At 42.1% G+C, this 115,942-nt stretch overlaps 2 protein-coding genes and 2 long non-coding RNA genes across 10 annotated transcripts; 2 read left to right on the plus strand and 2 right to left on the minus strand.

The window, feature by feature from the left end:
* Positions 1-2,679: 2,679 nt before the first annotated feature.
* Positions 2,680-44,140, minus strand: OSBP (oxysterol binding protein). Of its 2 annotated transcripts, XM_031653604.1 has the most exons (14): positions 43,305-44,140; positions 38,421-38,629; positions 36,530-36,780; positions 30,134-30,332; positions 29,777-29,879; positions 29,354-29,408; positions 29,021-29,152; positions 22,271-22,516; positions 21,863-21,983; positions 10,242-10,345; positions 8,962-9,057; positions 6,718-6,899; positions 5,383-5,603; positions 2,680-5,297 (listed from the first exon to the last, which is right to left on the minus strand). In XM_031653604.1, the coding sequence occupies exons 1-14, from the start codon at positions 43,658-43,660 to the stop codon at positions 5,155-5,157; spliced, it is 2,418 nt and encodes an 805-aa protein (XP_031509464.1). In that variant the 5' UTR covers positions 43,661-44,140; the 3' UTR covers positions 2,680-5,154. The 2 variants fall into 2 exon arrangements, with proteins under 2 accessions (XP_031509464.1, XP_031509465.1); XM_031653605.1 differs by lacking the exons at positions 30,134-30,332; positions 38,421-38,629; positions 43,305-44,140 and having other exon boundaries at positions 36,530-36,636.
* On the plus strand, positions 43,979-67,521 carry LOC103877470. Its single transcript, XR_637174.4, has 4 exons — positions 43,979-44,473; positions 48,059-48,116; positions 63,085-63,209; positions 67,292-67,521. It is a non-coding gene; the product is annotated as an uncharacterized LOC103877470 (long non-coding RNA).
* PATL1 (PAT1 homolog 1, processing body mRNA decay factor) lies at positions 64,689-97,827 on the minus strand. 6 transcript variants are annotated; one of them, XM_003919677.4, is made up of 19 exons: positions 97,636-97,827; positions 95,640-95,751; positions 88,097-88,314; positions 87,707-87,787; positions 86,086-86,280; positions 85,053-85,154; positions 84,502-84,591; positions 84,074-84,291; positions 82,617-82,706; positions 81,484-81,664; positions 81,110-81,233; positions 80,204-80,301; positions 79,415-79,474; positions 77,884-78,032; positions 75,562-75,721; positions 70,832-70,987; positions 67,264-67,355; positions 67,020-67,169; positions 64,689-66,382 (listed from the first exon to the last, which is right to left on the minus strand). In XM_003919677.4, exons 1-19 carry the CDS (start codon positions 97,648-97,650, stop codon positions 66,361-66,363), a joined length of 2,313 nt encoding a protein of 770 aa, XP_003919726.2. In that variant the 5' UTR covers positions 97,651-97,827; the 3' UTR covers positions 64,689-66,360. The 6 variants fall into 6 exon arrangements, 5 of the variants coding, with proteins under 5 accessions (XP_003919726.2, XP_021781394.1, XP_021781396.1 ...); XM_021925702.2 differs by lacking the exon at positions 97,636-97,827 and adding an exon at positions 95,832-97,456; XM_021925704.2 differs by lacking the exon at positions 84,502-84,591.
* A 204-nt stretch (positions 97,828-98,031) lies between these two features.
* LOC108581901 lies at positions 98,032-103,510 on the plus strand. The gene is made up of 2 exons (XR_001894756.3): positions 98,032-99,021; positions 103,361-103,510. It is a non-coding gene; the product is annotated as an uncharacterized LOC108581901 (long non-coding RNA).
* Positions 103,511-115,942: the final 12,432 nt, after the last annotated feature.

Genomic DNA, 115,942 nt, shown 5'->3' on the forward strand with positions numbered 1-115,942 from the left:
TACACTCTTTCTTGCTATTTGTATCCCCAATGTATGTCACGTAACAGGCTGGAGTAAACATGGAATTAATAATTAATTTAAAAATCTCTAGCCATATCTCAGGAACAACTCATTCTTTAGCAATCTCTAACGTCACCTGGTCAAACTTAGATGTGACTTCTGCAATACTCTTTGTAGAAGATCCGAGACCTTCAGTTTCTTGCCTTTAAAGAAGCCTCATCTGGCTACCCTGTCTCCATCCCCTGAAGGATCAGTGAGCAGGAGAGTTTAACCAAAAATTATGGGAAGAGTTTAACCACAAATTATGAGCTTTGGAAGGGAGCGCCATGAAAGACTTGGGATGCTTCCCACTGGGTATGGTAGAGAAATTGGCAAAAGTTTTTTTTTTTTTTTTTCTTTTTTTGCACTCTGTTGCCCAGGCTGGAGTGCAATGGCATGATCTCAGCTCACTGCAACTTCCACCTCACAGGTTCAAGTGCTTCTCCCACCTCAGCCTCCCAAATAGCTGGGATTATAGGTGCCTGCCACCATGCCCAGCTAATTTTTGTGTTTTTAGTAGAGATGGGGTTTCACCATGTTGGCCAGGCTGGTCTGGAATTCCTGATCTCAAGTGATCCTCCCACCTCGGCCTCCCAAAATGCTGTGATTATGAGCCACCCTGCCTGGCCTTAAGTTTTATAAACTTTTAGAAGCAAGTTATAAATTTTGATAACAATCTTAGAGTTGCACAAAATATACAACTATAGTGAATGAATTGCAAAGATTTTCTATACCTCCTTTTAGGACAATAGGTTGGTTCTCAATTATCTTGCTGAAAGTAGAGCAAGAAATGTATAGGTTTAACATTTTTGTGCAAATGCAGAGGTCTCTGACAAATTTAATAATTTATCATTTTGCTGAGTCATAATTTTGAATAATGACTAAGCATGGTACACCCCTCAAGATCCACATCTCAGTCCATCATGTCACATTAAAGGACTCAATGAGGGGTCGGGCACGGAGGCTCACACCTGTAACCCCAGCACTTCAAGAGGCCGAGGTGGGAGGATCGCTTGAGCCCAGGAGTTCAAGACCAGCCCAGACAATATAGTGAGACCTCCATCTTAAAAAGTAAAAATAATAAAGGATTCAATGAGGGATCGTTAAATGTTTCAGCTACATTTGATTGTCCCTAATGCAGGACATTGTATGCCATGGTAGTATTCAAGATTGCAGGATGCAGCTCTCACAAATGTCAGGGGTCTACTGCAGTGGTTCCTTAGCTTGCCAGAAAAAAAACCTTTGCTGAAACTTAATATCAAATCCAGTCAATGGGAATCAGGCAAATGACTTGAACTTAGGTGGCCTTCCTAAGAACCAGGCTAGAAAATCATCTCTGACATCAGAGCCAACTTTGTAGACATGAGGGCCTCGATCAATCAAGGAGCCTGTAGGCTGAATTTCAGGGATGCGCCTTTCTTCACGTAGAGTCTTAAAAGAAATGGTGCTGCTGGGCACGGTGGCTCACGCCTGTAATCCCAGCAGTTTGGGAGGCTGAGGCGGGTGAATCACAAGGTCAGGAGTTCGAGACCAGCCTGGCCAACATGGTGAAATGCCATCTCTACTAAAAATACAAAAAATTAGCTGGGCGTGGTGGCGGGTGCCTGTGATCCCAGCTACTTGGGAGGCTGAGGCAGGAGAATCACTTGAACCCAGGAGGTGAAGGTTGCAGTGAGCTGAGATCACGCCACCGTACTCCAGCCTGGGTGACAGTGCGAGACTCCATCTCAAAAAAAAAAAAAAAGGAAAAAAGAAATGGTGCTATCAACATTAATTAGCTTCTGGAAATGGAAATGTGCATTTATGCATTATGTGATACAATCTAGGAGGAAAGTGCTTATCAGCTGCCTTCCAACCCAGAGTTTCTTCCAGAGCACAGGATTGTAGAGGTCACAAACTCAACCCAGCTTTGAATTCCAACACTGTGACTAACTGACCAGCTACATGACCATGACTGAATTTATTTAAATTAGGTTTCCTTCATCTTCAAAATGATTGCAACATTTTCCTCTTAAAATTATTTATGCGTAAGCCAGAGAATGGTCAGAGTTCCTATTTCAGCACCCTGTACATGTAGGAAGATGCTCAGCAAATGTGAGGTCCCTCCCACGGGCAGGAATTGCGCTTGCTCTGATCTGAGCCCCCGCCAGGACCATAGGTTACTTTGCCTATCCGCTCCCTGAACCTGAACTTTCCAGTGAAAACTTGTACAAACATGTTCACTATCATCAGTTTTCTCAAAGGTCTTCAAATCAAAACTCAATTGCTTGTTTCAAAAACAGAATTTGAGGCCAAGTGCAGTGGCTCACACCTGTAATCCCAGCACTTTGGGAGGCAGAGGCTGGTGCATTGCTCGAACCCAGGAACTCAAGACCAGCCCGGGCAACATGGCAAAACCCTGTCTCTACTAAAAATTCAAAAATTACCTGGTTCTGGTGGTATGCACCTGTGGTCCCAGCTACTTGGGGAGCTGAGGTGGGAAGAATCACTTGAGCACAGGAGGCAGATGTTACAGTGAGCTGTCATGACACTGCCCTCCAACCTGGGCGACAGAGTGAGACCCTGTCTCAAACAAAAAACAGAATTTGAATTCCCACATAAAACAGCCAACAATCTGAGAATCTAAATGGACAAGATAAATTCAATTTACAGGGAAAATTTTTATTTTTTTGAAGTGAAGCAGGCCCAATATCAAAGACACTAAAAACTATTCCCCTGTACCAAGGTGGGATGTTGACTGTCAGTTTAAGCAGCAGGGGCTGTTAAAACTACTCCTCTGCTCATGGCCCTCCAGAGTGGTGTGAACAGCTTTTCTTTCTCATGAAGACCAGGGCTTCTGAGCTCTCAGAGCAGAACAAATTACCATTGGACCAGTTCTCCTTCCCCTCCCCAACACCACTTCCTGCCTAGCAGCAGAAGTGAATCAGACAAACAATATGACTTTTAAAAAATTATTTAATTTAGTAGTTTTTTTTTGGAAAAAAAGCAATAAGGCAAAAAAACTGAAAATATATATAGTTGTGTTTTGTTTTCATGTGACTTTATTCCACCTGAAAGATTCTAAACTTCTTCCATTAGCGGGAATCTGATTGGGGATCAAGCCAGAAATGTAGTGCAGATGGTGAAGGAAGGAAAGGAGATAAAGCAGAGAAGTCCAATTTAGTTGGGGAATTCTCACTCTATCCAAAGCCCCAGATGAGGTCACTGCTTTTATGAGCCTCCTTGAAAGAAGCCTTGACATAACCCCTGGCTTATTTTGGGAATAAGGTTCTTAGGAGGAAATTCCCCAGCAGTCAAAGTCACTCCTCTCCCATGTTTATCACAACTAGGAAGGAAGGGATAGGGGAAGGAATAAAAGTACTAATTTACCCAGTAAAACCAATTTCCCCGTAGGGATGGCTTCCTTTGGAATGATATTTTCCCCCAGGACCCACGCTGGCTGAGGCTCAGCAGTTAAGGAACAAAACAAAAAATACTAACAAAAAGCATACAAGGAAGGCACCTCAATTTGTGATCCTCAACCAAGGGTGGGTTGCACAGGGATGGTATTTCTCAACAAGACAACGAAAACAAATACAGAACAAACAGAGAAGGAAGCCAGGGCCCCACAGGAGCAATTATCTGATCCACCCCACACGACAGTGCTTTAAGCCCCACATACTAGGAAGAAAGTTCTTTTGGGGTTTAGCCCATGTGCCGGACAGAGCAGAATTAAACTGGAAGTTGCCCTCCGGACTTTCTACCCATACTCTTCCTAAAAAGAGAAAGAAAAGAGGCAGGAAAGAGGTTAGGATTTCATTTTCAAGAGTCAGCTAATTAGGAGAGCAGAGTTTAGACAGCAGTAGGCACCCCATGATACAAACCATGGACAAAGTCCCTGTTTAGTAACTGCCAGACATGATCCTGCTCAGGTTTTGAATCTCTCTGCCCATAAAAGATGGAGAGCAGAAGAGTGCCATCCACATCAACACGTGTCCGAGAGAGAGTCTCAGGGAAACAAGGGATATCAAAAAACAAGATTCTTAATGGGAAGAAAATCAAACCAAAAAATTAGATTTTTCTCTACATATATATAATATACAGATATTTAACACATTATTCCAGAGGTGGCTCCAGTCCTTGGGGCTTGAGAGATGGTGAAAACTTTTGTTTCAGATTAACTTCTCCTCTCAAATTCTGAAGTATATCAGAATGGGACAGGCAATGTTTTGCTCCACACTGGGGCACAGACCCAAAACGGTACTGTGCCAGGAGAAAGAAGAGAAGCCAGAAAGACAATGAAGGATGGCATTGAGGGGGGCTGGGAAAGCAAAAGTGTCTTTTCCCATCCTGCTTGTGTTCTCAGAAGCTCTCCGCCAGAGAAAGTCCATAAAACCCCTTTGTGAGGAGAATGCACCCCTCTTACCAACCACCAAAGTGGTCTCCAGTTGCTATCAAAGATGATGGAGAACAACAGAGGGCTGTTCGATGCAAGTAAAAACAGAAACTTCCAAGAATGTAACTCTGAATATTCCAGCCCTATAGAACAATCTCTCTCACAGGTATTCCAATATCGCAGTTATCTCCGTGTGGACACTCCATTAAACCAACCCCACGTGTGAACACATTTGATGATGTTACACCTAAGCTCCACTGCAACCATTCACGATGCCTCCATTGGTAAGTCTTACATGTTTCTTTTTAAGGGAACTTCTAAATTCGGTTCTTGCTTTGAACAGCACCAAAATGCCCCTGAATCATAATCTTATGCAGATCTTGGCTGAGCAGGATACTACAAGGGGAGGGTAAGTGATATCATCTTAAACGGGGGCAGAGGGAGAAAGAAAAGCCCAGAATACTTGACTTTGTGGATGTGGAATACACTAACCTTCAGCCACTAAACCTCTCCCTTACAGACATAGTATCTCGTACGTCGATTTCAGTGTCAATCAGCTAAGGCAACCAGCCAATCACCACCACTGGTGTCTCCTTCTGGTGATTGATTTGGAAAAAATGATTGGTCAAGAGAGACAAACTTGAGGAAAGCACTTGGCAAGAGAGTCACAACTGCCAGCTTTCCCACACATCCTCTGTCCTCTTCTCCATTAGATGCTCCTCTTTTTTGTTACTGCCATTTCAGAAAATGTCCGGGCAAGAGCTCCAGTCCTGTTTTTCTTTACACTCCCAGTATTCTCCCCTATAAATATGGGTTAACTCCTTGGTAACAGGGTCCTTCTTCCGCTCAAACCACAGTGCCTTATAGGGATCATATGGTGTGCCTAAAAGGAAAAGAGAGGAAAGAAAAAAATTAGTGCTGGCATTCTCTATGCATTAAGAAAGAAAAGTAGAAGGGAAGTTCATTACCATCCTCTGTGGCTTTCATAGCTTCTGCTTCTCTCTTCTTTCTGGAAAGTCTTTGTTTTTCCTCCAGGCGCTGCTTCTCCGCATTTGCTTCATCCCAGCGCCCATTTTCCATCAGTCTCTGGTCAGGTCGTAACCGGCTGTCTGTGGGGGCAGTGCCACTTTCCCAAGCATTGAGAGTCAGAGCAAGCTCTGAGAAGTAATACATGTTTTCTGCATTCTTCCTAAAAGTAGAAGATAAGAAAAAGAAATGGTAATCCCAGAGCCCAGACCCTATTTAAGGAGCAACAACAACTAAGTACACTGCCAAGGCCACATCACCAAGGCTGTTCTACAAAAACAGGGTCTGTGAAAAGGATCTAGGACCATGTCACGTTGCCCTAACTAAAGGAGAGATCACTGCCCATCTCCTCCCCGGCATCACTCAGTTCCACAGTCTTCTGGTGTTGTGTGGCGCCCAGCTGAAATTATCTACATTCAATAAAGAGAAGGAAACATTCTACTGAATGAAAATTCCTCACTCCTGTTTCCTTAGTTTTCTTTTTAACCTCTCTCTGGGATAATCTTGGCTATCACTACAAACTGACTGTATTAGAAGATGACAGGAAGTAAGTGACCTCCATCTTGTTTCCAAAGTCCTGCACATTGTCTCAGGGATCGTTCTTTCTGCTAGGCTTTTTTCTCTTTTTATTATTTATTTATTTAGACAGTCTCACTCTGTCGCCTAGGCTGCAGTGCCGTGGCATGATCTCAGCTCACTGCAACCTCAAACTTCCGGGCTCAAGTCATCCTCATGCCTCAGCCTCTCAAGTAGCTGGGATTATGGGTGCGCACCATCATATGTAGCTAATTTCTGTATTTTTAGTAGAGACAGTGTTTCGCCATATTGGCCAGGCTGGTCTTGAACTCCTAATCACAAGGGATTCACTTGCCCTGGCCTCCCAAAGTGCTGGGATTACAGGTGTGAGCCACCGCATCTGGCTGCTGATGGCCCTTTAGGCTAAATTGTTAACAGGTGCTAGGCACCTTCCTCCTCTAGCCACTTTTGAACAGTTTTGCTCTAAACAGTAGAAAAATATCCTTCTGAATCACAATCCAAAGGACCAAAGCACAAAGTATTTTTTGTCAGATGTAGTTTGGTTTGAACTTCCTTGAAATAAGCATATGCTGCAAGTCAAATCACACAATGACAACCTTCTGTTAATCTCTCCAAAGGTCTCAATTTCCCTTGCTCAATTCCTCACATAATTAAGTGAGAGGGCAGGCAGAAATGCCTTCGATATTGCTCCACAGTCAAGGTCAAAGTGGTATCTGAGCAGCATGCATGCTGATACTCACGGTAAAGGATTCCTTTTCCACAGCATGACCCTGCTATCCTCTGCTTCATGGCCTCTCTGTCGCGCATCACCCCCATTTTCCCCAATGACTGGCTGTACTTTGAAACATTCCATTTTCTCATCCCATGTCCCCAGAAGGGCAAAGTGGACTTTTCCTGATGGATCTGTCACTTCCCCTGTCACCTGCAAGGGTGGAGAACAGGGCTTGGCTATATAGAATTCATTGTGAATTAGCTTACCTGACTATACTGGAAGTCCTAGGATAAATACTGGTTAGATGCTGTTATAACAAACACCAGGGAGTCATCCAAATTATTCTTATTATTAGATATGGGATCTTGCTCTGTTGCCCAGGCTGGAGTACACTGATGCAATCATAGCTCACTGTGGCCTCCAACTCTAGGACTCAAGTGATCTCTCACCTCAGCCACTCAAGTAGCTAGGACTACAGGCATATGCCACCACATCTGGCTAATTCTTTAATTTTTTTTTTTTTAGAGAAAGGGTCTTGCTATGTTGCCCAGGCAGGTCTTGAACTCCTTGGCTCAAGCAATCCTCTTATTTCTGCCTCCCAAAGTGTTAGGATTATAGGCATGAGCCACCATGCCTGGCCTCAAATTATTTTGTTGTATTTTTTTTTCTGCTACTTGAAATAACTGAGCCAGGCCGGGCACGGTGGCTCAAGCCTGTAATCCCAGCACTTTGGGAGGCCGAGACGGGCGGATCATGAGGTCAGGAGATCGAGACCATCCTGGCTAACACAGTGAAACCCCGTCTCTACTAAAAACTTCATGCTTGAGGCAGAGGTGAGCCTGTAGTCCCAACTTCTCGGGAGGCTTGAACAGAAGAATGGTGGCCCTGGGAGGCAGAGCTTTTGGTGGGAGTCCTGGCCACTGCACTCCCAGCCTAGAGTGACAGAAGTAAGACTCTGCCTCAAAAAAAAAAAATGAAATAACTGAGCCATGACTTGGGGATTTCATTAATATTTTTTGTTATATGGGGATTTTAAACTTTTTATTTTTATTTTTTATTTTTGTGAGTACATAGTAGGTGTATATAATTTGCATTTATCCTTTGTGTTGCAAACAATTCAATTATACTCTTTGTTATTTTAAAATGTACGATTAAATTATTTTTGACTGCAGTCACCCTGTTGTGCCAGCAAATACTAGACTTTATTCTATTTTTTTGTACCCATTAACTATCCCCACTTTCTCCTTGCTCTCTGTCCCCTCCCCTCACTACCCTTCCCAGGGAGTTTTGTATCAAAGATGCATGTAGAAAAAGCATCGACTGGTACTCAGAATTATATTTTCTTCTCTCCAGAAATTCATAGGGACCCATAAACAGATTGAAATCCCCAGCTATTCTTCAGTCTCCCACAGAAACTCATGACACAAATCATTGTGGTGGTATCACACAACTCCCCATCAAACTTCTCAAACTTCTCAGGGATCAAACTCCTTCTTCCTGAAATCTTTTATTAGTCCTTTCTCTGTGTTTTCCCATTTACTTTCTCTTTTTTTCTTTTCTTTTCTTTTTTTTTTTTGAGACGGCGTTTCTCTCTTTTGCCCAGGCTGGAGGGCAATGGCGTGATCTCGGCTCACCACAACCTCTGCCTCCCCGGTTCAAGCAATTCTCCTGCCTCAGCCTCCCAAGTGGCTGGGATTTCAGGCATGCGCGCCACCAAATCACTTATTGTCATTCCCAGAAAAGAGAAGGAATTGGTTTAGTAATACAATATAGTATTTCTTGCTGACTTTCTCCTACACCTCTACCTTTTTTTTCTTTTTCTTTTTCTTTTTTTTTTGAGACGGAGTCTTACTCTGTCGCCCAGGCTGGAGTGCAATGGTGCCAGACTCACTGCAGCCTCTGCCACCCAGGTTCAAGTGATACTCCTGCCTCAGCCTCCCGAGTAGCTGGGATTACAGGCACGTGCCACCACACCCAGCTAATTTTTGTATTTTTAGTAAAGACAGGGTTTCACCATGTTGGCCAGGCTGGACTTGAATTCTTGACCTCAGGCGATCTGCCTGCCTCAGCCTCCCAAAGTGCTGGGATTACAGCTGTGAGCCACCGCGCCCAGCTTTTCACCTCTACTTTTTTTGAATCACTATATGTACACATACACTATATATAATGGACACACCCCCCACACCTCCCCACATGTATATATATTCCAGTCCTAAAGGAGTATGCTTTCTAAGAGATACATGCTAAGTAAAGTAATTTAAACTTCCCTTACCTTTCTTGCTACATCCCGAGAGAAGTAGCTATAAGGAACAAATTTAAGATTACACTTGTCTCCTGTCTTGTGATTCACAATATCAATTTCACCAGACTGTAAAATGAAAAAATTCATAGTTTTATTAAGACTGGATAAATTCAATGTCTGCCAAACCCATGGTTCATAATTCTTTACTTTTCAATCTTACCTTCTAGTAATCCCTTGTTTAAGATTCCGATCTTAGCTAGCCTTGGGAATGCTATAGAATCCCTATGTAACCTTGGTTTTCCAGGTTGAGATCAAGACCAAGTGACTACTTGTTTTGAATTGTATCTCACATGTTAGATGGCATGATTTGACCTTCAGCACATATACTGAAATTCACATGATAATTTACCTTTCCAAACCAATCCCTCACTAGTACCCTTCATGAACTCTTCTGCTTAAATCAAAATACTCTACTCACAATTTCAAATTACATATGGTGGGCCTTTCTATACTTTACTCATTTCATTTTCCCTCCTTTCTTCTTCTTTTTTTAAAAAATTTTTTGTAGAGACAAGGTCTCACTATGTTGCCCAGGCTAGTCTCAGACTCCTGTGCTTAAGTGATCCTCCCAGTTTGGCCTCCCAAGATGTTGGGATTACAGGCATGAGCCAACATGCCCGGCCCATTTTCCCTTCCTTTCTATCTTCTGAATCCCAAACCACACTTTAAGATTCAGCTTAATTCCCACATCTACTGTGAGGCCTTTCCTGACTGCTCAGAAGACAGTATTCCCTCTTTTCTAAATTTACTGCAACCATTGTCTTAAGAGCAAACTGACAAACAGATACTATCGTAGGGCATCTTTTATATTAGTGTATGTTGCTGCACACTTTCCAACCTACACATTGGTCATGTATCTCCAATGATATAATAACTTCTTGAGGGACATCTCATCAGACTTTGTATCCCCAGGACCTAGCACACCGCCTGGCAATAAATATTTGATGAATAATGAAAGGATTAAGAGTTGGGGCCATGTTTGTTTTTTCTACCTGTCGTAGCACCCAACACTGTCCTAGCAGAATAGTCACTGATGAATGTTATAATTTGGTCATTTATAAACAATAATTTGTGGTACAGAAACTTGGGGAGGTAGAAGTAGGGTTACTGCCTGAGAGAAATTCCTTAGGAGAAACTGATGAATCAGTAGCAACATTCTGGGACCAGTTCACATGTCCTAAATACTGCAGAAATATATCTAAAGAGGTATTCTTTTAAACTTCACACGCACTTTAGGTACCTTTCCTCACCTGATCTATCCACAACTTGCCCACAATAATGTTGTGTACAGTTGTGGTAACTTTCTTCCAAGTGTAGTGGTGCCCAGTTGCATGGAAAATACAATGAATGGTACCTGGAAGCAGAAAGAGGTATCCAAATTAAGCCAAATGTCAGAAAAATAGCATCATGCAGCCTCAAAACAGTAAAGGATTAATTTCTTTCTACTGATGTTTATTACTTTTAGAAATAAAACAATAAAAATGACTTATATTTTCTTAAATGCTGGAAGTATTGACTGAATTTTTCTCACTTGACTTTTAACAATCTATGAATAAAACATAACCAAATGATGACAAACCCTGGCAACTGATATACCTTAGCCAGGGTGCTGTGTTCTATAACACAACTGCAAAATTCACAGAAACAAGTCAAATGTGCCCCAACATGCATCGTGGAAGTAACTGCATTATGGAAGGAGCACACATTGGTAGTCTGTACTGGGACCAGGCTCTACTGTTAGATACTAGCTATGTGACCTTAAACAAACCACTTATCTAAGGCCCCTTAATTGTAAAAACAGAATAGTGGATAGAGCTGGGGCTTTGAAATCAGACAGAACTGGATTAAATCCTGGCCCTAGTCCTCATTAGATGTATGACCCTCTGTTATATAATGAAGAATAAAACCCTTATAATTTCCCAAGTGACAGGAGTATCTCTGTTATTTATGGTGGACCTTGACAATTTATACTAATGAGGTGACTCATGGTGGGCCCCAGAGAGCTAATGCTGATAACTTAGGATGAGAACAAGCCAGGCTCTACCATGTGATTAAAGACAGGGTTTTGAGTCACCTGATACTGGGTTAACTTCCTGACCTCCGGTGATGAAAGAGGATCTGGATATTGAATTAAATCCTGCAATCAAACCTAAATAATGAAGCCCTACTAAAATCTCTGGACACCAAAGCTCAGTGGAGTTTCCTGGTTGATGAATATATCAATGTGCCAAGAGGGTGATGTGCCCTGATTCCATGGTGACAGGGCACAAAGTTCTGTGTTCAGGACCCTCCCAGACCTCACCCTATGGGTCCCTTTGTTTGGCTGGCCCTGATTTGTACCCTGAATAATAAAACGGTAATGATAACTAGAGCACTTTCCTGAGTTCTGAGTCATTCTAATGAATTATCAAACCTGAGGTAGTTGTGGGAACTCCTGAACTTACAGCCAGTTATCAGAAGTACAGGTGGCCTAGGGCCTCCAACTTGTTGCTGGTATCTGAAGCAAGGGCAATCTTGTTGGGTACTATGCCCTTAACTTAGGGAATCTGCAGGAACTCTGGTTAGTGTCAGAATTGCATTACAGTATTGCACTATGAATGTTTCAAGGGCCTTGGTTTTATCATCTGTAAACTCGGAATAACCTGTCCTACTGTGCAGTAAATGTCTGTTTATTTGCCTAATAAAATGCTTGAAACATATAGCTGACTCCTGTTCCTATGAGTCAATCTCCAATGAATACCAAAATCAGTGGTTTCACAGGAGAGATAATTGAGGATTCAAAATAATCAAAAATGTAAAAAGATAGATAGTTAATAATAGTCAATTCCAGGCCAGGTGGGATGGCTCACCTCTATAATCCCAGCACTTTGGAAGGCCAAAGTGGGCAGATCACTTGAGGTCAGGTGTTCAAGACCAGCCTGGCCAACATGGTGAAACCCCATCTCTACTAAAAATACAAAAAATTAGCTGGGTGTGGTGGTGTGTGCCTGTAATCCCAGCTACTCAGGAGGCTGAGGTGGGAGAATCACTTGAACCCAGGAGGCGGAGCTTGCAGTCAGCCGAGACCACGCCACGGCACTCCAGCCTGGGCGACAGAGTGAGACCCCATAAAATAAAATAAAATAAAAATAAAAAAGTCGATTCCAGTAAAAGTATAACCCTAAGTTCTCTCTGTAACCACTGATAAAAATAACTCACCAGTTGTGGTTTAGACATGTTTCTTACACAAAAAATTAAAGTAGCCCTAGTAGTTGGCAGATAAGGATAACAACAATGAAGGTGATGACATTAATGATAATAACAGCAACTCTGAGAACACTTGCTATGTACTAGGCACCGTGCTATTGCCTCCTCATGCATTATTTCATTTAATCTTCACAAACACCTTCGAAATATTTGCTCCACCTAAACATATTCTAAATCTCTGGGTTTCTTTTTCTTTTTTTTTTTTCCCAGATCTCGGCTCACTGCAACCTCTGACTCCCAGGTTCAAACAATCCTGCCTCAGCCTCCCGAGTGGCTGGGGCTACAGGCGCCCACCACCACGCCCAGCTAATTTTTGTATTTTTAGTAGAGACAGGGTTTCACCATATTGGCCAGACTGGTCTCAAACTACTGACCTCGTGATCCGCTCACCTCGGCCTCCCAAAGAGCTGGGATTACAGGCGTGAGCCACCACACACGATGGTTTTTTTTTTTTTTTTTGAGACAGGATCTCGCTTTGTCACCCAGACTGGAATGCAATGGTGTAATCATAGTTCACTGCAACCTTGACTTCCTGGGCTCAAGCAATCCTCCCTCCTCAGCCTCCCAAGTAGCTGGGACTAAAGGCGTATGCCACAACGCCCAGCTAAATTTTTTTATTTTTTGTAGAGACAGGGTCCCACTATGTTGCCTAAACTGGTCTTGAGCTCCTGGGCTCAGGTAACCCTCCCACCTCAGCCTCCCAAAATACTAGGATTACAGGCACGATCCACTGCACCCGGCCTAAATCTCTTAACCAATACCTCCTCCTCCACCATCTCATTCTATGAGGCCAGCATTCCCTGACACTAAAGCCAGACAAAGACACTATAAAAACCCAAAGCTACAGACTAATATCATATCCCTTATGAACAGTGATGTAAAAATCCTCAAAAAAAACCTAGGAAATTGAATTCAGCAGCATATTAAAAGGATTACACACCATGACCAGGTGGGATTTATTCCTGGAATGCAAGGATGGTTGAACACATAAAAACTGGTAAATGTAATACACCACATGAACAGAATGAAGGGTAAAAAAACACATGATCATCTCAATTGATGCAGAAAAAGCATTTGACAGAATTCAATACCCTTTCAGGATGAAAACACTCAATGAGCTAGAAATACAAGGAAAATACCTCACCATAATAAAAGCCACATATGAAAACCCCACAGCAAATATACTCAATGGTGAAACACTTAAAGATTTTCTTCTAAGATCAAGAACATGGCAAGGATGCCCACTTTCACTGCTTCTATTCAACATACTACTGGAAGTTCTAGCCAGGGCAACTAGGCAAGAAAAATAAATAAAAGGCATCCAAGATGGACAGAAAGAGATAAAGTTATCTGTGTTTGCAGATGATCTTATATATGAACATGCTAAGAATTACACCAAAAAAAGAAATCCTGATAGAATTAGTAAATGAATTCAACAAAGTAACAGGGTATAAAGTCAACACACAAAAATTAGGTGCATTTCTATTATACACCAACAATGAATAATCTGGAAAGGATATTAAGAACAATTCCACTTATAATAGTATCAAAAAGAACACTTAGGAATTAACTTAATCAAGGAGGTAAAAACTGTAAAACATTGCTGAAAGAAATTAAAGTTAAGATAAATAAATGTAAACACATCCTATATTCATAGATTGGAAGACTCAACATTGTTAAGGTTGTCAATGCCACTCAAAGCAATCTACAGATTCAATGAAATCTCTATCCAAATCCCAAGATGTTTTCTGCAGAAATAGAAAAACCTATCCTAAAATTCATACGGAATCTTAAGGGACCACAAATAGCCAAAATAATCTTGATAAAGAACAAAGCTGGAGGACTCAAACTTCCTGATTTTGATACTTAATACAAAGTTAGAGTAATCTAAAAAGTGTGGTACTAGCATAAAGACAGACATATAGGCCAGTGGAATAGAACAAAGAGCCCAGAAACCAACCCTTCATATATGGTCAAATGATTTTTGGCAAGGATGCCAAGACTACTCAATGGAGACAGGACAGTCTTTTGAACAAACGGACTCACATGCAAAATAATGAAGTTGGACCTTTATCTAATACTATGTACAAAAATTAACTCAAAATAGATGAAAGACCTAAATGTAAGACCTAAAACTATAAACCTCTTAGAAGAAAACATAGGGCAAAAGCTTCACAATATTGGGTTTGGCAATAATTTTTTGGATATGACACCAAAACCAGAGGCAACAACAACAAAAAAAAGACAAAACAGTCCTCCTGAACATTAAAAAATTTTGTGCAATAAATGACAATACAACAGAGTAAAAACGCAGCCTCTAGAATGGGAGAAAATATTTGCAGATCATATATCTGATAAGGGATTAATACCTAGAATATACAGAGAACTCCTAAAATTCAACAATAAAAAAAAACTAAAGAACTCAAGTCAACAATGGGCAAAGGAGGCTGGGTACGGCGGCTCACGCCTGTAATCCCTGCACTTTGGGAGGCTGAGGCAGGCAGGTCACTTGAGGTCAGGAGTTCAAGACCAGCCTGACCAACATGGTGAAACCACGTCTCTACTAAAAATACAAAAAAATTAGCCGGGCGTGTTGCAGGGGGCCTGTAATCCCAGCTATTCTGGAGGCTTAGGCAGGAGAATCACCTGAACCCAAGAAGTGGAGGTTGCAGTGAGCCAAGATTGCACCACTGCACTCTAGACTACATGACAGTGTGAGACTCCATGTCAAAAAAAAAAAAAAAGGCAAAGGACTTGAACAGATATTTCTCCAAAGATATACAAATGATAAATAAGTACATAAAAAGTGCTCAACAACACTAGTTATTAGAGAAATGCATGTCAAACCACAATGAGATACTACCTCATATCCATTAGGATAGCTACAATACATTTTTTAAAAGTGTTGGTAAGGATATGGAGTAACGGGAACCTTTGTGCACTGTTGGTAGGAATGTATAACCACTGTCGAAGGCAGTATGGTAGTTTGCTCAAAAAATTAAGAATGTAATTGCCATGTGATCCAGCAATTCCATTTCTGGGTATATACTACAAAGAACTGAAAGCAGAGTCTTAAAGAGATATTTGTTGTTTTTGAAACATTTTTTTTTCTTAAGACTTTAGGCAAAGAGATGAAAGGGTATTTGTATATTCACGTTCACAGCAGTGTTACTCACAATAGCTAAAACATGGAAGCAACCCAAGAGTCCATCAATACATGAATGGATAAGCAAAATGTGGTACATACATACAATGGGATAAATATTATTCAGCCTTCAAATGAAAGGAAATTCTGACATTTGCTACCACATGGATGAACCTTGATGACATTACGTTAGGTGAAACAAGCCAGTCACAAAGCGACAAAAACTATATGATTCCACTTATAGGAGGTACTTAAAGTAGTTAAAATAGAGACAGAAAGTAGAATAGTGGGTGCCAGGGTTTGGGGAGGGAGAATAGAAAATTATTTTTTGGCCGGGTGTGGTGGCTCGCGCCTGTAATCCCAGCACTTTGGGAGGTCAAGGCGGATGGATCACTTGAGGTCAGGAGTTCAAGAACAGCCAGGCCAATATGGCCTGGCCATCTCTACTAAAACAACACAAAAATTAGCCAGGTATGGTGGCGGGTACCTGTGATCCCAGCTACTCGGGAGGGTAAGGCACAAAAATTGCTTGAACCTGGGAGGTGGAGGTTGCAGAGAGCTGAGATCATGCCACTGCACTTCAGCCTGGGTGAGAGAGTGAGACTCAGTCTCAAAAAAAACAAAAAACAAACAAACAAACAAAAAAGCCCGGTGCGGTGGCTCACGCCTGTAATCCCAGTACTTTGGGAGGCGGAGGTGGGTGGATCATGAGGTCAGGAGATCAAGACCACGGTGAAACCCTGTCTCTACTAAAAATACAAAAAATTAGCTGGGCGCAGTGGCGGGTACCTGTAGTCCCAGCTACTCAGGAGGCTGAGGCAGGAGAAAGGCGTGAACCCGGGAGGTGGAGCTTGCAGTGAGCCGAGATGGCGCCACTGCACTCCAGCCTGGGTGACAGAGCGAGACTCCGTCTCGGAAAAAAAAAAAAGAAAATTATTTTTTAATGTATATAGAATTCCCATTTTATAAGATTAAGAGTTTTGGAGATGGAGGGTGGTGATGGTTGCACAACATTATGTATTCACTACTACTGACCACTACACTTAAGAATGAGTAAGGTGCTAAATTTTATGTTACATGTATTTTACAATTAAAAAATTGGAGACCGGGCACAGTGGCTCATGCCTGTAATCCAGCACTCTGGGAGGCCGAAGCAGGTGGATCACTTGAGGTGAGTAGTTCAAGACCAGCCAGACCAACATGGTGAAACCCCGTCTCTACTAAAAATACAAGTTAGCCAGTTGTAGTGGTGCACGCCTGTAGTCCCAGCTACTCAGAAGGTTGAGGCAGGAGAATCGGTTGAACCCGGGAGCGGGAGGTTGCAGTGAACTAAGATTATACTACTGTACTCCAGCCTGGGAGACAGAGTGAGACTCTGTCTGAAAAAAAATAAAATAAGTAATAAAAATAAAAAATATGAAATAAAAAAACTGGAAACAGGACAAGAAAAACAAGTCCTAGAGGTCGGAAGGCAGTGGGATATAAGCAAAATGCTGAAAGGAAAAGATTGTCAAAGCAATCATTCCTTTTTTTTTGTTTTGTAGAGATGGGGGTCTCCCTATGTTGCCCAGGTGGTATCAGACTCTTGGGCCCAAGTGATCCTCCTGCCTTGGCCTCCCAAAGTGTTGGGACTACAGGCGTGAGCTACTGCATCTGGGCCAAGAGTCTTAATTAAATCTATCTTTTTGGTCAGGCATAGTGGTGCCTCACGCCAGTAATCCCAGCATTTTGGGAGGCTAAGGCAGGTGGATCACTTGAGATCAGAAGTTCGAGACCAGCCTGGCCAACATAGTGGAACCCAGTTTCTACTGAAAATACAAAAATTAGCTGGGTGTGGTGGACAGCTGTAATCCCAGCTACTTGGGAGGCTGAGGCAGGAGAATCGCTTGAGCCTGGGAGGCGGAGGTTGCAATAAGCAGAGATTGCACCACTGCACTCCAGCCTGGGCGACACAGCAAGCCTTTGTCTCAAAAAAAAAAAAAAAAAAATCCATAAATAAAAATAAATGCACCTTTTTAAACTTCAAGCATATCAGCTAATTTCTATATCCTAGAACTTGATGAAGAAATTCTTATTTGCATTGGGCATGGTAGCTCACGCCTGTAATCCCAGCACTTTGGGAGGCCAAGGTGGGTGGATCATGAGGTCAGGAGTTTGAGACCAGCCTGGCCAACATGGTGAAACCCCGTCTCTACCAAAAATACAAAAATTAGCCGGGCACAGTGGCAGGCACCTGTAATCCCAGCTACTCAGGAGGCTGAGGCAGGAGAATCGCTTGAACCCAGGAGGTGGAGCTTGCAGTGAGCCGAGATTGCGCCACTGCACTCTAGCCTGGGTGATACAGTAAGACTCAATCTCAAAAAAAAAAAAAAAAAAGAAATTCATATTTTCCCCTTACAATAGCCTTATTTGGAAACTTCAGTTATATTTTCTAGAAGCATTCTTCTTCCCAAATGTCAAGCATTCTAATCTTTTTAGCCTATTTTATAGGGAGACTCAAACTCATTGCCACTGCCTCCAAGTATCTTTAGGTACTTTCATTGGTCTGTATTAGATTTTCTTCAGTCCTGGCTATGACTTTTTCACAGTGGAGTTAACAGAACCATAATTTTGTACAAAGTTGTCCTGCTACCAAATAACCTCAAAACTGTCTTATCTTGTCAGACCTTCGTGAGAATATTGGGCTGATGTCTTCAGTGTCCTTTTTGCATTGTAATTGTAACTGATGGCTTGCAGTCTCTCCCTTTCAGTACAGCCTAGTGATAAAGACAGTGGTCCCTGAAGCCAGATTGCCTCAACTCAGATTCCATACTAGCTGATTAAGCTGACCCTGACAACCTAACCTATCTATGCCTAGTTTTCTTTGTTTAAAAAATGGCAATAAAGGTGTCTATCTCATGGAATTATTGTTGGGCCTGAATGAGTTAATACATGAAAAGCACTAATATCAATGGCTGACCCATAACGAACATTCAACAAATGCTACTTCAATTATCAACATAAAAGTTTGGACTACTTTTCCCGAGATGCATTACTTCTTGCTGAACACACTGGAGCAGTGTATTAAACTGCCAGTCATCTATCTGTTCACTCACTCACAATCCTGTCCATAAATTTTTCTTTGGTTATATCTACTGGCTTAACAATAATTTTCTCTCTGAGAATTGAGTGCGATGGCAAATGTAAAAATTTCACTGCATGATTCGCCTTCCAAGCCACTGAGCCTAAAAGTGTTAAATACAGCCATCCCCAGGGCAGATATCTAGAAATTCCATTCTTTAGATTTCTATATTCAGCTTCCTATCACAAAGTCAATTCTTTCTTCAATCTCCCCATGAAGACCAGGATTTTTGTTTTGTTCACTTACACTTCCCAAACACTGAGAACCATGCCTGCCCCATGGCAGGTACTCAGTTAAGCAGCCGACATGTGGAGGAACTTAACAGGATCCTGGTGATCCAAATCTTAAATAACCATAGGAATGCAAATACTATCAAATTGTTTTCTTTTTAATTAATTTTGTTTTCTTATTTAATTAATTTATTTTTAAAATGAAGTTTCCCTAGGATAAGAGAAATGTTTTAACGTTAAAAAATTAGATCCTTAACAAATTACTAAAACTTAGAAAAATTAGATCCACCATCTATACCATGTTCATATATTCATTCCTCAAAGAAACCTAGATTAGTCAAGAATTATAGAAAATGTCTGCATATTTCATTTGGTGGTTGTGCAGGGCCGGTGCTATTTGTGAGGGATTGGTTATAGAACACCCTGCAGATACCACCTACAATTTGAATCAAGTCGCACTCATATAAAATCAGTTACCAGGTATCTGCATGTAACCTCTTATATATCCTCTCCCTCGTATTATACCCATTACTATAATACATAATATAATACTCATCTCTTCTGAAATAAGGTTTTGGTCTTTTGTATCATTATTTTTTATTATTTCTTTCCCACCAGTATTTTTTCTTTTCTTTTTTTTTTTTTTTTTTTGGTGCAGTCTCGGCTCTATCCTGCTTCTGGGTCTGGGGGCCAGATCTCAGCTCTTTCTGGCTCCCAGGTTCACGCCATTCTCCACTCCAGCCTTCAGTGGCTGGGACTACAGGGGCCTGCACTCCCGGCCCCTAGTTTTTGTATTTTAGTAGAGATGGGGTTTCTTTTTTGAGGCCGGAGTCTCGCTCTGTCGCCGGGCTGGAGTGCAGTGGCGGATCTCAGCTCACTGCAAGCTCGCGCCAGGGTTCTGGCCTCCCCGAGCAGCTGGATTACAGGCTCGCCATCTCCCGGCTAGTTTTTGTGGCCTGAAATAGAGAGGCGGGGGCCCCGTGTTAGCCAGGATGGTCTCGATCTCCTGACTGACCTAAGTGATCCCACCGGCCTCCCAAAGTGCTGGGATTACAGGCTTGAGCCACCGCGCCCGGCCAGAGATGGGGTTTCACCGTGTTAGCCAGGATGGTCTCGATCTCCTGACCTCGTGATCCGCCCGTCTTGGCCTCCCAAAGTGCCGGGATTACAGGCTTTTTTTTTTTCTGAGAGGGAGTTCTGCTCTTGTCACCCAGGCTAGAGTGAAATGGCGCGATCTCAGCTTACTGCAACCTCTGCCTCCTGGGTTCAAGCAATTCTCCTGCCTCAGCCTCCCGAGTACCTGGGATTATGGGCACCCAACACCACACCTGGCTAATTTTTGTATTTTTAGTAGAGACGGGGTTTCACCATGTTGGCCAGACTGGCCTTGAACTCCTAACCTCAGGTGATCCACCTGCCTCAGCCTCCCAAACTGCTGGGATTACAGGCATGAGCCACCATGCCTGGCCCTCAGTACTCTCAGTGTCCATGAATGCAGAATACCCAGGTATGGACGGCTGACTGTACCTAACCATCCATGGAATGAAATATAATTCATCCCTTTAGAGATCCTCAAGGGACCTCTGAAACTCTTCTCTATGGCAAAACATCACATTGCAATATGGCCGCTGACACCCTAATTCTGCAAATAAGATGGTAACATCCCAGTCATTTACTACTCTTAAGCTAATACTTCTGAAATTGTTAGCTGCAAAGACAATTAAGCATGTAGAAGCTTTTTAAAGCTCCTTGGTAAAGATTAAGACTGATGTATCACTTAGTCTCCTTTTCATTTAGGGACCTTCTGTATATTAACCATGAAATTAGAGGTAACACTGCAATTTCTCCCTTTACATATGTTACAAAACATTTGTGAATTTTTTTCTGGCTAATTTCTAGTTTGCACTATGTTTGCTGCATTTGTGTTTCTGAGCAAAGGTGAATTCATTAAAGAAGCAGTCTATATTGCAGTATTTAAGAACTGTAGCTATGCTTCGTGAAAGACTAGAACCTGGAAATGGAAAGCCACCAGCAGCTCAGGGAGTTATGGTCAGCTCTGTCTCTTGGGAGCTACTTGGTTTCTCTAATTGCTTTATGCTTTGATCTCTTTCTGTAGAGCAGCTTTTACTCTTCAGTACACACTTGGCCAAACATGGTTGCTCTAGTTCAAGAAAGCATTGAGAAGCTCTACTACACTTTTTGAATAATTGGACTTCTTCTAAGGTATAGGATCTCTAACATTGTATATTAGGATTCCATTCCCAGGACTGATTCTGACACAAAATTAACTTGTAATCCAATAAGAGTTTTTGTTTTTTGGGGTTTTCTTTCTTTCTTTCTTTGTTTTTGAGATAGAGTTTCACTCTGTAGCCCAGACTGGAGTGCAATAGCACAATCTCAGCTCACTGCAACCTCTGCCTCCCGGGTTTAAGCAATTCTTGTGCCTCAGCCTCCGAGTAGCTGAGACAACAGGTGTGTACCACCACAGCTAATTTTTTTGTATTCTTAGTAAAGAGGGGGTTTCACCATGTTGCCCAGGCTGGTCCAGAGCTCAGACAATCTGCCCGCCTTGGCTTCCCAAAGTGCTAGGATTACAGGTGTGAGCCACCGTGCCCAGCCCCAAGTAAGATCTTTTTAAAATAAAGTTTCACTGACCTAGAATTCAGCCATTACATAATTGATACCTAACCCATCAGGTAGAGGAAGAGAAAAGGGAGGAAGGAGAGGAGAAAGCGGAGGGATTAGCTGAGAAACCTAACCTTGCAATCATGAGTTCTGATTTACAGAGAGAACCTGATTGCTAGAGAAAGGAGAAAAACACCACCAGTTAAGAGACAGAATTTTTTTAAAACATGCATGCTAGAATTTGTGTTCTAAATAGTGCTTAGAGATGCATTAAACATAGCTAAGAGGATAAAGAATTTAGGACTAGATGGGTCCTTAAAGAGTTTCTAGCCTCCACACTCATTTGATAGCTGAAAAGTTAAAATCTGCCCAAAGCCAGTCAGTGAGGGTCAGTGCCTGAATCAGACCTCCTGTCTCCTGATTCTTGAGCCAGTGACCTCCTCCATCGTGCCAGAAAACCTTTCATTCCAGGAGCATTAATTCTGACAAAGATGGGAACCTTACCGAGGGGCATAATGGAGAGGTATTTGCCTCGAAACTTGCTGGTGATTTTGATTTCCTGACGCAATGTCCAGCCATTTTTGGACTCAGCATGGTGCGCAGCAGCAGGGGGATGATGACTCACCTTGAAGAAATCAGGTTCAAATTAAGAAGGCAGAAAGGAGAAGAAAAAGATACTGCCTATAAATTGGTGAGAAACACCCAAAATTCACACTTGATGTTTTTACACCCACAACAGTAGGTGAATCCCAGAACCTCCAGTGTCTCCAGTGCTGAAGTTCTGAAGAAAAAGAATAAAAGCTGGGATGACAGGGACTAGAATTTCTGCAAACATTAAGACCCAGGGGATTAACCAAAAAATTATCTCTTTCTTCAGAAAGGAAATGCGTTATGGTCCTGAGGCTCCTTTACCTGCTCACAGAGTGATCGGTACCCATTCTCCTCTAATCGGTCCAGCTCAAAGGTCTCTCCAAGCAGTGGGTTGAATGGCTTACTGGTGCGGAAGACAGTAGTGGAGTAGGAGGACACGGTGAAAGCTGCAACATAACAGAGCTGTTCTAGAGAATTCTCACATTTTGCAGCTCGGTCTAACAGCTCATGGTATTCCAGATCTTCAGTAAGGCGCTGAAGCATGGACAAGGGCTCATTAAAGTTTACCTGTAAGGAAAAGAACAGTTACAAAAACTCTGCCCACCCATCTATATGAGACAGTTTAATTTTTTTGCAGTTGAGGAAATAAATCACTGGGGAAAGAGGGCTTTGCTCAGTAGAGCAGCTCTAATATTTAATCCGCAAACAACCCATTCTCCTTGTCAACTGTTCGTGTCTGTGAGTGGCAGAAATCCCTGTTTTCATTTCACTAACTGTAAGCTCTTTGAGATGGGAAGCATGCCTCTTCTGGTGAGCACTACATACCCAAGATCCATCAGTGCCTGGCCCACAGAAGACCATCATCAAATAGGTGTTGGATAAGTTTTTTAAAAAAGAAATGTAATGTATTTTAGCACAAGTATACCCAGAGAGGAAGTCAGGTATTTAAAATTCTTGGAGAATGAAAGAAACAGTAGTAAATTATAAGTATAGTTGTATCCTGACTAGTTATAAAAGTTAGCTTTCACCCTGGACAAAACAATTGCTAAGTCTCAGTTCAGTTCTGCATCAGGCCAGGATTCTGACTTCTCCTCTGAGGCTGGATAATTGTGTTTCTGGGAGTGAAGTGCTTATGATGGGGGTTGAGAGGGGGCTGTGCATGCTCTTACTTTTCTAATTTTGAAGCCAGCTTAAGGTGACCAAGTACTGGATAAAGCAAGCATGTGTGTGTATATGTCTGTGAAGCAGGGGTTGGGGGCTTCTGTTGCGGGAGATGTTCATTCATTCATTTATTCACTTACTCATTCCACAAATATTTATTAAGTACCCATGTGTGCCAGACCCTATGCTACCCACTGGGTACAGAGAAGCGAACAAGAGAAGCTGACTTTTTTGGGGAGTGGAGGGGTAGGGAGTGAGAAACATTGTTAATGCTCCCCACCCATCTACTCCCCAAAAAAGTCAGCTTCTAAATTAACTCTTTGAAATTTTAAATGATTTTACTATGTAAAAATTCACTATAAAACAAGTCGGGTTCCCAAGTTAGTCCATAAAGCTTATTTAATTAACAACATAGATGAACAAGTCTAAATATTATTAGCCTGAGTTCTAAGTCTAGAGAAGAAAAGAAGAAAAAAATTCCCTTTTTAGTGAACGGTGCTGGCTTTAAGCAACACTTTAGCTAAACAAACAAAAAAAACACAACACTTTTCTTTCTGATGTTTCATCTCTTTCAGCATTTTTGTTCACCCTCCTACTCACCAACCTCTGAGCTACATATTACCCTAATACTTGCTATCCCCAATTGTGAAATTAATATCGTATGACTTTTAACTGTAAAAAACTTTGAAAACAAAGTATCAAGGAAAAAATTTTCTTGAAATGAGATCACCACTATTAACATTTTCAGTTTGTTTCTATACATTCATACATTTTTTTAAAGTAATAAACTTGGCCACGCGTGGTGGCTCATGCTTACAATCCTAGCACTTTGGGAGGCTGAGGCGAGTGGACTGCTTGAGCTCAGCAGTTTGAGATCAGCCTGGGAAACATGGCAAAACCCCATCTCTATAAAAAAATACAAAAATTGGCAGGGTGTGGTGGCGTGCACCTGTAGTCCCAGTTAATTGGGAGGCTGAGGTGGGATGATGGCTTGAGCCCAGGGGGCAGAGGTTGCAGTGAGTCAAGATCATGCCACTGCACTCTAGCCTGGGTAACAGAGTGAGACCCTGTCTCAAAAAAATAAAAATAAATAAATAAATTAAATTAAATTCATAAACTACAGCCTGCTTTTTCTCTGAGAAATATCCCAAATGTTTCTCTGTGAACATTTTCCAATGAACACAGAGCCACAGGACCAACAACACTCATCCTTTGAGAAATAGGACCTACCAAAACAGTGTGCCATACTCCAGAGCCCTCTTCCCCACATTGACAGACAAGCAGTATGAGGACACGAATGCACACTGAGGGGTGGTGGGTTGAGAAAGCCCTAATCTTCGATTCTTTTTGAAGAGGGCACTTATTAACTACACCCAACAAAATCTCTCAGTGGCAGAATTTCAGGCAACATGAAGTAACATTTCCATACATTTTGAGGAAAACTGGGGACAGGCAGTGTACTCCACTGGTGGTACTAGACATACCAGCAGTGCATGGGACTAGAATCAGCACATTTTTATCACTGCTTTTCACACACACACAGCCTTGCCCATCAACAACCAGTTTCTCCAAAAGTGCCAAGCTTCTTATAATGGTCATTTTATTACTCAAAAGCCAAGCAGGGAAACAAATGAGTCTGAGTATTTAAAGTGGAAGGAAGGAGGGAGTTACACAGCTGATGAAAAATTGGGCAGCCAAAAAAAGACAACCCAGAGATTAGCAGCAGCAGGAAGCTATAACCATTGGTAGGGTGGAGAGATGGGGAGAAGCAGCAGTATTTCTACAGCTCAGAGGTGGAGGTCCAAGAGAGGAGGATCAGGAGAATGTAAAACATCAAGGCGGGGGAGGCCTGTCCAGTGAACACTAGAGCACACTAGAGTGCTGCCAGAGCACCACTCAAGAGGGCATAGAGGAAGAGACTTCCGACAGCTATAACCTCCTACTGGTATCTTGCATTAGTGAAGCCCAGCCAGACTCCAGTAGCCACGGAAGCCTAAAAAAACACTTCCTAGAGAGATTAGTTTTCCTGTGTCACAGCCCAGAGTAGGGGAAGGGTGAAGACTTGATCTGTGGGCAAAACAGGTACAGGATTGTACATTCCTAAAGGCAGTATCAACAAGGGAACTAATGGTAAAGGAGAACAGAGAAGTCACCTAGACCCAGAAGCTATTTCTTTTTTTTCTTTTTTTTTTTTTGAGACAGAGTCTGACTCTGTTGCCCAGGCTGGAGTGCAGTGGCACGACCTCGGCTCACTGCAACCTCTGTCTCCCAGATTCAAGCAATTCTCCTGCCTCAGCCTCCCGAGTAGCTAGGATTACAGGCGTGTGCCAACATGCCTGCCTAATTTTTATATTTTTAGTAGAGATGGGTTTTCACCATGATGGTGAAGGTCTCAAACTCCTGATCTCAAGTGATCTGCTCGCCTCAGCCTCCCAAAGTGCTGGGATTACAGGTGTGGGCCACCGCGCATGGCACCAGAAGCTTTTTTTTTTCTTTTTTGAGACGGAGTCTCACTCTGTTGCCCAGGCTGGAGTGCAGCGGCTCGATCCCAGCTTACTGCAAGCTCCGCCTCCCGGATTCACACCATTCTCTTGCCTCAGCCTCCCGAATAGCTGGGACTACAGGTGCCTGCCACTACACCCGGCTAATTTTTGTATTTTTTAGTAGAGACAGGGTTTCACCGGGTTGGCCAGGATGGTCTCGATCTCCTGACCTCGTGATCCACCCGCCTCGGCCTCCCAAAGTGCTGGGATTACAGGCATGAGCCACTGTGCCCGGCCAGCACCAGAAGCTCTTTCTAAGCAGAAACTACATTTCTGAGACTGCAATGACACGCCTTTCCAGTCCACTTTCCCACTACTCCCTTCAAGGCACCTAATACTCCAGGCAAGTGGGGAATCTCTTCAAGCCCCCAATAAACTAATTATTATTTTAGGTTTATCCTAAGGTTACTCATGGCCTTTTCTTACCTGAAGGTCAACCTTTTTTTGAGACAGGGTCTCACTCTCACCCAGGCTGGAACGCAGTGGTGAGATCATGGCTCACTGTAGCCTCAACCTCCCGGGCTCAAGTGATCCTCCCGCCTCAGCCTCCCAAGTAGTTGGGACTACAGGCACACACAACCATGCCTGGCTAACTTATTATTATTATATATATATATATTTTTTTGAGACAGAGTCTCGCTTGTCATCAAGGCTGGAATGTAGTGGCACCATCTCGACTCACTGCAACCTCTACCTCCAGGGTTCAAGCCATTCTCATGCCTCAGCATCCCGAGTGGCTGGGACTACAGGCACGCGCCACCACGCCCCACTAATTTTTTGTATTTTAGTAGAGACAGGGTTTCATCATGTTGCCTAGGCTGGTCTCAAACTCCTGAGCTCAGGCAATCCACCCACCATGGCCTCCCAAAGTGCTAGGATTAGAGGCATGAGCCACTGTGCCCAGTCGAATTTTTTATTATTTGCAGAGACAGGTCTCCCCATGTTGCCCAGACTGGTCTTGAAGTCTTGGGCTCAAGCGGTCCTCCCCAGTCTCCCAAGTGTTAGGATGCACCCAGCCCAATACTTTTCTAACAAAAATTCTACATATTTATACATAAATCTATTTGTTTTCCAAGACCCAGTTAATTAATTACTTCGACATCTGCTGAATGATTTACACATGCCAGGCACAGGGCTAAGCATGGAGGATATAAAGACTATCAACATGTAGCCCCTGATCACGAGGAATGCAGTCTATGAAGAGGCAAAAACTACACATTGGTCCATAGCTTCAAGAGGGTAGGGGGAATGCTTCTGTATTTTTGTATGCTAAGTAGCTGGCTGTTGACAAAACCTGTAGCCACTTGCCCATCCCCACTATCCATTCTTCCCTTCTTCTACAACTGGTAGAACCCTTAATTTTTCACAAGGTCATGTCATCCAGAACAGAAGTCTTCATTTCTAGCCTTCTCTCCAGCTACCTGTGGCCATATAGCTAAGTTTTAGCCACAAAGCTTTAAGTGATAGTGATTTATGCAACTTCCAGGAAGCATCTTCTTGGTTTTTTGAGACAGAGTCTAGCTCTGTCATCCAGGCTGGAGTACTGTGGTGTGATCTCAGCTCACTGCAACCTCTGCCTCCTGGGTTCAAGCGATTCTCCTGCATCACCCTCCCAAGTATCTGGGACTACAGGTGTGCACCACCACGCACGTTTAATTTTTGTATTTTTAGTAGAGATAGGGTTTCACCATTTTGCCCAGGCTGGTCTTGAACTCCTGACCTCAAGTGATGCACCTGCCTCGGCCTCTCAAAGTGCTGGGATTACACGCATTAGCCACTGCATCCAGCCAGGAAGCACCTTAAAAGGTACAGCCTTTCCTCTTTTTCCGTTTTCCAGCTGGCTGGAATGAGGCTCTGATGACTCAAGCTGGAGCAGTCACTTGGGCCTGAGGACTGAGGCCAAAGGCAGCAGAACCCCAGGATAGAAAGAAGCCTGGCCCTGACACCACAGACTATGGCACTAGCCCTGGACCACCTACTTCTGGGCTTGAACACAATAATGAGTTAAGTCAACATTTGTTTAAGGCAGAGGGTTGACAGCTTTTTCTGTAAAGGACTGGATAGTAAATATTTAGGCTTTGAGGGCCATATGGTCTCTGCCACAACCACTTAACACTGCTGTTGTAGGATGAAAGCAGCTGCAGATGATACGTAAATGAAAGAGTATCACCATGCTCCTATAAAACGTCATGGATGTTAACATCTGAATTTCATCTAATTTTCACATCACAAACTATTATGCTGTTTGTTGAGCCCTGGCTTAAACTGATATATTCTGATTTTTTTGTTTTTGCATCCCCAACCCCACAGCTGGCCTCAAGAATTTGTTTCTTTAATAAATTGAATCTATATCTTCTACACCTAACTGAAAACTAGGACAACATCAGGCAAATAGTAGACACCCAGAAAATACTTGTGAAATGAGCAAGCAGTGATACACACTGTTTACACCATAAACAGTGGAACTTGTTGGAACACAAAGGAGAGACATTTCATCCTGATAGGAAGCACTGGAGGAGGTTTGCTGAAAAAGACACACTATAGCTGCATCCTAAAGAAATGGGTATTAGCCACAGCAGAAAAAAGGTGGCAAGTGTTGATAGGGAACTGACAGAAGTCCATGCAGAAAGAGCAGTATGTACAAATGCCCTGAGGGAAAGGACAGGATGCCTGAAGGTAATCCTAATGACTAGAACTCGGGACATGTGGGGTGGAGCCTTGCCCATGGGGAGGAGTTACCAAGCCCCCTAAGGTATCTGGACTATGCTGAAAGCAATGAAGATCCAGTAAAGGATTTTAAGCTGAGGACTGATATTTGCCATTTTTCAAAAATCACTCTGACAACAGTGTAGACAGATTGGAGGAAGACATGACAGGGGGCAGGGAGGTCAGCCCAAACACCATCTTTGCCATGGGGAGGGTCCTCATCTTTCTGGTTTGAATGAACGATTTTTGCTTCGGTATTCCCTAAGCCTTTGTCTGTGTTGTACTTTCCATAATACTATCACAGAAAATAATGTTTTCTACCTGTTTTCATGTCTGTCTCTTTTAAACTACATGCTTCTTGAAAACAAAAACTATGATGTATTTATCTTTGAATGCATGTCCCCAGTGCATCTAGCATAGGAATTTGCTCAAAAATAACTGTTACTGAAAATACACATCTGATTCTAGGTGATCTGGGAACATATCAGATCCAGAGCCAAAATTAAAGCAGCTAAATTTAAGGAACAGTTTATGACTGTAAAGGTAAAAGAGACCATGCCACAAACTGCCGCACAAGTGGGTGGGGCTGTCATATCAGCACTCTTTCCACTGAGGCTTGAGAGGAACTACTGGCAGCAGCTCCAGTGTACAAGAGCCTTACCGGCATGGGGATCTTAGAGAGTTCTTTTCCAATGCAGTTCTTCATGATGCTCCATAAATTGAGGCTATAGTTTGGCTTGTATGGTATTCTGGTTCTTTTTTCCTTTTTGGTCTCCTCCAGCTGATGCTTGTACTGAGAGCAAAAACAAAGCCATTCAACCACCCACAAAAAACAGAAAACCTGGTATTTATAACCTTCCCTTCCCCCGTGCTAAAAAAAGAAAAAAAAATCAGTTTCTCTTAGTACTTCACAAAAAAAAAAAAAAAAAAAAAAAAATCCTTGGGAATCACAACCCACGTCCCTCACCTCTGACAACTCCCATATAAGAGTTACCTGTTCATCAAGGCTGATGTCACTGCTGGCTCCACTGATATTGCTGCCAGTACGTCTGTACGGATGGGAAACACAGGAGAATGAGAACAAAAACCAGAGCTAGAGTTTGGTCCTGGACATTTCTTTACAAAGCAGAATGCCAAGTATACTGTATAAACTTATTGATGGGTGATCAAATGACAACATTTAGAATAGGAATGAATTTAAATATCTCTGGAGAATTTGTTTATGTAAAAAAGCTGACACTTTTTCACTTATGAAAAAGAGCCCATTCTACAAACAGATCTTGAGACAAAAAAGAAAAAAAAAAAAAGGAAAAGGGCCCAGACTGAATATTGACAATTATAATACTCTCACTGAAATGTTTTTAACCTTTTGATGGCCAAATATGTTTAGTTTCTTCAACAATCAAGGATAACTTACTTGTGGCCCAAATTTTCAGGCATGGTGATGATCTCAGGTGCATCAAAAAATTCATTCTCATCATCTTCATCACTCATGTCCCCTTTGCCAGAGCAGCACTGATCTACAAGAAGAAAAGCCCCATTTGTTGACTTTGGTTATCTTTACTAAATGTCTGATAGAGCAAGTTCTTTTAAACACTAGCCACAAACACAGCAAAAAATGGTAGAAAGCAGTGGAAAATCCAGAATAAATCAATGGGTTCCAATTCCATTTCACACGAGTCAGTGACTGTGGAGAGTTTGGAGTTCTCCTATCAACTGCAGAAAACCATCTGGCTCACCTTAGACCAGGCTACCTGAGAGCTAAGCGTCTTACCTTTACCAGAACCCACACTGCCAGGAGTGTTTGCCGGCAGCACCGTGGCTCCTCGGAAGGCCCTCTCCAGGTGATTATGCTGCTTCGCCAGCTGCTCAAGGGTCTCTTCCAGTCGGATACGCTGGTCTCTTTCGTACTGTAGTGACTTTTGCCATTTTTTACTATGGGTCTGGGCTAACATGAGGAAATCTCTGCAGGCCTGTATGGAGAAAGCGTTGACTGTGTCACCTCAACTAGTCAGTTTCCCCTCAGGCTTCTGCAAGCCCATTGAGTAACCTTATTCCGGGAACTTTTAACTGGCAAATTACAATGAAAGACTTTCCCTTTTATGCCAAGGTATCAGGGAGAGCTAGCTCCATGGTGAAATTAAGGTCAAACCCAGAAAAAAAGTAAATATGGTTATCACGGTTCTTTTATACTTTCCTGGTCATAAGAACCAAACAAACGCCAAGTGAGCAGTAAACCTAGACAAAGTATTTGTGGCAACATCAGAAAGAGCAGGTATGTGAACTGCACCAAAAGTAGAGAACTGTTGACTGAAAGAAGGATGAGAGCACACACAGGATAACTACTTTCAACAAATTCTTGACTAAACTCAAGTAACTGAAAGCTAAGGAATTCAGACACCAAGAACAGAGAATCTACACTGAGGTAGTCTAGTATGGGGAAACTCATTTTGTTTTTATTTTGGTCACTAAGAGAAACAACTGACCTTAAAAATTAGGAGCCTTCCAGTGTGCAGGAAGAAGGGTTAAAAAGAAAAATATTAGAAGCCTACTTGAAAAACCAAAGAAGGCATTTAGAGAAAAAACCCACAAACATGATTATACCAAGTCCCTCCACTGGCTCCCCACTAACATGAGGATCAAATACTAACTATTGGTTATGAACATAAAGGGACCTTCACAATACTGCCTTGTATTCTCCTCGCCAGGCAGGTGTACTTAGCACTGCACCCTACAATGCAGCCACACTGAATTGTTCACCATTTCTTGGACACAGATTTCGGGGCACAGGCTGGAGTGGAACGCAGATCACAGTTCAATGCAGCCTCAACCTCGCCAGGCTCACGTGATTCTCCTACCTCAGCCCCGCCGAGCAGCTGGGACTACAGGTATGTACTACCATGGCTGGCTAATTTTTGTATTTTGTAGAGATGGGATTTTGCCATGCTACCCAGACTGGTATCGAACCTATGGACTCAAGCGATCTAACCATCTCGGCCTCCCAAAGTGTTGGGATTACAGGCATAAGCCACCGTGCCCGGCGGTGGACACAGATTTCTTTCAGGCCTGCCTACTTCAGCATATGCTATTCACTCTACCTAGAATGCCCATCCCTATCCCGTTTCTAAGAAAGGGGAAATATTTCTTTAAGATCTATGGCAAATGTTACTTTGTGACACCTCCCCACCAGTCTCATAAGCAGCCAGTCTCTTCTCTACATTTCCATTGCATTTTGCACAAACTTCTATTTTACACATGCACGGCAGTATCGTGACTGATTTTCTATCTCTCCAGATGGATCATATGCAATTTAAAGACACATTTTTGAGCTTATTCATATATAGATCTCCAGCTCCTAATTTAGTTGCTCTGTACATAACAGGGACCTGATAAAGTTTGCTTAATAAATAAACAAAGGAAGGAGGCAAGCAACGTAAGCTTAAAAGGCTGTTCCCTGTTATATAGAGAAGCTAAAAGGTAAACAGGATATTTACTCCCATGGTTTCAACCATTGCCTATAGGTTAACGGTTACTAAATCAGTAATTCTAGCCTAGCCCTCACTGAGATTCAGAATAGAATATCCAACTCCCTATTCAACGGCTCAAAGTAACTTCAAAATTAATGCGTCCCAAAGTGAACTCATCACCTTCCGTTTTTGTTTGTTTTGTTTGTTTGTTTGTTTCTTTAAGACATGTTCTTGCTCTGTCACCCAGGCTGGAGAGTAGTGGCACAATCATGGCTCACTGCAGCCTCAACCTCCCAAGTTCAACTGATCCTCCTACCTGAGCCTCCCAAGTAGCTGGGACTACAGGCATGAGCCACAATGCCCAGCTAATTTTTGTAGTTTCTATAGAGATGGGATTCTGCCATGTTGCTCACGCTAGTCTTTCAACTCCCAGGCTCAAGGGATCCACACCTGGGACTACAGGTGTGAGGCACCACGCCCAGACTCATCAGTTTCCTATGTTATCTCTGCTTTTCCCTTTGATGTTCCCCAACCCAACTTTCAGGGCCCTCCCAGTTGTCCAAGCCAGAAAATTAAGGAGCATCCTTCTCTTACTTTTGTCTCCTTCCTCATAGCCAGTAATCAAGTCCTACTGATTCTTCTTTAACATTTAAAAAATCTGTACACGTCTTTCCATCCTCCATACTCAGAAACAGTACAGAGTGCATACTCTGGAGATGGACTGGTAGGGCTCAAATCACAGATCCTTCCCACTATCTAGCTGTACAAACATACGTAAGTTATTTTACCTCTCTGTGCCTCATCTTCCTTTTCCATAAACAAATAATAACAATAGAGTACCTCATAGAGTTGCTGTTTTACATGTAAGCACTTAGAACCATATTAGGCTCACAATAAACATTCAATAAGGTGTTATTATCATCATAAGCTGGGCATGGTGGCACACGTATATAAAACACTTTGGAAGGCCAAGACAGAGCATCAGTACCTGAGGCCAGGAGTTTGAGACCAGCCTGGACAACATACAAGACCCCATCTCTGTATAAAAATTCAAAAAAGATATAAAAATTTTAAAAAGAGGCTGGGTAGAGTGGCTCACACCTTTAATTCCAGCACTTTGGGAGGCTGAGGCAGGCAGATCACCCAAGGTTAGGTGTTTGAGACCAGCCTGACCAACACAGTGAAACCCCATCTCTACTAAAAATACAAAAATTAGCCAGGCATGGTGATGTGTGCCTGTCCCAGCTACCTGGGAGAATGAGGCAGAAGAATTGCTCGAACCCAGGAGGTGGAGGTTACAGTGAACCAAGATTGTGCACTGCACTCCAGCCTGGGTGACAAAGTGAGACTCTGTCTCAAAAAAAAAAAAAAAAAAAAAAGTTGAGTGTAGCAGCTCTGCCTATAATCCCAGCCACTCAGGAGGCTAAGGAGTGAGACTCACTTGAGCCTGGGTGCTTATGGCTGCAGTGAGCTCTGATGGTGCCACTGCACTCCAGCCTGGGTGAGAGAGCAATACTCCGTCTCTAAAAAAAAAAAAAGAAAGAAAAAGAAAAAGGCCAAGCACGGTGGCTCATGCCTGTAATCCCAGCACTTTGGGAGGCCTAGGCAGGTGGATCACGAGGTCAGGAGTTCAAGACCAGCTGGCCAAGATGGTGAAACCCCATCTCTACTAAAAACACAAAAAATTAGCTGGGCATGGTGGTGTGAGCCTGTAGTCCCAGCTAGTTGAGAGGCTGAGGCAGGAGAAATGCTTGAACTCAGGAGGTGGAGGTTACAGTGAGCTGAGATCACACCACTGCACTCCAGCCTGGGTGACAAAGCGAGACTCCATCTCAAAAAAAAGAAAAAAATTATGACTGCATCCAAATTGGTCTCATCTTCTAATCCACTACTACCAAGCTTAGTATGATCTGCACCCCTTCCTTTCCCCCACAATTAACTCCTCCCAAGCCTCATGCTAGCTACTTCCTTGCATGACTAATAGTCAATTACCAGCCGTTCCCAGACTCTGGGGAAAGGGATGGATCTGAATATCCCATACCAGTACCTGGATCAAAGCTTCTCCCTCATTCCCTTTTATCTTATTTATTTATTTATTTATTTATTTATTTATTTATTTATGAGACAGAGTCTTGCTCTGTTGCCCAGGCTATAGAGTGCAGTGGTGTGATCTCAGCTCACTGCAACCTCTGCCTCCTGGGTTCAAGTGATTCTCGTGCCTCAGTCACCATGTCTGGCTAATTTTTTTATTTCTTTTAGTAGAGATGAGGTTTCACCACATTGGCCAAGCTGGTCTTGAACTCCTGACCTCAGGTGATACACCTGACTCGGCCTCACAAAGTGCTGGGATGAGGCCACCATGCCTGGCCTCATTCCCATTTAGTAATACTGACTGCAATTAAAATTTGCCAGAGACAATCATATGTCAGGCACTTCACATCAATTATCTGACAGAAGCCTTTCAACAAGCCTTTGAAGTATCTACTAGTATCATTACCATTTACAGATAAGGAATTGATGTCACAGAGGATGCAGGTTGCCCTAAGTTATACAGCTAGGTCACAGAGGCAGTTGGACAGGATGCAAGTTGCCTCAAGTTACATAGATAGGTCATGGAGGCAGCTGGCCTCCAGGCCCCAAGCTCTAGCTTGCCTTTCTTCATAGGAAGACTCTCACTGCTCCTTCAGAATTTAGTTGAGGAAATTACAGAAATTTCCTAGTCTGAGCCAAATACTTCCGAAGTGCTATACCACAGTGGCCTGTGCTAATTTCTATCAAGTCACTTAGCATAGTCCCTAATGATCCCTTTAATTCTTCAACCCTCACTAAATAGTGATCTTCCTGAGGACACGGACCATATCTGCCCTCAGCAATATCCACTAGCACAGTTTGTGAAACACAGCTCATGCTCAATAGATGGCAGATGAATATATTAAAAGTGTCAAATTTACTTCTCTGGTTAGATTCACTTTAAGAGTTAGAAAAGTTCTATCCTAAGCAGTCAAGAAACTGAAGCAGACATAAAAAAGAACAATATTGGCCGGGCGCGGTGGCTTAAGCCTGTAATCCCAGCACTTTGGGAGGCCGAGATGGGCGGATCACTAGGTCAGGAGATCAAGACCATCCTGGCTAACATGGTGAAACCCCGCCTCTACCAAAAAAAAAAATACAAAAAAACTACCCGGGCGAGGTGGCAGGCGCCTGTAGTCCCAGCTACTCAGGAGGCTGAGACAGAAGAATGGCGTAAACCCGGGAGGCGGAGCTTGCAGTGAGCTGAGATCTGGCCACTGCACTCCAGCCTGGGCGACAGAGCAAGACTCCGTCTCAAAAAAAAAAAAAAAGTATACGTATTTACTATTTAATTGACTGTATGACTTCATGAGGTTTTCCTGATCACAAGGGGACTGGAAAACCAGACACACAGTCTCCAGGAATACACGACCAGACATCAGAAGCACAGGCACCCTGAATGGCTGACTGGTCAGTCCTAGGAGATAATCTTCCTGCAGTTCCTAAGTGGAGAATATGTCTTTTTACTTTGTGTGAATCACAGCACTGAACAAAGTGTTAAACACATCAGAAAAACGATGTTAAAATAAAGGTTATAACAACTTTCTAAGTAAGAAGGGGGTTAAATGAGAAAAATGATACTTTCCCATGGTCATGGGAAAATATCTTTGACGTTTAGGGGTGACATGAACTAAACTAGTTCAAAGCAGATGATATATCTTACTATGACATATCATAGCACCCTAAAGAAAAGAAAAGTCTGGCACTAGAGAGGTAATTTCACCCCACTTAATTAGGAAAAAAAAATCTACCCTGCATAATTTCTCACAGAGTACTCTTCTCACTTATGAAATGCCTTTGAGTGTTTTTATGTAGAAGGTAACTAAAACAACCTGCCAGGCAAGAATCAGTAGAGGAAAAGCAGCACTGTTTAAAACATGTATTCATTTCATACATATCAATACATCGGTAATGCCATTGGTGCTCTGTTTACTCAGAGTCTTGCACCCAAGTAGCTAAAATATTCTGCAAACCAACAACAGCCACCCAAGTTAGGAGTCATAAGGAGGCTGAAGTTTTACCACCCTATTTAAAGAAAGGTGCCCAAAGTTGAATATTTTGTCTTATCACCAAAATTATCCTTGAATTCAAGGACTAAAGATGGGAATAACTAGTATTATAAGGGTCTCACTAGTACCTGATCTAGCCTCACTTACCACCCTTTATGCCTGAATGCATTAGTAAAGTAAGGAGATGACTCCAACTTAAAACTCAAAGAACATGACAATGGAAGGGACTTAGGGAGATCTTTTAGTTCCAACAGATGAAGTGAGACATAAATAAATAAATAAATAAATACACACATAAAATCACAACCTAGAGAAATTAAGGGACTCAGCTAATACTGATCAGATGTCCTAGTGGTTGTAGAGCAGTCAGTGCAGGAACCCTGAACTCCTGATTCCCAGCTGAAGCAAAGACCTCCTGATCACTGGAGCAGAGCGTGAAAGTCATTCAATCTGTACAGCCTGTTCTATTTCATGCAGTAAACAATGTAACTTAAAGCCCTTGAGCAATGAAGCAGACCCTAATGTTCCGTGCTTTTATCAATTACAATTTTTAGGCATTTGGGGAGAATTATGTTTCAAAGAGGGAATGAATCAAAAAGCAACACAGACACCATCTGCACTCACGTTGATCATGGCATTGGATGTTATCCTAAAGAGTGTGGCTCGTTCGTTGACCTGTTTGATCTTTTCATTGCTCTCAGCAGGCAACTTCAGGGACTCTAGCTCACTGAGGGAACGCTGCAGAGCTGTGCCATGCTTAGCTATCAAGTCATTGCACGTGCTCAAGTCCTCCACTTTGCTGGAGAGGGTCCGAAGGGTATTCTGCAGCTCAGTCTTGTCAGTTTGTGAGACAGACTCTTCATCTCCTGATTCATCTGCAGGAATGAAAAGAAAGGTTACATGAATCCAGAACCAGGAGTAAGAGTTGGAACCCTACCTACTCTGTCCAGAAACACACCAACATTCCTCATGCTGTGCGCATTCTGACTCACTGAAAACTTGCCATTACCAGATGGTTTCTCTATAGTGTGGTCCACAGATCACCTGCACCACAAACACCCTAGGTCCTTCTCAAAGGGGCAGAGTCTCTAGGCCCACCCCTAGAGACTTTGATTTAGCTGGTGTGAGGCAAAGCCCAAGAATCTGCCTTTCTAATAAGCTGCCCAGGTAACTGATACACACTGAAATTTGAACACCACTGACCCACAAGACAGAATGGAAAAGCTGAAAGGCTCTTGGAATTGGGAATTAATTACTGAGCTCTTTAACTCTAGCTTGAGGATTCCTATCTAGTCCAAGCTAACTATTATTGCAAATCCACTAACATCTGATAGGTGACTGATGGGACCTGTATTAAATGAGTTGAGAATCACAGTCTAGCTCTTTGTAGACAAAGTCCACATCACAAAAAAGGCCATCAATTTTCTTCTGAAAGAGAGCTCAGAAACTTCATGACTAAAGCCACCATGAAAATAATGCAAAAACTCACTTTAAATAGCTCTCCAATAATAAGTCAAGTATAGAAGCTATGTTGTACCTCTCACACTCAACACTTCATAACTGCAAACTGGTTTTCTAGCAGTGTCACTTCCTTTGGAGAAGCTAACATCAACACTAAAATCAAAGCAAGAAAAAAAAAAAAAGACCTGTCCTTTATGCTAGACAGAGAGACAGGGCCAAAGTCAAAATATAACTTACTACCAAAAATTTACAAACCAATGAATTCTCCTTTCACTGATGAATGAATATACAGTATGGGAAATGACAGGGGATAAGATAACAAAGTCAGCAGGTGACCATCTTGGTCGATGCTAGGTAAACAAGCTCAGTATGATTAAACTATCAACATATCAGTGGAAAATCCTACCATTTTCCTTGAAGAATAATCAAAACATAACTTGATTGCTCCTTTTAGTTAACTAATGCAGCAAAATGAAGATTTTTCATAGAAAATATCACATATACAGTTTTTGGCAGTCTACTAAAATTGTTTCAGCTTAACTAACAAAGGGTTAGGTAAGAAGATATCAGGAGAAAAAGCATGAATAGCTCCAAATTGTGAGGTATAATACTCCCAAGACTGACCCAGCAATAAAATAATTATTTCTCAAAATTTTAAGGTAGCCAATTAAAAGGCAAAAGAACAACTGTTATGCCTCTAGGACAGAATTTTTCAACCTTGGCCAGATAATTCTTTGTTTTGGCGGCTGTTTGGCATAGTATAGGAGGTTCAGCAGCATCCCAGGCCTCTACTTGCTAGATGCCATAGCAGCTCCCTCCCTTCAGCTGTGACAACCAAAAATGTCTCCAGACATTGCCAAATGTCCCTTGGGGAGGAGAATCAACCCTGGTTGAGAACCATCACTCCAGCAGAAATACTGCATGAAGATGAGAAGCTTGAGACATCTAGGATATAGGTGATAATCAAATGATACAGCATAACGATGACAAACAAAATCTGTGCATAAAAGGGGCAAACAGAAAGTTCCCCAGGCAGGTGTTCTTTGCTCCTGACCTGACTCTGCCAGCATCTTCACAGCTTTGGCCTTGGCCAGTTCCAGGGCCGTCACCCAGCGCTGCCGCTCAACTTCTGAACTAGCTTTCAGATGGTAGGTCTGAGCGCCCCCATTGGAAATGATGAAGTTGCAGGAGTCCTCCACGGTGATGTTGGCTGTGGCGAGGTTGATGGTACCACGGCAGGTATGTCTCATTTCTGCCTTTGATCTGCAATAACAAGACAAAGACAAGTTAAACAGAAAGTTGATGGTTTATTCTTTATCACATTCCATTTCTTTTCATAACTCTGAGCTCCCTGAAAATATGCTCGTCTTAGGAATCAGCAAGTTCTGGTCCCTCAAACGGGTCCCTAAAATTCGAGAAACAATTAGTAGGCATTTCCTTTCAGAGCCTATGGTATTGTTTCTGAGTCAGATTTTCTTTTTTTTTTCTTTTTGCTTTGCTGTCCCTCTTACCATTTTCTTTTTAGAAATGGGCTTTACAGGCCGGGCGCTTGTAATCCTAGCACTTCGGGAGGCCGAGGTGGGCAGATCACCTGAGGTCAGGAGTTCCAGACCGGCCTGACTAACATGGTGAAACCCCATTTCTACTAAAAATACAAAAAATTAGCCTGGCATGGGGGTGTGCACCTGTAATTCCAGCTACACAGGAGGCTGAGGCAGAAGAATCGCTTGAACCCGGGAGGGGGAGGTTGCAGTGAGCTGAGATCGCACCATTGCACTCCAGCTTGGGCAACAAGAGCGAAACTCCGTCTCAAAAAAAGAAAGAAAGGAAGAAAGGAAGAAAGAAAGAGGCTTTACTGAGGTATAACTACATGCAATGTTAATTTAGCAATTTTAAAGGTACAACTGAATGAGTTTTGACAAATGTACACAATTGCGTAACCACCACCACAATCAAGATGTAGAACATTTCTATCGTCTCAGTAAGTTCCCTCATGCCCTTTTGCAGTCAGGAATTATCTTTCACTTAGCAAGTTATAATTATAAATTGCCCTATAACCTTATGCAACAGTCTCATTTCCTAAGAATAGCTCCATTTTATATATACCAAACCATCTCGCTCCTGACTGTAACTCAGCCCAAATGAGAACTGTTACACCATGCTTAGAATTATATTGCAGAAGTGTAAAAAAGCACACTTAAATGTTTAGAGTATGAAATATCGGCTATGGTTCAAATGATATGAAATAAGAATAACTAGCTTTCAGGGGAAGTAAAAAGGAATCACCAAGTGTTTTAATCTTTCCGGAAAATGTTCATTCCTAAGGTCCACCATACTCTACTGGTGGGAACTCCTAAGCCGTCTATTAATAGCTAGGAAAGATTCAGCAGATCTGCTCTCAGAGGCCTGGGTGTAAAAATTTTCCCGATCTCTACTGACTGACAGTTCTATTAATAGACTAACTTTTGAACTTTGCAGCATTACTTGGTGACAATAAGCTATAAGACACTTCACATAAACCACCAAGCTTCACATAAAATATCAAGCTTCTAGCGCAATCGAGTGTCTAACACAAACGGTGTCATTTCCCTACCACCCGCTGGTTATGCCCAGGAACCTGCATGTTGAGACTGCAGTTTTCCCTGTACAAATTGGAATACAGAGGTCAAAGTCCTTTGCCAACTGCCACAGTACAAAACAGAGCCATTTCCCTTTTAGTGGAGTTAAGCAGCCAAACACACCTGGCATATCCAGAATTCCTGCATGCCAGAAATGGCACGCACCCCATAAGATCTGGTATGTCTGAGAAAGTCTGGAAGACAGGTTTGTTGTTGTTCAATTTCTCACATGAACTGTTCTTCCTTCCTCAAATGCACACGAGTAGTATGGGAAGGCCAGAGGGGTCTCAATGGACTGGGCCATTTTCCATCTCCTGCACCTGCTACACTGTAACATGAATCCGTTTTTTCTATTCTTACCTCCCCACCCCCAAGCTTCAGTTACATTATGAATAATGCAGGCTGAATTACAGATGCACAGCTGACAGGCCAGCTTGCTATGTTCTCTACTCCAAGGATACTACTTGGACCTTCTTCCACATTCCTCCTTATTGAAGCTTTTCACAAACCACTTCTTAGGAATCTCTTCTGCCTGGGTCATCATTGTAAACTAAAGAAGTTTCTCAAATTACAAAAAGTCTGTAGCAGTTTAAAAAATACCAAGGAACTCTGGGAGTAAGGCAGGCTTGATCTTGGAGCTCTTGCGTTTGGGCAGATACACTTATGATTATAAATGATTAGTGCGGAAGCTGGAAAGACACGAATCTCAGGGTACAAGAGAGGTTCTTCAGGCACTACAATATTAGGTGGTATTTTCTGACCCGAAAGTTCTTTCCTGAAAAAGCTAGCTGAAATAGTAATTCAATCTCTAGAAGCCAGCCAGGAAAACTAATACTATGGCCTGTCACGATGTTTCTGGGAGAGCTGGGATTCCATATAAGGTTTTAAATAATGGGACATCTAAGTAACTGGGTACGTAAGGAAGCCCAGGATAGGTAAAAAGAAGGAAATGGTTTGCCAAGGCCTATTAGGACAGCTCATCCGAGGATGGGTCTAGGAAGTACACAATCCCACTTAAAAGGAAAACAGTATTTTGGAAACAGTATATTTAAGAAACTGCAGGTTTTGGAGGTATGAAAAGCAGGAGGAATGACACTTGTCTAGGTAATTCTTGGAGGAAGATGAGGACCAGAAGAACCCTGCAGGAAAAAATAACTGCCAGTATATTTGATAGGAAGTATTTCAGTGCAATTTTGAGGGTAGTGCACAGATTGATAACTCTGGATCCCGCTGGTTTGTTTATGGCTGGGACCGTCTAAGTTGGCTAGGGCAGGCCTATGGCATATTTCCCAATATGTGGTTTGGTGTGTTTGGGAAGGAGTTGTATCTGTACTCAGACAGGTACCACTAGCTCTAGTAAGGGAGAAAAGTGGTAACAAATACTTAAAGAGACAGCAACATATAAGTTATTAGTGTCTAAGATCACTACTGATCAACACAAGTACTGATCAAAGAATCCACTGGCCTGGAAAGTGGATCTGGTAAGAACTTGGATGAGAAATGACCACACATGAAGGCCCTGGGGTGATATACAATTTTTGAAAACGCAAAAACAGTAATATTGACTTGCTACCCAAGTCAGGATACAAAGCAATTAAACATTAAAATGATGGTCAATAATAACAGGAAAACATGAACTTGAATGAGAGAAAAATCTGGGGAAATTAAAATTTTAGATTTGTAATCTAAGTTTAAATGGATGGTCCTGGATAGTTAGAAAGGGTTATAGTTAAAATCAATTCTGAATACAGTAATGCAAATGAAATATACAATTATTCACAACTGTTGATGAAGCAGTGAGGATGAGCTATCTAACGCATTTTGCCGTGTAAGAGGACAGGTAAGAAGAATGTGTTCCTGCCAACAACCTCCAATTCCCACCTTCAATTTCTCCTCAAAATTCTCTAAGAGCCACTACAGTGGAGTTAATGGAAAAAGAGACTTGTTCAGCCTAACTCTCCGGGTGGCAGAATGATTCCTGGTGAAGGAAAAGAAATATAGAGTGAACTGCTCTTCAACATCAGTGTTTTCGGTCTCAAAGAGGATGGTCTCTGGAAAAAAATATTTCCATTGGAATGTCATTAAGCAAAATATCCCTTAAAGGAGATTTTTATACTTTTTGCATAAAATACACATAGTAAGCATGATCCATAAAATTACTCGCTATTGATAAGCAATTATCTCTGTAACTGACTGATTCATTTAACACTAACCTGAGTTTTAGGTTAGATTAGTGTGAACAGAAGTAGTTTCAAATCCCAACTCCTCCAAAACCTTGGGAAAGTTGCCCATGCTAAGTCTGTCTCCCTCATCAGTAAGATGGGAATATTTCCCAACTCCTAGGGTTGTTGCTGGGAGTCAACAAAATACTGTAATGAAATACTGTATATAAAACACCTAGACACCTTGTGCAGCCCTCAGGAAATGTCTACGCCCTGTCCCCAAATCACCTATCTTAACTCCTCTATCCTTTTTAGCCCCAAAGCATGCTATGTGATGGCGATGGCCAAGTTATAAGTCACCATAAATATATATTAAACAGTCCAAAACACCTTGTTGAACAGAAGTAATCATACCAAAGACATGGATTCTTCTTTTAATAAATGTTAATCCCAACTAACCAAAAAAATCACAGAAATACTGGGTAAAACACTTAATCATTTCCACGGGAGGAAGTGGGGCAAGCAAAAATAAAAGCAGCACTGGGGTGCACATCTCCATTCTGGGCTGTCCAGAGGCAAGAGCGTATGCAAAGTCTTGGAGAGATAAGGCAGAAAGGGGACGGAATACCAAAGTCACCCAGTGTGACTGATGCCCTTGTGTCTCAATGTGAAGGAAGCAAGGACGGGCACATCAAGAGCTACGAATAACCTTGAGTTTTGGAGACTGGGCACTGACAGCTAAAACTTGGGACTTCCAATGTAAGTTCCTTGGGAGGAGTGCCTCAGGTTTGCTCTGCTGTGTTCCCTTAGTACCCACACCAGTGCCTTGCTTGCAGAATTAATAATTGCACCCACGTGCTGGTGGAAATATAATGGAAGAACAGACGCTCTCCAAACAATTGCTGACTGGAAAGGCCGGGAGTGAAGGGAAGATAAGGCACCAAGAGTGGGTAACCCGAGGGAAGGTGAGGTGTAAGTCCAGGGGCTTTTCACTTCGTGACAGTGGGGTCTGACCCCCGGGCTGTCAATCCGCACAGATGACGAAAAGGTGCCTGGGGCAACCCTGGCTGCGGTGCCGGCTGGCGGTAATGCCGGCGCTGGGACTGTCGGCAGCGATGGGAGAGGCAAGGTGAGCGACGGCGCCCCGGAAGCAGTTACCTGTAGTAGCTCAAGAGCCCGTTGCTCAGCACGAACCACCGCCGCTGGTAGCCTTTGATATAATTGGTCCATTTGAAGAGCCAGCCCTCTCGAGCCGAGCCCGAACCCCCAGCGCCCGAGCCGCCCGAGCCCCCAGTCGGCGGCGCAGGGGCCGGGCCAGCCGCCGCCACTCCCCCGGCCCCCGGGCCTCCCGCCGCCGCCGCGACTACAGTCCCTGACGCGGCCCCGGAGCCTGGCCCCGCGTCTCCGCGGCCGCCGCCTCCTCCCACCAATGGGGGACCGGCGCCGCCGCCGCCAAGTGCTGCAATGGCTGCCGGGCCTGGCCCCACCACTCCTCTCAGCTCCGTCGCCGCCATGAGCCGCCGCCGCCTGGAGACACAGGACCGGAACCGCCTACGAGAGCCGCCGTCGCCGCCCGGAGCGCCCCACAACGCTACCGCATCAGCCACCGCCGCGCAGCGTCCCCGCCCCGCCAGGCGAGCCGCGGGGAGGAGGGCTCGATCGCCGGGAAGAAGGACGTCGATTGGTGCCGCTGAGTGTCACTTGAGGAAGACCCCGCGGACATTGGCATTTCTCTCGGGCCTGTCATTCTACAGCGCCCAGTGAGAGCTTGGGGTGGGACGCGTCCTCCTGGCCCACCGTCGATTGGTTCAGATAAAGGCCAATCAGACATATGAAGAAGTTCATTGGTGCTTTCCTGAAGTTTCCAGCGCTCAGGGAGGACGGGAGAATGCGGGGTGCCCGGCCAATCTGTTCGCCGATTGGCTGGTGTTTCCGCCACTCATTTCAGTTTATGCTCCTGTCACTGCCACGTCACCCCCTCCCATCACTCTTCTCATCATCCTTTTCCGCCCTTATGGATTGGTGGTTGGTATCAGCTGCTCCACATTTTCTACCATTTACTGAACGAGTTGAGGAAAAAGGGAAGGAGTCTTGTCTTTACATCTTCATTTTCTTTTTTTATTGGTTAGCACCTATGCCACTCACGTGGTGGAGAGGCGAGGCAATAGTTGGAGATGATTGGTTCTGAGAATTGGCTGTGAAAGCGGCATTGCTGACCAATGAGAGATACTTAATAAGAGAGGGGCAGGCCGGGGCAACCAACGAAATCCGAGAAGAGCGCTTGGGGGCGTGTCCGCCTGTTTCAGCCTTTGGGACGTTGGTGGGAGGTGAGAGTGACTCGGCCTCTTAAAAGCGTTCTTTTGACATGGGTGTGTTGTCGTGTTCACGTTTTCTGAATTAAGACCTTTGTAGCTTCTTGTTAGGAAGAACCTGGCGGACAGAGTAACTCTCGGCAGTCAGCCCCCGCCTGAGGCTCCCTTGAAGGACGCCTTTCTAACTCGAAGCTGGACACCCAGATTCCAGGGCTGCCCAGAAGTAGCTTCTCCAGCCCCTTCCTGGATCAATGGTCCCCCTAGTTCCCTTCCCTGTTTGCTCGTTATCGCTCCACACCGCTTGTGTCTTGATTCTAGACTGTCGTATGCCTATACTAATTCTGTTCCTTTCAGAAGTAGATTCGCGAGGACCTGACTTTATGTGTCTCTTCCAGACCTAAAGGCCCTTGGTCTTAGCATCATAGGTGCCATGTAATGCTTTGGACAGAAAATCATTACTTTTTTTGTATCTTTAAACTGATATATCGTAGTTGTACATATTTAACTTTGGACAGAAAATTATTTTTTGTATGTTTAAACTGATATAGTTGTACATATTTTCAGGGATACATCTGATATTTTGATACACGTATTCAATGTACAATTATCAAATCAGCGTAATTGGGATATCCATCATCTCAAACATTATCTTTGTGTTGGGAACATTTTCTGCTATACCTTCTCTTGTAGCAGGAAATTGTTATTTTTGATCAACTCACTATTCACACATTTGTGAAGATTACAAATTCAGTAACTAATGTAACATTTAGATGTAAGCTCTTGTTGCAAATGTAGCCCAAAGCGCTGTACTTTGGGGAATCTAGCATCTGTTACATTTTGCTAGTTTGAACAGGCAATAGAAATAGCTATTAGATACTGTAAAAGAAATTGACTTTCTTTGCCAATGTGCTTCCCAGTGTCAATAAATTAAAGTATCCTTTTTTAGAAAATGGTTTCAAAAGAAGAGCAGTATTTATTGAATTCTGGAGAGAGAATGCTCTTTAAAAATCTGCAATTTTTACTATCAGGGATCATTTCTATAGCTCATTACTAGTGAATTTCCCTGAATGTGTAGAGCAAAATAAAATCTGCTGTTAGATGTAGGCTATTTGGGATTTTTTTTTAAATCGAACTAGAGTTAATCTATTTAGGCTTGAGTCCTGCTTTTGCTACTTACTGGGTCTATGCCTTTGAGAAAGTTATTTAAGCACTCCAAGTCTCAGTTTTCACTTCTATTAAACAGGAATAAAACCTCACAGGGATGCTGTTGTGATTAAGTGCGTTTGAATGTGTTTGATAAACTGTAGATAGCTACAAACATGTGAGTTGTGTTGCCAAACACATCTCACAGGTTACTTGCCATCACAAAGGAGAAACATACTTTTACAACAGGGAGATCTGGCAGTCCCCACCTTAACCCAGTTATCCAATTTAGTATCAGTAACCCTTGGACAACCAACATTTTTATGAGGTTCCCAGTGTGCTGCAGCACGAAGTATACAGCATCACTTAATGGTGTTTTCTTGCCAAAAATACTGAAAGTGAATCTTATCAAGGCTTTGGATCTAAACTCCAGTTTACCGGGGCTGGAGGAACCAGTTGAACCATAACCCCAAGGAGATAATCAGATAAATCAAGAACGTGAAGCATTCTACAAACAACTATTTTATAGAAGATAAGACATGAAGATCAAGGAAAATCAATGTCATAAAAATGGTCATGGGTGATTGTTCTAAATTTGAAAAAAAAAAAGTAAAAAGATACAATCAAATACTTAATTGGATTCTGGTTCTGAAAAAGCAGCCTTTTAGACATTTTTGAGACAATTGGGGGAAATTTGAAATGGTATTAGATGTTGTTAGTTATTACATTTGTTCAATGTAATAATGGTATGCTGGATATGGGGGAAAACATCTTTACAACTTGGAGAAACGTAGGAGTGAAGAGTTATGATATCTGTAACTCTCTTTGAAATGGTTCAGCAAAAAAGAAAGATAAGAGACCAGTCTGGGCAACATAGTTAAACCTCTGTCTCTACCAAAAACAAAAGCAAAACAAAACAAAAAATTAGCTGGGCATGGTGGCCTATTCCTGTAGTTCCAGCTACTTGGGAGACCGAGGTGGGAGGATTGATTGAGCCCAGGAGGTCGAGGCTACAGTGAGCTGTGATTGTGCCAGTGCACTCCAGCCTGGGTGACAGAGTGAGGCCCTATCTCTCTCTCTCTCTCTCACACACACACACACACACACAGCCAAAGAAAGATATATACTTTGAAATGCATACACACACATCTATCTGTCTGTCTGTCTACTTCCTTTCCTACCTATCAAGCAAATATGGCAAAATGTTAATTGTTAAATCTATGTGGTAAGTATATAGGTGTTTACTATTATTTCTACTTTTATTGTATATTTGGAATAATAATTTTAAAAAAGGTTTTGAAAGGCTAGTTTGACCTACTGTTGTTACCTAACACTGCCTCCAGAATACAGACCAGAATTCTTGGCCTGGCAAATGAGACCCATGACAATCTGATGTCACCTCTCCTTTCCAGTTCTTTTTTTTTTTTAGACAGAATCTCACTCTGTCACCTAGGCTGGAATACAGTGGCACTATCTCAAGTGATTATCCTGCCTCAGCCTCCAGAGTAGCTGGGATTACAGGCATGCACCGCCATGTCCAGCTAATTTTTATATTTTTAGTAGAGACAGGGTTTCACCATGTTGGCCAGGCTGGTCTCGAACTCCTGACCTCAGGTGATCTGCCTGCCTTGGCCTTCGAAAGTGCTGGGATTACAGATGTGAGCCACCCAGTGGTGGCTTTGAAATGCATACACACACATCTATCTGTCTGTCTGTCTACCGCCCTCCCTACCTATCTATCAAGCAAATATGGCAAAATGTTAATTGTTAAATCTATGTGGTAAGTATATATGCTCACACCTGGCCTCTCTCTTTTGTACTGGTGTACTGTGCGCTCCAGTTAAATTGATCCACACATCTTTTTCCACATTCACCCTACACTTTCTCAAACTGATGCCTTTGTGTATACTTTCCCTCCATTAAATGCCCAGTGAACTCCCTCCACAGAATTTCCTCGGATTTTCCTGGCTAGAAGTAATGCCCCTTCCTCAGGAATTGCAGAGTTTCCTGTGATGTTAATTGTCTTGCCTTATAATTATCTATGTTTCAATCATATCTCCCCTACTAGAGGGTCAATTTCTCTAATGTGTAACCTGTATCTATTTCATCTTTGTTTCCCCTGTGACAGCACACAACCTAACATATTCATCTATTTAACAAATACTTATCAAGTATCTATTATATGTCTTCAGGCCTGAGCCAAGTCTTAGGGACAAAGTAGTGAATGTACAAATATGCTCTGGCTCCTCGTGAAACATAAAGGATCTTAGGGATATACACAGTATTTGTAGTGAAAAATATGTACAGTAATTATACACATATGCACAGTAATATGGAGGACAACCGGTGTAACCTGTTTCAAAAAGGGATAAACTGTTTAAGCTGCCATCTGGGGACTGGGGAGGAGTAAGCAAAGGAAATAAATCAGTCTTTCTTTTCCTTTTTTTTCCTCTGTAGCTAAAATCAGTCATTTTTCTGTGAAGGCCTGAAGAAGAAAAGAGAGGCAGTAACTGAAGTGAGTACATAAGGCATGGAGAGTGAAGACCCCAAAGGGCTGTAAGACCTCATAAGGAGTTCAAGTTTTATTCTCATTGCAACAGGAAGCAATCAAAGGGATTAGGGCAAGTGACCCCAATTCATTCATTCTTTGTGTCTTTGTTTCTTTCTCTCTCTTCTTTTCTTTTCTTTCTTTCTCTCTTTTTTCTTGACAGGGCCTTGCTCTGTCATCTAGACTAGAGTACAATGGTGTAATTATAGTTCACTGCAACCTTGAACTCCTGGGCTTAAGCAATTCTCCTGCCTCAGCTTCCCAGGTAGCTAGGGCTACAGGCATGCACCACTTTGCCTAGATAATTTTTATTTTTTGTAGAGACAGGGTCTTGCTATGTTACCCAGGCTGGTCTCAAACTCCTGGCCTCAAGTGATCCTCCCGCCTCAGCCTCGCAGTGTTGGGAGTGGAGCCACCATGCCTGGCCTCAATTCTTGTTTAAAATGATCACTGGCTGATGTGTGGAGTCACAAGAGTGGAGAGGGACAGCAATTAGGAAACTTCTACCATCTTTTTTTTTTTTGAGATGGAGTCTCGCACTATTGCCCAGGCTGGAGTGCAGTGGCGCCATCTCAGCTCACTGCAACCTCCACCTCCCAGGTTCAAGCAATTCTTCTGCCTCAGCCTTCCAAGTAACTGGGATTACCAGCACCCGCCTGCATGCCCGGCTAATTTTTTTGTATTTTTAGTAGAGAAGGGGTTTCACTATGTTGGCCAGGCTGGTCTGGAACTCCTGACCTCACGTGATCCGCCCGCCTCGGCCTCCCAAAGTGCTGGGATTATGGACCTGAGCCACCACGCCTGGCCTTCTACCATCTTTTAGAACAAAAATATTGATGACTTGGTTGAATGTGGTGGAAACAGGAATGGAGAGAAGTGGATACATTCCAGATATATTTGGAGATATAACTGATAGGACCGGGCACATGATAGTGATTCAGTTAATGCTTAATGTGTGAAATAATTACAACTTTTAAAAATTGGTGTTTTATTTTTCTCATGAAGTCATTGTTCTTATCCCTATGTCCAGTCAGTAACAAAAAACTGGATGATCTTTTATGCACCCCTTTCTTTACTGGCCTAGATTCTTGTGCATTCTTCTCACTTTTAAACTCATCTATTTGCCTTTAGTCTATCTTCCAGAATTCTCCTCACAACTGCCAAAGGGATCCTTTTTTTTTTTTTTTTTTTTTTGGTACAGGGTCTCTCTCTGTCACCCAGGCTGGAGTGCAGTGGCACAATCCTGACTCACTGCAACCTCTGCCTCCTTGGTTCAAGTGATTCTTGTGCCTCAGCCTTCCAAGTAGCCGGGACCACAAGTGCATGCCACCACGCTCTGCTAATTTTTGTATTTTTTGTAGAGACAGGTTTTTGCCATGTTGCCCAGGCTGATCTTGCATTCCTGAGCTCAAGCGATCTGCCTGCCTCAGCCTCCCAAAGTGCTGGCATTACAGGCGTGAGCCACCACGCCCAGTTGGATTTTCTTAAAATAGTCTGTTCTTAACTGAGTTTCTTGCTCCGTAATCCTCAATGACCCCTCTCTGGTCTATAGGATAAAGTCCTGATAGCTCACTCTGCCATCTAAGGCCCTTCCCTACCAGGTCCTAATCTTGCTTTCCTGTCCCACTTTTTACAACTCTTTTCAGTCCATACTGGTTTACCTGCCAGACACCAATATATTGGACATTTTTGCTTTCATGATTTTTTACATAGGACTTATGTTTTTAGAACAGCTCTTTAGATCTACAGCAAAATTGAGCTGAAATTATAAAATTCCATGCATGTTCCTACTGTCAACATCCAGAGGGCATAACTGCTAAAATTCGATAAATCTATACTGATACATCATTATCTTTTTTTTTTTTTTTGAGTCGGAGTCTCATTTCTGTCACTTCAGGCCGGAGTGCAGTGGCCAGATCTCAGCCCACTGCAAGCCTCACCCCGGTCTGGGCTGTATCTCCCGCCTCACCTCCCAAGCAGCCGGGACTACGGGCTCTCACCGGCTCGGCTAGTTTTTGCATTTTTAGTAGAGAGACGGGTTTCTACCATGTTAGCCAGGATGCAGAGTCTCATCTCCCCTGACCTCGATCCGCCTGTCTCGCCTCCCAAAGTGCAGGGATTAGCAGGCTTGAGCCACTGCGGCTCCGCCTGACACATATCATTATCTACCCTAAACTCTATAAATTTTATATTAGAGTTTATTTGGCATTGTACGTTCTATGGGTTTTGAGAAGATGATCTTTCTACTGTCTTCATAGTTATGCCTTTTCCAGAATGTCATATAGTTTGAATCACACACATACAGTTGTCTTTCAGTATCCATGGGAAATTGGTTCCAAGATTCTCTGCAAATACCCAAATCCACAGATGGTCAAGTCTGTTATACAAAATAGTATAGTATTTGCATATAACCTATACACATCTTCTCTTATACTTCAAATTATCTCTAGATTACTTCTAATACCCAATACAATATAAATGCTATGTAAATAGTTGTTATCCTGTATTGTTTAGGGAATAATGACAGGAAAAAAGTCTGTACATGTTCAGTACAGGCACAAGCATCTCTTTTTGGGAGAATATTTTTGATCCTTGGTTGAATTCATGAATGCAGAACCCACAGATATGGAGGGCTGACTGTAGTTTGAAAAGAAACCTTTTAAAAATTGGCTTCTTGCCGGGCGCAGTGGCCTCACGCCCGTAATCCCAGCACTTTGGGAGGCTGAGGCAGGCTGATCACAAGGTGAAGAGATTGAGACCATCCTGGCCAACGTGGTGAAACCCCATCTCTACTGAAAATACAAAAATTAGCTGGGCATGGTGGTGCATGCCTGTAGTCCCAGCTACTCAGGAGGCTGAGGCAGGAGAATCGCTTGAACCCGGGAAGGGGAGGTTGCAGTGAGCCGAGATCATTCCACTGCACTCCAGCCTGGGCGACAGAGCGAGACTCCATTTTTAAAAATAAATAAAATAAAATAAAATAAAATTGGCTTCTTTCACTTAGTAGTATGCATTTAAGTTTCCTCTATGTATTGCATTATATAGATGTACCACTGATCTTGACCACCTCACTTCAAATCCTGTTTTGACTAAGTGATGCAATCTTGGACTGTTTACTTAACCTCTCACCAGTTTCCTTATGACCATAATAACAGCATCTGTTTCTCAAGGTTTTGGGAAAGGATTAAATAAAAATACATGAAATGTGTCTGGCATATGGTAAATCATAAATGCTGACTGTAATTACTAATTATGCAAGACTATCTTTGTAGCACAATGTAACTAACCCTAAGGGGACCCACACGTCTTTCTTGAGGGCATTAGACGTACCATAGAAAAACCCGGAAATACTGGGACTTTATGTGAGGTTAAAATGGATTAATATAATGAAGGCATGCCAGCTTTTATTGAGTGTTAAGCACTTTCACTAATATCAATTTTTTGTCATAACCCCACTTGTTCTATCTCCCCTTTTACAGGGAGAGAAACTGAGATTCATGAATAAAGTAACTTGCAAAGGTGAAGCTAACACTCAAACACAGATATGAATAGGGCTATAGTCCCTAATATTACTTGTGCCTTGGAATCATTTTTAAAACAACAACAATTTGAGGTGCCGAGTGCAATGTCTCATGCCTGTAATCCCAGAATTTTGGGAGGCTGAGGTAGGCAGATCACTTGAGCTCTGCCTGGGCAACATGGCGAAACCCCGTCTATACCAAAGATACAAAACATTAGCCAGGTGTGGTAGCTCACGCCTGTGGTCCCAGCTACTCAGGAGGCTGGGGGAGGCTCTCTTGAGCCTGGTAGATGGAGGCAGCAGTGAGCCAAGATCATGCCACTGCACTCCAGCCTGGGCGACAGAGTGAGACCTCGTCTCAAAACAAACAAAACAATCCGAATAAGTTAGGAGTCGAGATGTATTATATTTTCTGTCATCAAAATTAAACCAAATGTCACAGAAACCCTTCTGTTTCACAACTGATAATCATGCTTTGCACTTCACAGAGAAAATGCAGGCTCCCAAAGTGCTAGGACCACAGGCCTGAGCCACCATGCCTGGCCAGACGTAGACTTCTTTCTCCTCCTTTGTATATTGTTTATTACCTTTTGCCCTAAGGTGGCTGCTAGAGCTTCTAGAATTCCCTAGAATTTGTCATAACTTAAAATTCAAGGGTGGGCACAGTGTTTCACCTTTGTAATCCCAGCACTTTGGGAGACTGAGGCAGGCGGATCACCTGAGGTCAGGAGTTCAAGACCAACCTGGCCAACATGGTGAAACCCCGTCTCTACTAAAAATAAAAAAATTAGCTGGGCACAGTGGTGGGTGCCTGTAATCCCAGCTACTCAGGAGGCTGAGGCAGGAGAATTGCTTGAACCTGGAAGGTGGAGGTTGCAGTGAGCTGAGATCGCGCCATTGCACTCCAGCCTGGTCAACAGAGCGAGACTCCATTTCAAAAAAAAAAAATTAGCCAAGCATGGTGGCACGTGCCTATGGTCTCAGATACTTGGGAGGCTGAGGTGAGAGGATGGCTTGAACCCGGGAAGTGGAGGGTGCAGTGAGCTGAGATTGCACCACTGCACTCCAGCCTGGGCGGCAAAGTGAGATCCCATCTCAAAATAAAGCAAAATAAAATAAAACTAAATTAAATTCAAAAAAAATTTGGAGGTTGGAATGGTGACTCAAATGAAGTCTTCAGAGACATAGACTCTTCTTTTTTTTTGAGCCAGGGTCACACTCTGTCACTCAGGCTGGAGTGCAGTGGTTCAATCTTGGCTCACTGCAGCCTCGACCTCCCAGTCTCAAGGGATCCTCCCACCTCAGCCTCATGGCTATTTTTTTGTTGTTGTTGTATTTTTAGTAGAGATGGGGTCTTGCTATGTTGCCCAGGCTTGTCCTGAACTCCTGGGCTCCAGTGATCCACCTGCTTTGGCCTCCCAAAGTGCTGGGACTACAGGCCTGAGCCACCTTGCCTGGCCAGACACAGACTTCTTTCTCCCCATTGTATGTTGTTTCTCTTATTACCTTTTGCCCCAGGGTGGCTGCTAGAGCTTCAGTTGTTACATCTGCATTCTAAGCAGCAAGAAGAGGGAAAGAAAGAGGACAAAAGTGTAGTGCCTTCCCCTTAGGGAGAATTGTTGGAAGTCACACACAACATGTCTACTTATTCTTTGTGGGATAGAGAAATGGTGGAAAATGATTGTAATCAGGTTTTCTTTGTCTGCCACTCACTCACTGCAATCTTGGACACATGTACATATTCTCTCTCCCTTCTTTTCTTCCTTCCTTCAAACACAAGCCTATTACATTTTAACTTAATTAACTCTTTAAAGAACCTATTTTCAAATAGAGTGACATTCTGAGGTATGGGGATTAGGACTTCAACATAAGACTTTTGGGGGTGGACACAATTTAGCCCATAACATACACAGGATACATATGATATGTGAAAGTTACAAAGCACAATAGTCAAACCAATACTGCTCAATGCACCACTCAGCATAAGAAATACAAAATGACCAGTTTTCTACATCCTATCCCAATACCACTCCCCTAAACACTTCCAAAAGTAACTGTTGTCTTAAATGTATTTTTTTCCAACTTTCATTTTGGATTCAGATGTGCAGGTTTTTTACAGGTGTATTATGTGATTTTGAGGTCTGGGGTATAGATGATCCTGTCACCCAGGTAGTGAGCATAGTATCCAATAGTTTTTCAGCCCATGTCCACCCCTCCCCCCACTTTTGGAAGTCCCCAGTGTCTAGTGTTCCAATTTTATGCCCATGTATACTCATTGTTTAGCTCCCACTTATAAGTGAGAGCATGCAGTATTTGGTTTTCTGTTTCTGCATTAACTCACTTAGGACAATGGCCTCTAGCTGCATCCACGTTCCTGCAAAGGATATCATATTGCTCTTTTTTATGGCTGTGTAGTATTCCATGGTGTATATGCACCACATTTTATTTATCCAATCCACCATTGTTGATGGGGACCTAGGTTGATTCCATGCCTTTGCTATTGTGAGTAGTGCTGAGATGAACATATGTGTGCATGTATCATTTTGGTAGAATGATTTATATTCCTTTGGGTATATACCCAGTAATGGAATTGCTGGGTCAGATGGTAATTCCATTTTAAGTTCTTTGAGAAATCTCCAAACTGCGTTCCACAGTGGCTGAACTAATTTGCATTCCCACCAGCAGGGTATAAGCATTCCACAGCCTCGCCAGCATCTGTTATTTTTTTTCACTTTTAAATAATAGTCATTTTGACTGGTTTGAGATGGTACCTCATTGTGGTTTTGATTTGCATTTCTCTGATGATTAGTGATGATGAGCATTTTTTCATGTTTTTTGGCCATTTTTCTGTCGTCTTTTGAGAAGTATCTGTTCATGTCCTTTGCCCATTTTTAAATTGGAATATTTGTTTTTTGCTTGTTGCTAAATCTGTGTTTAAAAAAATTATTCTGTCAGTCACTTTGCCTTTTAAAGGCCCAGATTCATCCTGTAGACCAGTGACAATATGAGGCTCTCTGATAAGTGCTCCCTTTTTTGTTTATTTCCATCTCCATACAGCAGAGTGATTTTTAAAAGTATAAGTTATATGACGTTTTGTGTTTTTTACTTAAAACTCTGCAAAGATTTCCCACTGCAATAACAATAAATCCCTTCAAGACCCTGCGTGGTCACTCTCTGCCCCACTCCATTCACTCTAGTGACATTGACTTTCTGTGGTTCCTTGAACTCCAACTCATTTTCATCTCAGGGGCTTGGCTACCTTCTTGATTTTGCTTGGGGTGCTCTTCCTAGACCTTTGCATATCTGTCTCTTCTCATTATTCAGATGTCTGCTTGAATGTCACCTGCTTATCGAGGCCTTCCTGGCTACTCTGTCTACAGTACAAGTACATCTCCCCCACTCGAATCACTTTGTTCTTTTCTTAGCACTTATCATTGTAAGTATCCCCCTCAGAATGCAAACTGCACCAGAATAGGGGTTTAGTTTGTCTTTGTCACCACTGTATCTGGAGTCATGTGAGACGTACAAGAGCTTAACTGACTTATGTTATCCAATTGTTCCTGATCTAGGGGTTGTTGTGATAACATGAGTGACAATGTATTTTGAAATGAGTCTTGTACACAGAGATTAATTTATTACATCGAGCTCTATTCTCTGAATAATCTCTTTAAGCTTTGTTTAAGCTTTGTTTGTTTGCTTCTTTCTTTTTCTTTTTTCTTTTTTTTTTTTTTTTTTTGAGACAGGGTCTCACTCTGTCACCCAGGCTGAAGTGCAGTGGCACGATCTCGGCTCACTGCAACCTCCACCTCCCAGGCTCAAGCGATTCTCCTGCCTCAGCCTCCCAAGTAGCTGGGATTACAGGTGCTGCCACCATGTCCAGCTAATTTTTTATCTTTTTAGTAGAGATGGGTTTTCAGCATGTTGGCGGGCTGGTCTCGAACTCCTGACCTCATATGATCCACCCACATCGGCCTCCCAAAGTGCTGGGATTACAGGTGTGAGCCACCATGCCCAGCCTTCTCCTCTCCCTTCCCTTCTCCTCCCCTCTTTTCCTCCCTTCTCCTGCCCCCTCTCCTCCCCTCCCTTTCCCTCCCCTCCCCTAGTCTCCCCTCCCCTGCATTCCTTCCTTCCTTTGTTTTTGTGAGATAGGGTCTCATTTGTCAGCTAGAGTGCAGTGGAACAATCACAGCTCACTGCAGCATCAACTTCCTGGGCTCAAGTGATCCTCCCACCTCAGCCTCCCAAGTAGCTGGGACTATAGGCATGCGCCACCATGCCTGGCTAATTTTTTAAAAAATTTTGTAGAGATGGGGGTCTCGCTATGTTTCCCAGTCTGGTCTTGAGCTCCTGGGCTCAAGTGATCCTCCTGCCTCAGCCTTCCAAAGTGCTGGGATTACAAGGGTAAGCCACTGCACCCAGCTAAGCTTTTTTTCTTTCTTTCTTTCTTTTTTTTTTTTTTTTTGAAACGGAGTCCTGCTCTGTTGCCCAGGCTGGAGTGCAGTGGCGTAATCTCAGCTTACTGCAACCTCTGCCTCCCGGGTACAAGCGATTCTCCTGTCTCAGTCTCTTAAGTAGCTGAGACTACAGGCACAAGCCACCATACCTGGCTAATTTTTGTATTTTTAGTAGAGACAGGGTTTCACTATATTGGTCAGGGTGGTCTCAAACTCCTGATCTCAAGTGATCTGCCCACCTAACTCTCCCAGAGTGCTGGGATTACAAATATGAGACACTGTGCCCAGCTTTGAATTTTAAGTTGGGATTACAGGCGATGGGATTACAGGTGTGAGCCACTGGGCCTGGCCAGCTTTGTTTCTTAATAACAAAACTATTTCATGACCAGGTATTTGTTGGATGCCTGCTAATAGCGTGTTGACTTTGTGCTGGGCTTGTGGAGCTGTGAACAAGATAGACTATTTCTGTATTTGTGAAGCTCCCATATTAATGCAGAGAATTTATGAAAAAACCAATTGCTGTGACAATATATCTAATGTAAAAAGTACATTCTAAAATACTGGGAATGAGGAAGAGTGGAAGCAAGGAGTCTTTTTTTTGCCCTCCCGAGATGATGTTTAAATAAAAAAGACCATAAAGATACCTGACAGCTGCATCGCTGTGACTCTGATCCTTATATATTGCAATTGGTTCTGATAATTACAACCTGAATTGCTCCCTTTTTGACATTACTGAGAGGCAATTGCCTAATCTGCTTACCGAAAATGAAGGCATTAAAATCCAGTCAGAAGAGTTTGCAGATGCAATGTTAAAGCCTTGCAGCTTTTCAGCTGCTCCTCCGAAGCACGGGTCCAGGAATAGGAGCCTTCTTGCAGCCAAGACACTAGAAATGGAGCTCAAAACTTAAGGTTTAAATCCCAGTTTTAGACCTTACCAGCTGGAAGGTCTTGCTGATCTAGTTTTGGTACCGTACAATTATAGTTGCCCATCCTATTTCAAAAGGTTATGGAGAAGACTGAATTGGAATACAAATATGTTCTTTGTACACTGTAAAATAACTATAGAAATGTGACATTGTGGGTTTACCTTTGTTACTGTTAGATGAACAACCGTAACTGAAAAAAAGTATTTGAAGGTTGAATCCTATTAATAGGAGAACAATCAGATAAATGATGGCATAATGGTACACAGTGGAATACTATACAACTATGAAAAAGAACAGGGGACTGGGTACAGTGGCTCACGCCTGTAATCCCAGCACTTTGGGAGGCCAAGTTGGGAGGACTGAATGAGCCCAGGAGTTTGAGACCAGCCTGGGCAACAAGCAAGACCTTGTCTCTGCAAAAAATAAAATAATTAGGCAGGCATGGTGGTGCACACCTGTTTTCCCAGCTATTCAGGAGGCTGAGGTGGAGGTTGGGGGTCTAGTGAGACATGACCTCACCACTGGACTCCAGCCTGGGCAACAGAGCAAGACCCTGTATCAAAAAGAAAAGAACAGAGTAGCTCTCTATATACCAACACAGAAGGATGCCCATGATATATTAAGAGAGAAAAAAGTAAAACTATAATTCTATGTATGTATGCATGTGCATGCAGACATCACTTGGAGAACAATACACTAAACTGTTAGCAGTGTTTTTTCTGGGCGGTCAAATTTGAGAAACCTTCCTTTTGTTAGTTATATGCAGATTTGTTTCTCATTTGTTAGAGTAGGGCAATCTAAGTAATTTAACAAATTTTATATTCACAACTGGCAAAGTACATGTGTCACTGATGACCTAGCTCCCTGCTAGGTATTTCACAGATCTCAAGTCTGATTTTGGTTAATATTGCTTTGGAGAATGAACTTGGCTGAACTGAGAGCTTGGAGAGTCATGTTGAATAACAAACGAGCTCCTCAGAACAGCCTTACGTGCAACATTTGCAAAATAAGAAGCAAAGTAGAGGCTGTCATGAGACCTGCAATCTATTCACAACTGTGTTTCTGATGCAAGAAGGAAGAAGGTCAAAATGCTATTAGGTGATTTTAAGATACTGATTTCCCAGACCCAGACTTGTTTCCTAAAAACCCACATGCTAAGTTCTCAGGGACCACAATATTAAATGTATTTAAGCATAGCTGGGAGAGGAGGAAAAATATAAGACCCCTTCAGTCTTCCCAGTTCTGCTTCTCACACCAAGAACTTCACGGCCCCCCAAAAGTAGACGGCTGTCAAATTCAGAAAGTTAGCCAGGCACACTGGCTCATGCCTGTATTCCCAGCATTTTGGGAGGCCAAGGCGGGTGGATCACTTGAGGTCAGGAATTCGAAGCCAGCCTGTCCAACATGGTGAAAGCCCATCTCTGCTAAAAATGCAAAAATTAGCTGGGCGTAATCTCAGTAGCTGTAATCCCAGCTACTCAAGAGGCTGAGGCAGGAGAATCACTTGAGCCCAGGAGGCACAGAGGTTGGAGTGAACCAAGATCGTGCCACTGCACTCCAGCTTGGGCGACAGGGTGAGATTCTGTCTCAAAAAAAAATAAAAATTTCAGAAAGTCATGTCTTGTCCTTCCTAATGTTTAGCAGGGCAATTTGGGCGATTTAACAGCCACAGTTTGGAAAAAATGCAATTTAAATATGGAAGCTATATTTTGGGATTTGTTGAAGTGGTTCTTTGATCCCACACTTGGTATATCATCTTAAATGTTTATAGTAGAGGTCAGGTGCGGAGGCTCACGCCTGTAATCCCAGCACTTTGGAAGGCTGAGGCTATCATCTTAAATGTTTATAGTAGAGGTCGGGCGTGGTGGCTCACGCCTGTAATCCCAGCACTTTGGGAGGCTGAGGCGGGCAGATCACAAGGTCAGGAAATCGAGAATATCCGGCCAACATGGCGAAACCCGTCTCTACTAAAAATACAAAATTAGCCGGGCGTGGTAGCTCATGCCTCAGAAGGCTGAAACAGGAGAATCGCTTGAACCCAGGAGGTGGAGGTTGTGGTGAGCTGAGATCGTGCATTGCACTCCAGCCTGGGCAACAAGAGGGAAACTCCGTCAAAAAAAAAAAAAGCTCATCATCACTGGTCGTTAGAGAAATGCAAATCAAAATTAAAATGAGATACCATCTCATGCCAGTCAGAATGGTGATCATTAAAAAGTTAGGACTTATTTTTTAGGCTGGGCACAGTGGCTCAAGCCTGTAATCCCAGCACTTTGGGAGGCCGAGACGGGCGGATCGCAAGGTCAGGAGATCGAGACCATCCTGGCTAACATGGTGAAACCCCGTCTCTACTAAAAAATACAAAAAAATAGCCGGGCGAGGTGGCGGGCGCCTGTACTCCCAGCTACTCGGGAGGCTGAGGCAGGAGAATGGCGTAAACCCGGGAGGCGGAGCTTGCAGTGAGCTGAGATCTGGCCACTGCACTCCAGCCTGGGCGACAGAGCGAGACTCCGTCTCAAAAAAAAAAAAAAAAAAAAGTTAGGACTTATTTTTTAACGAGAAATAGCTACTATCTTTAGCAGTGTTTTTTTGTTTGTTTGTTTTGTTTTTGTTTTTTGAGACAGAGTCTCGCTCTGTTGCCCAGGCTGGAGTGTAATGGCGCGATCTCCGCTCACCACAACCTCTGCCTCTCAGGTTCAAGCGATTATCCTGCCTCAGCTTCCCGAGTAGCTGGGATTACAGGCATGTGCCACCACGCCCGGCTAATTTTTGTATTTTTAGTAGAGACAGGGTTTCACCATGCTGGCCAAGCTGGTCTCAAACTCCCTACCTCAGGTGATCCGCCCGCCTGAGCCTCCCAAAGTGCTGGGATTACAGGCGTGAGCCACCATGCCCAGCCTATCTTTAGCAGTTTTAAGGTAATATCCCCCTTTTAAGGTTATGATACATGCTCATTGAAGACAAATTGGGAAAATATGAAAAAGCAGGAACAATCACCTACTCACAAAATTCTCCACAGCCCGTTTCCTTAAAGGCAACCACTATTTGGTCATCTTTGATTTCACTCTTCTCGCCCATATATATATGTGTATATATATGGAGATATATATACATACATATAGATATAGACATATATATGTAAAAAAATATAAAACATATATAGATAGAGAGAGAGAGAGAGAGAGAGACGGGGTATCACTCTGTTGCCCAAGCTGGAGGTCAGTGGCACAATCTTGGCTCACTGCAACCTCCACCTCCTGGGTTCAAGCGATTATCCAGCCTCAGCCTCCCGAGTAGCTGGGATTAAAGGTGCACACCACCACGCCCAGCTAATTTTTGTATTTTTAGTAGAGACGAGGTTTTGCCATATTGGCCAGGCTGGTCTCGAACTACTGATCTCAAGTGATCTGCCTGCCTTGGCTTCCCAAAGTGCTAGAATTACAGGCGTGAGTCACCACGCCCAGCCTCCCATATATTTTTTACTCCACAGAGATTGTCATGTACATATACAGAACCTATTTTTTACTTAACATTATATTCTTACATTTTCCTATGTAACTAAATTCTTCAAAAACAACTTTTTCTTTAAAACATTTTTTCTTCTAAGAACATAAGCAATACATTTTCTCTATAGGAAACTTGAAAATTATCAAGAAGCCAAAAGGAAAAGAAAGTTCTCCATAATCCCATCACCTACAGATACCAGTAATCTTTAGAAACATATCTTTCCAATATTTTCTTCATACATGCATTTTTCTTAAAAATTGGATTCAGGCCGGGCGCGGTGGCTCAAGCCTGTAATCCCAGCACTTTGGGAGGCCGAGATGGGCGGATCACGAGGTCAGGAGATCGAGACCATCCTGGCTAACACGGTGAAACCCCGTCTCTACTAAAAATACAAAAAACTAGCCGGGCGAGGTGGCAGGCGCCTGTAGTCCCAGCTACTCAGGAGGCTGAGGCAGGAGAATGGCGTGAACCCGGGAGGCGGAGCTTGCAGTGAGCTGAGATCCGGCCACTGTACTCCAGCCTGGGCGGCAGAGCAAGACTCCGTCTCAAAAAAAAAAAAAAAAAAAAAATTGGATTCAAAGCATATATATGGTTTTTCACCATACTATATCAAATATTTTCCATGATTAAATATTCTGCCTTTTTAAATTTTTCTAGACAGAGTCTTGCTCAGTCTCCCAGGCTGAATCTCATTACAGCCTCGTACTCCTGGGCTCAGGCAATCCTGCCTCAGCCTCCTGAGTTAGCTGAGAGTACAGGCACATGCCACCATGCCTGGCTGATTTTTAAATGTTTTTGCAAAGTCTTGCAAAGTCTACCCTCCCAAAGTGCTGGGATTACAAGCATGAGCCACTGCACCTAGTCCAATATTCTGCCTAATTGTCCACAACACATGGATCATTGTTTACTTAATCATTATTGTAATGTTGAACATTTAGATTATTTCTAATTTTTCTATTATAAGTAAAGCTGACTGGGTGAAATGGCTCATGCCTCTAATGAATCATTTGGGAGACCAAGGCAAGTTTGAGACCAGCCTGGGTAACAGAGTCTCTACAAAAACTAAAATAATTAGCTGGGCAAGGTGGCATGTGTCTGTAGTCCCAGCTACTCGTGAGGCTGGAGTGGGAGGATTGCTTGAGGCCAGGAGTTCAAGGCTGCAGTGAGCTACTATTGCGCCACTGCCCTAAAGCCTGGGCAACAAAGCGAGATCTTGTCTTCAAAAATAAAATAAGTAAAGCTGTGGTAAGTACTATTGCTTTGTTATATTTCCTTAGATTTATAAAGCCAAAGTCATTGTTCAAAGGCTAAGAATACTTTGAAGTGCTCCACACGGTGAAAGCACTTTCCAGAAAGGTAGACATTTACCCCCGCCAGTGAGTGGCAGCCCCAAATTCTCACTAACATTATTTTTAAAGTGTTTATTAACTCGGTAGGTTAAAAACATTTACTTTTTACTTCTCTGATTACCAGTGGGGGTGAGGTTCTTAATATTATTCACTTGTACTTTATTTTGTGAATGATTATTCACAAGGTTGTACCTATTACCCATTAGGGTTAATTACCTATGTATTTATCAGGGTCTTCTTTTTCTTACACAGGATATTACTTGCATTAGTATCAGTTTTCAACTCTGTCTTATTCTTGTAGATTATTTTAGTGCATCACTAAATTTTTTTTGAAGTTAATATTGTCCTCATTAGTTACTCTGAGGTTTACAAACAGCTTTTTAAGAAATAATAAAAAAAATTGTACATGGGATTTTACTATGTTGCCCAGAACCAGGCGTGGTGGCTCATGACTTTTAAAAGTCATTTGTGACCAGGCACGGTGGCTCATGCCTGTAATCCCAACACTTTGGGAAGCCAAGGCGGGAGAATCACTTGGACCCAGTAGTTCAAGACCAGCCTGGGCAACACAGTAAAATCCCATGTACAAATTTTTCTTTTCTTTTTTTTTGAGACTGAGATGGAGTTTCGCTCTTGTTCCCTAGGCTGGAATGTAGTGGTGCAATCTCAGCTCACTGCAACCTCTGCCTCCCGGGTTCAAGTGATTCTCCTGCCTCAGCCTCCCGGGTAGCTGGGATTATAGGCATGTGCCACTATGCCCAGCTAATTTTGTAGGAGAGACAGGGTTTTACCATGTTGGCCAGGCTGATCTCAAACTCCTGACCTCAGGTGATCTGCCTGCCTTGGCCTCCCAAAGTGCTAAGATTACAGGCATGAGCCACTGCACCTGGCCTCACATATGATTTTTTTTTTTCTTGGCTTTACTACTAGCCAGCTGTGGCACCTTGGCCAAGTCACTGCTCTCTCAGAGATCTGGCTTCCTCAAATTGTGAGGACTGAACTACATGATCTCTAGGGATTTCTTCACGTCTGACTTTTGGAATCTAGTCTACTGTGAAGGTAGGGGCATCCTTGGGCCAGTCCAGTCTAACAAAGCAGGGCTATCTATTAATACCTTGTGTTGTTTCATGTTAAAAGGTGTGAATAAATCTTTTACTGGAAGATAATTTTATTTCCTTATAGCAATAATATGCTGTATGAGTCTCCTGCTCTGCTGCCCATTACCTGTGTCACCTCCGCAAGCTACTGCTGAACCTCAAGGAACCCATCTCCTCATCAGGGAAAAAAAAAAAAAAAGCTTTATGTAGGTAGGCACCTCATAATGTTAAATGATCTCCTGTCTCTTTATCATTTAAAACTTTGGAGGCTCACTCCTGTAATCCAGCATTTTGGGAGGCCAAGGCAGGAGAATCCCTTGAGTCAGGGGTTTGAGCCCAGCCTGGGCAATGTAGCAAGACCTCATCTCTACTAAAAATCAAAAAAATTAGCTGGGCATGATGGCACCCACCTATAGTAGTCCCAGCTACTTGGGAGGCTGAGGTGGGAGAACTGCTTGAGCCTGGGAGGTAGAGGCTGCAGTGAGCCGTGATTGTGTCACTGCACTGTAACCTGGGTGACAGAGAAACTCGTCTCAAAAAAAGAAAAAACCTTCAGGCTGTGTGCAGTGATTCACACCTGTACTCCCAGCATTTTGGGGGGCCAAGGTGGGAGGATCACTTGAGCCTGGGAGTTCAAGACCAGCCTGGGCAACATAGGGAGATCTCGACTCTACAAAAAAGTATAAAAATTAGCCAGGTGTGGTGGTGCACACCTGTAGTCCCAGTTACTTGGGAGGCTGAGGCGGATCACTTGAGCCTGGGAGATTGAGGCTGCCGTGAGTGGTGATTGTGCTACTGTGCCACTGCACTCCAGCCTGAGCAACAGAGACCCTGTCTTGAAAACAAAACCCCACTTTTTTTGCCCCTATGTGTTTGCTGAATCTTTTATCTTGAGCATTTTAGAGTAAAAATGATACTCAAGTCTGAAATAATAAAAATAAATTTACTATAAAGAATGACCAACCTTTTCCCATCTTCTTTGAAGAGATGAATTTTGAAATACAATATGCTCAGAACTAAGTACATACTATCCATGAAGGCAGCTGAATGCCTCATTGGGCTACATGAGTCTCTTAAACGGGGACAGATTCCTCAGTGCCCAGAGATGGGCAGGATGGAGAAGACAAACTACAGTTTATCTACTACAATTTATAATTTTGTCGTGTAGTTAAAATGGGGGGAGGAGAAACTGAAAGCATCTTAGATTTTTTTTTTTTTTTTTTTGAGACGGAGTCTCGCGCTGTGTCACCCAGGCTGGAGTGCAGTGGTGCGTTCTCGGCTCACTGCAAGCTCCGCCTCCCAGGTTCAGGCCATTCTCCTGCCTCAGCCTCCGAGTAGCTGGGACCACAGGCGCCCGCCACCACGCCCGGCTAGTTTTTTTGTATTTTTAGTAGAGACGGGGTTTCACCATGTTAGCCAGGATGGTCTCGATCTCCTGACCTCGTGATCCGCCCGCCTCGGCCTCCCAAAGTGCTGGGATTACAGGCTTGAGCCACCGCGCCCGGCCGCATCTTAGATTTTTAAAGAAAAGTTACTATATAAAAATGTCTTCTTTGCAACAAAATTAAAAAGGTAAAAATATAGGTAATAATATCTTTAATCCCCAACATCAAGTTGCCAGTCTATCTAAATATGCTAGAAACATAAAAATCATATTCTGAGGTAACAAAGTAGAAATGCAGGCACTCATTTTTAAGTATACAATTTGTTTTTATTTACAATACCCTATAAAAATGTAAATTTAGAAACTTTTATTTTCATTAATTAGAACAAAACAAAAAAGATAAAGCACAGTAAGGAAGAGATAATAATCAAGTATTCACTTGATTGGTTGTGAAGGGAAGGTAGGAAAGGCGTGTAGTGGAAATGGTCAGTAGATAACGGTAGAGGGAAGCTAGGTAACGTCACTGGGAAACAGCTGGTGGAGCCTGGGGTTACAGCATGGGAAGAAATGGAGATGGAGAACAAGGACAGCTGGTTTTAACAGAGGATCTTACTGTTGTACAATACATGTATGTGCAAAATGTTTATTCTCTTTAAATATCATAACCTGCCCCCCCCACCCCCCAACTACATTCGAAAAGGTAAGAACAGCAGAAAGATCAGGAAGGCCATGTAAAATTAATTCAAATTTAATTTTCTTCAGGGCTGTAATCACTAGGGGTCAAAACTCCTTAGTCTGGTTGATTGCTGAATGGGAGAGGAGTAAGTGAGAAAGATCATGGCAGGCTGGCCCTGCAATTATTCAAACCCAGGCCCCTGGCTGCCTGGGAACGGGACTTGGGTGAGATGAAGTAGTAAGGACAGCAGTTCTGCCCATGGTGTGGAGACTAAAAAGTAAAGCAGGCCAAACTGAGCTTCCATGGTTACAGCTGGAAGTTTCTATTCATGACACCAAATAAAAGTGGGCAAGAAGGAAGCATGGCTTACTGAAGTAGTCTCTGGAAGACAGGGCAAGTGTGCAAAAAGCCACACTGCCAAAGCAGGCTACTAGTGAGGACCATCCTGGGTGACTTCAAATGCACTTGAGGGAAAGGCTCAAGTACACTGTAGTTGTAGCAGGAAAAAGACATAACCATGTGCTATTTCCATTAAGGTGGACAGAAACTAAGGAAATAAAGGTGGGAAGAAGAAAAAGGACTTCTCAGCCTAGATTTGGGCATAAGCCAATTAAGAGTTCTGATTTTATTAAACGTGCTGCATACTCTTTATTTATGTTAAAACAAGTAGAACCCACCAAATTAATTACAAGATAGAACAGAAACAGATTAAAATACATCAGCTGGTTTGTGTTTAGAGGAAGTAATGAGACAACTAAATATTTTTCAATCTAAAATTCATTCTTTAAGGACCCTCTGAAGACCACATAAATACATTTATGGGGTGTGTGTGTGTATCTACGTGTGTGTGTATATCTTGATTTCTACTTAATTGGCTCTTCTATAGTCATATTAATATGGGGCAATGAAAAAACAACTTCAATAGGATGAGGGAAGGAATCCTTTGGCAGGCTACAATCTACTCTGAGCTGGAGTAGTGGTGGGATAAAGGGAGAGATTACACTTTTGTCTCTAGGGCAAAGAAAATGCAAAATTGAGAACTGAGTAAAAGTAGGACATGCAGAACTGTAACATAGAAGGTAAAGAAGAAACCAGCAGAAGTATCACCCAGCCAAATTTCATAGAGCAGTGGGGAAATATCTGACATTTAGAGAGACAACCCCTGTAAACAGGAATCGATCCCACAAGACTTTGCTTTGGGGAAAAAGCTACCTTCCCTCCCTCATTAAAAACACTCCATTGGTGATGGCAGCAGTGCAGGTGACAGCCAAAAGGAGGTACAGGACACATTTGGAGATCTTTTATCGTATCCCCTGAACTAGCCTAGGGGTAAAAGGAGAGAAAGGAAAATTGTATAAATGAGTTAAAACAAAAGGCAATCTTTCATATTACAGTTACATCTTTGTAAGACTTCTCATAACAAAACACCCGAGATACTTCTCTACCCTTAGCATTTAGTCATCTTTTATGAAGGCCCTGTTGTACCCAGTTCAGTGTTTTATATCTAACAGATAGACACAAATAGTTAATAAAAAATCAATGTCTTCCACCAAATTCAGTTTTATTCCCCCCTTCACCCCAATCATACCTTCTTTTTATTTATTTATTTTTTTGAGACAGGGTCTTGCTCTGTCACCCAGGCTGTAGTGCAGTGGCGCGATCTCAGCTCACTGCAATCTCTGCCTCCTGGGTTTAAATGATTTTCATACCTCAGCCTACTGAATAGCTGGGATTACAGGCATGCACCACCACACCTGGCTAATTTTTGTATTTTTTTAGTAGACAGGGTTTCACCATTTTGGTCAGGCTGGTCTGGAACTTCTGGCCTCAAGTGATCCACCCTCCTGGGTGTCCTAAAGTGCTAGGATTACAGGTGTGAGCCACCGCTCCCAGCCTCCCCACCATAACTTCTCAAGTCCCAGCTTTAGTGAGATGTGAAACTCTCCTGTTTCAAACTTACTGCAGTTTTGTCTCCAGCAAGTTCAATTTCTGCTGGTCAACATAGCGAGAAAAGAGGGACACTAGGTTTGTAGGTATAGAGATTGGCTTGGCCAAGGCTGCTTGGGGAATTCGTAGAAGTTCTCGTGTTGCCATGAACATCACCTCCGTCCTGACAGGGAAGACCCATAATAATATTATGAGACAAAAATTTAAAAGATTACCTCAAATAACTTAAAATAAGAGAAGAAACAGTCCACACTGACCACTGATTATTTTGCGTTGATTCTGTAGCAGGGTCTGAACTCTGTAGGTCTTCACCACGGCTCAGGAGGATAAGGAGCAGTGACAGGCCAAACTACGAGAGAAGACAGAGGGAATCAAACTCAACACTGCGTCTAGACCTCCTCCACCACTGTTAAAGGGATCCTGGCATCAGATGGGGAACGGCTCTAAATCAAAATGACCTCACCACTGTGCTTTTCTGTGAAACCAGGCAAAGATCAGACAAGCATGAGTTGAAAGGCTATGTCTCTCTCCAGGTTTTTTTCTGGGATAGCAGTGGCCAGGCGCAGCCAACAGAAACGGAAAGTCATGGTGTCCAACACGCCTCTCTGTTCCCCATGCTGAGGTTAACAGATGGTTTTTCCTTGCCATGGATAATGTAGAATTTGACTTTTCTCTTATTTATGAGAACTGAAATAGGCTAAAAAGGAAAGTCAATGAAGACCAACTTTGATACAGAAATTAAAATCAGGAAAAAAAAAGAAAAACCATTAAATACAGTAAGATATTTTGAATTAAGAAACAAGGTATAAACTGTAGGAAAATATACAAATAAGGACAACTGAAATAAACATGGTATAAAGGGAAACTTTTCATCAAAAAGCACATCTCTATCTGGAAATATAAAGTCTTAGAAAGAATGTTAATAAAAATCTAAAAAATAAAGAGAAAGGGTAAACAGACGTATATACCGTATCTATAATTAAAATTCAGAAACATGCTTTAGAGTATGAAATATATAAAAATGGTCAGGTGTGGTGGCTCATGCCTGTAATCCCAGCACTTTGGGAGGCCGAGGTGGGTGGATCACCTGAGGTGAGGAGTTTGAGACCAGCCTGACCAAAATGGTGAAATCCCATCTCTACTAAAAATAGAAAATTAGACAGGCATGGTGGCACATGCCTGTAATCCCAACTACTTGGGAGGCTGAGGCAGGAGAATTGCTCAAACCCGGGAAATGGAGGTTGCAGTGAGCCAAGATCACACCATTGCACTCCAGCCTGGGCAACACGAGTGGAACTCCGTCTTAAAAAAAAAAAAAAAAGTAATATATAAAAATGTGTTTTATTTAGTAGACAGTAAAATCAGGAAATGTAGTATTTGGGGCATAGGATAAAATTATGGGCCAGGCGCAGTGGCTCACACATGTAATCCCAGCACTTTGGGAGGCCAAAGCGGGTGGAGAGCGAGATCATCCTGGCTAACACAGTGAAACCCCGTCTCTACTAAACAACACAAAAAATTAGCTGGGCGTGGTGGCGGGTGCCTGTAGTCCCAGCTACTGGGGAGGCAGGAGAATGGTGTGAACCCAGGAGGTGGGGTTTGCAGTGAGCTGAGATCATGCCACTGCACTCCAGCCTGGGCGATAGAGGGAGACTCTGTCTCAAAAGAAAAAAAAAAATGAACAGGGGACTGGGCATGGGCATGGTGGCTCATGCCTGTAGTTCCAGCACTTTGGGAGGTGAAGGCAGGACTACTTGAGTCCAGGAGTTCAAGACCAGCCAGAGCAACATAGTGAGACCCTGTTTTTGCAAAAAATATAAAAATCAATTGGAGGCTGGGTAGGGTGGCTCACACCTGTAATCCCAGCCCTTTGGGAGGTTGAGGCAGGCTCATGTGAGGTCAGGAGTTCCGGACCAGCCTGGCCAACATGGTGAAACTCCGTCTCTGCTAAAAATACAAATATTAGCCCGGTGTGGTGGTGGGCACCTGTAATCCCAGCTACTTGGGGGGCTGAGGCAGGAGAATCGCTTGAACCTGGGAGGCAGGGGTTGCAGTGAGCCAACATATTACCACTGCACTCTGGCCTGGGTGATACAGCAAGGCTCTGTCTCAAAAAAAAAAAAAGTCAATTGGGCATGGTGGCACATGCTACTTAAGAGGCTGAGGTGGGAGGATCGATCACTTTGAGTCCAGAAAGTTGAGGCTGCAATGAGCTATGACTGTGCCACTGCACTGAAGCCTGGGTGACAGAGTGAGATCCTGTCTCAAAAAAGAAAATACAAATAGGGACAAGATCTAGGTTAAATATATGACTCATAGCTATAAATGGACCATAAAAGGAAGGCTGGCAGTACTGTGGGATTCCATCCCAACTTTCTAAGCTCACTCAGAGGACAGGTAACCTCACTTTTCTACAAAATTTCCCTTCATGGCCAGTTACAGTAGCTCATGCCTATAATCCCAACACTTTGGGAGGCCGAGGACGGCAGATAGAGACCAGCCTGGGCAACATGGCGAAACCCCACCTCTACAAAAAATACACAAAATTAGTTGGGCGTGGTGGCACGTGCCTGTAGTTCCATCTACTTGGAAGGCTGAGGTGCGAAGATGGCTTGAGCCCAGAAGGCAGAGGTTGCAGTGAGTCAAGATCTTGCCACTGCACTCTGGCCTGGGTGACAGAGCAGACCCTGATTAAAAAAAAAAAAATCCCTTTTCATGTTATTCTCAGAAAAAAACTACTACTGCCTTTACTAAAATTAAAACTAAGAGACCAAATAACAGAAAGGCACATTCCTGATCACTCCAGAACCCCATCTAATGTCCCCGGAGGCACTGTCACTTCTTCTGCCTCTGATATACCACCCTTTAGTGTCATGCTTTGGCAGGTTTTCAGGTGCAAAGGAGCAAGAGGCCTTGAGACCACTTTTTCATCTCTACTATACATAGAATGGCCCTTAATGAGTAACTACTATGTACCAGGTATTATATCGAAGCACTTACAACTGTTATCTCATTTAAGTACCAGGACAACTCTATGAAGTCTAATCATCACCTCCATCTTATAGACCAGGAAACTGATTCAGCAATGTGGTATCATCTGTCCAAGGTCACAAAGCTAGACAGTAGCAGGCAAGGACTAAAAATTCATATTCTTCACTTCATATAATGCTTCTCCTAGGAATCTCTGAATCTTTAACCTGATGCAAATAAAGTATGAAATGGATGATTCTACTATGACAGAGACTGCTAAATGCCTACCTAATATGCCTTCCTACCCATTATCAGAACTCTTATGTGTCATGACAATGGCACAAACTAGAAGGTATTTTCTAGCCTTCCCTGCACTTAGGTGTGGCCATGTGACAATGTCCTGGCTATTAACAGTAAGTAGAAGTTTTTGGTTAGAACTCCTGGAAAAAGTCTCAATAAGGAAGATGGGCAGCTGGTCCACACCTTTTTGCCCTCCAAAATCCATCCATCCTTCTTGATGTAAAGCTGAATCTTGAATTCCACAGCCATCTTGGACCATGAGGAATAATGAACATGGAAGCCACTGCTAAGAATGGCAGAGGAAAAAAAGTGAAAAAGCCTGGATCCCTGATGACTGTGGAGCTACTAAATCAAATTTATTTCACACCAGACACATAAAATCCTATTTTGTTGAAACCACTGTTATTTCTAGCCTCTGTTACTAGGAGCTTAATGTAACTCTTGACTGAAAGAAGCCTTTTTCACAAGTTGCTAGAGATACAGCAGCCATTATTTTAATCTATAATGCAAATTAAGACACTTCACAAGTTCAGGGACTGAAGAGGGCAAGATCACCTTGTTCTGGAGCACAGCAGTGAGGTGAGGATTGGAGGGTGCTGGTGTAGCTGCACTTTGAGGTAGGTTCATTAGCTGTTGCAAAAGGCTGGTGATAGTCACTGATGGAAGATGATAGAGGAGGAGAGAGAAGGGACTCAGTAAGCATGGCAGCACCTACAAAAAATAAATAAAAGCATTATATCCTGGCATGTGTTACTTCAGTTACCCTCCATCAGGGGCATGGATGGAAGGATGCTCATTTGCATATTCAACCACTTAAGGCACAAGTCTGGCAGATATGACTAGAGTCTTAACAATGACTTCTAAGCTATCTACTGAGAACTTTTTCATCTCAAAACACCACGACTTGTGTGAACCAAGGGTGTAAAAAAAAATCACTCGCAAATACATACCGAGAGTTATGCTAAAACATCAATATTTTAACTCATCCCATAAATATTCTTAAATGCTTACACTCTGCCAGGCCCCATGGGCTAAAAACAAATGGCAAACAGGACACAGAACCTCAGGGATCTAAAGTACAGCGGAGGAGATATGGGTTAATTGGCAATTTCAATATACTGTGAGAAGCACTCTAAGATAGGTTAAAGGCCAAGCAGAAGAGCACTTCAGGCCAGGAGTTCAAGACTAGTCTGGACAATGTAGTGAGACTTCATCTCTACAACAAATAAAAAAATTTCACCTGTAGTCCCCAGCTACTCAGTAGGCTGAGGTGGTAGGTTTGCTTGAGTCTAGGAGTTCAAGGTTACATTGAACTATGAATGCACCACCACATTCCAGCTTGGGTGACAGGGTGAGACCCACCCTGTCTCAAAAGAAGTGTTTTCAGTGGCCGGGCACGGTGGCTCAAGCCTGTAATCCCAGCACTTTGGGAGGCCGAGACAGGAGGATCACGAAGTCAGGAGATCGAGACCATCCTGGCTAACATGGTGAAACCCCGTCTCTACTAAAAATACAAAAAAATTAGCCGGGTGCAGTGGCGGGCGCCTGTAGTCCCAGCTACACAGGAGGCTGAGGCAGGAGAATGGCGTGAACCTGGGAGGTGGAGCTTGCAGTGAGCCAAGATTGCGCCACTGCACTCCAGCCTGGGCAACAGAGCAAGACTCCGTCTCAAAAAAAAAAGAAGTGTTTTCAGATTTAATTGTATTTTCTCTTATTCTTATAAAAGCTCAATGAGGAAGAAGAGAAATAATTAGCCAATTTTTATAGATTTTTAGAGAATCTATAAAGTGATGAGAAACTCAGTGTTTGGAGTTACACAGCCAGCAGCTAGAGCCAGAACCCAAGGCTGTTGAATTCCAGTCTTCTAGTCATTTATTTCTTTTGTCATGTAGCCAACTGGAAAGTTAAAATACAGAACTATTAATATAAATAACTAGGTTATAACACAACAAAGGAAATCAAGAGTGCTTCCAGACAATCAATGCCCACGGTATAAAGTGATGGTTGGTTTTACTTTAAATGGCACCCGCAAATGGGGAGTAAAATATTTTTTGTGGTCTACTACTATAAATAAAAAAAGCTTTTATTATGGTCATTTTAAAACATACACGAAAATACAAACAGCAGCATAATGACATTGATGTACTCACCACCCAATTTCAACGTCAACCAAACAACATTTTGCCAATCTTATTAAATCCATATTCCTCCTGTATCATATCATTTCATCCCAAAATACATCAGTTTGTATTTCTAACAAAATCTCTCACAATATCATACCTAACAAAATAAATAATAATTTTTTTTCATAGAACATTTCTCAGGAAATAATTTTAAAATATCATCTAGTGTCTGTTCCAAATCCAAATTCCCCCAAATGCCTTTAAAAATGTCTTTTAGCAGCTGAACTTTGTATTAGAACCATTATTGTGCTAATTATGGTTCAAACAAGATCCACACATTGCATTTGCCTGGTAAGGTTTTTAAAATCTCTCTAACAGGTCCTCTGCCACTGGCCCTTTTCTCTTGTTATTTAACTGTTAAAGAAACTGGGTCATTTGTTCTGTAGCTTGAATTTGGCAAACTGCATGTTGGCAGTATCACTTAGCAGGTTCTGCTATCCTTTGTTTCCCTCCTAAACGGATAGTTAGAATAACAGGTTTATTTGATTCAGGTTCAGTAGGGTGTGGGAGGGACATGTGAGAAAATGTCATGGATAGAACTTGTGTGTTTTCCATTGCATTATGTCAAGAAGAGCTAGGTATGGTGGCTCATGCCCATAATCCCTGCATTTTAGGAAGCAGAGATGGGAAGATTGCTTGAGCCCAGGAGCTTGAGACAAGCCTGGAAACATAGGAAGACTCTGTTTCCTTTTTTTTTTTTTTTTTTTTTTTAAAAAAAAGGCACAGTGCTTGGTTGTCCCACTCTTAGAGGTGTTAAGAGTTCATCAGCGGGTTCACGTGTTGCCAGGCTGCTCCAACCACTGTAAAGTTCCCCATCCACTTTTTACCTAATGCTTTTAGCAGCCAGTAATGAGCACTGTCTAGATTGACTGCTTTTCCATTGAGGTTTGTGAAAACCGTTATTTTCTAATTTTATCATTTCTTTTGTATTTATTAGCGAAAATTCTTCTACAAAGAAGAACTTTGTATTATCAACTGTCTGATTACCATGACATTTGGTTTTAATGGAAAGGCAGGATAAATGCTTTTCTTTTCCTTTATTTACCAATTTTCTGAATAGTGAGTTGATGGTCTAGTAGTCTCCAAAGGAGATCAATATATGCTTAAACATTATTAACTCATTAAATATATTTGATATATTTCAATCTACTGCTGTAATTGTTCTTTCTGATGAAAATTATTCCACTTTTGGCCAATGTGAGTCCCTTGAAATTAGTTTGTGCATCCTTTAGACAGGACCCTAGTAATCTATTAACTTCTTGCTTTCTGGCACAATATATTCCAGGATATCTTGTACATTTCATGATTCAGACCTAGAACCAGCTATTACTTCAAGAAAATGGTATTTAGAGATATGGTTTATTACTCCTTAAAACATACAGGTAAAACATACAGAACTAGGTGCTGTATTTCTAGGAGGTAAAATAGTGCCTGGCACATAGAAGTATTCAGCAAATATCTCCCAAACTTGTTTCCACAGAAGAGCTCTGGTGGGATTACAAGTGCCCATTACACTGCATACAATTTACATGCTCTAAGGTAGCTGTTACTTTTTTAGTCTGGTCTTCTATTTTCTAGGATAAACCTCAAATACTGGAACTTTTCCCCAACTCATTTTTCATTTGTGGAATCTTTTTTTTTTTTTTTTTTTTTTTTTTTAGCTGGGACCATAGGCATACACTACTGTGTCCGGCTCAGTTTTTTGTTTTTTTTTTTTTCCTCTAGTTTTAGTAGAGACAGGTTTTCACCATGTTGCCCCAGGCTGGTCTTGAACTCTTGGCCTCAAGTGATCCACTTGCCTCAGCCTCCCAAAGTGTTGGGATTATAGGTGTAAGCCACTGTGCCCAGCCAAATCTTTTAAATATATACTTGTCCCAACCCACTTCACTGCTTTCAATGAGACCTAAACTTCTCTTTCATTTCTTCTGCAGATGCTAACATTTCAAGGATCTATGAAGGAATAGTTTCCCTTTTGTAGCATACCATTTAGAAGGTATTCTGGTGTTCTGTGTTTTCTGGGGACTCATTACTTAGATGGTTATTACTCAACTTGTAGTCTATAACAGGTTCACTCTCATATATTTCACTACTCTGAATCTTGCACTAATATTCATCCTTTGTCCTACTTTTATCAATTTCTTATTTTGAACTTCTTAAGACTATTCTAAATTTTGCTCATCTTTCAGGTGTGCTATGACAAGGATAAGGAGAGAAAAACTCTAACCAAGAATTAACTTGCACATGTGATAACCATGTTAAAATTCCAGCCCAGTTTAGATCATGATAAAAATTATTTAAGGGGCTGGCTCGGGTTGGACGCAGTGGCTCAAGCCTGTAATCCTAGCACTTTGGGAGGCCAAGGCAAGAGGACTGCATGAGTCCAGGAGTTTGAGACCAGTCTGGGCAACGTGGCAAAACCCCGTCTCTACAAAAGGTAAAAAAATTAGCCGAGCATGGTGGCGCATGCCTGTAGTCCCAGCTACTCAGGAGGTGGGAGAATCACCTGAGCCTGGGACACAGAGGTTGCAGTGAGCCAAGATGACACCATTGCACTCCTGCCTGTGTGACAGAGCAAAACTCTGTCTCAAAAAAAAAAAAAAAGAAACCAAAAGGGGACTAGCTCAACTGCTGTGGGATACCATTTAACTAAGTCTACAGGCTAATGTTAAGCTACTGATAACAGACCAATAATGATACTTTATATCTAGCAAAGTAACCAAGACTAAAAGTTTTCAAACTTCAGTGAACATCAGATTCAGTTGGAGACTAAGATACAAAAACCCTAATCCTTCTGTAAATTCTGATTCAGCAGTTTGGGGTGGAACTGACTTATCTACACAAGTAATTCTGATACAGACCACATCTTCACAACTATGTCAAGTAAGAGGGAATTGTTGTTTTTCTCATGTTTAGAAACGTAGTCTGTTATGGGATTAAAAATATAGGCCTGAAATACTAAAGGTTTTGTTTTAAATAATCAAATCACACGGCCAAAGATTAGACAAAAATACAAAAGGGAAGGAGAGGAAAATAAGTTTGCATTCTAGAAATCTTATCAGTTATAAAGACTCAAAGGCAAGATGTCCCATCTTGCATAGTCACCTCATCTTGTGCATCCTTCTTGATAAGGAAAGGGAGGTTCCTGGCTGTTGTCATGAGAATGTCAGCTGCTTGCTCTGTGGAGAGGAAAGGAAGAATACGGGCAACCATTCTCTTCCCTTTTCGGATACACATGATCTGTACAAAGTGGTCATCACTAGGCCTGCAACGGAAGAAAAATGCCAACTTAGGTCAGCAAGAACAATTAAGAAACCCTCATTTTTTTCCTCTTAGATGTTACTGAATGAATATACTGCATTCATTTTCATTCTACAATAAAATAAATTAGTAGGAATTACTTCTCCAAATCTCAACCAAATAAAAAGTAAATTTTCAGGTTTTACAAATGTAGAAAATCATCATTTCACAAATTATATGGTTAAAAAAAAACTTGGCCAACTGTATGCACTAATTTCCTTAACTTTTTTTCTTTTTTTTTTTCTCTCTTTTTTTTTTTTTTTTGAGACAATGTCTCACTTTGTTACCCAGGCTGGAGTGCAGTGGCGCTGTCTTGGCTCACTGCAGCCTCCACCTCTTGGATTCAAGTGATTCTCCTGCCTCAGCCTCCCAAGCAGCTGGGACAATAGATGCCTGCCACCATGACCAGCTGATTTTTGTATTTTTCTAGAGACAGGGTTTCACCATGTTGGCCAGGCTGGTCTCTGAATTCCTGACCTCAAGTGATCCACCCCCTCAGGGTCCCAAAGTGCTTGGCCTCCCTCTCTTAACTTTTAAGTAACCATACAAATAACATAGGTTAACAGAGCAATAGCTTTAAAAAAAAAAAAAAGAAAAAGAAAAACATTCATCAACTCAGAGTTAATTAGTGTTACCGCCGGGCGCGGTGGCTCAAGCCTGTAATCCCAGCACTTTGGGAGGCCGAGACGGGCGGATCACGAGGTCAGGAGATCGAGACCATCCTGGCTGACACGGTGAAACCCCGTCTCTACTAAAAAAATACAAAAAACTAGCCGGGCGAGGTGGCGGGCGCCTGTACTCCCAGCTACTCGGGAGGCTGAGGCAGGAGAATGGCGTGAACCCGGGAGGCGGAGCTTGCAGTGAGCTGAGATCCGGCCACTGCACTCCAGCCTGGGCGACAGAGCGAGACTCCCTCTCAAAAAAAAAAAAAAAAAATTAGTGTTACCATTTTAAACAACATTTTGCTTTGTATTACATATTTTTTCTTTCATAGAACAATGGGCTCATAGAATGCATATGGTTTTGTACCTTGACTTTTTTCACTCAACAACTTATTTCTATGTCAATAAATATATTTCAACCACATACATTTTAATGGCTAGATAACATTCCAATCTATGGATAAACCATTTATTCAACCAGTTCCCTGTCAGCCTAACTCCAGACAAGGTGTGTTGAAAAGGAAGTGCTTATTCTTTTTTCTTTTTTTTTGAGACAGAGTCTCACTCTGTTGCCCAGGCTGGAGTGCAGTGGCGCAATCTCAGCTCACTGCAAGCTCCGCCTCCCGGGTTCACGCCATTCTCCTGCCTCAGCCTCCCGAGTAGCTGGGACTACAGGCGCCCGCCACCGCGCCCGGCTAATTTTTTGTATTTTTAGTAGAAACGGGGTTTCACCGTGGTCTCAATCTCCTGACCTTGTGATCCGCCCGCCTCGGCCTCCCAAAGTGCTGGGATTACAGGCGTGAGCCACCGTGCCCAGCGGAAGTGCTTATTCTTATGTTTGGTTTTGTGTATGTCCTGGCTTAGAAGGATCAGCGATTCTCTTGAACGGGTAAAAGGACAGGGAGTTATTAGAAGTTGTAGTTCTCTTGAATATATCAAATAAGTATTTAGGATTTACAGAACATTTAACATGAGCAAGATTCTTTTGCAGATAATGGGGTAGGAGAGGGATTCCTCATTGGAAGACTGAATGGTTTCAACAGGATATAAATATTTTGTGGAAATCCCAGGAAGTATAAATGTTTGTATATCTGATCTTAATAATAATAAAGATTACAAGGTTAAACATGCTAGTAATCATAAATCAGGTGCAATCTGTAAGCACAAAAACAAGAACCCAATAATGTTATCCACTATATCTCTAGCCCCTAGCACTGTCCCTGGAAGATACTATGTATTTGTTGAATGATAAATTCAGGATAAAGAGGTTTTTCTTCTTTCCTCACTGGAAAAGATAATTCATATTTTAAATAAAGTGGCATTTGAGTTAGGCTAAAAGGATAGATTCTGAGCTTACAGAGATGGTAGGGAGTGTACCTAAGAAGCAGAAATGTATGAAGTCCAGTTATGACAGAGGAAGGAGTCCAGTTAGTTTAATGTTTTCCTCAAAGTGCATAATGCTTACCTCTCTTGTCCAGGCAATTTCCCCCTCAAGTTGTCATACATGCTACAAATTTTGTGCTTTCTCTCATCCATTAGGGCAGGTCGCTCTTCTTCTAGACATAGGAGATAACGTCTTTCATAGTCCTCCACATCAAGGAGTAAGCTGTAGGTCTAAGAAGGGAGACAAAAGCAGGCCACAGCATGCTGGGTCAGAACCAGAGTATTAGTTAAACAATTTCACTGTTTAGGACTGACTACTAGAAAAAGACAAAAGAATACAAACTTATTATAGAAAGACTGAGATTTTTTTTTAATGTGGAAAACCATATGAAATAACTTAAAAAGTTCCTCAAACCACCATTCTTTGTCTCTCTCTGACCTCCATTCTACCAGGCAAAGATATTAAAATAGTCCGGGCACGGTGGCTCATGCCTGTAATCCCAGCACTTTGGGAGGCCGAGATGGGCAGATCACCTGAGGTTGGGAGTTTAAGATCAGCCTGAACAACATGGAGAAACCCCGTCTCTACTAAAAATACAAAATTAGCCGGGTGTAGTGGCAAATGCCTGTAATCCCAGCTATGCGGGTGGCTGAGGCAGGACAATTACTTGAACCCCGTAGGCGGAGGTTGTGGTGAGCCAAGATCTCGCCATTGCACTTCAGCCTGGGCAACAAGAGTGAAACTCTGTCTCAAAAAAAAAAAAAAGATAGTAAAATAATTACACTTTCCTTGACCAGACTGGCCAACATGGTAAAACCCCATCTCTACTAAAAACACAAAAAATTAGTCGGGTGAGGTAGCCTGCACCTGTAATCCCAACTACTTAAGAGGCTAAGGCAGGAGAATCGCTTGAACCCAGGAGGTGGTGGTTGCAGTGAGCTGAGATCACACCACTGCACTCCAGCCTGGGCGACAGAGTGAGACTCTGTCTCAAAAAGGAAAAAAAAAAAGGCAATCCAAAGAGAAAACTACTACTATCATCTCCATTTTTACAGATAAAGAAACTGAGCGTAGAAAGGTTAAATAACGTGCCTTAAGTTACAGACTCAGAAATGGAAAAGACATGATTTGCAGCTTGGTTCTAGAGTCCATGCTTTTAACCACTATGGTGTATGGCCTTACAATGTGGTGTTTACATTTTACAAATCAACTATTAATATCCATTAGTTTCCTCAGCACCCAGAATAGTGCCAGTAAATATCTGTGAACTAAATTAATCCATAGGTAGGACAATGTAATTTTTATTCCCATTTTATCAGGCTTAGAGAGGTGACTTGCCCAAAGACACTCAGCTATTAACTGAATAAGCTTGGACAAAAACCCAGTACACTTCCAACTTTAACTGCAGTGTTCTTTCTATGATGCCAATAGGTGAAACATAACATAATCCTTTCCAGAGTTATCTGGTACACAACAGTCACTTACCAAGAATATATTCATGAATTAAAACCAAAGAACACTGATTGATTGCTCACTGTTTCAGTTCTAGTGTATACATACATGTGACCGTTCCATATTTGAAACTAACTACAGCAACAAATTCTAAACTTACTTTCTCAATTATGACAAGGGTTTTTCTCCTCTTGTCTCGAACTTGTTTTTCTTTTGTCTCCTAAAAAAGAGAAGACTATTCAATGCAAATTCTTTACCTTTGTCAAAATAATTTACCAAGTGTGCATCTGTAGGTTCATTTGTGACAGTACTTTGAGAAGATAATTGAGTCTCTGAAAGTTAATCTAAAACAACCCTAGTATGAACAAAGGTCAAAGCTGACTTAACCCACAAACTATTAAATTGCATTCATAGGTAGGCAAGGGGTAATCTTAGTAGAGGATAAGGAAATCATATGAAATATGAAAATCTTGTTTTTTATTTTTAAACTTTAATTTTATGTTCAAGGGTACACGTGCAGGTTATAGGGTACATGTGTTTGTTACACAGGTAAACTTGTGTTATGGGGGTTGTACAAATTCTTTCATCACCCAGGTACTAAGCCTCGTACCCCAAAATTATTTTTTCTGATCCTCTTTCTGAAAATCTTAAAATACATAGAAAATGATAATTTTTTAAAACATCAAACTGGAGTAAACACATGCTGTTTGCAGCCAGAGCTACCCAGTCCAAAGACTCCTGCCACCCTAGTCCCTGCCTGGCTGCCTTAGAAATGAAGGTGTTAATATTGCAGCACATCTGTGGAAAACTAGAATGCATGACAAGGTAGGAGGTCCCAGGTTAGACTATAAACAACTCTACCATGCCCGATCTCATTCCATGGTGGCCCTGCCAAAAGAAATGGTCACAAATCAGATGTTCTTAAACAGACAGTTGTGTTGACACTTACATCATCCTCACTCCGAGATGTCACAACAGCATCAATCATTTTTCGGGGATTATTCACACTAGAAACAGTAAGCTTTCCCAAAGAGCCCTCAAATTGCACTGCAAAGACAAAAAAAAAAAAAAAATCCAACAAAATAAAAAGTCAGCAATGCAGGCAGGCAGTGTTCAAATAAGATTTTTACTTTCCTCTGTACCTTACTCATAGTCTAATAACTTACTGCAAAAGTCAATGTGTTATTTAGGCCGGGTGTGGTAACTCACACCTATTATCCCAGCACTTTGGGAGGCCGAGGTGGGTGGGTCACTTGAGGCCAGGAGTCCGAGACCAGCCCGGCCAACATGGCGAAACCCCGTCTCTACTAAAAGTACAAAAATTAGCTGGATGTCGTGGTACACGCCTGTAATCCCAGCTACTCAGGAGGGTGAGACATGAGAGTCGCTTGAGCCCAGGAGGTGGAGGTTGCAGCGAGCTGAGATGGCACTAATGCACTCCAGCCTGGGCAACAGAGTAAGGCTCTTTCTCAAAAAAAAAAAAAAAAAAAAAAAGGGTCAATGTGTTATTTAAAGCAACCCCTCATCAAAATCTATCCTTTCTCTCTTTTTTTGTTACAATAATTATCACAATAAAAATCTAAAGTATTTCCCCCTTATTTTAGGGGTACTGAAAATTAGAATACATTTAAAAAATCATGAAATCTCAAGTAGAAAAGGACCTGAAAAGGCACATGTCAAAGCGTTCAGTCCAGGCTTGAATAAAGGCTGAGTTTTGCATTTATTAAGGACAATGGTACTTTAAAATCACTTTGAAATGTCTTTACATATCCTTCCACATATACACTTGTCTATATTTAATCAGCGGCTTCTCAAATTTCTTTTATTATGGGCATCTTTCTTATGAGGACCTTACCTGGCTTATAGGCGTGCTCCAGTTTGGCCACCTGAGGGGTGATAAGCTTGGTGCGCTCCTTCTTAGGGCCATCACCTTGTATTTCTTCAGCAGCTGACAGTTTCTCCAGTTTTTCAAAGTAATTCTACCATGAGAGGATGATTTCGGTTGTAACATAAGCACAGAACACGACTGTTGTTTACCATCAAATAATTTATGCCAGTGACAGTAACACAAGTTCAGTTCTAGAAATGTACTGATAGTGAGTAGTGCAAGAGGCTAAGTATCTCAAAAGAAAATTTTACAAATATTTAATTGTACCAATATTTAAATGAATACCCTTACCAGTGTAGGGGACCAAACTATTATCCTCAAAACTAGCACAGAGTATTTACCTGGTAATAAAAATCATCCAGGTAGGGATCAGTGCTTTGCAGTTGCATCATCTGGATTTTGGAGACCCAATCCTTTTCCCGCTGCAACATGAGATTGGCATATGGATCCTTTCGGAGATGATCTTGATGACTGCTCCGGTGACTTCCTCTATCTCCTGCACCATTGAGATTCCGATGCTGACTGAAAAACATACACCACATTCACTCCAAGTGGGCAAATTAATTACGCTTTTTAACACAGAGGAATAAATGAGGCCAATTTTTTTTTTTTTAAAGATTCCCCTTGCTTTTCTTAAAAGGGGAGTGAAAAAGAACTAAGTTTTAATAGAATTTAAGAGGAAAGAGCTATGTAATAAATAATCAAGAAATAAAACTAAGATCTGAGTACCTTTCCATATGCTAAGCATATTCACCTGTGGACTTTTGTATAAGCTCTAGAATAACTCTGTGAGGTAGGTAGTTTTCTCTTCCCCACTTAAGACAACAAACCGACGCCAAAGAGAGATCAAGTAACTTGTCCAAAGCCATACATCTAGTGGTGGACTAAGGGATTTTGACACAGGCGATTTAGCTCTGAAGTCTACATAAATATTTTAAACTCATTAAAAATCACGAAATATTTCAAATTCAGAGAAAAAGCCCAGCAAATACTATAATAAATATCCATTTACCCATCATCTAGAGCTAATAGAAAAAAATGTATTTGGTTGAATTTGCTTCAAATATTTTAAAGTAATATTAAATTAACACAGTGTTACACTGACAGAGGCCCTGTTGTACCCCTCTAGACCCAGTTTCCAGCTTCTCTTCCTTCATAGAGGAACCACTATCATGCCTTGGTATGTATCCTCCCTGAAATGTTTTTGTACGTTTATTACTTGTGTGTCTGTGTTTAAATATTACACAGTATTATTCTGTGTGCCTTTTAGTTTTACATAAATGGTACATGTAATTCCGTTCCTTGCTTCTTTACTCAATATTATGCTTTTCATATTTACATGTTGATAATACATTCAGGTTTACGGATACGAAGTAAACTTACAAAAAAAACAAACAACTAAATAGCATGTTGTTACACTGTCAAAATTAAAAGCTGAATTAAGAAGCCATAAAGGAGTTGGATGAGTACTTACTTTCTATTCTGTTGCTGTCTCTGATACAAGAGTCGACGGTGCTGTGGATGAAGGTGAGTTGTGTCCGGTCTAAACACTGGGGCCTGAGATCTAAGAAAAATGGAACAGAGGTTCTCAGCTTGGTCATCCTGATGATTTGAAATTTTAAAGAATGTTGTCAGTACAGGATAACTTCATACAGGTTAACTTAAGGGACTACAAAAGTCTATTCGGGCTGGGTGCAGTGTGTAATCCCAGCACTTTGGGAGGCCAAGGCGGGTGGAACACTTGAGGTCAGGAGCTCAAGACCAGCCTGGCCAACATGGTGAAACCCTGTCTTTATTAAAAATACAAAAATTAGCTGGGTGTGGTAGCAGGCGCCTGCAGTTCCAGCTACTTGGAAGGCTGAGGCAGTAGAATCGCTTGAGCCTAGGTGGCAGAGTTTGCAGTGAGCTGATATCGTGTGGGTCACTGCACTCCAGCCTGGGAGGCAGAGTGAGACTCTGTCTCAAAAAAATAAAAAAATAAAAAAGTCTATTCTAAGGAGACCTTTTAGAAGCAAAAGATAGTCATATTTTTACATATCTTCCACAAAGACCAAGTTCTAAAAGGGTGATCATGAAATCTGAGTGAATTAGGAGTAAAGCAGTATAATTCTTTTTCTCTTTGCTTTTAACTGTTTAACAGAAGTCTCTAAGTAGGTTTAACATACTCAGTTTCAACTATGTGGGAATATTATTAAAGATATATGTGTGATAGTTAATATGACTAGGCCTTAGTACCCAGTTATTTGGTCAAACACTGCTTAGATGTTGCTGTGAGGGTATTTTGTAAAGATGTGATTAACATTTATAACAAACTAAAGTTTCCCAGAAGAAGGAATTCTGCCTCAAGAGTGGAACACAAAAATCCTGCTTGAGTGCCTTGACTGCTGACCTGCTATACTTATTTCAAACTCAAGACTGCAACTTGAGCTTTTAAAAACTGTTTCTTGCCTGCTGGTCTGTCTTACGGATTTCGAACTTGTCAGTCTCTACAATCACATGAGCCGATTTCTTAAAATAAAACTTGCTCACATGAACATTCTTGCTCTCTTTCCTCTACTGGTTCTCAGGTGTCTCTTGAAAATCCTGACTGCCACAATACGATATGTAATAAAACACAACTTCACCGAAACAGGAACTTGAACCCCTTTTGTTATAAAACCAGAGGATAAAAGCAAACAACTTAGCTAGTGTGAAGATTAGCTGACTTTTCAGCATCTGTCGCTCTATTCCATACCTTCTGGTAATGTGAGAAAAATGTGATTCACAAGAAAGCCTGGAGATTGTCAAACATTTCCATGTTTGTCAACCTGAGGATCCAATAACATCTTAAAATTTATTAGTTAGCAAATATCAAGAGACTTATAAAACTACACATCCACAATCAAGAGACTTGGCTGATAATTGATAAATAGTGGCATTGATTTTGTATACCTTAGGTTTTGCAGGTGGGGTCCTGGGCCAGGAGGGTGCTGCTGTGGAGGTGGTGTAGCGGAGGGTGGAGCACTAAAGAAGGCACGGAAGCCTGGTGCTGGGGGAAGCATCTGCCCAACTCGCCCTTGTAGCAACTTGGGATTCATGGCAGCAAGTGGACTACCAACAAATCCAGGCACCCGTGCAAACTGGCTGGGAGACATCCGTCCAGGCTGTAGCTACAAAGAGGAAAATCTTAGATTTAGACAATTAGCAAGTCCCTTTGCTTTTGTCTACAGAAAGGTGAATACTGTTTCCATCAATAACTTTATTTGAAAAAGTAAAAGCAAAAATAAGAGTAGTGATTAACAGCAAAAAAGGGGCTACCATCTAATGAACTTTAGGAAAGTAGGAGAGTTCTTTATGAGTAGGGTTAATCACAGGCTTACCTGTGCTCCTCCAAGAAGCTGTGCTCTCTGGAGGGGGCTGAGAACAGGAGGAACACTAGGAGGAAAAGGGTGACCCAGGAGGGAAGAGTTCTAAGATAAAAAAAAAAAAAAAAAAAAAAAAAGAATATGCTATAAAACAGGGGGCACATCAATATAATAATAAGGAAACTCAGCAGAAATGCAGTATAAACTTGGGTATAATAACTCTCAAATTACAGAGTCAAGTTCTGGAATATAAAAAAAGAGTAACGCTAGGAATTACAAAAACACCATGACCATGTGACATGAAAAAGAAAGCAGTAGAATGTGGGACTGAAACGGTAGGAACCAGATGATCACAATCAGTTTAGATTTTTGAAGATAAGAAAAGAGTTGATGTAAGAAACAACTGTCCTCTGACCTTGGGACAATTGGATCCAGAAATTTAAGGAGATTATAAAAAATAGGTATAATTTAGGAGATGTCAGCAAATCTAAATACTGGCAGTGATCATACAAATAGCGATCAGAAAATACATACTGCACATTTTTGTGAGGCTTAAAGTGACATACCGGGACACTGCAGAGCTGGTTTGGAGACATCCTCTCACCATAGGGAGCAGGATAACGAGGTGGCATTGGGGGCCGAACATGGACAGGCTTCGGACACAGAATCTATCAGGACAAACATATATACAACTACACTCAATGAAATCAGTTTTTCTTCCACCTACACTCCCTCCCCTCAAGTACTGGTAGAGACACAGAACTCAATGCAAAGCCCTACTTCTAAGCAAATTGCTATGGCTACAGGTTCAAATACAGAACCTTGGGCCACTTTCTCTCACAAATCAAGTACAGTGTCAGCATTAACTGAGGAAGATTTAGCTAATTCTCCAGTTATCCCCACCCTTCCATGCTGTCTGAGGGAGATACCAGCAGATATTCTGACTTGCAAATTCTCTCCAAGAGGATATATTTTGGTAGCACTGAGGGAGAAGGAATGATAAGAAAGCTGGAGGATTAACTAAGTCCTATTCTGAAGCCCCTGTGATATGGCCGCCATGCTCAGCACTTTTGTGATACATTGTGACTCCACCATTTCATAGGATGTTGAGCCTAACTAGGCCATACCAACACCACCCTCCCCCCATACCTTCCAAATTGGCCTTCCTTTTCAGCTGCTGGTTTCAGGTGGAGGAAAGTCTATGGAACAGGACTGCACAGGCTCTAGGGAAAGCAGGGATATCTTAAAGGTAAAAAGGGATGTGGACAATGCTGTGTGTTCCCACTCCCCCCAGCTTTCAGTTATCTCTCTGACAATGTTTTGGGCAGCCAGCAAAACACTTTAAAAAGGATATATGTGCTAAATGTGGCTAACTACCATTTTTTCTCCCCCAATTAAAAGGCAGCAGCAATAGCAGCAGCAAAGGGTATCAGGGAATGTGTCTCTTATTTGTACTAATTTATCCTCTAACTAGCTATTTTTCTTTCTAATCTAATGCCTACCCAAAATTTCCACCCTCCACCCAACATCACCAATTTTCCAAATAATTTTGCCCAGATTCCCAATATCCTGGGCTGTGTGCTTGTTAATGAGAGGTACCTGTTGGGTGAAGCTGGGTACAGCCATCTGTTTAGGTGGGGTGCCTATGGGGACAGCTCTAACAGGAGGACTGCCAATGATAGGTGAAGTTGACCGCCTTGGTAATGCACGTTCAGAAAGGTCCCGATCATCTTCTGGACCCTGGGGGGGCCTCTGAGGCAAGGCATATTCTAATACAGACACTGTAGGCATTTCCTAATTGAGGAAGTGGTAAAATAAAATAGAAATTAACTAACTTGATATGTTTTAGTAATCTCTACAGATGCCAAAAACACCTTAAGAAATTTTTAAACTTTATTTTTAATTCACATATAGTAAAATTTACTTTTTGGTATATGGTTCTCTGAGTTTGGTAAGTAAGTGGCTCTTCATGCCTGAAATCCCAGAGCTTTGGGAGGCTGAGGTGGGAGGCTCACTTGAAGCCAGGAGTTTGAGACTAGCCTGGGTAACACAGCGAGACTTCATTTGTACAAAAATAAAAAAACTTAGCCAGGCATGGTGGCATGTGCCTGTAGTCTCAGCTGCTCAAGAGGCCGAGGTGGGAGGATCACTTGAGCCCAGGAGTTCAAGGTTACAGAGAGCTATGACTGTACCAGTGCCTAGCCTGGTTGACACAGCAAGACCTGGTCTCAAAAAAAAAAAAGAGAGCGAGCAAGAACAGCTGTATCGCTCCCCACAAATTCCACTGTATTGTTCCTTTGCAGTTAACTCCTCCTGCCATGCCCAACCACTAGTAAACACTGATGACTTCTCTGTCTATAGTTTTGCATAGAAGTGACTTTTTTTTTTTTTTTTTTTTTTTTTTGAGAGGGAGTCTGCACTGTCGCTGAGCTGGAGTCACCAGTGGCGGATCTCAGCTCACTGCAAGCTCCGCCCTCCCAGGTTTCACGCCATTCTCCTGCCTCAGCCTCCCTGCTTCTGGGACTACAAGCGCTCCCGCCACCGCCCGGCTATTTTTTGTATTTTTAGTAGAGCCAGGTTTTCACTGTGTTAGCCAGGATGGTCTCGATCTCTGACCTCGTGATCCCAGCCTGTCGGCCTCCCAAAGTGCTGGGATTACAGGCTTGAGCCGCAGCCCGGCCAGCTTTTTTTTGAGATGGAGTCTCACTCTGTTGCCCAGGCTGGAGTGCAGTGGCGCGATCTTGCTTTACTACAACTTCCACTTCCCAGGTTCAAGTGATTATCCTGCCTCAGCCTCCTGAGTAGCTGGGATTACAGGCATCCACCACCACACCAGGTTAATTTTTGTATTTTAGTAGAGATGGGGTTTCACCATGTTGGCCAGGCTGGTCTCGAACTCCTCACCTCAAGTGATCCGCCCGCATCAGCCTCTCAAAGTGATGGGATTACATGCGTGAGCCACCACGCCTGGCTCAGAAAAGACTTCTTAAGTGATTCAAATCATAATCATACACTAACAAATTTAAATTCCAATGGCTCCCTTGCAACCTTTACCCTGGAGGCTAAAGAAAGGCATAGCTAAGTGCTGGATGCAGTAGTTGACATAATTCTAGCAAATGAAAGACCTATAAATCCCTTCAGTAAGGAAAGGATGACAACAGGAACCCACTTAAAATTTTTGGATATTAGAAATTTTATATAAAGAGAAAGTATTTAATACCTGAGCAAGCAGTGGTCCTCGGATTCGCCTCAGAACTTCAGATCCATCCCAGATACTGGAATTCAGGCTTCCTGGTTGGGGCTAACAAAAAAGGAAAACATACACACAAAGTCTGAAATGTTGTATACTCTCTGGGTGACTTATCTGCTGTTGGGGAGCAAGGTTCCAAAAGAGCCTCAAGCTGCTTTAGAATAAGAAATTATGGGGCTCCAGAATATATATTATTCCCCAACTTTATCTCTAGAACTGCTATCATCAGGAAATATATTATCAATTTTCTCTGGCACATGTAAATCTCTCATTAGAATAGATAAAATAAAATGGCAAAGTTCAATACTTCACTTTAATTTTTAGTCTGCTATAGTCCTCAAATCAGAGTAACTTACTTACTTGTAAAACTGGCCTGGTCTGCACTGCCCTCATGATAGCTGGATCTTCTAGTTCATTTTCAATCACCATCTTGCTGAGCCTTTCTGCCAGATTCTCCTCATGGTCACCCAACAAGTCCATTTCATCTCTCTCTCCATTGCCTGTTTGTTCATTAACTGCCACTGGTAGCTTTTCTTCCAATTCAGCCAGGCGCTCATGTGCTTCCTGCCAATCATCATCTATAAGATGACACAGTTGATGTAAGAAATAGTTCATAGTGGTACGAAAAAGTTTTACACAATTATTCTGTTATTTATTTTTTAAGACAGAGTCTCACTCTGTCGCCCAGGCTGCAGTGCAGTGGCGTGATCTCAGCTCACTGCAACCTCCACCTCCCGGGTTCAAGCGATTCTCTGCCTCAGCCTCCCGAGTAGCTGGAGTAGCTGGGACTACAGGCACCCGCCACCACACCTGGCTAATTTCTGTATTTTTAGTAGAGTTGGGGTTTCACCATGTTGGCCAGGCTGATCTCGAACTCCTGACCTCAAATGATCCACTCACCTCACCCACCTCAGCCTCCCAAAGTGCTGGGATTACAAGCATGAGCCACCATGCCCGGCCTACACAATTCTGTTAACCAAATGAATAATTCCAGAAGATAGGCAGAAAGTTAAGTTTCCACTTAGAAACAGGATATAAGGTTTAAACTAAGGGACATAAAAGCGTGCTTTTTACTATTAAAAGCAAATAACATTATACCAGGAATAAAATTTAAAAATGTGAATTAATAGCTTAAAACATCAATAATGTCCAAACTATATTCTGAAACTGTTTCCTAAACTGGTGATAGATATGTATAGTACTACTAGTTGGTTTTGAGATTCTATGACATTTCAAGCAAAAACTTTAAAGGGAAGTTAAAACTCATAGCATTAGCACACAACTTTCTTTTAGATTATAAGTGCCACATTCTTTACATGCTTTTGAATCCATTTGTTCCATTCAATAAATATTTGGTAAGCATCTATTATGTGACAAGCCCTGTTTTAGATGCATGGGATACACTGGTGTACAAAAAGACAGAGATTCCGCCTTTGTAACACTTTCATGCAAGCAGGAAAGAGAGATAGACAATAAGCATAATAATTAGATACTATACCAGAAGATGAAACTGCTATAGGAATATAAAGGAAGAAAGGCAGATTGCAAATTTAAATAGATGGTCAGAGGTAGGCCTCATTGAGATGACATTTGAGCAAAGATTCTGAAGAGTAAGAGGGTTAGCAATTTGGGTATCTGGGAGAAGACGGTTCCAGGCAGAGGGACAGTCAGTATAAAGAAAGGCCTTAAGGTGAGAGATTGACGGTTTTGAGAAACAGCAAGGAGGACTGTGTTTGGAATGGAATGAGCACGGTGGGGAGAGTAGAAGAAAATGAGGTCAAAAAGTCATGAGGAGGGGGCTCATTCTGGGCCACTATGCCAATGAAAATTTTCATTTGGCTTAACTTTTAAAAGAATCACTCTGGTTGCTGTGCTGAAAACAGGCTGGGGAAGAGGAAGGGGCATTTCCTTTTTTATTTTAACTATGTCTGCTATTACTGCACACTACTATAAAGTCTGTAGCACTGACACTAAGGTTATTTTTGCATTTGGTATGTTGGCATCATTTTTTCTGTTTTTGAATCCCATTACAGCACAGATGACAATCTTCAGAACCCTCTATCAGCTGCTGTGGAGCTAGACCTTACTTCCATCACATTTCACTCCAGTTCTCTCCAATCTTATTCCATTCTGCTTCCATCAGGAAAGCTGTACTCACAGTTTTGCTTCTTTTAGTATTCTTTTTTATTTCTATTTTTTGAGACAGGGTCTCACTGTCGCCCAGGTTAGAGTGCAATGGCGTGATCTGGCTCACTGTGGTCTCGACCTCCTGGGCTCAGGTGATCCCCCAACCTCAGCCTCCCAAGTAACTGGAACTACAGGTTTGTACCACCACGCTAGGCTAATTTTTGTATTTTTTGTAGAGTCAGGGTTTCCCCGTGTTGCCCAGACTGGTCTTGAGCTCCTGGGCTCAAGCAATCCACCCGCAACGGCCTTCCAAAGAGCTGGGATCACAGGCGTGAGCCACCGCATCCGGCCTTTCTTTTCAGGTATTCAAATGTGAAACTTCTTCCTCCTCATTCCTACTCCTAAATAATCCTTTCATTTTATTTCTTCCTTTACCTCATCTCAATATGCACTACTTTCTAATCCACAAAAAGTATTATTTTGTACATGTTATATGGTATTCTTTTTTAGTTACATGTTTTATATAATTCAACAGACAGGGATAATAGGTCATAACACAGAAACAGGACTTTCTCTTTTCTGCTTTCAAAGAAAATACATGTTAAAAAATTCAAACACAGGTCACTTAAGTGAAAGTTCCCCATAATTCCACAGCTGTGTTAAGTTTTAAATAGTTTTAAGTTGTGTTAAGTTTATAAAGTTAACTTGTTTCTTTTTACTTAAGCAATATGTCTTGGACATCTTTTCATGCATGCACACAGGCATAACTACTGGTATTATCTCATTCTTTTTAATACCTACATAAGATTATATTTTATTGCTAAACTATAATGTAATTTATCCCCTACTGGTAAATATTTGGATTATTTACAATTTTCCAATATAATAATTAATACTGTAATGAACATCATACATATCTTAACAGTTTATGTGACTTTAAATAGACTAACTTCCTTTTAGAATCAGATTATACTAACAGTTAAAATTTGCTATATGTATTTTTTTATCATACAACAAGGTATCACATAATACTAGTGATCCGCAGAGTGTGGGAAGTGGGACTTTCAAATATATAATTCTGGTATCACAGGACCCACTGTCTAGTTTGGGGACACCGTGGTAGATTTGAGTGTATTCGTTGTGGTAAGGGATTCCTTAAGTTAAGGATCACTTTGCCATCACTAGGATAAAGGCTGCAGGCAAAAGCTATAAAAATATCCTTACCTAAGCCTCCGGGACCTGGGTCTTCTTTATAATTATGTGGTATTTTTTGCCTACCCAACAGCTTCCTCTTACCTGAGTGACTAGTCAGGTGACACTCTTCTCCTAAATTGTCATCTTACAAAAAAGAATTTAAGGTAGCTATTTTATGATGATGGTCTCTGATAAGTCTATCCTGATGTGCTCCAAAAAATGGAAAAATCCACTTTAAATGAAAATTACAATATTAATTTAAATGACTAATCATCTGAAAGAAAATATTTAAAGAAGAATGTAATTAAAAACCAAATGTGACATTCATATTTGTGTCATCCTTGGTAAGGAAGAGTAAGCTGAGACAGGATAAATTGTTTTTTGTAACTTTACTAACTTAGCAATGTCACAAGAGTGAGAATCTATCATCTTGAATTGAGGGATTTGTAAAAACATTTATTTCCCAAATTTAAGAAGTTAATTTGTTAGTGGATTTGTTCTAATGCAGTAGAGTTCTAATTTGCATGCTTCTGACACTACTTCCCATATTCATGCTTGCTAACTTTACCAAATCCTATCAAATATGGATAATCTACTTCCCCTTAATAATAATATTTTTAAAATATTGGTTAAGTTGCCATATTCTGTGAGAATAGATCGCTGGTGAATTGAATGTTACATTTTCACACACGTAAGCAAAGGAATCTATGCCATAAAATACTATCATCATCATTTTAGATTTTTCTTACTCTTGCAAAAATTATCTGAAGTAGTATTTTAGAGATCTTATGCCCTTACTGCAAAAGAATACTTCACCCTGTATCTTTTTCAAATGACCTAAAAATATAGTTACTTAGATATGCCAGGGCTTGACCTGAGTCCATTATTAGTCAAAATGATAAAAGGTAGGCAAAAGAGTAACAGAGAAATGAAGGGAAAGAGACTATCTGTAATAATGAACTAACCTATACCCTTGATGTGTGTTACTGAATTTCTGGCTGCTTCTATAAACTTATACTTGTAATAACAACCCCTGAAGCCTGTCTCAGGTATAGTTTTGAATGAAAACAAAATAAAAAAGAAGTAGAAGTGATTTAATTTCAAGGCAATCTTTATCTCTAAAGACTATAGTAGCTATCAATACAAGAGAGGTAGGAAGGAGGGTGATCTCTTCCAAGTGGAGGCAGGAGATTTCCAAAGAGTCCCCAAAAACTATTTAACATAACTAGTACTTTACAGTAATTATATTTATGGTTACTTAACCCGTCACTCTTCCTCATTTGTTAAAATGAGGATAATAACAGTACCTATCTCACAAAGTTGCTGTGAGGATTAACAATATATGTAAAACATTTAGAATGGTGCCTAGTCATAATAAGCACCATGCTAAGTGTAAGCTTTTATTTTTAGAGAAGGAGTTGGGATTACTGCAACACTATTTATTGCTCTTAGATGATGCAAACATTTTTCATGCAGAAGAGAGTGACTCGTTTCTTAAGGAAAGGTGACCATTTGTAGCCAATGACCTAAAATGTCCACTGTACTAGCAGTTATTATTCAAGATGCCCACTATATGAAGTAAAAATCATAAAATCAAAACAAATGTCAAAGTCTGACATTTCACCTCTAGATTTAAACTCTCTATACCAGCTTTGTATCAACCTGCAGACGAGTATCAAAGAAGTCACAGGTTGACTTGGAAAACAATTTTCTTTTTATAGTATTTACACCAAGCTGTTATGAAGAATTAAGAGCTTACAATTCAAGTACATTACACTCTCAAGGGAAAGGGCTCACCTTTGGAAATCTTTTCTCCATTATAAACTTTCTTGGGCAAAAAGTCCTTCTAATCACCCTTTGGCCCTAAGGTACAAAGTGGGTTAATCATACGCCATTTCATTGCCTTTACTTTGTACTACCTGTTCTTTTACTGTGTAAACCTAATGGCTTTTTCAGCACATGTGCACTTTCCTTCTTCCCCGTCATATAAAATACAGTTCTGGACACTCTAACATCCTTTGAAGGCAATATTATTCCCATCTTACGAGAAAAAATAGAAACTCAGGAAAAAAAGACTGTCCATAGCACTCTGGAAGTCAATGCTGCCTCATTTTAATGTCTATAAATCAATTCTAGCTAATTCATTTTAATACTGAGGAACTTGTTGAAAAAATGGTTAACATTCAGTACAGTATTTTAATAGAAAAAGAGTTCTATAAACAAGCACGTGTTGGTAGCTTCTATGGTATTCTATTTTTAAATTACTTGATAATTAACTTTTTAGAGACAAGGTCTCGCTCTGTTACCCAGGCTGGAATGTAGTGGCACCGCCATAGCTGATGCAGCCCTGAACTCTTGGGCTCAAGGGATCCTCAGCCTCCTAAGTGGCACATACCAGCATGCCTGGATATTTTTCAAAAAAAATTTTGTAGAGAAAGAGTCTCACTATGTTGCCCAGGATGGTCTTGAACTCCTGGCCTCAAGTGATCCTCCTGCCTTGACCTCCCAAAGTGCTGAGAGCTGTGGGCTTGAGCTACCACAAATAGCTTATTGTGTTCTACTGATCATCACTAAACTACCTTCCAAATATAATTTGCAATTCACATCAGTTTCCTGCTTTTGTAATTCCACTCTACATCTCTTTGCCTGTGATCTCCACGGAGAGAGATAATAGCATCTTGGATCAAGTTATCCTCCTGGACAATCTCATCTGCCAACCCATGCCTATAATCCAAAAGGTCTTTGATTCCCTTCCATCATGAGTCTAGCTTCCACTTTCGACACTTTTCTTGCTGCTTCTAATCATAACAAAGTTTTAGTTCTCTACTGAATTTTACAAATAACTGACAATATTAAAACACCTTCATTTTTGCCAGTTTATTCAATTCAGTCTAAGCTTTAATAAATGTATTAGGTCACTGCAAAACCAGTGACCATTATAATACTTTAAGGTCTCTTATTTGTTTTTGATATTCAACATCTTGGGATTACCAACTATTGCTAAATTTTCTCTTCTTCCTTATGACTTAACTTGGAGCATTTGTTGCAGACAGAAGTGTTGCGACTCCAAAGAATCATACATATTTATACATTTGAACATAAACACTCTTATTGCTGCTTTCCAGCACCAAGTCTAAGCAAACATACCTGCATTGACTCTTACCTATTCATTTGCTTAAAAATATATAGTTTTGGCCAGGCGCGGTGGCTCACACCTGTAATTCCAGCACTTTGGGAGGCTGAGGAGGGATCACTTGAGGTCAGGAGTTCATGACCACCCTGGCCAAAAATGGAGAAACCCTGTCTCTACTAAAAAATACAAAAATTAGCCAGGCGCCTGTATTCTCAGCTACTTGGAAGGCTGAGGCAGGAGAACTGCTTGAACTGGGGAGGCAGAGGCTGCAGCGAGCCAACATCATGCTACTGCACTTGTCTAGGTGACAGAGCAAGACTCTGTCTCAAATCAAATGTATATGTATATGCATATGTATACGTATGTGTATATAGTTTAAAAGTTTAAATTTTAACTTATTACTCCACTTGTTCTACACCTGTTCTAAGTAACATGTGTTCTTGAACGTTATAAGCTTGCTTTCTAAATTTTCCATCTCGGTATTTATAACCCTGTGGTCTGTAAGCTTAGTTTGGCTCTTTAGGTTTTAAACTTTTCCCAACTCTTAAAATATGTATCTACAGGCTGGGCGCGGTGGTCAGGCCTGTAATCCCAGCACTTTGGGAGGCCAAAGCAGGTGGATCATGAGGTCAGGGGTTCGAGACCTGCCTGGCCGACATGGTGAAACTCCGTCTCTACTAAAAATACAAAAATTAGCTGGGTGTGGTGGCAGGTGCCTATAATCCCAGGTACTCGGGAGCCTGAGGCAAGAGAATTGCTTGAACCTGGGAGGCGGAGGTTGCAGTGAGCTGAGATCATGCCACTGCACTCCAGTCTGGGTGACAGAGCAAGACTCCATCTCAAAAAAGAATAAATAAATAAATAAAAAATATGTATCTATATCCAGGGATGAACAAAATTTCATCTGTGCATACTTTTCTAACTTATGAGACCTTTCTTGACCCCCAAAATTCTTGGTATAAAAAGCTTTACGTTTTGTTGAAGATACTATAAGTTGCAAAGTTATATAATATACTAGTGATAGACTAAATTTTAAAACACATACACCCACATACTTTTCTACTAGTACACTAGTTTTCCTTAAGTTATATGTCATACAAATAAAAATTCCTCTCATTTAGGATTACTTTTAATCTCTCTTAAATGTTTACTTCTCTAAACATTTGAATCCCTCATAGGGGCAACCTGTAGCCATAGATCATATAGCTGGAAGGGGCAAGGCTTACAGAATACCTGATTTTATAGGTGAGGCAAAAAGATACTCAGAGGATCAGGATAGGTGCTGTTTCCAGTGAAGAATGAAACATTCTGACTAAGATGAGGAATAGAAGAATATCTTGCCAAGTTAGTGAATGAGGTTACCCCTAATAAGATAAAGCACTTCTAAAAGACAGCACTTGAAAAGAGCAAGAAGCCAAGATGATATTATAAGAGAAAGATGTCACTTACCAACTGCACCTGACCCAAATGTATCATCATTGAATTGATCAATCTCTTCATCTTCTTCTCCCAGTCCCTGAAATGCATCTTCATCTTCATCCAGAGGACAATCCTCCAAAGACTAAAAAAAGAGGAAAGACATCAGTTATTCATGAAATTCACACCCTCATTTTAAAAAGGTTCTAAAAATGTTCATCTTACCTTCTCAATGAACATAATTGCTTCATTATGACTTTTTGTAAAGATGGCATTTTCTACTTCCCAATTTCTGACACTGGAAGATTTCATCAACTTTCTTTCACTTTCTATTTCCTATTCCTTATTTAATTCTCGCCCCACCTCACAGCATTCCATTTCTCTATTTTATCAAGAATCCACTAACAGCAGTTCCTCATGCAACCAAGAAATTAAGTCCACAACTTCCCTTATATCACTGGTTGGAAAAGTGATGACAACTAATAATGAACCCTTTATTTTCTTGTATCTTTATGTATCTTTTCTAGCAAAATTCTCATCTTTCTCATTATATTCATGTCATGTTTTCAACTATTATTTCCTTTCAAAGCTTTGGCTTCATTTTCCATCTTTTTTATCTTCCCTATAGGCCTAAACTCTAGTGATTAAAGTTAGGTCTTCAACCACAATAAAATGAACGCTGGAAAAGCTGTGATATGACAAGTTCAAGTTCTGGCTCCACTTCTACAGTCAGTGTGAACATGGGCAACTCAGAAAATTTCTAATTAGCTCATCAAATACCTTTATACAACCTATTGTGTCTAAGGCTCTGTGCTAGGCTGTAAGGCTCAGTCTCTTATATCGTAATGCAGGGACTATACCAACTATGGCAGAGAGTTGTGATGATCAAAGCAGGCAAAGATTACAGATTATCGAACAAAGGCTAGAGGTCACCACATCCTAGGTAGGTTAACTTCACTTCAATTTTACTCAACTGATTTATTCTCCAAGTTTTCCTTTCGGTTTGGTCTTGGATCATTCCTATTAAGTATATCTGTCCTCAATTTTCAAAAATTCGGAATCAGAATTCCATAGTCGATCAGTAGATACGTTTGTGATACACCTTGCCTGGCTACCTCTTAGCTACCCTGTTTACAAAAGAAAGATTAGGTCAAAGGGCATTCTTCTCCTGCCAGAGCCCTTCCAAATTTATGCAAATAGGCATGCAGCTGCCTTCGTATCAAAGGCAACTTCCAGCAGCACTCCCTTCCAAATCACAAAGATCTACTTTACCAAATCACTGCTTTTTCAATTAAAAATAGGATCATTTACATCAGTTCTTTCATGCTACAAACCCAGAAAGTTTACGTCCAGAGATTAGGAGTCGCTCAAGGTCATACAGTGAGTTGGTGACAGGGTCAGCACTGTTTGTTGCTATTGCTACATTCCCGGGACCTTCACCAAACCCACGTCTCCCAGCACTAGCTCAGAGGGAACTTCTGCTGGACACGCCCCCCTCCCAACTCGGAGCCCTGTTTAGTAAACGGGCTGGGGCCCTAGTCCAACGGCACGCCCAGGCCCCCTTGACCTGAAGGTAGCCTGTATGAATGGGGTGTGTGTCAGTGTAATTCGAGTGGAGGTGGGTGGTGGGTGGTTCCGGGTCCAGGGCGGGAAACTCGGCTCTGGGAATTCCCGGGTGACTCCTACTCAAGGAAAGCACCCAGGTAGATGCAATACTGTACCCTCGATGGCTCCTCTAGGGGTGGGGGCGGGGGTGTGGTCTGATTACAGCACTTAACGGGCCCTCCCCACCCCAAAACGGAGGCCAACTTTCCCCAGCGACAACTAATGGGACTGTCTCGACCCCTGAAGCCAGCTCCCAACCCTAGAATTAGACCCGCGACCCCAGGCCAGTCGCGTCCAGCTAAGTCCTGCGACTCCCCCAGCCCGCCCCCTGCCCCGCAGGAACACGGGACCGGCGTGCGGAGGGGGAGTGAGGGAGAGGGGCGCGGGAGGGAGGGAGGGGTCACTTCCGGTCGCAACAGCTCACCTCGTAGCGGAACATTCTTGGGGAGGGGGGCAGGGAGCGGGGAGGGGAGAGGGGGAGGGAGGGAAGAAGCGCTGACTCCCCGGCTCCTCCGCGCGCGGGTCCTCAACCGGCTCGCGACCCCTGGCCGCCGCCGTACGCCGGAGCGTGCGTGGGGACGTGCGCAGGCGCGCCTCAGGCAGGGCGGCCACCCGGCTCGGTGCCCGGCGGCGGCGGCTGCGCAGGGACAGATTTGGCGTCCTGCTTCCTAGTCTCAGCGGCGGGAAGGAGGTCCCGTGGCGAGAGACTGCGCACGCGCTGCCCGTTGTCGGCTGCCTGGTGATCTGGGCTTGCAGCTCCGCCCCCTCTTTCTCCGCGCCCGCTAGGCGCTCGGCTTGGAGCTGAGGGGCAGGTCACGAGTTCTCCGTCACCCGCGAGGCGGAGAAAACCCTTGTGATTGTCACAGGGTATGGCTCTGAAGAATCCTGGGCTTAGCCTGGGCTGGGAAACATGGAGATTCCCTGGCTGTTTTTCCAACGTCCGACTCACTCTTGGGGTTGCTCGGGGGTCTCCACGTTACGATCTGCGCCTTGCGCAGGGGAAAAAGAATGGAAAGTTGCTCGTCTTCGAAAGGGGCGGACTTCTTCGCCACTTTCAGTAGCTCGTCGCCTGCTGAATCCGCAGCAGGTCAGGGCTGTGATTTATGTGGCTCTAAACGATGACGGCGCCCGTTTTTTTTTTTTTTTTGAAATGCCGAAGACAGGTTCTGGGAGGTTTAACTAGGGTGGTATTTTTAGGCGCCAGGCTCATCAGGCGCGAGGAGCTGCAGAGCCTTGAAGGGCAGCACGGCCATGGGCTGCGGGCCACGCAGCAGCAGGGTCTTCGGGCCGGGATGCGCCGCTGGGTGACGCCACTTCCTTAGAGAGGAATGTGTCCAGCTTAGAAGCTGCGGACCCCTGGTTCCAGAATTCTGTTGGGTGGTTTGTTACTTCTAGCACGTTCCATGCCCTTCTTGCCCCTTTCCCTTCAGACAAAACTTGCACCACAAAGAGTGAATTCTTGTGGATTTCGCAATCCGTTTCTTCCCTGGGCGTCTTAAAATGCAGCCTCGCCTCGGAATGGCATACAGTAAATCTCCTAAATGTTAGTGTATCTGCATCAGTTTGAGTACGGGAAACGTTGAATTTGTGAAGAAAAGTTCTGGGTGGGAGTTAGTGCTTTGTCACTGGTTAGGAAACTTTGGGCGACTTACCGAAACCTCTCTAAGCCTTAGTTTCTTGTAAAATGGGTATAATTACACCTGCCTCATGATGTTAACACTACTACTAACGATTGAAGGCTGCCTGGGACTCTGCTAGGCGCTTTATACGGATTGTCTCATTGAATCCTTCCTTATGTGCTCCCCATGAGGTAGGTACTGTTATTTTCTCAGTTTATAGTTGAGGAACCTGAGAATTAGCGACATTAAGTAGTTTGCCTCCAACCACCCAATGGCGAGTGGCAAAGCTAGTAGCTGAGATTTGTCTGATTGTTAAAAGCCCAGTGTCTTAATCACTGTGCCAAGATAAAAGCAAATGTTGACATGGGCCAGGCCTGAACTTTAAAGAAGTGGAGGAGACTAGGGACAAGATGATTTATTGGTTTTCAAACATGCATGGAACATTATAAAATATCAAGTACTAAGTAGCAGTACCTCTTAATAATTACCAAAGAATTGGTGCCATGTAGATCAAGGGTTAGCAGGCTGTGGCCCACAGCCCAATCTGGCCAGCCACCTGTTTTTGTAAGGGAAGCTTTGTTGGAATACAGCCAACCTTATTTATTTACATATTGTCTTTGGTTGCTTTAATGTTATAAAGTCAGAATTGAGTCGTTACAATGGATACAGTGTGTCCCGTAAAGTGTAACGTATTTACTATTTGGCCCTTTACAGAGTTTGCTGATCCCTGATCTTGCAAATAATGTTTTCTGATTATTATATAAGATCAATAGTAACAACAGATTAGGAAAAAAAGTCTTAAATTTTCAACAAATAAAACAAAACAACAACAAAAAAAAACCGTCTAGGATGGGTGTGGTGGCTCACGCCTGTAATCCCAGCACTTTGGGAGGCCGAGGCGTGTGGATCACGAGATCAGGAGATCGAGATCATCCTGGCTAACACAGTGAAACCCCGTCTCTACTAAAAATACAAAAAAATTAGCTGAGCATGGTGGCGGGCGCCTGTAGTCCCAGCTACTCGGGAGGCCGAGGTGGGAGAATGGCGTGAACTCGGGAGGCAGAGCTTGCAGTGAGCTGAGATCTCCTCACTGCACTCCAGCCTGGGCCACAGAGCCAGACTCCCTCTCAAAAAAAACAAAAACAAAAACAAAACAAAAACCCCTCTAATTCATTGACTACTTAAGAGAAAATAATGGAAAGCAGAAAATATTTACAACTGAGTGATAAATGTATTAATATATCAAAACTTTTAGGACACTGACAAAACAGTTTATATAATAAAATAGGGGATGGGTGTGATGGCTCATGCATGTAATACCAGAACTTTGGGAGGCTGTGCTGGGTGGATTGCTTGAGCTCAGGAGTTGGAGACCAGCCTAAGTAACATGGCGAAACCGCGCCTCTACAAAAAATATAAAACTTAGCTGGGTTAATTTTTTTTATTAGCTGCTCGGCATTATTTCTGGTATTAGTGGTGTGCACCTGTGCCTGTAGTCCCAGCAGCTACTCGAGAGACTGAGAACGAAAATAGGGAAGGCTGAATATAAATTAACTATAAAATAAACCCAAAGAAAGTACAAGGAAAGAAATGCTGTAGAGCAGGAATTAAAGGAGCAGAAAACAAGGTGTCATAGACAGGATCAGCAAAATTTCCCGTTTTCTCTTATATACCTGTCTGTGAGGGAGATTGAAAGTCCCTTTAAAAGAATAATGTATTTTTAGGCTGGGCGCTGGTGGTTCACGGCTGTAATTCCAGCACTTTGGGAGGCTGAGGCAGGTGGATCATGAGAGTCAGGAGTTCGAGACCAGCCTGGCCAACATAGTGAAACCCCGTCTCTACTAAAAATACAAAAATTAGCCTGGCATGGTGGCACGTGCCTGTAGTCCCAGCTACTCGGGAGGCTGAGGTAGGAGAATTGCTTGAACCCGGGAGATGGAGGTTGTGGTGAGCTGAGATCGCACCGCTGCACTCTAGCCTGGGTGAGACTCCATCTCAAAAAAAAAAAAGAATAATGTATATATATATACACACTTTTTGAGCTGCTTAATAGGCCCATTATTAAGATGGAGAAGGTACCAGTTCTTTTCACAGGTGGTTCTTTAGACATAAGGTATGACGTCTCTGGGAAGTGTCCCTTGAGTGGGTGGGAGAAGGGAGGTGTCTCCTGCATGCCAAGTATATGGGAAAAGTTATTGACCACTGAGGAAGGCCATCAGTTAGAGAAAAACCACCACACCAGCTTTCTTTGTCATTATCTGTGCTTTCTGGAGGTTCTGTAAGCCATTATAGTATTTACAGACTATGCATTGTTTCTTTTTTACTTTTTTTTTTTTTTTTTTTAAAACCAGACAAGGTCTCATTCAGTTACTTGGGCTAGAGTACAGTGGCATGATCACAGCTCACTGAGCTTCGACCTCCTGGTGTCATGCCATCCTTCTGTCTCGGCCTCCCAAAGTGCTGGGATTATAGGCGTGAGCCACTACACCTGGCCTGTTTCTTTTCTAAATGTAAAAAAAAAATGACATAAAATTTACTTTCTTGTGAGACTAGTTTCAGATATTTTCATCAAGTAACTTACATCTCTAAAACACTGATTTCAAACTTTAGCATGCATTTAGAATTGCCAAGATGGCTTGTGAAAACATAGACTACTGGGCCCTATCCCCAGAGTTTCACATTCAGTAGGAGGGAAGTCAGGCCTGAGAATCTGCATTTGTAACAAGTTGCCACATTATGCCGATGCTACTAGTTCTGTGACTACACTTTGAAACCCTGCATTGTCCATTAGTGCTTGCAGGGTTATAGAGGGAGAAAAGAGTAGTGGGCTGCACCCAGGGTCATTTCTCATGTAGTGAAAAAAGTTATGACAAACCTCCCAGAAAGTAATGGGAACCCTTAGTGCAACAGATCTTAGGGGAAAAGATTTACCCATATAATAAAAATAACTGTTTACAAGGCAAAATTTGTGATGGACTAAACATGGCCACAAATTCTTTGACAGTTCTCACATTTAATAATTATCTGATTAGTTTTTATTATTTACTTTTCAGAGGTGGGGTCTCACTCTGTTGCCCAGGCTGTAGCACAATGGTGTGATTATAGTTCACAGCAGCCTCAAACCCCTGGGCTCAAGAGATTCTCCTGACTCATCCTTCTGAATAGCTAGAGCTACAGGTACACACCACTATACCCAGCTCATTTATTTTTTGTTTTTGTAAAGACAGGGTCTCACTCTGTTGCCCAGGCTGGTCTCGAACTCCTGGCCTCAGCCTCCTGCATAGCTGGGATTACAGGCGCAAACCAGCACACCCTGCTACTTCTCCCATTGGGAGGTAGGATCTATGTTCCCTTTTCCTTCACTCTGGACTGGGCTATAACTGCTTTGACTAATGGAATATGGAAGTGGAGATGCTCTGCCAGTTCTGGGTCACCTTTAAGAAGATTGGCAGTGTAAGTCCATGTAAAATACCTGGCTGCTTTGCTGAAGAGATCACATTTGCTGAAATTACATAAAGAGGAAGGTGGGTCCAGCTGTATTTAGCTTATTAACCATCCCAGTCAAGACACCAAGTATGTGTATGAAGCTGTCTTGGACTCTTCACACCTGTTCAGCTACCAGCCGAACATTGTGACTCCATTCCATGCCATGTAGAGCAGAAGAATCACTCAGTAAAGCTGCTCCCAAATTCCTGGCCCATAGAAGTATTTTATATATATGTATACATATATAGAATAAAATGGTTGTAGTTTTAAGCCACAAATTGTATTGTTTGTTTTGTTTGTTTGTTGTTTTTTGAGACAGGCTGCAGTGCAATGGTGCAATCATAGCCCACTGCCACCTCAAACTCCTGGGCTTAAGCCATTCCCCCACCTCAGCCTCCCCAGTAGCCAAGCCTTCAGGCATGTGCCACCACATGTGGCTATATATTTATGTACATTTCAACCACAAAGTTTTAGAGTCATTTATTGCTCACTAATAGATAGTGGGAATGTGTCCGTTTAGAAAAATTATACAAAACTTGGAAATAAGGAAAAAGGATTGTTGTGTGCCTTGCAGTGTTGTAATAAGAGCATTATCTAACAAGCCTGCCTAAAGGTCATTTAAAGTTCTACAGAGAGGTAACCTTGTTTGACTTAGTGTTTATTATTAATGAGACCAGACTCAGTAAAGTTAGATATTAGTTTATAGAAGATTAGCAAGTTGCAAATTATTTTTGTCCAGTGGAAATAATTTCATTTTGGTAGGAAAGATCATCTCAAAGGAGACAGTTTTATTGCCACACAGAACATTAACCAGTGTTATATTTAACTTTTGAGTCTTAATTCAGCATTTTCCCCCACTCTATATAGTTCATAGTTTCTTGTATCCTCCTTTGAATCAGCTTCACCACCTTGCTGTTTCTTTTCATTAATAAGATAAATAAATATTTTGACACATGCTCATAATATAATTGAAAGAGAATAATTTTTATTTAGCTTTTTGAAAGTTATGCTTTGGCAAACTATTAAACTTTTTTTTTTTTGCAGGGGATTCAACTCAATACATGTTTATCAAGAATCTATTATGTAAAATGGTGAGAAGTGATATTTATGCTATAGCCTACTGTACAATGGCATTATGTCTTTAAAAACCCAATGTACATACCTTAATTAAAAAATGCTTTATTGCTAAAAATGCTAACGATCATCTGAGCCTTTAGTGAATCTTAATCTTTTTCCTGATGGAGGGTCTTGCCTCGATGTTGGTAGCTACTTACTGATAAAGGCCGTGGTTGCTGAAGGTTGGGGTGGCTATGGCAATTTCTTAAAATAAGACAAGGAAGTAAGCCACCTCAGTTGACTTTTGCTTTCATGAAAGATTTCTCTGTAGCATGCAATGCTGTTTGGCATTTTACCCATGACTAGCATTGTCTTCACTAGCATTGGAGAACCTGTGCTCAAGATGGTTCACTTAACATGGCTGTTGGCAAGAGGTGTCAGTTCCTTCCTGGCTGTTCATAGGAGACCTCAGTTCCTTGCTACATTAACATCTCCATAGGGCTTCTTGATTGTCCTCAGGACATGGTAGCTTCTTTTAGAGTGAGTAATCTGAGGTAGAAGCTAAAGCCACAATACCTTTTATGACCCCCCCTCCCCTCAGATGTCACACACTGTCACTTCTGCCACATTCTATATACTAGAAATAAGTTACTAAGTACAGCCCATACTCAAACGGAGAGGAATTAGGCTCCACTGTGTAACGGGAGGAGTTTCAAAGAATTTGTGGACATATTTTATAGAACCACCACAGCCTACTTGAAGAAGAAGAACTGACCTTTTAATCATGGCAAATTTTCTGGACAGATAAATAGATTCCAGGGTTGGAATGATGTCAGCAAGATGGTGGTATAGGAGGTCACCTGTTTTTATGCCCCAACAATAAGAATTCTTCACCCATCCAGACAAAAGTCTCTTTGTGGAAGCCTCAGGACTCAGGTAGAAGGTTGTGGAAGCCTGATGGAGCCTAAGGCCTAGGAGGGTGATTTTGAGAGTGCAAGCCTATACCCAGTTGGCAGGCCCATCAGTTGTGCTCCCAGAGTCAAGCCTGGGGAAATGGCCTCATTCCCCAAGGGGCTTGGCAACAGCCCCTACTGGCCTTGAGGCTACCACCAAAACCGTCTGCCAGGGAGTGCAGGAAGAATCGTGCACACCAACGTCTCAGCAGGGAAGGCTCATCTGCCTGCTGACATTGGTTTTGGCAGTTTCGACTTGAAAGTTGTCTTGTGGCTCAGCTCCACCCCTCCTCAGCTGTGGTCCCAGCTTAGTACTACTTGCTGGGAAATTGCTTCCCAAAGGGAAAGTTGTCCACATCTCACAGGAGTTCATCTGATCCTCTGCAATGGGCTTTCCAGTCTCTGTCCAACAGCAGATTCTGAGACCCAGTCTCAAGTCTGGCCCCACACCCATCTAAACCAATGGGATGGGTTTGCTGACCTCTGTTCCATGGGGGCCCCTGAGGGGGCCCAATCTCAGCTCCAGCCCCTCTTTCCACATGTGGGGATTATCCTGCCTGTGCAGGGAACTACTGGGAGGGGTGTCTGTCCAGGCCACTGGGACAGGCTTCTGGGCTTGGGTCCCTGGCTAGCTTATCTATACAGCCTAGGTACCTTCCTTCAGTCTTCCTCAGGTCCATCCTGACTGGGGTGCTGTGTCAACCTCAAAAGTCCTTGCAAAACTTGTGGTGAACCTGGGCTTAGGGCCCCCTCTAGTGCTGAAGTGGATGCAACAGCCACAGGCTTAGGAAACACAAGTCAGGTTGCTTAAAACTTCTAGACAGGCCTATTGAAGTAAAACAGGGACAAACAAAGCCAAAATGCAAAGACTAGGATAAATACCTAATACACAGACATCGATGCACATCTGCAAGCATCCAGAATAAGCAGGGAAATTTGACCTCACCAAAAACAATAAGATGCCAGTGACTGACCCTAAAGGGAAGTTCAAGAAAACACAGAGAAACAATTTAAAAATTTATCAGAGAAATTTAACGGAGATATTGCAATAAAAAAAATAGAAATCTTGGAGCTAAAAAACAATGAATATTGAAAAATATTAGTAGAGAGCATCAAAAGCAGAATTAATCAAGCAGAGGAAAGAATCTGTGAACTTGAAGATAGGTTATTTGAAAATATACTGTCAGAGGAGAAACACGAAAAAGTAACGGAAAGGAATGAAGAAAGCTTATGGGATTTATAGGATAACATCAAAAGAGCTAATGTATGGATCACTGGAGTTCAAGGGGAAGTAGAGAAAGATAAAGGAGTGGAAAGTTTATTTAAAGAAATAATAGCAGAAAACTTTCCAAACCTGGAGAAAGATACAAATATCCAGGTACGAGAAAGTCATAGACCACCAATCAAATTTAATCCAAAGAAGACCACCCTAAGACATATTATAATTAAATCGTCAAAGGTAAATGTCAAAGAGAGGATGCTGAAATCAGCAAGAGAAAATAACAACATCAAAGGGACTTTTGCAGTATGCTTAACAGCGGACTTCTCAGCAGAAACCTTGTAGGCCAGGAGAGAATAGGATGATATAGTCAAAGTACTAAAGGAGAAAAAACCCTGTCAACTGACAACAGTGTACCCAGCAAAGCTGTCCTTCAGAAATGAAGGAAAAATAAAAACTTACCCAAATAAACAAAAGTTGAGGGAGTTCATCACTACTAGGCCTGCCTTACAAAAAAATGATAAAGGGAGGTTTTTTTTTTTTTTTTTTTTTTTTTTTTGGGGGGGAGTCTCGCTCTGTCGCCCAGGCTGGAGTGCAGTGGCGCGATCTCGGCTCACTGCAAGCTCCGCCTCCCGGGTTCACGCCATTCTCCTGCCTCAGCCTCCCAAGTAGCTGGGACTACAGGCGCCGCCACCACGCCCGGCTAATTTTTTTGTATTTTTAGTAGAGACGGGGTTTCATTGTGTTAGCCAGGATGGTCTCGATCTCCTGACCTCGTGATCCACCCGTCTCGGCCTCCCAAAGTGCTGGGATTACAGGCTTGAGCCACCACGCCCGGCCTAAAGGGAGTTCTTCAAGCTGAAATGAAAGGGTGCTAATGAGTAACATGAAAACATCTGAAAGTACAAAACTCACTGTAAAAGTAAGTATATAGTAAAATTCAGAACATTCTGATAATGTAATGGCAGTATAATCAATATACTAAAAATAAAAAGGAATCAAAACAGACTGCAGGGAAAAACACTTAACCACAAAGGAAGACAGTAAGAGAGGAAGAAAGAAAAGATATGCAATACAAACTAGAAAACAATTAACAAAATGACAGTAATAAGTTCTTACCTATCAATAATTACCTGAATGTAAGGGAATTAAATTCTCCAATTAAAACACATAAAATTGCTGAATCTATCTATATGTATGTATGTATATATATATCCAAACTACATGCTGCCTAACCCTAATGTTGCACCTCAAGGAACTATAAGAGAACAAACTAAACCAAAATGAGTAGGAGGAAAAAATGAATAGAAGGAAGGATATAATAAACATCAGAGCAGAAATAATGAAATGGAGACTAACAAAATACAAAAGATCAACAAAAGTTTTTTGAAAAGATGAACAAAATTGACTAAGAAAAAGAGAAAAGATTGAAATAAAATCAAAAGTGAAAAAGGAGAAATTACAACTGATACCAGAGAAAAAGAATCATAAGAGAATATTATCAATAATTATATGCCAATAAATTAGATAACCTAGAAAAATGGATACATTCCTGGGCACATACAGCTTACCAAGATTGAACTATAAAAAAATAGAAGATCTGAATAGAACAATATTGAATAAGGAGACTGAATCAGTCATAAAAAGTCTCCTATTAAGGACAAGTCCAGGACCTGATGGCCTTACTGCTGAATTCTACCAACATTTAGAGAACTAATAAAATTCTTCAGAAATCATTTCAAAAAATTGAAGAGGAGGAAATTCTTTCAAATTCGTTCTATGAAGCCAACATTACTCTGATTACAAAACCAGACAAGGACACAATGGTAAAAAAAAAACTACAGGCCAATAACCTGGATGAATACAGATACAAAAATCCTCAACAAAATACTAGTAAACAAATTCACCAGCACATTAAAAATATTCATTATGATCAAGTGGGATACATCCCAGGAGTGCAGGGATGCTTCATTATATAAAATCAATAAATGTAAAATATTACATCAACAAAATGAACAATAAAATCCATATGGCCAATTCAACAGATGCAGAAAAAGATTCGACAAAATCTAACATCTCTTACTGTCAACAAATTAGGTATAGAAAACTCTCAACAAATTAGATATAGAAAAAATATAACTCAACACAATAAAGGCCGTGTTTGACAAACCCACAGCTAACATCATACTGAATGGGGGAATGCTGAAAGCTTTTCCTTTAAGACGTGGAACAAGACAAGGATGTCCAGTTTCGCCACTTCTATTCAACATAGTACTGGAAGTTGTAGCCAGAACAGTTTGCCAAGAGAAAGAAAGAAAAGTCATCCAAAGTGGGAATAAAGAAGTTAGATTTTATGTGTTTGTAGATGACGTGATCTTGTATATACAAAACCCTAGAGACTCCACCAAAAAACTACTAGAACTAATTGGCCGGGCGCGGTGGCTCAAGCCTGTAATCCCAGCACTTTGGGAGGCCGAGGCGGGCGGATCACGAGGTCAGGAGATCGAGACCATCCTGGCTAACATGGTGAAACCCCGTCTCTACTAAAAATACAAAAAAAAAACTAGCCGGGCATGGTGGCGGGCGCCTGTAGTCCCAGCTACTCAGAGGCTGAGGCAGGAGAATGGCCTGAACCTGGGAGGCGGAGCTTGCAGTGAGCCGAGAACGCGCCACTGCACTCCAGCCTGGGTGACACAGCGCGAGACTCCGTCTCAAAAAAAAAAAAAAAAAAAAAAAAAAACAAAACAAAACAAAAAACCAAAACAAAAACAAAACTAAAACGAAAGGTTGACATATGAAAATGCGTATTTCAGGGTTAGATTATGGGCAATTACACAAAGGAAGTCCATAAGATCTTTCTGAGTTTCATAGTCATTAACTACGTTTTGAAGTCTTGCATTGCAATAAATAGCTGCTTTTTTTCTTTTAGGACATGGCTCTTCTTGGAGAATATGCTCGCATTCATTTTCTATGTGGTGCTGCTTTTTTGGAAATTCTTCTATGATTCTATATATATGGACATGAGCATTCCCTATTACATTTTTTCATCTTCTGTGCCATCCATCTATATTGTTTTGGGCATGTGGAAATTCATACACTTACATGCAGACCATAAATTTGGCAGAAACAATACTGGTGATCAAACAGCAACACCATTGTGTGTCTTCTTAGCTTACCTTGCACATAATTATTTTCGAACCAATCAGTAACTTCACTGACTTCTTCAGGCAAATGCAACTTTAATTTGTTCAAAGTTTCTGGAATGTCATCAGCTGAAAGGAATGCCAATGCAGGCAAATTATCCATTCTCACACTGAAGTTGTTGTCATTGTCACATCATGTGGCCAATTCACTCATCTGAATTTTTCACCAAATGCATTGGGATGAATTTTTTTAAAAAGCTTTTTATTGGTAACACCTTGAAATTCATTTGTAGAAGTCTTGATTGCACCTAATTCCAAACCTGTCATAACTAGGGAAACTGATGGCGTAACTCTGAGTCTGAGGCTGACAGGAACCTGGGGACTGCTAGTGAGTCCTGGAGTCCAAAGGTGCTGGCCTGGAGTTCCGATGTCTAAGGCATCTGAAGAAAAGTATGTCCCAGATCTCAGAGAGAGGCCAATTTGCTTCTGGTTTTTTTTGTGTGTGTGTGTGTGTGTTTTTGAGAAAGGATCTTGCTCTGTCACCCAGGCTGGAGTGCAGTGGTATGATCTTGGCTCACCGCAACCTCCACCTCCTGGACTCAAGCAATCCTCCCATCTCAGCCTCCTGCACAGCTGGGACTACAGGCATGAGCCACCATGCCTGACTAATTTTTTCTTTTCTTTTCTTTTCTTTTTTTTGGTAGAGAGAGGATTTTTTGCCATGTTGCCCAGGCTGGTCTTGAACTCCTGGGCTCAAGCAATTTGCCCACCTCAGCCTCCCAAAATGCTAGAATTACAGGCATGAGCCACCATACTCAGCCTGCCTTCTGTATCTCTGGGCTCTCTAAGTCCCCAGCCCATTGAATGGTACCAGCTGACATTGAGGGCAGATCTCCCCCACCTAATCCACTCAGACTCACACGTTAATCTCCTCTGGAAACACCCTCACAGACACACCTAAAATAATGCTTTAACAGGTTTCTAGGTATCCCTTAATCCCGACAAGTTGACACCTAAAATTGAGTCCACAAGTCCACCTTTGTCAATTTGGCACCAACATTCATCTCTTTAAACCACAGTTAATTTCCAGATAGATACAATAATAAGGTAATAGTTCTGCCTAATGTGATGCAACTGTCACATGATTGTGATTTTGGGGAATTTAAATATAAGGGATTTTCAGTTTAGAAATTTTGATCTTTCAGGATTTCAACATTTGGGATTCTGTATGGTGTTCGAGATTGTGATCCAAACCCCTTGATGGCTGTCGGCCTATGAAATGCTGATCAGCAGTAATTTCTCCACTTTTTATTAGATTCCAATGATGAATCCCTGGATTGGCTCCCGCTGTTATGGAAAGGGGTCCTGACCCAGAACCCAAGAGAGGGTTCTTGGATCCTGTGAAAGAAAGAATTCAGGGCGAGTCCACAGAGTAAACTGAAAGCAAGTTTGTTAAGAAAGTAAAGGAATGAAAGAATGGCAACTCCATAGGCAGAGCGCAGAATGGGCTGCTCGTAGGCTATTTTTATGGTTATTTCTTGATTGTATGCTAAACAAGGAGTGAATTATTCATAACTTTTCTGGGAAAGGGGTGGGCGATTCCCAGAACTGAGGATTCCTCCCCTTTTTAGACCATATAGGGTAACTTCCTGACATTGCCGTGGCATTTGTAGACTGCCATGGCGCTGGTATTATGGCAGGCCAGGTCTCACTAATGCAGGCCTCCGTTACAACTGTCCCAGCACTGACTGAGTAGCTAGGTTAAACATTAAAAGCTGATCGAGCCGGTGCCCTTATACAAAGGCTGGAATGTAACAAAGAGCCCACCAAGAGTTTTGCCTTGGCTTTTCCTGGGCCTTGAAGCATGGCAGGGTAATGAAGGAATGCTTAACAGGACCCTTTTAGGATTAACCAAGTTTTATTGGGGGTCTGAATAAACTCCCCAGGCCTCCACAAACAGGTTTACTGGGGTCTAAAGGAACTCCCCAGACCTTTACGATTTAGCAGGAGACATGATAAGGGTAATCACCTCAGCACCTAGACCCATTTAGATTAAATAAACTGACTGAGGCTCCAGAAAAAGGTCTTCAGGCTCAGACCTTAGTTATAGATTAAAAGAAGTTGGCCGGGCGTGGTGGCTCATGCCTGTAATCCCAGCACTTTGGGAGGCTGAAGCGGGCAGGCCACCTGAGGTCGGGAGTTTAAGACCAACCTGACCAACATGGAGAAACCCTGTCTCTACTAAAAGTACAAAATTAGCTGGGTATGGTGATGGGTGCCTGTAATCCCAGCTACTTGGAGGGCTGAGGCAGAAGAATTGCTTGAACCCGGGAGGTGGCGGTTGCTGTGAGTTGAGACTGTGCCATTGCATTCCAGCCTGGGCAACAAGAGTGAAACTCTGTCTCAAAAAAAAAGTTAATCACTTGTGTCTTTACATGAATGCACACTTACGTATAGACATACAGCTTAGAAGGTATATAAGCTCTGGAAAACTATAATTTTGAGTTGATCTGGTAATAATTTCCAGGCCTTCTCCCTTCTCCGGTTACAGAAATGAAAACTCTCTTCCTCCCTGTTTATCTGCATCTCATTATTGGGCCATGAGAAATAGCAGCTCAACCCTCAGTTTGGTCTGGGAACAGTAGGAGTGTCCTCTCGCATGCTAATGCATTATAACTAGTGTATAATGAGCAATGAGAATGACCAGAGGTCACTTTCATTGCATTGCCATTTTAGTTTTGGTGGGATTTGGCTGACTTCTTTACCATATGCTGTTTTATCAGCAAAGTCTTTGTGACCTGTAACTTGTACTGACCTCCTATCACAGCCTGTGTCTTAGAATGCTTAACCTTCTAGAAATGCAGCCCAGTAGGTCTCAGCCTTATTTTACCCAGCCCCTATTCAAGATGGTGTTGCTCTGATTCAAATGCCTCTGATACTACCACCTCCACCAAACTCCTCTTCCACCATAGGGCTTAGAATAAGGACTGGCACAGGAAGGTCAACGAATAAAAGAATGAATGTGGCCAGGCGCGGTGGCTCACGCCTGTAATCCCAGCATTTTGGGAGCCTGAGGCAGGCGGATCACGATGTCAGGAGATCAAGACCATTGTGGCTAACATGGTGAAACCCCGTCTCTACTAAAAATACAAAAAAATTAGCCAGGTATGGTGGCAGGTGCCTGTAGTCCCAGCTACTGGGGAGGCTGAGGCAGGAGAATGGCGTGAACCTGGGAGGCAGAGCTTACAGTGAGCTGAGATTGCGCCACTGCACTCCAGCCTGGACGATAGAGCGAGACTCTGTCTCAAACAAACAAACAAAAAAAGAATGAATGGATGGATGCATGGTGGGAGCAGGTGCTAGAGTGGATGCCATCCTGTCTCCTGTTTTGAGGGCCTATATCCCTGAAGGCATGCAGACCCAATGGATTTACATATCCATATGTCTTTTTGACCCTTTGTCTTTTAAGGCCTGCTCAAGTTCCACTGCTTCAAGAAAATCTGTCTGGCAACTCTATCTGCTGGTGATCTTTCTCTTTTCATTAAATCATACTTCTTTCTATAAACTGAGTTTCATAGGTTTTGGTATTGCCTCTATAATATGCCTATAAGGCCCCTTGGGTCAGAAGACATGGCTTACTTTTTCTCTGTATTTTCTGGCACAGTTCTGGGCATATAGTAAGTGCTTAGCCTTAGGGTCTAGGGCACAAACTTGAGCTCTAATCTTTCCTTTATGTAAAAAGGGGATAATAATAATGACAGCTTTCCTACCTCAAAGGATTGGAATGATAGTCAAATGAGATAATGGGTATGCAAAAATATAATAGGAAAGTACACAATAAGCTCTGTGTGTGTGTGTGTGTGTGTGTATCTTTAAGGTCCTTACTCACTTGCAACTGAATAGCTCTCACTAAGTTGTTTAAGTCCCACCTTCCTGAAGGTCATATCAGCGCTTCCCAAAATACGTAGTAGAGTCAGCTGCTTCTTATGGCAGTATATTGGGTCCTGCGATCCTTCCAGGGGAATGCGAAAACCACAATAGGCAATGAGCAGGGTTGTTGTGGAGATTGGTGGAGAGGTTCAAATGGAAGATTAGGAGTAGGGAAAGATATTTTCAAGATACCTTCCTTAATAAGATTGAAAAAAAAAAAACTCATTCTCTTCTTCTGCTTTTTTTTTTTTCTTTCAATATGGAGTCTCCCTCTGTCACCCAGGCTGGAATGCTTTGGTGCAATCTTGACTCACTGCAACCTCTGCCTCCTGAGTTCAAGCGATTCTCCTGCCTCAGCCTCCCGAGTAGCAGGGACTACAGGCATATACCACCATATCTGGCTAATTTTTTTTTTTTTTTGTATTTTTAGTAGAGATGGGGTTTCACCATGTTGGTCAGGCTGGTCCCAAACTCCTGATCTCGAATGATCTGCCCACCATGGCATCCCAAAGTGCTGGGATTACAGGCGTGAGCCACTATACCTGGCCCCTCATTCTCTTCTTGATGTTGCAAATGCAATGCAATAGATGATAGAAGCCACTCTATCCTGTATCTGATTGTGCAATATACAAAAAAGGGAAAAAATGAAGAAAACCAATATGGAAACCCAGTGGCAAGAATTCTTGGGGTCCTTGGCTGGGCAACAACATTAAGAAGTGCAGGGCCATACAAGCATTTTATTTATTTTGTTTTATTTTTTTAGAGTCGGGGTCTCACTCTGTCGCCCAGGCTGGAGGGCAGTGGCATAATCATGGCTCACGCAGCTTGAGCTCCTGGCCTCAAGTGATTCTCCCACCTCAGCTTCCTGAGGTTTTGGGATTACAAGGATCAACCATAGTCTTAGCACAATTATTTTTAATGGTGCTAATGTGGAGAAGATTTGATAAATATTTTATCTATAACAATGGCATTTGTTGAACTTAATAAATTACTTCTCTATTTTTAATCTATTCTATTCCCAATATCCTTCCACAAAAGATTTGAAGCAGCTTAAAGATACATCTAATCCAAAAGTTAAAAACACATGGTCAAGAAGATTGGGGTAAAGAAAAAAATCTGTCAGGATTGTAAAAAATACAGTAGTAAGATTGCTATGCAGAAAGGCAAAGCATGCACTCCTCTGCGGTTTAGAGAGTGGCCACCTATGGGCATCTGAGCTTCCTAGTAGCCAAGAGAAAGAATAAAAGACAATTAAATTTGAGAATTTTAAAGTCATATAATAACATACAAGTATATGAAGAAATCTAAGTTTTTTGGCATAACTTTCTATGTAAAAAGGTCTTTTCCTACAGTTTTCAAAGGAGAATATACCATATATTAAAACACATCAACAATGATAATAACACTAGCTGTCTTTTATTGGGCATTTAAGTATGTATCAGACATTGTTTTAGGTGCTTAGTTAACATGTTAACTCATTTGATTCCACAAAATCTTATGGAGTAGGTACAATTATCATTCCCATTTTACACATAAAGAACTGAGGCTCAGAGAGAGTAAGCAAATTTCCCAAGATTATACAGGTACTAAGTGCTGGCTCAGCCTCACTCCAGAGCCTGTGACCTTAACCATTAATTCTCAATGTAGGCTAATGGTGTGTCATTGACATACAAGGCACTTTGAGCAGTTCTGGAATGGGCCATCACAATCGGTAAAAGGATACAGCTATTTGATTGTCTAACTTGATTTTAGGGAATAAACCTAAACTTTTAGAGCCTGATTAGCCAGCAAGTTGTTCAAGAAATGCTCCACGAACACTGTTTTACTCAACCAGTATCTTGATAGGAATTGGAAAAGAGAAAATTTCTGATTATAGTTTCTCCCCAAGAGTGGGAACACCTATATTCTGCAATAATAATGAGTAAGAAGTTTCACATTTAGTGTACAAGATTTGGACATGACTGGTTTTCATTTCTTTAAAAAATGTTTTTATTTCAATACATTTTTGGGGAATAGGTGGTGTTTGGTTACATGAATAAATTCTTTAGCGGTGATTTCTGAGATTTTGGTGCACCCATCACCTAAGCAGTGTACACTGTACCCAATGTGTAGTCTTTTATCCCTCACCACCCCGCACCCTTTCCCCCAAGTCCCAAAAATCCAATGCATCAGTCTCATGCTTTTGCGCCCTCATAGCTTAACTCTCATATACGAGTGAGGACATATGATGTTTGGTTTTCCATTCCTGAGGTACTTCACTTAGAATAATAGTCTCCAATTCCATCTATGTTGCTGTGAATGCCATTAATTCATTCCTTTTTATGGCTGAGTAGTAGTCCATGGTGTTGCCTGGAGGTCAACCAACACAAAACCAGCGCACTAAACAAAAACAACCAAGGACCCTCACAGAGTCCACTTCACTTCCCTGCTACCTCCACTGGAGCAGGTGCTGGTATCCATGGCTGCAAGTCCTAAAGACGGGTCCCATCGCAGGACTCTGCAGACACTCCCCAGTACCAGCATAGAGCCTGGTAGCTCCACTGGGTGGCTAGTCCCAGAAGAGCAAAAACAATTACTATAGATCAGCTTTCAGGAAGCCCCATTTATAGGGGAAGGGGAAAGCATCATGTCATGGGAGCACCTCGGGGGACAAAAAATTCTGAACAGCAGCCCTTGAATCCCAGATCTTCCCTCTGACATAGTCTACCCAAATGAGAAGGAACCAGAAAAACAATTCTGGTAATATGACGAAACAAGGTTCTTTAACATCCCCCAAAAGATCATACCAGCTCAACAGCAATGGATCCAAACCAAGAAGAAATCTCTGAATTGCCAGAAAAAGAATTCAGAAGGTCAATTATTAAGCTAATCTAGGAGGCAGCAGGGAAAAGTGAAGTCTAATTTAAATAAATCAAAAACAGGGTACATGGTTCAGGATATGAAAGGAAAATTCTTCAGTGAAATAGATAACATACATAAAAGACAATCACAACTTCTGAAAATCAAGGACACACTTAGATAAATGCAAAATGTACTGGAAAGTTTCAGCAATAGAACAAGCAGAGGAAATAACTTTAGGCTGGTGCAGTGGCTCACACCTGTAATCCCAGCACTTTGGGAGGCTGAGACGGGCAGATCACCTGAGGTCAGGAGTTTGAGACCAGCCTGGCCAACATGGTGAAACCTCGTCTTTACTAAAAATACAAAAATTAGCTGGGTGTGGTGGCGCATGCCTGTAATCCCAGCTACTTGGGAGGCTGAGGCAGGAGAATCACTTAAACCCGGGAGGCGGGGGGTTGCAGTGAGCTGAGCCAAGATCATACCA

Source organism: Papio anubis, chromosome 12, assembly GCF_008728515.1.
Source record: "Papio anubis isolate 15944 chromosome 12, Panubis1.0, whole genome shotgun sequence".
Lineage (NCBI taxonomy): Eukaryota > Metazoa > Chordata > Mammalia > Primates > Cercopithecidae > Papio > Papio anubis.

Bases quoted from the DNA above. Each gene is read 5' to 3' on its own strand.
- OSBP (XM_031653604.1), bottom strand. From the start codon at position 43,660: ATGGCGGCGACGGAGCTGAGAGGAGTGGTGGGGCCAGGCCCGGCAGCC. The intron at 38,630-43,304 runs GTAACTGCTTCC...TTGTTATTGCAG, and splicing joins GGGCTCTTGAGCTACTACAG to ATCAAAGGCAGAAATGAGAC. The intron at 36,781-38,420 runs GTCAGGAGCAAA...TCATTCCTGCAG, and splicing joins GAAGATGCTGGCAGAGTCAG to ATGAATCAGGAGATGAAGAG.
- PATL1 (XM_021925702.2), bottom strand. From the start codon at position 95,918: ATGAAATCTTCCAGTGTCAGAAATTGGGAAGTAGAAAATGCCATCTTT. The intron at 95,752-95,831 runs GTAAGATGAACA...CTCTTTTTTTAG, and splicing joins CAATTATGTTCATTGAGAAG to TCTTTGGAGGATTGTCCTCT. The intron at 82,707-84,073 runs GTATACAAAATC...CATTTTTCTTAG, and splicing joins CCCCACCTGCAAAACCTAAG to ATCTCAGGCCCCAGTGTTTA.